At 43.5% G+C, this 108734-nt stretch overlaps 2 protein-coding genes across 5 annotated transcripts; one reads left to right on the top strand and one right to left on the bottom strand.

Annotated features, from left to right (window-relative positions):
* The first annotated feature begins 7509 nt into the window (after positions 1–7509).
* Positions 7510–56835, top strand: SEPTIN4 (septin 4). 3 transcript variants are annotated; one of them, XM_088152306.1, is made up of 12 exons: positions 7510–7630; positions 30393–30716; positions 31551–31644; positions 33054–33140; positions 34300–34423; positions 37586–37720; positions 38631–38748; positions 39845–39946; positions 41169–41265; positions 42900–43062; positions 50971–51070; positions 53083–56835. In XM_088152306.1, exons 2-12 carry the CDS (start codon positions 30534–30536, stop codon positions 53137–53139), a joined length of 1260 nt encoding a protein of 419 aa, XP_088008432.1. In that variant the 5' UTR covers positions 7510–7630; positions 30393–30533; the 3' UTR covers positions 53140–56835. The 3 variants fall into 3 exon arrangements, with proteins under 3 accessions (XP_088008432.1, XP_025028148.2, XP_088008430.1); XM_088152304.1 differs by lacking the exon at positions 7510–7630 and adding an exon at positions 29565–29780; XM_025172380.2 differs by lacking the exons at positions 7510–7630; positions 50971–51070; positions 53083–56835 and adding exons at positions 29560–29780; positions 43210–45150.
* A 1526-nt stretch (positions 56836–58361) lies between these two features.
* On the bottom strand, positions 58362–106704 carry LIMK1 (LIM domain kinase 1). 2 transcript variants are annotated; one of them, XM_007436980.3, is made up of 16 exons: positions 106469–106704; positions 104654–104750; positions 88162–88300; positions 80401–80510; positions 78199–78390; positions 77183–77288; positions 76894–77060; positions 75026–75209; positions 74412–74498; positions 73847–73978; positions 72202–72261; positions 71242–71307; positions 68034–68181; positions 66166–66221; positions 64749–64906; positions 58362–63234 (listed from the first exon to the last, which is right to left on the bottom strand). In XM_007436980.3, exons 1-16 carry the CDS (start codon positions 106524–106526, stop codon positions 63072–63074), a joined length of 1923 nt encoding a protein of 640 aa, XP_007437042.1. In that variant the 5' UTR covers positions 106527–106704; the 3' UTR covers positions 58362–63071. The 2 variants fall into 2 exon arrangements, with proteins under 2 accessions (XP_007437042.1, XP_088008518.1); XM_088152392.1 differs by lacking the exons at positions 104654–104750; positions 106469–106704 and adding an exon at positions 100402–101038.
* Between the last annotated feature and the right edge of the window lie 2030 nt (positions 106705–108734).

Raw genomic sequence — 108734 nt, forward strand, 5'->3', positions numbered from 1 at the left:
TGGGCAGAACAACCTGTTTCAAGAGGCAAAATACTGGGGGGGGGGGGGGGGGGGCGGGACTGATGAAAACACCAGCTGGTTTTTGTAGGGTGCAGGTTTGCTTCACTGAGAATGCAATGGTTTGGGCTTACACTAACATAATGCTCCTTCCTCACATTTTGAAACACTAGAAAAGACTTCCTCAGATATTCACCTAAAATAACAGTTCTCCAGTGTAAAATCTAAAAGTGTGTTGTGAACCAGAATCTTTGGTCAACTAAGTTTTAAGAAGCATCATTGGGTATCTTTTTGTCTTGCTGCTTGGGGAAAGTCCATAACAAGGACAGCCTTTCAGTAGATAGGGAAGATGAGGACCACACAGGTAGGACATTGATGCAAAATGAGTGTGGCCACATGTAGGTGACTTCTGGGCTTTTCTGTTCCTTTTTTGTTAAAGTTTGGGAGGGCTGCATGTTTTACTACTCTATTAAGCATACGTTATGTTTATACAAAGGAATGAAACTGCCCTTCAAATCTAGGTTACAACTCCTATGAACCTTAGCTCTGGGGTCTCCAACATGGAGCCCAAGGATGCCAGTAAGTCCATGGAGCTTTTTCTTAGCTTTTTCTTTTTTCTTATGGTTTTCTGCCATACCTGACATACTATGCTTAAAAATATAATTTTAAAATATGGGAAGATGGCATGTATCAATATAAATTATCACCTCTGGCACCGTCTTTATTTCCAAGAATGCCTCTCTGCCCTAAATGAATTGCATAAGCTGTCTTAGATGGGTGAAGCCCAGAGCTTCGTTTGGAAGTGTCCCGGCTGTGCCATTTTGCAAGCCTGTCCACATGTCAAAAGTCCCAATGGACTGGCGATGCCACCAGGCGTTAATGAGATTGACAGTTGCTGCCCAGACAGAGAATCTGCTGTACATCCCTTTGCCTCAGAGAAGCTCTTCTTGACTGAAGCATTGCTGGGGAGCACATACCAAAAGAGATTCCCCATGAGACCTCCCTATTCAGAGGAAAGAGCTTTTTTTGGAAAAAAAATTCAAGCAGTTCTTCAGTAGGAAACAGGGTAGCATACTTGGGCTGGAAAAAAGGAACTAAAGAAATATTGCTTCTGAGCTTCTGACCAAAAGTTGCCACTGTATGAGAATCCAGGAAATCCAAGAGAGCAAAGAGGAAACCTTTTTCAGGAACTCCATTTGTCTCTGACAAACAGGTAAATAAATACATTTAGCCAGATATTGACATTGGGATGTATACTTTATTTGTGTATATCTAAGTCTGCTGTGAGAACCAGTTTGGTGTAGTGGTGAAGGCACTGGGCTAGAAACTGGGAGACTGTGAGTTCTAGTCCTGCCTTAGGCACAAAGCCAGCTGGGGGACCTTGGGCCGGTCTCTCTGTCTCTCAGCCCTAGGAAGAAGAAGGCAAGGGCAATCTGCTTCCAAAAATGTTGCCAAGAAAACTGCAGGGACTAGTCCAGACAGTTGCCAGGAGTCAGTACTGACTCAAAGGCACACACACACAGTTTCAACACTCCTCCCCCAGAAACTTTGTCTCCTGCTTTGGTAAAGCTCCTTGGTAGTTCTCATAGTTACTGCCTATCTTCTGAGGGTTGCCTTTAATCTTAGCGTATGAGAGAAATAAAGTTCCCACAACCTATGTGCCCCCTGGCAAATAAAAAGAGAAAAGAAGAAGATAAACATGAAGTCAATTATGTAGTGCCATGCACCTCTGTGCTGTCTTCCTGCACTCAGGAACTTGGTCTGTTCACTTCTGTATGGCTATGTTCATACAAATGCTTAACCAAGTTAGGTAAAAACCTAGTAGTGGCATGCACGAAACATGTTAGGCTTGGTTGTGTTAACTTTTTTTTATTGCTTGACCTTTTTTGCAACCCCAGCCAATTTGGTTAGTTTATAGGTCCGTGTATGACCTGGACCCATGTATGGGGTAGTTCAGCTTTTATGCAGGGAGACATGGAGTACCACCTTTGGAACACCAGTTTGAGCATCTTTCTCTAAACTATGGATTATACTTTCAATGAATGAATGAATGAATGAATGAATGGACTATCCAATCTATCACAGAAGGAATGCCTGATAAGACCTTTGTCAGTGCAAGCACAAGGATTTAACTATTTGCAAGCCATTTCAGTAGTAGCTGCCAAGTTTTGGAATTCTCTCTCTGGAAGAGATGGGAGAAGGACAGTGGTCTGGAGTTCTGGAAAATTTTGGAAATGTTCCCTCCATTTTATTGGGAAATGCGAGAGTGAGGAGCCAAGTGAAGAAGCTCTTTTTTTTTTTTTTTTGCAGACTGATGGTCTCAAGCAGGTTCAATAACCAGCCTCTTCAGGGCAAGGAGATGCACTTTTTATTTCTCATGTATTTGAGCAAATGGAAGCAAGGGGTAGTTGGGCAGTTATTGTGTTGCTGATATTAGGTAATTTGTTATCCAGTTTGGCAGAACAGGTGTTCGGGGACTGTAGGCCATCTGTGGGCCAGTGGTTGGGCTACCAGATATGGACTGAAAAAATACAAATTATCACTAGATGGCAAAAAAGAGATACAGTGTCTAACTCTTTGCTGCTATCTAGTGGTTGTCCAGATTTTTGCAGCTTAGATCTGGTAGGCCTGGCCACAGGAAATCCTCCCTTGAAGTAGGGCTAAGAAGGAATTCTGCCCCAAACCAAGGGAAGCCACTGCCCGTCAGTGTGGGCCTACTAGTCCCAATCCCAATCTTATTCCATGTGATATATTGCCAACAAATTAATACGCAATTAATTGCATTCCATTTTGACTTGTCTTTTTAGACCCAGCTTGTCATTTTTTTTTAATTGCAACACCAACTAGTTTACTGAGCAGTAGAGCTAAGCTCTACTAAAACTTTTATTCTATATAGCAAAATAGTGCATACTTTCCTAGTGCAAAGAAACCAGTGATTAAAGCCTCCCTCCCCCCCCCCACCTCCATGGGAAGAGAAAGTGACTTTGGGGCACAAGGGAGGTTATCCAAAAGTGATTAATTATTCAGTCAGTGTTTAGTAAAGATTGGGTAGGAATGATAGTGTTTCTGTGGTCTCTTTACTTAGCTACTACTTTTGAGCCAAGTAGCAGGCACTATTCCTATTAAAATGTCTAAGCATCTGGATTATATATTACAGTAATCCTAAGCATTGGTGTTCATCAAGGTTTGATCCCATAGATTTGTGGTATACAGTACTGCAGGTGTACTCATTCTTTTTTTTTTTTTTAACCTAGCAGGACACCAGGTTAGCTAAGGCTGGGAGAAAGGATTACAGATTTATCTCCTCTCCTGTGTGAATGCCATATTCTCACAATAATGTGTAAAGTAGACTCAGACTGAGATTGGCCCCAGGTGGACTTAATTATGGGTTGTACATTCAGCTGTCTCCAGCCAAAATCCAAAATGCTGGTCTCCATAGTGCCCTTTGCAGGTTCATTATTCTAGACAGTCAATTCATTGTAATTCATGTCCCACTGTTCTTTTCTGTTTGTGTGTGTAAATGCATGTATATGGGTTACTTTAGTAACCAGTTTAAATGGGTTGTGTGAATGTAGCCAGAAATGAATCAAATAGGCTAGATTCACCCAACACACACACACACACACAAAATCAAAACACAGTTAATGCTAATAAAGCATAGTGTGTTCTGAGAATGCATTAAACATACTGTGTTAACATAGTCACACATACAGATGTCGATCAATTTCAGTTTTTTATGTTTCTGGATATCCTTGGGCCATTCTGGATTGTTCCAATGTGTCCCGCAGTGTCAAAATGTACAACAGCTTCATAAATAAGGTCTCAATTAATGCTCATCAGAGATGGGCTGAAACAACAAGGTGAAAACGAGGAATTAATGCTACTGGAAATCTTTGCTGAACAGAATAAGCCTGTATGTAAACATCATAGGGCTGTGGTAATGGGGAAGGACATTAATGAATAATGTCATGCTAGGATAAGGGCTGGTGTGGAATTTCAGTCTTTAATTTATCTTCATCGGTCTGTAATTCACCTAATTGCAGCACAGATTAGGCTAGGCTGGATTCAAAAACCTCAGCATGGGAACAACAACTACAGAATCATTTTCTCAGCATGCCTGGAGAAACTTCACCTACCAAAATGGTAGTCACATCATGTAACTACTAAAGGTCCAGGAGCAAGAGTAGAGAAGAAAGGGAAGCTGGGATGGGAGAGGAGAGGGAGAACCGTCTGCCTGGGCATCCCACTCTGCGAGAGGTCTCTGGCCCCTTTGGATCGAAAGAAATGCCTGGGCAGCCAGCCAGCCAGAGGCTTCCCAAAATAATTGGGCCTCCATGGATAATTATAGCTCTCCCATGCCAGCCATAGTCTGCAGACTCCGCATCTGCAGCCTGTGGCTTGAGAATGGTCCACCCCCCTCCACCCCATCCTCGCTGAGGAGTTCACTTTTCTGCTCTGACATTGGAGTCAAGGAGCCCGGATAGAAACAGAGGCAGGGATAAAAAATTAAAAAAAAACCACTGGAAGGGATGCTAGAAGGAACAGGGTGGCAATTGATTTACTGAGCCAAGTTTGAACAGTCAGACCAGGATTGCAGGGTAATTGGCAGCCAGTGACGTATGTGCTTGTCTAAGTGTGTCTATGTCAGCTTTGTTTTTATAAAAGACCCAAACGTAGAGATTTGGGGAAGGGAGCGAGCCCAGGCAGAAGCCCTGATTGCTCTCCCCACAGGCTGCCCCACCCCAAACTGGCATTGTTTCCAATATCAATCTAGCTGGGGGAGAAGAGGGAGGAGATGAAGAAACTGGTGGTAAATGCCACTGGGCTTTGCCAGTTTAAGCATCTTACACCTGCAGTTGGGGATGCACAACTTTTTGACTATGATGTCTCTTGATGGATTCCTGTAAGCTGTAGTAAAACAAGCCGTAGCTTGCCATGATGTGCAAATCCAGCCTATATGTCTCATTCTGTTCCAGGAGAGCCATTCACATGCTAGTGGAGCTGAAGGTCTTTGGCCAGGTTCAAATCAGGCACGCAGCTCCCTCTCGCTTTTCCACCCTGATTCCCTTGGGTGGTGGAGGCTGCATTTACAGCATCTCACTATGGGTGCTGTCTTCCCTGTTCTTGCAAGAGGATGCATCTCTTGCGAACAATCTGCATCAGAGCTTGCTCTGATATTCACTGTGTGTTATCCCCATTGCTGCCTTCACAGTATTGAGGATATTCTCAGGGCACTGTCTTCATCTGGTGCAGAATATTTTAGCCTCCTCTGCTTTGGCCTTCGGGCTGTCCATACAATGTTCAAACTATAGTATGTGTGTTAGCTGCCTGCATCATAGGTTTCTCTCTTTCGGGAAGGACTAGTCCTACCCACACCTCTTATAGAAGACGGAGTGAGAAGCAGACCAGCTAGAGCCGTGGGACAGCATCCATTCAGAAGAATTGTCTGGACAAGCCTCATTCAGATGGGAGCAGCATGTGGCAGAATGTAACAAACGTGCCGCACATGGGATGTGTGGAAGATGACATTCCTTGGACTTTCTATAACAGGTGGCAGAACTGGATAGGAAAGGCGTGTGCATCTTCTGACAAATGGCATATCACAAAGCTTGTGGCATTTTATGCTGAAGAATTAGAGGCAAAAGGTTCTGCTCATTTTACAACCTGGGCTGGACTTCTGATGGTTGCCAAGTCCCTTTCTGAATCCTAAGTTTTGCCTTGGAAATCCAAGAAAAAGCTCGATAGTGGTATTGCAAGGGACAGGATAAAAAATCATGCTGTATCTGGAAGGTCTAAATGGGTGATGCCCAGTAATTCTGAATCTTGGAGTATTCACTGGACAGATTAGTTTTTGGCACCTCTATTTCCCCATTTATGATGGAGCCTTCCTTGATCCATCCTTTTTAAAATGAGTTTTCCCCAAACTGTGAGAAACATCTAGGTTTAAGGCTTACTCCCTTTTTTCTAATCCACAGCAAATTCAGAGGAAAGCGGTTCTGTTGTTTTTAATAGAGCCCGTTTTGCTAAACCTGCATTGTCGGATTGCTCAGATCCAAAATCAAATCTCTGCAAGATTTGTTTTCATGTTATTTATTTTTCATGTATTTGTTTGAATGTTCTGTAATTCTCATATCCAGAGAGGCTCACGTACATAAAAAGCAAACAGTGCAACAATGATGTACTTAATGAGATAACTTTATTAAATCCAAGCTGCCTGATAGGCCAGATCTAAAAAAGCAAAAGTTTTGTGAGACTATTTACAAGTTAAGGTGACCTTGCTCAATTTGATATCTTTGCTGGATATTAAAAACTTGCTAAAAAGAGTCAATCTTACTAGTTATGCACATTTAATATTTTTTTTCACTAATTTTGATTTAGTCTTTTCTTCCCCAATACTGATTCTGAGCAGATACTGAGGCTATTTATCAGGAAGCTAAGAGATGATTACATTAAGATTTATAGGCAATATAACATTCAAATGAAATAGGAATTTTCTGGAATTTCATGTGCATATATAGAAAAAAACCCAGTTAAGTTAAATTAGCACCCATGGAATGCTTGATGTGAAATAAGCCTTTTACATGCTCAGAAGTTCTTCTCTCTCTTCTGTCAGCTTTGTTATATTCAGAATTTGGGGGTTGCCCTGGATTGCCAGTTCTGCATCTGAAATGTGTCCAAGGACTGAAGCAGTATTTTTTTTCTTTTCTGATAGCCAATGAGTGCATTTCTAAATTTGGGGATTGTTTCTCTTTAAGATCTTTCCAGGCTGAATGCTGGCTCCAAGATTACTATTCTGCTATATCTATATACAGTTCTGAAGGTGACATTCAGAATCAGAGATTCAGTTCCCAGAACAAGTCCTGAGAATCAGAAAGTTCTGCATTCTTCACACATCCCAAGAAGTCCTGGCTATTTATCCATCAAGATGTCCAAGAGGAGTGCTGGCACAGGGAGCAGAACTACTGCTGGCAACTCTGGCCATACGCTGCCCATGCGCAGAGTCACAACCTTACGCAGATTTTTGGCCTCTGAGGTTTTTGATAATTTATAAAACAATCTAGCTCGGATTTATATACTTTGCTTAGGCTCAAGGAACAACAGGCTAAGCACAACACGAAGCCTATTTTTAACTCTGCATCCACACATCCTCACTTTGATTAGGCAAACTAGGTCCTTAAGTGACTGGGTTAAACCTATTGTGAGAACACGGCAGCTCTACAGTGCAGATTTCCAAAGCCGGGGAGAACTGGGAAGCTTGCCCAGTTCCCGAATCACGCTCCTGTGCAGGCTTCTGAACTGGCTCAGAGGATGCCGTAGGCATTCTGCTTACGCTCAGAGGCACTGCCCTTTCAAAGTTCTCTGGGCCCGGCGGGGGAAGGCTCTGAAGTTATCACCAGGCTCCTGCTTGTGCCTAGATCCCTCTCCTGCCGCTCGGGGAGAGCTGCGGCGGTTCCCTCCAGGCTGCCGCGGTGCTGCTTCGCGGCTCCCCCTCCCGTCCAGCCACCAGTCACATGCCTGCCTGCAGCCTCTGCTAATCCGGCGCCGGCCTGAGAGGGACGGAGCGAGCCGAACAGCTTCACCTGGCGGCGCGGCGGGAGTCGAGCCGCCGCTTGCTGCCCCTGCCCCTGCAGTGGTAAGCGGGGGTCTCCGGCGGGGCGGGGAAGGCAGGAAGCGTTGCGGTTGCGCGCCACATGCCGCGGCTACGCCGAACGCGCGGCCGTCCTTCCCCGGGGACCCAGATGCGGATTGCGCGAACGGTTTGCGCGTCGTTGCGCCCGCCCGGGGTTGCTGCGTGTTCCTCTCCAGCCGGGCTGGGATGCCTTGCATCTAGGCCGGGAGGCCCCGCACTTCGTCCCGTCTCCGGGGGTCACCCCGGCCGATGCCCCGAGAGAGGTTGGAGGATCAGCCGCTCCTCGAGATGCGGCAGTGTCGGAGAAAGTAGGCGCTGCTGCTTTTCAGCCCAGAAGTTTCTCCTGGGATTCGTTTGGAAGAGATGATGCTCCTTTCTGGAAGATGTGGAAGTTTTTATATCCTAGGAGGACAGTGGTCGTCTGAGCGTGTACCGAGTTTTTTTTTGTTTTTTGTTTTAATTTCGGGCCATTACGTAAGCGAGGAGGCAGCGGCGTATAGGTTAGAAGTCGGGTTTAATCGTTCCTACTTTAAGTCTGGACCGCACGGTTGGGAGATTTGGGGGAAGGGGGTTACTTTTTCCGTGCGAGCATCCAGAATGAACCTTATTCAAATTTGATGAAATAGGAGTCCAGACGGTGACAGGAAATCTGATCTCATCCCACCCTCTCTGGCCCAGCTTTATAGCCTGCAGAAATGGGCTGAAAATATCAGCCTACCTCAATAGGCCATTGACTATCGAGATAAGGTGTGATGTATGCAAAGCTTTTGATTATACTCTCAATGGCTGTTTCACCCAATTCCCCTAATTGGATCAGTGGATCAGTGAAGGACTAGCAGATGCATTACACTGCAGCCTGTGGTTAATGCTAATCTTAGTTTTTTTGCAGCTGGTGTGCTGTGCAAACCCGGAATGTTTAGTTAGATGAAGATTCCATGTGAATCCAGATCCTGGTTTAATTCAGAAGTAGGTGGGTTGTGTTAGTGTTAGCATGATGATCTTTTCATAGCCACTGTCTGGTTCTTTCTGGGGAGTCCCCTACCACAGAATGTCTCTTCCCTCCCAATAAGAGAGAGAGAGGTTTTCCTGGGACTGGCCTGCATTCAGCCCCTACTCTGCCTATTGGATAGATAGTTGGGACAGGATGCTGCATAAACAGTCCAAACATTAACTGGAAAAAAATACTTCCCAGGGTGCCTCCGATGCAGAATATTCTAAGGGGGTGTTGTTCCTAATCAGATACTCCTGGTAGTTTTTGTAACCTGCTGCCACTGGGGCAGTTGAAACAAACCTTGGGACCACTGATCATTCCAGCCAACCCATCCTCTGTGGTTTAAAACCTGGTTCTGAGGGAGGCAAATTGGTTGACATGATGGATTTTTTTTTCTTATAGCATTGGGGGTAGCCTGGAATTTGAGGTAACAACAGATACTGAGGCTCTCCAGCTTACATAGTTTTGGGGGGCATTAGACAAATTCATGGAAGATATTGACTATCTGGGAGAGGAGGAATAGTAGTGGCTTCTGTTCATAACAATAGGTTGAACTTCCAAGTTTTAGAGGTTGTCTAGACCAGCGTTGCTGAACCTTAGCAACTTTAAGATGCATGGACTTCAACTCCCAGAATTCCCTAGCCAGCTGGGGAATTCTGGGAGTTGAAGTCTACACAACTTAAAATTGCTGAGGTTGAGAAATGCTGGTCTAGATGAATATGGGCTGGGGAAGGAGGAAACAGCAAAGGTGGTCTCTTGTTTTATTTATGTATTTAGTTGTGTGATTTATATCCTGCCATTCTTTCAGGAGCTCAGTGCAATGTACATAGTGTTCCCTCCTCCAGTTTATCTCTATAATAACAACAACCTGGGAGGTAGGAAGGGCTGAGAAATAAGTGACTGGAAGTTAATCGGTCAGCTTTTTTGGCTGAGCGTGGACTGGAACGCTACTCTCTTGCCTTGGGATGTTATATGGTTGGTCTGTGCTCAAAATGAGATCTTTGAGTAAATGGAACTTCCTTCTTCCAAAGTCGTGTTCCAGCAATGTGAGTCAGTTCTGGTCTTGAGAATCAGAACATATTTTTCCTTCTTTCTAACTTGGTTGATTTTTTTTTTGGCCAGCAAATTCATATTCTCTCACCCCATTCTGGATTAGCAAGCTGTCTCCTTTATAGCTTTTATGGCAGCTTTTTACGTCATGCAGGAGGACATGCCAGTGAGTATGCCAGATCCTCGCATATTTTCAGTTCTCCTCCTAGGAGCCAGCCGGCTATTCTGTGGGAACAGGAAACAGCTTCTCAGGGCTTTCTCTCCCTTTTTTTTTTTCCTGCCTCAGCTTTGCTAGCAAAAATAACACAGATGCATAGTTGAAATCAGTGAAGGGTTTTCCACAATCGTTTGGCATGCCGTCCTGTTTTGGAGAAAATGGCCAACAACCTACCCACTTTTAATATTATTACTTTCAAACTTTATCCCAAAAATCAAGGTATGGAATGTGCTTCAAAATCAGTTTCAAAGCAGATTTTTTTAAAAAAATGATATTTAAGAATTTTATGGTTAAAAAGACACAAGGATCGCCTGCAGCAATATGGTGGAGTGCATTTGAATGCACCTGTCTTGGCAACTTGGGGAACTTTATTACATCTCCCTTTTTTCTTTTCTTTCCTCTTATTTTTCAGCTGACAGTCAGTATGCTGAACATACCCAATCTTTGTTGAATTTTGTTTTGTTTTTTTTGTTTTGCTGCCTTTTATTTGTAAAAAATGGTAAAGCATTTCTTCTGTTTTCTCCATGGTCCCATTTTGGCTATTTATAGTCAGCACTTACGGTCTTTGTTGTTAGAAGGAATGATGAGGATTGTCAGAAATCTGTGAGAGCATTTATTGTATGCATATGAAATTGCAAGCAATCAAAGTGTGGTTCGGCCTGTTTTGTGACTGGTTCAGTGGGTTCACGTTTGGGGAAATGTGCTTAAGGCAGAAAGATTATATAATCCTGTTCCACCTTTTTGGCACATGTCAGGAAGTATTGAAATATTTAGATTGGTCCAATGTTTGTCAAATGTCCTGATTCTCAGGAAATTGGAAGGATGTTTTATTCAAAACCAGTCAAGGAAGCTAAATATATCAGAGGAAGCTGCCTGTTATATCTTTGTCCTCTTCTGAACAGAACATCTCTGAGAGCAGGTAAAAAAATCTAGTTATGCCCAGAGAAGATGCTGGTCAGAAAACAGGCAAGCACATCATGGAGAGATCCAGACAGTATTTTCTTCTGATGGGACATGACATTTCTATCTCTCTGAGCTGAGAATTATTGAATAATGTGATTGGACTTCTTACTGAGTTCTGTAATGTATTTAAGACACAAACAGAGAAAAAAAAAAGACTAGCGCAGGAGACTCATATGGAGGTGTGATAGGTAGCCTTTTGGGCTCCCATGATCTTTTCTATTTTTAATACAGGCAGTTTTCGCTTAACAACAGTTATTGGGACCAGAATTTCCATTGCTAAGTGATAACAGTCGTAAAGGGCAATGTCACATGACTGCATTGCTTAGCAACAGCAATCCTGGCAGACCCAGGTGCCGTTGTTAAGCGAGGATCACAAGTCATTAAGTGAAGACCTCACGTGACTGCAACTTATGACTTTCTGCTGGCTTCCAACAAGCAAAATCAATGGGGAAGCTGGCAGGAAGTTGCAAGTCCTGATCACGACAAGCCGTTCCTTAGGCGGCTCGCTCGCAAGCAGGCTGGTAGGCAGGGGGTGGGTGCTGTGGCCTGGTGCGAGTACAGCTGGGCAGGGGGGTGCTGCAGTGTGAGTGTGGGTGCGGCTCCTTGGGAGAAAAAGCGATGGGAGCAACTTGTGATCGACTTTGTTTGTGGGAAGCTGGCAGGGAAGGTTGCAAATGGTGATCACGTGACTGCGGGATGCTGCAACCATCATAAGTGTGAGCTAGTTGCCAAGTGCCTGAATCACGATCACGTGACCATGGGGGTGCTCTAATGGTTGCAACTTTGAGGACCGGTTATCAGTACCACTTGTTCAGCGCTGTTGTAATTTTGAACAGTTGCTGAATGAGTGGTCATTAACCGAGGACTACCTGTATTTTATTTTTGCAATTTCTTATTGTAGAGTTCCTGAGGCCTGCACAGTGAAAGGTTGGAGTTCCCAAACCTCCTCTCCCAGAAGCCCTCTGGGTCTTCACAGTTTGATCCCACTTCCTGCTTTAGGGTCGTGGCTTGATAGTTCCTGTTGCCACTACCTGTCTTCCAAATTCTGGTCCCAATCACCTGGAAAGTACCTTGAACCCTGGTATATGAGAGATAGGTCTCTCACACCCTGTGTTGCCTTTTTGGCAGTTGAAAAGGCAAAAACAAAAATAATCTCAGTAGTGCCTCCTCCTGGCTGTGTGTCAGCCCTACCACGTAGACCAAATTAAGAAACCAATGCCATATAAGTCAGGGTAACTTTTATTGTAACAGCTATAGTAACAGATCTTGCAGTCTGAATGTGTTTCCCCCATTCCTTACTTTATCTACATGTGAACTAGAGAGGAGCTTGCCTGAGATGTTTTCTCAAGTTATTTTCTTGGCCTGGGCTCAAGCCCTGCTTATCTGATTGTTATCTTGGTAGCAGCTCTTCCTTCTGTCCTTCAAGACTATTCCCTATGTCCTCTACATTGTGTAGCATAGAGGTGCAGTGACTAGAACATCCAGCAGTTCTTTCTCCTGTTGGGAGAGAAATCTATTTCACAGGAGATAAAGAAAATCAAATTTTATTAGAAAAAAGAAAAGATAAGATTCAACCTCGCTTTTAACTAAGTATTTAAATGCATTCAGTGTAAAAGAAGAAATTAAGAACTGCCCAGATCATGGTAATTCAGCAACCTTGCAAATTAGTTGAAAAAGACAAAGTTAAATAAAATAAAATACTCTGGACAGACCACAAGATGGTGCTGGTCTGCTACAAATAAAAAGGCCTGCAATATAAATATTACAGATCCCAAGAAGATTCTAAAGAAAACGTTGTACCTTTATGAACATAGCCTGAAATATTAATGAAGACTGAAACTAAAGATCCAATTCCATAACTTGTACAGAGAGTTAAAGAACATGAGACTTATCACAACATAGAAAACAAATTTCCAAACCCTAGGGCAAATTTCTGGTTCTACAGGAATAGAAGACTTCCTGAAATAACTGGCCCTCTGCTTTAATTCCGTTTAAAGACTTTTCCAGCTTTTGGGAGATTTCTGACATTAATCTGAAGCTCCTGGAAATGTTGGAAACTCCATTCTTCATCTAGCCTCTTTCCATTGACTTCTACATCTGGCTTTCAAAAGGCAAAACCTTTTCTACATCTAGCAGTGGGAGAGGCTAGGAGTGTTTTGGCTTTGTACCTGACAAGGAGCTCTCTTTCACTTGTGGGGATGGGGTTTGTATGAGTCTGCAGTCTGGCATGCAGGCTACATTCACAACACTTATTTTGTCAAACATATGTACAGGTAGTTCTCACTGAGAAACCACAATTGAAACCAGCAACTTGGTCGCTAAACGCAACCGTTGCTAAGTGGAGAATCATATGACTATGACAGCTTACGGCCTTATTTCCCCTTTGGTCATTAAGCAAAGTGTTGCAGTTGCTAAGGGAAAAATCACGTGACTGCGACTTAATGATTTTACTTTCATCTTTTCTATTAAATCTGCTTGTTGCAAGCTGGTTGTGAAGCACACAAATGGCAATCACACAACTGTGGGATGCTGTGACTGTTGTAAATGCGAGGATTGATTGCAAAGCTATTTTTTTACACCATCGTAACTTTGAACTGTCACTAAACAAGGCAGTCAGTAAGCGAGGACTACCTGTATTAGAAAAATTGTCTCAAAAGCTGTTGGTTATATAGTATCTTTCTGGGTGGTTTGGCTCAGGAAGATGTGGATTATATCTTGTTCAGTTGCACTGTTTATGCAGGAGTTAAAGTGGGTTCCAAACTACATAGTTTTGAGGATGGAGTTCAAAATATGACTTGGTGATTTTCTAGCTCTAGGGAACCATCAGCCAAGAAAGCCTTTCTCCGAGGACCCTCATGGTTCAAATCTGGTACAATGTGATGTGCTTAAAAAGTTCTTTTTGAAACTGTGATGGGATAAAGCCCATGTAAAGATGGTACACTTAAAGGTGTGCAGGGACCAAGATGTTTGAAGTTTCCAAACAGCCTTCCTGAATTTCACTGGAAATTCTGTTTCAACACTTGGAGGGTGCCAGGGTCAGGAAGATGGTTTTACTTTATTTTTTAAAAAGTCAAGATTTTTGGTTTGGAGGAGCACAGAGGCTGGGGAATTATGCTCCAAACAGCTGTAGGAACCATAGCTGAGACTAAATGATGCATCAAGAAAATGGGCTGTCCAAATCCAAGACATTATCCTCTCTTTAATAAGCTTCTGGACAGTCCCAGACAGCACGCTCACCAATTCCACCAATACATGCACATGAGGTCAATATACCCACATGTGCATATACCTGCACATAGCTGTATGTGATCTGGCTTCTCTGTTCCCTGAGATTTGTGCAGGACTACAGCTGTCTAGCAATAAGTGTTTAGAGCTTTAATTGGTAGATTAATCAAATAATGCCCTATTTGTTTAATTTGTGGAGGGATAATGTGGATCTATTAAAGATACTATGTATCTGTGGGGTTGAAAAATCACCTTACTGTTGGAAGCTGTTTAGAGAGAGTGAGCAAGTGTGCATGAATATATGTATATGTATACACCAGGGTTTCCCAAATTGTGAGGTGTACCTCCCTTGGGGAGGTACAGACAGAATCCAGGGAAGGTGTGAAGGACCTTTTAGTTAGATTGTTACTATAAATTCACTTTTCCCAAAGTTTCATTGTATTGTTTTTGTTGTTCATTTGTGTTCATTTTGGTGTTTGGATTTTTTAGGGGAGGTGTGTACATTAAGACTGCAGTAAAGGGAGGTGTGATGGCAAAATATTTAGAAACTCCTGGTATACACACACATATTAAAACAGAAAATATTGACAATGGGTCATCTGTCTGCACAGTAATGGATATATTTTGTTACTCTTGCTGCAATTTATCCCATACTAAGTGCCTGAAAGAAAATCAGTCATCTTATGTTTTTAAAAATACACTTTTTAACATAGCCATATTTTGCTGAATTCATAGATGACAGGCCTGACATCACCTAGTGGGTATGATATTCATGGGTTTAGGATCATAGAATGTAAGGATTGGAAAGGATTTTGGAAACCATCTAGCCCAACTCCCTGCCCAGTGCAGGAATCCACAACTATAGCATCCTGGACAGATGGCCCTCCAGCCTCTATTTAAATCTCTGCAGTGATGTACGAGTTCACCCCTCCCCCCACTTTGTTTCTCAACCTGTCTTTTGGAACGACTCTAAGCAATTCTTCTCCATTGTACATGATAGCCCTTCAGATACTTGTGATACTGTGCTATCTCCCTACAGCCTTATCTTTTCCAAGCTAAATATACTGACACCTTCAACTGTTCCTCATGCGTTTTACTTTCCAGGACCTTTGTCCTCTTGGTTGCTCTCCTCTGGACACACTCCAGCTTGTCACTGTCCTTCTTAGACTGTGGTCTTGGTCCTAGTATTCTAAGTGCACAGAATAGAGAGGAACAATGGCTTCTCTTGATCTTGACATTATACTTCTGTTGATACATCCTTGGATTGCATTTGCTTTTTTTGCAGTTGTATCACATGGTTGATTCGTATTCAGCTTGTGATTCACCAAGACACCCAGATCCTTTTTACATGTACTCTGGCCCAGTATAGTCCCACACTCCATAGATTTTTCCTAACTAAATGTGGGACTTTACATTTGCCCTGTTGAAGTTCATCTTGTTTTCTGCCCATTATTCCAGCTTGTCAAGATCCTGAATCTTGATACTTTCCTCTAAGGTGTTTGCTATATTCCTATCTTTGTATCATTTGCAAATGTTATAATCATCTTTTCAAATGCCTGATTTAGGTCCTTTATATGTTGAACAACAGGGAGCCTCAGTAGAGCCCTATGGTACACCACTTACCCTTCCCTTCAGCTTGACATGGAACCATTGATGTATACTAGTTGGGTACAATTGTTCAACCAGTTCTGTATCCAGCTAATTGCAGCATAGTCCAGCCCATTTTTGGTCATCTTCTCTACTAGAATCTTGTGGGAGATTGTCAAAGCCTTTGCTGAAGTCAAGGTACACTATGTCCACCACATTCCCGTGGTCAACTAAATTGGTCATACTACCAAAAAAGGACATCATATTGGTTTGGCATGATTTATTCGTGATAAACCCACATTGGCTCCTGCCAAGCAGTGCATTCTTTTCTAAATGCTCACAGACCGACTGCTTAATAATCTGTTCCAGGGTTTTGCCTGGTATCAACATCAAGCTGACTGGCCTGTAGTTAGCTGGGTCTTCTTTTTGCCTCTTTTTGTTTGAGGATAGGAACAACATATGCCCTTCTCCAATCCTGTGGCACTATGTTCATCCTCCATGATTTCTCAAAGATTGCAGAGATTTTTTAAAACCCTCACATTTCTTTTTCTGGAAGTGGGTTAGCAATGACCAGAAGTCATAATGATCTGGAGAATTAAGATAGGAAGTGTAGTGAGAGGTAATTCTGACCTGTGTTGCTTCTGAAGGAGTGAGTACACAGCTTGATGGTGCCCTTAGTTCCAGGTTAGTTACTTGCTGCAATACATGCAGAACTTTCTTTGGCTTTATCTGGTATAGGGACATTTCTGGAGCTCACTGACCTTGTTGTCAGATTGATTCATGCCCCTTTCCCCTCTCAGTTAGATTGCCACAATACTTTTTCTATATCTCTGCCCTTAAAAACCCTTTGGTCCAAAATGTGATAGCTAAAACTTTGACTTTAAACTCCAAACATCACTCTTTTGCTGGTTGCATTGGTTACCAGGCTGCTTCTGGGCACAACTCTGTGTGCCAGTTGTGACCTCTAGACCCCTAAGTAGTTTGGGATCAAAATACCCAAAAGATGATCTGCTCCTTTTGGAATCTGCTCCAGCTCTGAGTTTTACTTCACACTCCAAGGAGTCAGGCTCCATGGAAGCTGTCTTTCTCAGTGACCATTCCAATTTCTGGAATTCTTTTTTCCACCTGAGATCCATCTGGCGCCACTTCCCTAGCTGGGTTCAGACACACACTAGATTCCAGTTGGAATCGATTCCCAGAGCACCCAACTGGATCTTAGCCTAGGCCCTGGGCTATCATATAGTTGAACCCAGGCTTTTTGTTTTTAGGCTTCAGCTGAGAACTCTTTTTCTGATATGGAATTTGCTGGTTTTATAGCAAAATTATACTAAAAAGGTACTTTTTTTTTTTACTAATTTATGGAAAACCAGTAGAGTGGCGTTATGATAGGCTTCCATTGGAAGAGAATTCAACTTTGAGATGCAGTCATTGGAAAGGCCAACTCCTTTAGTCTCAAACTTCCTTCTAGGATATTGGCCTACTTAACAGGCCTCCCATGACCAGTAAGGGGAAGAGGTTATCAGATTTCACATTGAATATGCTTGGAAACAATAGGAAGCTATGGTCAACCATGCTTCTGACATCTGGTCCCTCTTAACAGTCCAATTCTTACATTCTAGACCATGGTTTCTCAACTCAGCAACTTTAAGATGTGTGGACTCTAACTCCCAGATTTTCTCAGCCAGCACGAATTCTGGGATTCTGTCCACACATCTTAAAGTCACTGAGTTGAGAACACTGTTCTAGACCAAATGTTATTTCCAAGTTAAGGGAGTCTTCTATGGTCGGAGGCAATCTGCTAATGTCTGCCTGATGCTGCAGGCAACGCTCAAAGTGGGCCATTATTGGAAATCAGCTGCTGAAATAAATAGGCTTTTCTCCCACATTATCCTTCTTAGATTATCTCAAAAAGGTCCTGTAGTCAAAGAGAGAGCAAGAAGGATTTAAATTGGTTGACAGCTTATCTGACAGCTCAGGTTTAACTAGTTACTTAATTTCATTAACTTCTTGATATGTCCATTTGCCAGTACGTTAAGCTGGGTAATGTTTGGATTAAAATTTCCAGTTGTGAATAACATTTAAATTGACTGTTCATCCTCAGCAAGCCTGCAATTATCAATTCTGCCTGTAGTTGTAAGTTGTTACTTGATGTTTTATTGAATTTATAACATGGCTTCACACACCTGAACTGCTAAGTCAGCTTTCTTCTAGTTGTGTTGGACAAGTGTTTCTCGACCTTGGCAACTTGAAGATGTGTGGACTTCAACTCCCAGAACTCCCTAGCCAGCATGCTCTTCAAGCTGCTAAGGCTGAGAAACATTGTGTTAGACTGTAGCTCCCATCTTTCCTATTCAATCCTCTTAGAAAGATGTAGGCTCATTTAAATACCTGGAAAGGGTTTGTTGTTGTTGTTCAGTCATTAAGTTGTGTCCAACTCTTCGTGACCCCATGAACCATATTGCACCAGGCCTTCCTGTCCTTCACTGCCTCCCTGAGTTTGCTCAGTTTCATGCTCATTGCTTCAGTGATGCTATCTAACCATCTCATCCTCTGCCGTCCTCTTCTCCTTTTGCCTTCAATCTTTCCCAGCATCAGGGTCTTTTCCAAAGACTCCTCTCTTCGCATTAGGTGACCAAAGTATCTGAGCTTGAGCTTCATTATCAGTCCTTCCAATGAGCAATCAGGGTTGATTTCCTTTAAGATTGACTGGTTTGACCTCCTAGCAGTCCAGGGGACTCTTAAGAGTCTTCTCCAGCACCACAGTTCAAAGGCATCAATTCTTCAGCGCTCAGCCTTCTTTATGGTCCAGCTCTCACAGCCATACATTACTACTGGAAAAACCATAGCTTTGACTATGCGGATCTTTGTCGGCAAGGTGACGTCTCTGCTTTTTAATATGCTATCTAGGCTTGCCATAGCTTTCCTCCCAAGGAGCAAGCGTCTTTTAATTTCATGGCTGCAGTCTCCGTCTGCGGTGATCTTGGAGCCCAAATAAATGAAGTCTGTTACTGCTTCCATTTCTACCCCTTCTATTTGCCAGGAATTGATGGGTCCAGATGCCATGATCTTAGTTTTTTTAATGTTGAGTTTCAAGCCAGCTTTCGCACTCTCCTCCTTCACCCTCATCAAGAGGCCCTTTAGTTCTTCTTCACTTTCTGCCATTAGGGTGGTATCGTCTGCATATCTGAGGTTATTGATGATTCTCCCTGCAATCTTAATTCCGGCTTGTGATTCTTCCAACCTGGCATTTCTCATGATGTACTCTGCATATAGGTTAAATAAGCAGGGTGACAGTATACAGCCTTGTCGTACTCCTTTCCCTATTTTGAACCAATCGGTTGTTCCATGACTGGTTCTAACTGTTGCTTCTTGGCCCGCATATATATTTCTTAGGAGACAGATAAGATGGTCTGGTACCCCCATCTCTTTAAGAATTTGCCAGAGTTTGTTGTGATCCACACAATTGAAGGCTTTTGCATAGTCAATGAAGCAGAAGTAGATGTTTTTCTGGAACTCTCGTGCTTTCTCCATGATCCAGCGAATGTTGGCAATTTGATCTCTAGTTCCTCTGCCTCTTTGAAACCCAGCTTGTACATCCGGTAGTTCTCGGTTCACGTACTGCTGAAGCCTAGCTTGTAGGATTTTGAGCATAACCTTGCTAGCATGTGAAATGAGTGCAATTGTGCGATAGTTTGAGCATTCTTTGGCATTGCCCTTCTTTGGAATTGGAACGTAAACTGACCTTTTCCAATCCCATGGCCACTGTTGCGTTTTCCAAACCTGTTGGCATATTGAGTGCAGCACTTTAACAGGATCATCTTTTAGTTTTTTAAATAACTCAGCTGGAATACTGTCATCTCCACTAGCTTTGTTGTTAGCAGTGCTTCCTAAGGCCCACTTGATTTCACTCTCTAGGATGTCTGGCTCAAGGTCCGTGACCACACCAGCATGGACATCAGGGACATTAAGATCTTTCTTGTATAGTTCTTCTGTGTATTCTTGCCACCTCTTCTTAATCTCTTCTGCTTCTGTTAGGTTGCCTTTTTTGTCCTTTATCATGCTCATCTTTGCACTAAACATTCCTTTGATATCTCCAATTTTCTTGAAGAGATCTCTAGTCTTCCCCATTCTATTGTTTTCCTCAATTTCTTTGCACTGTTCATTTAAGAAGGCCTTCTTATCTCTCCTTGCTATTCTCTGGAAATCTGCATTCAGTTGCTTATATCTTTCCCTTTCACCCTTGCTTTTCACATTCCTTCTTTCCACAGCTATTTGTAATGCCTCATCAGACAGCCATTTTGCTTTCTTGCATTTCCTTTTCCTTGGGATGGTTTTAGTTGCTGCCTCCTGTACAGTGTTACAGACCTCCGTCCATAGTTCTTCAGGCGCTCTGTCTACCAAATCTAATCCTCTAAATCTATTTATCACATTCACTGTGTACTCACAAGGAATATGATCTAAGTCATACCTGAGTGGTCTAGAGGTTTTCCCTACATTCTTCAATTTAAGCCTAAATTTTGCAGTAAGAAGCTCATGATCTGAGCCACAGTCAGCTCCTGGTCTTGTTTTTGCTGTCTGTATAGAGCTTCTCCATCTTTGGCTGCAAAGTATGTAATCAATCTGGTTTCGGTATTGACCATCTGGTGATGTCCATGTGTAGAGTCGTCTCTTGTGTTGTTGGAAAAGAGTGTTTGCTATGACTAGCTTGTTCTCTTGACAGAATTCTATTAGCCTTTGCCCTGCTTCATTTTGTGCTCCAAGGCCAAACTTGCCTGTTATTCCGATTACTCCTTGACTTCCTACTTTAGCATTCCAATCCCCTATGATGAAAGGGACATCTTTTTTTGGTGCTAGTTCTAGAAGGTGTTGTAGGTCTTCATAGAAGCGGTCAACTTCAGCTTCTTCAGCATCAGTGGTTGGGGCATAGACTTGGATTACTGTGATGTTGAATGGTTTGCCTTGGATACGCACTGAGATCATTCTGTCGTTTTTGAGGTAGTACCCCATTACTGCCTTTCCCACTCTCTTATTCACTATGAGTGCAACTCCATTTCTTCTAAGGGTTTCTTGGCCACAGTAGTAGATATAATGGTCACCTGAATTAAATTCACCCATTCCCGTCCATTTCAATTCGCTGATTCCCAAGATGTCGACGTTCAATCTTGTCATCTCATGTTTGACCACATCCAGCTTGCCTTGGTTCATAGATCTTACATTCCAGGTACCTATACAATATTGTTCTTTACAGCATCGGACCTTCTTTTCGCTTCCAGATACATCCACAGCTGAACGTCCTTTCGGCTTTGGCCCAGCCGCTTCACTCTTTCTGGAGCTACTTGGAGTTGCCCTCCGCTCTTCCCCAGTAGCATATTGGACACCTTCCGACCTGAGGGGCTCATCTTCCGGCGTCATGTCTTTTAGCCTTTTAACATTGTCCATGGGGTTTTCTTGGCAAGGATACTGGAGTGGGTTGCCATTTCCTTCTCCAGTGGACCACATTTTGTCAGAACTCTCTGTCATGACCTGTCCGTCTTGGGTGGCCCTGCATGGTATAGCTCATGGCTTCACTGAGTTACGCAAGCCTCTTCGCCACGACAAGGCAGTGATCCATGAAGGGGTGGAAAGGGTTACCATTGTTAAAACGGAGTCCTTTATAAGAGATTAGGTAACGGGTTCATCAGTGGAATTGTCCCAGAACCCTACTTCTTCTTTGATTTAGAAGTATATTTTTATTATTTAACATATTTCCTTACCGCATGTCATGCCTTGTATTTCCAGGAAAAAGTACATTGAAACACCATTTATGCAATTTAATACTGTGATAAGGCAAATATATATTGAAATCTATAAAACATATAAATTGTTAAAGCACCAAAACCCCTCAAAACTAGTACTGTAATACATAAAGATAAATCAGTGGATGTAAGTAATGGAGCAGAATCATTATGAGAGGTCAAATGACTATTTGATTCAGAGGCAAGGGCAGGGAACTCTGCATACACTTTGAGATATTCCGATTTTGCTGTATCATATGACCTGGAGTAGAGCTGAATGGATGGATTTCTTCCTGGACAAACAGCATGCTCTGCTTCAAAACAGCTGCCTTGATGCAGATTTTGAGCCATGCAGGCATTGCCAGGATACAGCCATGCAAATAAAAGCCACTCCCTCCCCCCTTTCTCTAATTTATAAGCTCTGTTGCAAAACGTTCTTTCTTCAGTCTAGATCTCACATCAGAATGGAAAATGGCTGTATCCATCTTTGATCCAGGGAACAGGCAAGAAGTTGCTTACATCAGTCAGGCAGGGGAGGTGGAAGACGGAATTCGGGATCTAGATTTGGCACTGAGGAGGATTGCACCTGTTTTCTTCAGGGTTCTGGAGTACAAGGGGAAACATTGGTCAGACGTGTTAAAAAAAAGCAACCATATTATGCCCTTTCAGAAGCACTTTGCTACACCCTGATGACACCTTCTTAACTCAAATACTTGTTTTCTTGGATAGCACAGCTACGGTGGAAGCCCAGGAAAAGACACAGCTTCAGATCTGAAGCACAGCATATCCACAGAATATATAAATTTTTCTTCACTTCATTTGTTAATTCATACTCTTTATTATTTACTTGCGTGCCACGATTATCAACAGGTAGGCTTGTAGATATTGATCTCCAGCATCTATCATGGCTTTGGTCAATCAAGCCTTTTACCATAAGGCTTTTTAGTAAGGTCAAGAAGGTGTAGACTAGGTCTGGCAGGTGTTCAGTCCTTTCTGGGGAGCAGGTTCCAGAGGAGAGCTTTGGGGGATGTCCTTCCAGTGCTCCTGCTATGGGATGCTTCATTTATATTGAATTGCTGGGTGCTTTATGTAGAGATTTGGAGCAGGCCTATCAATATAATACAGTGGTTCCCAAACCTGGGTAAATTACCCAAAATTGGGTAAAATTGGTTTTTCTTTGGGTAACTTCACGTGAACCCATTACCCAATCACAACAGGGACATTTAAATTGGCTTAAAGATTGCCATGTGCACTAAAATATATTTGAAAATCTCCCAAAGTCTTCCTGTTAAGACAAAAATCAATGAAATTATCAGTGGTAATTTGTTGCAATGAGATAAGGATCATTCAATGATATTGTTTTTATAATACAGGTAGTCCTCAAGTTACGACCATTTGTTCAGTGACCATTCGAGGTTACGGCAGTGCTGAAGGACTTACGACCAGTACTCAAAGTTCTGGCCGTTGCAGCACCCCTGCGGTCACGTGAACAAAATTTGGGTACTTGGCAACCAGTTCGCGCTTACAACCGGTTGCAGCATCCCATGGTCATGTGATCACCCTTTGCAACCTTCCCTGCTGGCTTCCCACATGCAAAGTCAACGGGGAGGTTGGCAGAGGAGGTCACAAGTCGCTTGGGTAAGTCTCCCCCACCTCCCCCACTTTTCTGCGATAAGCAGTTTTGGGTAATAAAGAAAAAGTTTGGGAAGCACTGGTATAAACCCTCTATTGCTTGGCTTCGAGGTTCCTTCAGGATTATCTTCTTCAATGAAATCAACCCATCCTTGTGCGTGGCTCCTGTTTTAAAAGGGCAGGGGCTGGTAGACAGACCTGTTTGGTTGTGGCTCCTGTTTTACGAAATAGTTTCCCTCTTGAGGTCAGGTTAACGCCTACAAGTTTGACGGCTTCCCGAGAGTTGATGATAATTGAGCTCTTCCAGGGAGAGTTTAGAAGAGGGTGGCTGGCCCCGTAGGGGATTTTAGTATTACTTGTTAGGATGTTCTCATGGGAAGAAGAGCAAATCGCTTATCTTCAAACAAATTGTTATGGCTATAGAAATCACGCCACCTGTATTGGCCTTCTAGTTTGCACGTACTGTATACTGCTATCTACTGCCACCTATTGGCGTCTTCATGCTAGTTACCTAAGGGGAGGTGCATAGTTCCAATAAATTGTGGGTGAATATATGCTTCAGTGCTAGTAGGGTTTTAGTCATCATGTAATTGTTTTATAGGTTATGTAGTTGTAACTAATAACTAAGTAGTGTGCCTCTTCTCTGAGAATATTTGGCTAGAGACTTTGAGTTGAACTTGTATATTGGATAAGTTGTTTTAAGTCTTGGATGCCTGACACTACTATGCTTAAGTTGTTTCTATGCTGTTTTTACAGGTTTTGTTGATGATAACCTTAGGGAGTTCATGTAAATGGCAGTGGTACGCAAATATTTTTTAAAAAATGCTGATGATACTCAACTTTATTTCTCTCGGGACCTGAATCAGACCACGCATAGACATAATTGGTACTTGAGCCCAGTGTAAACCATTAAAATCTGGGCTCTTCCTTCCCCCAGGCCTTGGGTTAGTGTGACTGGGTGGCCTCTTTGTGTTTCTGTCGGTGGAGGAGAGAAGTTGTTCCCTCTGGGTGAAGCTATTTATGGAGTTTTGTTATTGATTGATTTTTATTTATTTATTTATTTTGGTATACGTTAAGCTGCCCAGAGTCATTTTGAGTTCAGCAGTCTAGACATTTGATTAATAAATAAATGTGATTAATAATTGTGGGCCAGTAAATCAGTCTGAACTCGGTTAAATGTATAATTAAAGTGTAAACATTTATACAGTGGTACCTCGGGTTACGAATTTAATCCGTTCCATGACTCTGGTCGCAACCCGATTTGTTCGCAACCCGAAGCAAATTTTCCCATAAGGTTCAATGTAATTACCGTTAATCCGTTCCGGCGTCCACGGACCCCGCAGCAGGGGCAGGAAAACGGCTGCGGACCCCGCGGCAGGGGCGGGAAAATGGCCGCAGACCACGCGGCACGGGTGGGAAAACGGCCGCGGACCACATGTCACGGTGGAAAATGGCCACGGATCCGGTTCGTACCCCGAGGTGGAGTTCGCAAACCGAGGTAAATTTTTGCAGCCAGAGGTGGTCGTAACCCAAAAAGTTTGTAAGCAGAGGCGTTTGTAACCCGAGGCACCACTGTACTTTAAAGGTATGGCTCCCAGGTCTGATAATTACAAGAACAGCTTGGGTTACATAGGTTTTTAACTCCTCCTGAAGTAACGAGCTATATGTTATAGGGGTATTCTTGGACCCATCATTTGTGATGGGACGTATCTATGAGGAGGAAAGTGATGTGGGAGATCAAGGCTATCAGGAGGGAGGAGGCAAAAGAACACAGTCTGCAGGGGGAGCGTGAGAAGAGTAAGAGGTTCAGGGTTGCCACTCCCTAGAATCTCCCAGGATATATCCACTAGTTGCTGTAGTATAGGTTTAGTTTGGCAAGATCCTGTCTATCAGGTGTAAGCAAATAAAGGAACTGTAATCGACTGGACTGTTTCATCGTTGCTCTTGGGCTGGGCCTGACATCATTTCTTTAGTAACATTGATGGCTAGAAGCATCAAATACTCTGACTCAGCTTAATCTTAATGATTTTTATTTATTGATTAAATTCGTATGCCACCAAAAATCATTCCAACTCCTGGTAGCCTATATCAGGTTAACATACGATAAAATGTCCATGGCAAGAAAACAATTATATCAAACACCCGCAATATAAAAATAAAAAATGAAATGCATAATAATTATGGCAAACAGTCATATCCCCCAAATGTTCAGCCTTCACTAGCTTCTAGAAGCCCATTACTGAGAGGCCCAGTCTGATGATGTTGCAATTGCTTGTTGATCTTTTGGAAATCCACGTTTCTACAAGGCCCAAGGACCAGAGAGTCTTCTCAGGGCAGAAGCCAGAGCTGAACACCCTTGGCAGATTGCTTGGGGTGCTGCAACAATGCTCAGGAAGGCTCAATGCAATCTAAACCATTCCACAACCTTTTCAAGGTCATGGTTGAATGGGTGGCTGTAGCAATTACACAGACATGATGGATGATATTGATTAGGATGGATAAGCCAAGCTCTACTCGGATGGTGCAGGATGGCTGGGGAAAGGAGAGTCACTGTGACCTTATTCCTGCCTTGCTTCACTCTGCAGCAGAAGATGCTGCCTTTATTCCCAAGTCACTGTCAAAAAAAGCAACTTCCAGTTGAGGAAGGATGGCCACTTTGAGTTAAATGGCAGAGCAGGTATTGGACAATGGCCTGAGGGGAGGAAAAACAAACCACATTCGATCTCTGATGGCCTTTCCAATGAAAATGCATTCCAAAAGCAGAGCTGTGAACAATTTATACCTGAGGGGCTGTAAGACTAATATAGGTGGTTCAGTAGTTTGATGTTTTCAAAGTCTATCCTTTTGGATTGGGGGAACATCTGGAATTCCCCAGAGAAACTGGAGAGGTGTAGATGTCTCCAAGCCAAACTTCCAGACCATTCATTTTAGCAGCCAACCATCAAGTTGATTTGAACCAATTCATGAGGAAGGCTTATGATTTTTGCTTAGTTTTGCATTTGATGTGTTTTCATTGTTTTAGACCCCCTTCAGGGGACTGTTGTAGAGGCATTGTAGAAAATGGACTTTCAAAAGATATATATCAAACAGCAGTTTTTCTTAAGCCAAGGAGCATCTTTTGCCTTGAGTAGCATGTTGGGATTACAAGCCAAAAATAGATGGGACCATAATAAAAAGTGAGCTGAGGCAAGAAAAAAAAATAGCATAATGTTTTTTAAATGATACCAAACGTAGATAAGTAAAACTTTAGGGTTACTTTCCTTCTGCCACAATAAAAATTCCATTTCTGCGGCAGCTTTTGGGGGATGCTTGCATGTGTTGGGCCTCAAATAGTGTGCACCTAATACAATTGTTGGGTGAAAGCAATCCAGGCAAAATTGAAGAAAAGATAAAAAACGCAGCTACCACCAGCAATAGCAAGATGGCTCCAGAGCTCTCATTGGATCCAAGGTAGGGTGAGCATGGAACAGCGGAGGCTTTCATGGGTGTTGCCTGTCACAATTGCAGGGCCCTCACTAAAGACCTCTTTGCACTTCCACCTAATTATGGCACGAACACACCCTGGCAACTTCTTTTTTCTGTTGGGTCCCCAGGGCATTGTTTTCCTCTCATTCCCAGCCCAAGAGCAAGTAAGGCTTAAGTTGTCCTTAGCTGTAGTGGTGTAAAAGTAGTATTTCCCCCTTTTCTGATGCTTTTGAAAGGCAGCTTCAAGGTGGGTAAAATCTCTTAGGTGTCACCACCCATTACCTTGAGTGACATCAGGGGACCGCAGTAACTGGGAACAGAGGAAATAGCCGCAGGTTAGGGATTGGCAACAGGGACAACAAATTTAGATCTGTTTTTCCCCCCAACACAAGCATGGTTGGAGAGCATTTTAATTTGGCAACAAGGAAAAGTCCTAAGAAGATCTTGTTCTGAGTCTTGCAACCTCCATGATCTGGTGAGGTTACCCAGACTGGTTTACTGATTCTTTGGGTATGATTGCAGTGTTTCTGTTCATTATTAATATTTGAAGTTATGGTAGCTACAGTGTTTTAATTGCTTTTTTACATACTGGCAGCACCCTTAATTTGGTTATTGGATTGACCCATCTTCTGGGTTTGGACAGTACACTGATCCATGAACTATCCAAATGGGTTGGCTCCCCAGAACTATAGTGGATGCTGAACCACCATCCAACAACTTTTGCTTCATTAAAACAAACACACACACACACAATCTTGTTTGTGTCCCCTGAAGAGGGAGGACCTGGGAGAATCTCTCAGTCTCTACAGGTCAGAAGCATCTCCCTTCTGAAGATGTGGATTCCAAGCCTGCGGTCTGCTTAAGAGGATGTCTGAATTCTTCTCACTGGCAAGGAAACTACATTCACCACCATGCTAAGCCACAAAACCAATGAAGTTAATAATAATCAAGGCTAAGTCTAATTAAGCAGCTTGTACAAATGCTGAGTTTTTACCTGACCTGATTAAACATGTTGTTATATGAATACAGACATCTTTTACATCTAGAGGAGTGATTTTTGCTGACATGTGAAAGTTTGCATTAACTTCAGTTCTGGGAGTTGAAGTCCACACAGCTTAAAGCTGCCAAGGTTGAGAAACACTGCCTTAAAATAATATAGTAGAAAAGAACATCTTCAATACAACCGTTCACTTCTTCCAGCACCTAACAACAGACACTCTTTAATAGTAATAAATGGCAGACTGTAAAAGTGAAGGAAGTGAAAAATAAGTTATGTGATAGATAGAGACTGTGAAAATTCCAACACTCGATCTCTGTCTCTAACTTCAACACAACATTGCTAATATTTATCTCCACTTCAACACAGTATAATAGCACTAATGCTAACCTCTTCTGTACAATACAATATTGCTGATATTAACTTAGCCTCCACTTCTACACAATACAGTATCTCTAATCCTAACCTCCTATCATGTATTTTCAACAGGAGTGCCTGTAGGTTCTGTGGCTGTTCTTACGCTGAATACTCCAGTGAGAGGAGTGGGGTATTGTTATTTGCAATGGCCCTTTCAAGTGGATTTTTCAGAGTTAGAGACCTGGTGTATCTCAACTATTCTCACCATAATGCTTTCCTGAGAAATGCCTGATTTCAGATGAGATGGGATCCTCAAATGGGAGTTCCAATTTCTGACCTATCCAGTTTGTGGACACCTATTGCTGCTGCAATATGACCATAAATAAGATATACCATTCACAACATAATTCTAATTCTAAAAATATGTACCAACATTGCAGACATACAACTCCCACTTATGCCTTCCTGAGATAACTGATCATTTACAGGTAGTCCTCATTTAGCAACTACAGCTGGGAGCTGCAACTTGGTCATTAAGGGAAGCAGTTGTTAAGTAAAACTGCAACTGTGCTTATGATCTTACTTCAGCTTCCCTTTGCTTTACAGACCTGCAAAGGTTGTAAATGCGAGGATTGGTCATAAAGTTACTTTTTCATCACCATTGTAACTGCAATGGTCACTAAATGAGACAGTCACTAAACTAGGACTATTAAATTAATTTAAGTCAAATTTAATTTTTCCTGGCTTCTCCTCCGCTTTGGAGCAGAACCACTGGTATGTCACTCTAAGGGCAAGTGTTGTCCTTGAAACAAAAGTTGTGCACTCATATCCTATGATTTTGTGAGATAGAATCATAGAATTGGAAGGGGCCATTTGGGCCATCAAGTTAAAGCATCCCGGAGAGGTACCTGTTTAGTCTCCTTTTCCACACATCCAGTGAAGCTCATCAACTCTCTAGGTAATTGGTTTCACTGTTGGATTGCTCTTACTGTTAGGAAGTTTTTTCTAATGTTCAGTTGGAATTTTAATTCATTGTTGCATGTCCTACTCTCTAGAATGAGAGTGTGCAGGTATGGACCTTCTTCTGTATAGCATCCTTTCAGGTATTGAAAAATGCTAGCATCTTTTCCCTCCTTATTCTTTTCTCAAGGGGAAACCTTCTCAGCAGCTTCAGTCTGTTTTCATAGGGCTTAATTTTTGCTCCCTTTATCCTTCATTCTCCCAGTTACTCTGAACCCTCCTGAAAGTATGGTGTCCAGAACTGACTGCAGTACTTGAGGTGGGGGTCTGATCAAAGTAGAATAGAATGGAACATTTAGTTCTTGTGATTTGGGAATTATACTTTGGTTGGGTCAGCCTAAAATTGTGTTTGCCTTCTTTGCGGCCACATTACACTGCTGCCTTGTATTAGTGTGCTATCATCTACAATTCTACAATCTTTTTGGAAGTCTTATTTCCAAACCAGGTTTCCTGCATTTAGACCTGCACATTTGAGTTGTATGTTGAGCTGTAAGAAGGTTCTGGACCAATGACACCCATTAGGATTCAAGGCTGATTAGTAACGTGAGCTTATGTCACTGCCTGACACCGCAGTCTCCACTCTCCCTCTGTGGGATCCAATTTGGGGGATGTGGACTTTTCTATCTGCTTTATCTGTCTTTTGCTCCCTTTCACCCCTCATTCCACCACCTTCTCTTGCTTTTCATCACCTGCCCTGCCCGATCCTCTCGACTCAGGGAGAGGAGGTGGAAGGAACCATGGCTGCCCTAGAAGACTCCAAGGAGATGCAGCCCAATGAAGCAGAGATGCCTTTTGCTGGTGCCCTGAGAGAGGGTGCTAATCCCAGCCACTTTGGGCAGACTGAAGAGCCTGCCAACATCCCCCAGGAGCACACAGTAAGAGTTTTGCATACACAATGGAGTTAATCCTGAGTTTTCCTCTGCAGACCCCAGTTTAGTCTCCCACTTCCCCCAGGCTGAGTTCTTGTTCCTAGGGTATGACTCTTCTTGAACTATCCTTTGTCTTCCCAATAGTGCAAAGGAATAATATGCATGTATTATTTATGGATCAAAAGAGGTTCTGTGATTCTTTCCTTTCCTTTCTTGAATCCGATGACGGTGAATTAATTACCAGGGATGTTCAGGTGATATGATTGCAGAGCAGTTAGTTGTTAAAAAAAAACACAAAACTTTTTGATACAGAGCTATCCCAGAATGTTCTGGACAAGAAATACTGATCAGAGAAAAGGGTTATTTAGGTAACAACAAGTTAAATAAGAAGCAAGCTAGAGTTGCACATATGTGTGAATACAAAGAAAGAAAGAATATCTTGCTGCTTTCGAGAGAGTCACTGGAAAGGAAAGGATCCTAGAGTACAGTATTAGAAATCAATATTAAACCATAAATTAAAAACGACAAGTAGCAGGAAGGAAAGGTAGAAAAAATGATACAACACCGAGGTCCATCTCTTCATGCAAGTACTGTTTTCTCTTTTTGTTCTCTGCCCAGATAAAGCACTTTCTAAAAGAAGACTCAGAAGACACCGAGCTGGTCCAGTTCCTCAAGGATTCCCCAACTGAAAAGACCTTCCAGCGTGTGAAGCCAGAAGACATCCATCAGGAGAAAAGATCCAGTTGGGGTGGGACTGAAATGTTCCCTAGTGCTGCAGTCCAGGCCATTCCCAAAGATGCCTTGGAGGAGAAGGAGCAGAAGGCCTTCTACCGCCCTAAGCCTCTAGATTTGAAACAGCAGCACATGGTTGCTCCAGCACCGCCAAGCCCATCCCGTCCCAGAAGCCCCTGGGGCAGGCTTGACCCGTATGAATCTGATGAGGTAACGCATCTCTATCAGCACTTCTGCCATAACCCTCCACCCCTTTCTGAATCTTCTAATCTCCCTTTAGTAGAAAAGGGCATGAGATTGTGGTCATGGATCCTTGAAATGTGCAGGGATACTCAACCCAGAATCCCCACCCCTGCTGATAGAAGTATTTTGCTTATGATGGGGAGTAAGCTTCCCCTAGAAATAATGTTTTGGTGGGCTTTAAATACTGTAGTAATTAAATTAGTGCCCCCAAATGATGCTTTTGAGGCTGGGTATATAATTGGCATTCCCATGTTGGAGAAAGCATGGAAATAAAACAAGGGCTATTTTGCTAATCAGATGGTGACCCACTGACATGAACAGTGGGTGTATAAAGGCACACAGATCCATTTCCTGAGTCTTATACAGAAGATTTATGTCATCTGTAAAAATGCTTTAATAAGAATTGTTTCTCTCCAGCAGTACCATTCCTGTATTCACAAAGTGCGTTTAACCAAGTCAGTTAAAGACTGAGTGGGTGAATTTCCACAACATGTGAAGCTTAGTTACTGCTTTTTGTAGTTTAATTGCGATATAGAAAGCCTGTTCAGTTAGTATTATTTAGTGTATTATGTGAACTCAGAAATAGATTAATTCTGTAACCAAGTTCAGTTTATTGTGAGAATGCAGCAGGTATCTGGTTTGTGTTCTGTGATTAAAGGCTTCTACCTGCCTTGAGAACTTGAGAACTGGATGCGTTATAACTAAAAATAACTTTTAAAAACTTATTCCAAACAAATGATTCTTGCAAAAGGCCTGGCAGTTTGTAACACTGATTTTTTTCTTCTTTTTCCTCTCTCTTAGGATGATAAAGAATATGTGGGATTTGCAACACTTCCTAATCAGGTCCACCGGAAATCTGTGAAGAAAGGATTTGATTTCACACTAATGGTTGCAGGTATCAGTGCTGAAGTTGCAAGGGCTGTTTCGGGATGTATGGTTGTTGCAGATTAAAAGCACGCTATTCATGGCAGAGAACTGTAATTAAAACTAACTTCCATCTACCTAATATTTAAATAACATGTTTATGAAAGTGTAAAGAGAGGGGAAAAGATATTCTGTTGCATTTGATCTAAGAGATCTTAGAAATAATTCCACAGTACAGTGGTACCTCGGGATACGAACTTAATCTGTTCCGTGACTCTGGTTGCAACTCGAGTTGGTCTCAAGTCGAGGTAAAGTTTCCCATAGGGTTCAGTGTAAATCCGGTTAATCCGTTCCGCCCTCCGAATTTGGTCACAACCCGAGGTGAATTTCCCCATAGGGTTCAATGTAAATCCAGTTAATCCGTTCCGCCCTCCGCCCGAATTTGGTCGCAACCCGAGGCAATTTTCTCTTCAGAGCCAGACTCCCGCCAAGCCTGCTCTGCATTTTCTTTGGAGCCATGCTAACACGCACACCAAAAACCTTTGCAAAACACCGCAAAACACACCACAAGCCTCACCAAACATCTCTTTGCTACCGCGACCTCGCCCACAGGAAGCCGCGACCGCGTGGCAGCAGGGAAAGTGGCCATGGATCCGGTTCGTAAGTAGAGGCAAGTTCGTAACCCGAGGTAAAATCTCCCTGCCGAAGCTGGTCGTAACCCGAAATGTTCGTTAGTAGAGGCGTTCGTATCCCGAGGTACCACTGTATTCTTTATTGGCCAGTCTGTATTCACCTACCTGTGCTAATGATGTATTTGAGGTTTAAAGAGGAGAGGCAGAATTTTTCTGCTTGGCTGTCTGTGATGATTTGAACATAACAGTAGGTGATCACATAAATAGTGGTTTACAAGCCAATCTAGTACTGTACCATTTTGCTAATTGGCAGTTGCTCCCCAGAGCCCTTCCGGTTCCATGGCATGTGATTTGGTGCAGGAACTTAGGAACTCTTACATATGCACATACCACCTTAGTATCTAATTGCATTCTATTGGTTTTTTCCATTATAAACTCCTATACTACTGTAGTCTTGTCCTGATAGACTCCTTCAAAGCCTAGCTCTGCTTGATTCTTCTTACTGATCAATGGTACCAGCTCATCTAAAAAAAAAAGTCTTGGCTTGGATTGTACAGTTGGATTCCTTAGCAAACTGATGGACAGTCTAAGCTGCAGATGCCAAAGAGCTAGAAATGGGAAGATTGGTTTTAACTATACAGCCTTGCTATGCAAATTGCCAGTGATTGTTTTCTTTATTTAAAGTAGTCCTCTTTATTTAAAGTATTCCTTACATTTGCCTCTTTTTCCTTCAGAAAGACTATTTCTTAAGAACCCATCTTCCTCTTGTGTAATATTAACTGTTCCTCCTCCTCCTCTTTCTCCTCAGGAGAGTCTGGGCTGGGGAAGTCCACTCTGGTGAACAGCCTTTTTCTTACCGATCTGTACAAAGATCGCAAACTCTTAAACGCAGAAGGTATTTATTTATTTGTATGTGCTTTATGCCTCTTTAAGCCTTCTAGCTCTTAGTACCACGTTTCTCAGCCTCGATGGGTGGACTTCAACTCCCAGAATTCCCCAGCCAGCATGCTGGCTGGGGAATTCTGGGAGTTGGCCCACCCATCTTAAAGTTGCTGCGATTGAGAAACACTGTCTTAGCAGCTCACAAGCAAAGAACACAATAATATAATACAATATAGAAAGCAAATATTGTAAAACAAATAGCAGACAATAAGCCAAACTGAATAATCATAAAGCAAAACTGTATAGTGGTGAGATTAAGCCCGATGGATGAAAGACTGGAGGTCTCAAGCCTCAGCTCCTAGAAGTCCTATGGATCATGGCACCCTAACTCCACTTTCTTTCTGTTTGGTTGTCACACCCGCAGCCACCTATCTTCCTGGAGGTAATTGTTATCTGGGGAGATAGAGAGGGCTCCCACAGCCTGGGTGCCTTAGCAGTGAATAAAAAGAAACTGATAAAATGAAATAATACCTATTGTGCTAGTCCCAACAGTGTAGTATGAGGTGTGTGACTAAGGGAATGAGTTTCCTACGCCTTTGAAAGACAGATCAGTGTCACAAGTTTTACGGAAAGCTAACTTTATTTGTGAAAAAAGGAAACGGGGAAATGGTAAAAGTTCCTTTTTAACTTTAAGTAGTCATGCACAAAATTAACGGTTGCAGAGGAGATAAGTGGAGAGCTATGAAAACCACAGACAGCATCTCAAGAGAATCTCCAATAGGAAAACCACACGAAGCAGTCGATGAAATGGTATTGCTCTCTGACCTAATCTATTCTGCAATATTTCTAGCTCAAACGTATTACCTACTCCTTAGAAATAAATGGATCATTGCAGCAAATATCACCTGCGTGTGTTCCCTGGATTTTTCAGATTCTAGTAGATTCCAGCCTTTAATCAGAGGTGCAGGAGCAATGCTCTTTTCAGCAGCCAAAGAATTTCTAAAGATCAGGAATGAAGAGGGAGATCTTATTTCTCATTCCACGAGAGGGATCTTATTCTTGCACAGCTGACATTTCAGTTGATTTGGAACCTTGGGGTTTTGGTTGTCTAGGATGCGCCCTTTCCAGCAAGCCTTATCCCGTTCTCTCTTTTTTCTGTCTCCGGGGGCTAGAACGGATAGTCCAGACCGTGGAGATTACCAAGCATGTGGTGGACATAGAGGAGAAAGGTGTGAAACTCCGCTTGACCATTGTGGACACACCAGGTTTTGGAGATGCTGTAAACAACACAGAATGGTATGTCTCCCAGGAAAGTGGGAAGGAATTCGCCTGGGGAAAGCCTTATTGCAGAATCATGGGAAATTGTGAGGAGGGAATCCCATCAGGCATCTCTTGCAGGGCTGAGCTAACCCTTGGATGGAAGCCAAGGCTGTGATAAAAATACTCTGCAAGAGACAAAGGCCAGCTGGCTGGAGGGCAGGTGAATCCTGCTGCAGGCACTAGGAAGAAGAACTGAGTCTTGCCCAAGAGGGCATCTTTTTTTCTGGCGCATTGTTCATCTGGGGCTCAGATACGAGTTTTGAAGTCTGATAATACTCATTAAAAAAAAGATTAAAATTTGAACTAGAGAAGAATCCCTGTCTGCCTGGTATTGCATCAGATCTTGAGAAAATTACATTTCCCAAAGGCGTTGTGGTCCTTTCTGCTGGTATCCAAGTACAATTTTGTGCCAGGTGCCACAAAAGGAGGAGGAAGGGACCTCTCTCTCTTCCTGTAGTTCTCTGAAGTACTGCTGCTACTAACCTGGAGAATAAAATTAAAAAGAAACAAGGGGACGTTTGCAGACTGAGTCACTAGGTTTACCTTATGTGCTTAAACGTATAGCATGTGTGTGAGAAGTCAGAAATCTGGTAGTTCTGGGTCAAGATTGACTCAACACCCACATCAACCCTCTTCCTGCCTTACACAAAGATAAGAAGCTAGAGTGACCCAGAAAAACAAGGCTTTTCTAGGCCTTTTGTTGCTTTTTTCTTTTCAACTCCCCAGAGATACAGATAGGTGAGAGGGTGACGTGGGCAGAAAGAGGAAGGGGGCACCCTGACCTGAGGCTCTTTCTCTGCTTAAGCCATTGCTAATTTTAAAAATCACATGGCAACAAAATAATGCTTAGGATCATCCAATCCAGATTAGAGCCCTCCATGGAAAAAGAGATGCCAGATGTTCAAGCTGGCTTTAGAAAAGGCTGAGGAACGTGAGACATTATTGCTGATGCATGCTGGATAATTGAAAAAGCCAAATACCGAAAAGAAGTCGGTATGTTCTTTGTTGGTTATAGAAAGGTCTTCAATTGTGTAGATCACATCAAGCTGTGGAATGAGCTTAGAAAAATAGGAATCCCAGAACATATCATTGTTCTTATGAGAAACCTACAAGTAGTCCTTGCTTACTGACTGCCTCATGCAACGACCGTTCAAAGTTATGACAGTGTAAAAGAATAACTTTGGGACCAATCTTTGCATTTATGACCATTGCAGCGTCCCTCAGTCATGTGATCACCATTTGCATGCTTTGCAACCAGTGCACATTTTTGCTTGTGACAAGCAGAATTAATACTGTGCAGGATGGAAGGTGGAAGTAGAATCTTGTGAGAAGGCTGCATGTAATTTGGACAAGGCCATGCATGATTTGGACAAGGGGTGGGTGCAGCCCTGGAAAGAAGGCCTGGCGTGGCCAGCAGCTGCCTCACAAAGGGCCAGACTGGGCACACCTCATCAGCAGTGGCAGGAAAAAGACAGTGGAAGTCAGCTGGGGGTGGCAAAGCCGGCAGGGGCAGAAGGGCCAGTGAGTGCAGGGCGGCAGGATGGCAGGGTGAGCAGAGCACAGGGTGGCAAGGTGGACAGAGGTGGTGGAATGCAAGGCAGCCAAAAGGGCAGAAATAGGGGGGAGATAGGCAGGTGGGGGAAGTTGAAGAGGAAGCAGTCCCTTACCTTACCAAGGCTCGGGGCTGGGAGGGACCAAGCCAGGAGTGGCTTGGATCAGGGTGGGTCCTTAGCTAACAACCAGTGGAATTCAGTTAACAACAGCAACCGGGATTGCCGTCGCTAAGTAACGTGGTCACAATAACATTGTGTTTTATGGCTGCATCGCTTAGTGATGGAAATTCCAGTCCCAATTGCTGTTGTAACTCGATGACTATTTGCTATTGATGCTTTTCAACTTTGGTGTTGGAGAAGACTCCTGAGAATAGTATGGAGAGCCAAGAAAACAAACAAATGGATCATCAAACAAATCAACCCAGAGTTCTTACTTGAGGCACAAATGACCAGGCTCACATTGTCCTACTTTGGGCACATTATGCAAGTCCTAGCTCCCTGGAGAAGGCTCCAATGCTGGGAAAGGTGGAAGGAAAGAGAAGAGGATGACCAGCAGCAAAGTGGATGGATTCAGTTACAGTGGCGATGGGTACATGGTTGAAAGACCTGAAGGACCAAGTTAGGGACAGATTCTCCTGGAGAAAAATCTGTCTATGTGGTTGCTAAGAGTTGACACCAACTTGATGGTGCATAATCAATTTAAATGTTTTTGAAAAGGTGCCTAAGATGCTGTCAGATATTTCTTCCAATATAACTGGGCCACTTTCATTCCTGAGGTCATTGGGTACCAGATCACTGGATAATTTGATTACTGATAGATTGAGTGAGCTGTGTTGGGCAAATGTATATGAGAGGTGCTGCATTTCTGGAGTAGTTCTACTGATTTCTGAGCTACAGCAAATGTGGGCCAGCAGGGAGAGATCTGAAGGGAAGGGAGATATTTAGTCTTGGCTTAGCAGGCATGAACGCATTAGAAGTCCCACTGAATTTCTCTAAACAGCCTCTCCCTCCTCCTACAAGAGGAGATGTTCAACATTTCACCCTTGCTTCCATCCTGTCATGCTGGCATGACTGTGCTACTTATGGATGATCAGTTGGAGAAGAGCATGATTTTCTCAAGAATTTATGTTGAGACTGGCAGAGGTGGGATTCAAACTTGAGGCTTCCAAGCATGAGTTATGTAGCTTGGGCCTTTCCCTAGCCATAATTATATCACAGGCATTTATGGATCTTTCCTCCTCTTCCTGCTCCTTCTCTTTCTCCACCTAAAAAAAGAACATAACCTCTTTGTTAATTGTGGATTGGCAGAAAATAGGTCCAGATGTAGATCCCTGGATGATTTGCAAAAAATCAACAGCAACAGCAACAGCAACAATACCTTAACAACAGCAACAATACCTCTCCCAAGCCTATACTATATTGCTAGTAAGAAGAAAGTTTAGGATAACCAGTTCTGGGATTCCAAATTCCATTTTTAAATTCTGTATGTGTGCTAGTTGCAGTAAAGTCTAGCTTTGATTGTGCAAACTTGAAGCCTGCCTTCCTCAACCCACCAATTCTAAATCATGTTCCCTTTCTTTCCCAGTTGGAAGCCTGTGGCTGATTACATAGATCAGCAGTTTGAGCAGTATTTCCGGGATGAAAGTGGCCTTAACCGGAAAAATATTCAGGACAACCGTGTCCATTGCTGCCTCTACTTCATCTCTCCTTTTGGTCACGGGTATGAACTGAACCAGCCTCCTTGTGTTCCTGGAGCATGCTTTTTCTTAAAAAAAGAAACTCTGACTAAAGACTTACTGACTGCACTTGCTACCTAAAAGGCTGTTAGCAGTTTTTTTCTGGTCCAGCCTTTTTAACCTTATGCTCCCCAGATATGCAATCCCTGGTTTTCCAGCCTGGAAGTTATATGGTTAGAATGTTATGCACTACTGTAAAGGCTAGGTCCAAATTATATGTTTACCATATATTCTCACATATAAGCCCATCCATAGATAAGATGATCCTTGAATGTTTTTTTAGATTCTTTTATCCCACAGAACTCAAGGTGGCGAATGTACCTAATACTATATATATAGTAACATAGTATAGTATATAAATAGAGAGCAAACCCTACCTAGCCGGGTAATGAAATGTTTGCAAGGAAACAAGCAAGCTCAGAGAACCCCAAGGACTCCACAGTACCTAATACTCCTTCCTCCTTCTATTTTCCCCACAACATAACTCTAAAATGCGTGATTCAAATAATATAATGCATTAAATAGTTGGAATGGAAGGCCAACCTCTTCTTTTAATGTTGCCTCCTACTGGAAGTTGGCAACCCCCAGCATCATTTGTTCTGCAGATGTTAGTGCATGAAACAAGGATGTTGCATTTTTGCCAAACCATGCATATAGATTTTTCATCCAGAATAGGCCAAGTCTGCCAGCTCTGCCTTTCTCTTTAATGTTTCCTTATATAATTAATTGAAATAGTAGTAATTTTTTGGAGTATCATTGATTGCTGCAAAATAATTGATACAGATTCTAGCACATGTCAGACACCCCACTTTTCTGCTTATTGGCCAGAAAAGAAATAGCCCCTTTCCACAGCTCCCAGGTTTTCTACAGTGAATTCTTGTCTGTTCTTGGCAGTTTGCGACCTCTGGACATTGAATTCATGAAAGCGCTCCATCAGCGCGTGAACATTGTTCCTGTCTTAGCCAAGGCTGACACTCTCATGCCGTCGGAGGTGGAACGAATGAAAAACAAGGTAAAAGAGGAGATCAGAACAAACTTGGGGACACTCTTCCCACTTCCCTGAACAATGTAGAAACACAACAGAACTCATTAAGATAAATAAATGGATTAACCTAAGCAAAACTAATTGAAAAAGGAAACAAAAGCCCAAGATTTTGAAATTGTTTCTTAAATATAAAAGTCTTAAGTATGTAATTGTACAACTCACTGTAATTCAGATTTTAAATGCTGAGTTAAATGTAGACCATAAGGAATCATAGTGTTCTGTGCTTGCTTGCTTGCTCGCTCGCTCGCTCTGTCTGTCTGTCTGTCTATCTGTCTATCTGTCTATCAAATTTGTCATCACCCATCTCGTTGAAATGACTCTGGGTGGTTTACAGCAAAAATAAAATTTGTTAACATACAATATAAAACAGACCTAATAATCCAAGCGAGATGGAAAGTTGGGGAATAATTCAAGGGAGTATCGTCAGGGTGCTAAGCACCCCCAAGGATGGTTAGAGCCCATCTCGCCCCATGCACACTGGCAGAGCCAGGTCTTTAAACCTTTTCGGAAAGCCGGGAGGGTCAGGGCCTGTTGCACCTCTGGGGGGAGAATATTCCAAAGGGCAGGGGCAACAGCAGAAAAGGATAATTTGATATTCTTCTCTTACACTGTCTTCCTCACTTTGGCTTTGTCCTGCCTTCCCGCTCATCCCTCCCTTCCTCCCTCCCTCTCCAACCCCCTCCCTCCAAGATCCAGGCTTTGCGATCTTGTCGTATTGTGAAATCTGTGTTCTTTTTAAGAAGAGTATAGAGAGGGCTTTCAGTCTCTCCCTCAAAGTGGCCACATGTATTTTATGAGAAAGTCAGGGAGGGTGAGGAGTTGGGGGGCGGTGCTGGCTGAATGCTGAGTTCTTCATTCCTCCATATCTGGAGGGCCCTGACTGGCTCCTGGAGAATTCTTGGGGTGGCAGCAGGTGGCTCAAAGGTGTTTCTGATGGTTCAGGGTGGGAAAACGGGTGGTTTGGGGGTGCCCTTGTCCATGTAGTTTGGTCTATAGAATATAATGACTGGAATCAAAGCTGCGATTGAGCTCCATCAACTGCTGGCACGTTCCTCTGTTCTAGATTCGTGATGAAATTGATCATTTTGGGATCCGGATCTACCAGTTTCCTGATTGTGATTCAGATGAAGATGAGGATTTCAAGCTGCAGGATGAAGCACTCAAGGTGAGGGATTGCCGAGAGTGGATGTTGGGATCTGCTGGTTCTGCTAGATCAGTGTTTCTCAACCTTGGCCACTTTAAGATGTGTGGACTTCAACTCCCAGAATTCCCCAGCCAGCAAGGCTGGAAGTTGAAGTCCACACATCTTAAAGTGGCCAAGGTTGAGAAACACTGTGCCAGATGCACCTGACTGCATTAGAACAAATTCAGAAAGAAGCCCAATTTTCTCCAATTATATTCCACATATGCCAATGCTCTGACTGTAAAGGAGCTTTTCCTAATATTTGCGAACCATTATGTTTCACATTCGCTTGCCCTTTTAAAATTAAGACGCGTTTCAAGCTGGGCACGTAGCCCTATTTCCAATTAAGCCATACTAAAGAGAGGCAGCTAGGCCTGGATTGAACTCTTACCCTAAGATATTTTGTCAGCCTTCTCCAATCCCACATAGTTATACTCGTGATGTAATGCAGCTTTTCCTGGCCTGGTGCCCTCCAGATGTGTTTGGACTGCAGAATGTCAGCTAGGAATGCAGGGCATTGCAGTCCCTATGCATCTGGAGACCCATGAGTGGACTGGGAGACATGCTTGTTTAAAACTGCTGCCACTCATTATAAACATGGGTTCTCAGTTTGGAATCCATAGGCCCCAATACTTTTTTTGGTGCCTGGCCTGAATAACTTAAAAAGAGGAAGAGGAAGAGGAAGAGGAGGAGGAGGAGGAGGAGGAGGAGGAGGAGGAGGAGGAGGAGGAGGAGGAGGAGGAGGAGGAGGAGGAGGAGGAGGAGGAGGAGGAGGAGGAGGAGGAGGAGGAAGAAGAAGAAGAAGAAGAAGAAGAAGAAGAAGAAGAAGAAGAAGAAGAAGAAGAAGAAGAAGAAGAAGAAGAAGAAGAAGAAGAAGAAGAAGAAGAAGAAGAAGAAGAAGAAGCCTTTAATTTAAATAAATAAACGAAAGGAAATTGATGGAATGCAAAGCACTCGTGCATCATGTTTGTTTACAACAGGGATCAGCTCTTTTCCAGGCCTTTTCTTTCTTTGCAGCCCTCAGACCCCCTCTGATTATGCTGCCAAATTTGGTAGCACAGTTGATGCAAGTCGATGATGCAGTTCCCTTGTGTCTTTTTGAGGAATGCACTCTCTTTTGTCCCTAAATATATGTGAAGTAGCGAAGAGTGGGGAAGGCCCCCTCCACCCTGGCTGACTCCTAATTGCCACTGTTCTCCTGCAGGAGAGCATCCCCTTCGCTGTGATTGGCAGTAACACCATTGTGGAGATGAAAGGCAAGCGGATCCGTGGGAGGCTGTACCCTTGGGGCATCGTTGAAGGTAACCTATAGCTAGCTCCGTGTGGCTGTTTGGCTCAATAAACTGGGGACCACAGCTAATGGGTCTACATCGATTGAATACAGAATTCAGCAAAAATTTTCCATGTTCCCCTAGTTGGAATTAACATCCAATTACAGATGCTCTTGTGGGATGGAAATACAAAATATTGACTTTGGCAGCTTAATGTCTTAGCTTTGGCAGTAGAAATCAATAAAAGCTTCCTGTCCCCAAGCATTAAATGAGTTGTTACGTGGGAAGCATGGCTTGAGCACGGTAGCTTTGCACCATGTGCCCCATATCTTATTGGTAAGATCAGGAGGTGGGGATGTGGGAAAATATTGACAAGATGCCACCTCGGGGCAAGCCCAACATTGTGGAACAGGGGCATTCCCAGGAACTGTCAGAAAAGTCAAGATGGTGGGCACAACCACACAATCAAAGCCAAGTGCCTTTTTTTAATATGCATGGCATGCAGTTAGCAAAGGAGTGGGGATTCAGTTGTGCAGTTGTGCCCTTCTTGGCTTTTTTGATCACCCCTGCAGATGTCCCCAATGTGGGCCTGTAAGGCCAAGAACAAGATGGCACCCTTCGTAACCCATCCAGATGCCAAGTGGATGTAGAATCATTCTTCTGTGTTACAGATGAGATCGCTTCCTTCAGGGTATTGAAGGCAAAAGACTAGTTCAGGGGCAAAAGCAGGCCACACAGCAAACACACTTTCTTCTTTGCTGGGTCCTAGCCTGCTGTCTGAAGTGGCTGCTTCAGTCTACTCAATGGCAGAGCCATCCCTCGTCACCTCCTATCCTTTTGTTCCTGCTGGCCTTGAAAAACCCAGTTTTCAAGCTGTGATTTGAAGTATGCTGAATTTCAAGATTTGTTATATGCCTGAAAATGAACGGGTGCCAAACATAGCTTGGGGATCCCAATAGGTAAGTGGGTGGGGAGAGAGATTCATTTAGAAAATATATAATCTTTCTTGATAATAGTACTACAGATAAGAACATTCCAAAAAAGCTAAACTACCTAAAATGAGACCAGGATGAATTAAGGTCCTGAATTTAACAGCTGCTTTAAAAAGTTCTTCAGCTTATTACAGAGCACTGCCTGTCCACAACCTCTGTAGCCAGACTAGAGAGAGGACCTGTGGCAAATCGCCTTTAGCAGAACTAAAGCAATAATCACAGTGTTTGTTATGGAGATGTACTTTTATTTTTTGCATTTTTGCGATAAGGAAAAAGGGAAGAGATGGCACCAACAATTCCCAGCAAAAACACTTGAAGCTGCCCATTGTGTGTAGACACTTGACGACATTTCCTCCAAATGTGTGGGTGGGAGTTGCATACTCTTCAAGTTCACTGTGTAAGTCTTATCTTGAACTGGCCAGGTCTCTCTGGACCACAGTCTCCTAAGAATGTAAGAGGAACCATTAGGCCTAAAAGGAAAAGTTCTGGCTTCAACTGAATATTAATCTTTAAAATCCTTTTTACTCCATTCCACTGTTGTTGCTAAAAGCCATCAGTAGGCTTGTCATCTTCCATGGATCTGTTTCCATTTTTGAGGTCTCTGAGCTAGAGACCATCACTGCACCACATGGCCTTGAATTCCATTCGCTTAACTCTGCCTTCTTCTGCCAGTGGAGAACCCTACGCATTGTGACTTTGTCAAGCTGCGCACCATGCTGGTAAGGACTCATATGCAGGACCTGAAGGACGTGACTCGGGAGACTCACTATGAAAACTACCGGGCTCAGTGCATTCAGAGCATGACTCGCATGGTGGTAAAAGAGCGGAATCGCAAGTAAGTTGGGGGTGCTGTGAATAAGGAGGTGGGACTGGGGAGGAGGGAAGCTGAGCAGATGGCACAGCTGAGGAGGATGAAGGAGATGTGAAAGTGGGGACCTGACCCCCACTTTCAATAACCTTGTTATAACCTCCTCTCCAACAGGTATGAGGAGGAAAGACAGGCAAAGCGGCCTTAAAAATTCCCAGGTGGAATCAGAGTCTGATGGAGACACTTCGTCGAGGAAAATTAATACTGGCTTAAATTCACAGATTTTTTTAATGATGATTTAGGCCCCCAAAGCAGGTATTTATTATAACAGCAGATGGGTAGGGACTCTTTTGCAACCAGAATAAATTACACACATTGAAATCCATTTCCCCGGTTTGTGCAGTTTTGCGCTAAGAGGGGCATCTATAGGTAGGTGATGCAGAATTTATTTATAAATAGGAATGCAAGCAGGATATATTTATTCTTTTTTTTTTTTTAACTCAGAAAGGTGCTGGTGTGTTGGATGTCCAAGTTGGCATCAGGTAGAAAACCCACAAAAGAAATGAACACACAGAGAAACAGCTCTTCTTGGCCTTGAGGTTTTCAGTGAATTGTCCTACTAGGAGAAATATACATATGTCTGGTTGCTTAACTTTTCCCTAACTTTTCCCCAAATCTGATAACTTCCAGGAATGTGGGACTGCAGTTCTCATTTTTCCCAGTTTCCCAGTTGGTACAGCCATTGGACACGCTGGGTATGAAAAATGGGAGATGTTCTACAGTACAGGCTGGGAAAATCAAAATCATAAGATGAAACAGAATACCTTGGAGCCCCTTGATTTCCTTACAGGCCTTCTTCAGCTCACCATCTTGCTTACTTGTCAAGGATGGTCTTGGATAAGCCTTTCCTGAGACGCTGTTTCTCTTCACTCATCTTTTCTACCCTTCAGCTTCTCTCAGATCTTGCTTGGTTTTCTCGTAATTCCTTAAAATCTGTCCTCCTAAACTCATTGACTCTGTTCCTTCATAGGCCTACTTCCGGCATCCTTGGCTGTTAAGTCTTACTGCATCTCTTACTCCTTTCACCACTATTCCTCTCTGTCCAGCGGTGGCCAGCCAGAATAGATGTTTCACTTTGTTCACAAAAGCCGTGTTTTGGCCGAGCAGTCGGAATGTTTCTCAACGTGCCAGTTGCACAATGAAGGAATAAGCACGGGGCACTGTTTTAGCTTGCAAAATAATACAGTAATAATAATTACTGGAAACTCTGCTGTAGACGTTGTGGGAGGAGAGGTGGGTTAGTCCAGTGTTTCTCAACCTTGGTAACTTTAAGATGAAACAGTGGATGAGTCTATAGTGGCAAAAAGGTTAGAAGGGAGTCCGTTAGCACCTTTTCCAACTAATAAATGTTATTAAAGGGCATCAGCTTTTGTGACCTGCATCTGACTTCTATCAGATGCAAAGAGTGGCTTGAAAGATGTAGGATTTAAATTGGGATTAAGGTGGAGGAAGGAGGAGAAGACAGGTTGATTATGCACATGCAGAGACAGATTGCACGTACCTTTGAATCCTACATGTTAATGCCTTATCTGGGAGCTCTACCTGTTGGATGCACAGGCCTGATGATCCTCTGCAACTCTTCCACTGCTGCAGTTCACAGTCTGCATGCTGGAAGGGAAAGGGCATGGTAGTCCATCAGACTTCTCCGTTGGAAAGCAAAGGGCAATAAGCTTGAGTGGGAAGAAATGCAGGTAGAAAAAGAAGAGAAAAAGAAATCTCGGTAAGGATCTTGAGAAAGCGTAACATTTAAAAAATTACTATGTGTTGCTGCTGCTTGCATTGGTTTGTGGGTGTTAAACTGCAGGGCAAGCCGTTCCCGGTGTGTGGTAAGCGTTGGCAGCTGATAGCACTTCGCAAACTATTTGGGGACAACCCTGCGTATTTCGTAGGAAGGGTGAGATTCATACGTCCATGTCTGTTGGTAATATTGACGGTGCACTGTTTTCTCAGCAGCTCTGACCAAAAGTTACCATTTTCTGAACAAAGCAAATAGGAGAGACAGTGATTGCGGGACAAACAGTGTACAGTAGAGCAGTGTTTCTCAACCTCAGCAGGTTGAAGATGTGTGGACTTCAACTCCCAGAATTCCCTAGCCAGCTTGCTGGCTAGGGAATTCTGGGAGTTGAAGTCCACACATCTTCAAGTTGCTGAGGTTGAGAAAGACTGGTATAGAGAAATGGGAGGAAACTCTCCTTTTTATTGGATCTTGATCCCTATTCAGCATTTTCCCCACCTGCACTATGATTCTTGTCCTCTTTCAATGGAGAGTAGCCTATGCTTATATTTTTGATGGATTGATTACGTGCCATCAAGTCGTTTTTGACTCCTAGTGACCACAGAAGTGTTCACTGTTTGGCCATCTTTTTTGCACATTTCAACCCTGCAACCAGAACCCTCTGAGACACATTCTTTCCCATCCCCCTTTTTTCCTCTCTCTACCTGGGAAAGAGTATTATTTTCTTGGCAACCCCTACTGGAGAGGATGTCCAAGAATCAGGGGTTTCAGAGGTGGGCTTTGCCTCCAACGCTCGGGCTTCTGAGCTCTGGTTCCACCACTTGCAGATTTGGTCCAGGATGCCTGAACCAGGGCACAGAACGGCCCTCTAGGCCAATGGAAAATCAGGAAGCAGGGAGTAAGTCTTGGGGGGAAACTTCTTCTCTGCCCTACCTTCCCATGATGAATCTAAGCATGGTGTCTCCATTCCCTTGTTCTGCCTGCCGCCCTGTTTGGAGGGAAAGGAGAGGTTCCTCGTCTTTGAGATTCTGCTGCAGTGACTGTTCCATGGAGTGAACGACTGAGGCCCCTCTTCCAGGTCTGCCTCCACCCCCCTCAGCTCTTGGACTGCAGTAAGCATGTAGTTGCTGAGGACTTGTACAGCCAGGCCGGGGTAATGCCAGACGCTTTCCTCCAGAGCTGCATCTGTGTGGCTTTCATGCATTTCCTATAAAAATATTTTATTTCCAGCTCATGGTTGTCTGAGCCCCTTCTATTTCGCCTGTAGGGGAGAGCAGCACAAATTGTGGTGGGCCATTGGAAGCCAGCACACCCTGTCTGTGTGCACATAAGATGCTTAACCTTACTGCTGGGTTTGCACAATGTACCAAGCCTAACCAGGGTTCCCACTAATCTGTTAGCATTGACTGCTTACAAACTGTGTAAACACAACCACTAGGCTTTTATTTGACCCGGTTAAGCATATCATATGAACATGAAGATTTGGGGGGCGGAGGGTATTGATGGGAAGGCTTACACTTGGGATTTTGATCGACATACTTGGTTCAGTATGATTATCAGGTTGTTTTTTCAATTTGCAGTCTGTAATCTACTTTCCCTAATGATCTCCTGATCTGTGAAATGCCAACAGGGAAGAGGAGTTAGGAAGCATTTGATTCATGACTTGGCAAACCAGGCCCTTCAAAAAACCTCAGGTAGCTGCCCAGCCTTCTTTGGCCCCAGGACTGTCTGTAGGTTGGCTCACAAGAAGCTACACAAAGCTAGCTCCTGGATGAAGTCACTCCATGCCAGACGAAGTCCAGCTTTGTCTCCTTTGATTGGTAGCAGTTCTCCAGGATCCTTGGCAGAGAGTAGTTTTTTCCATCACTTTCTAGCAGAGATTCCAGAATGGAATCAGAGTCTCTCTGCATGCAGTGCACGTGCTCTGCGCTGGGTTATGACCCAAGGATGGGAGCCACTCAAATGGCTCTAAAGTGGTGCTGCCCAGTGCATGTATTAGGCGTTTTCACCACTTAAGGGCCGCCATGACAGTACATACTACACTGCTTTTCATAATTGTGCTCAATCAAAGCTGTTGGAAATGGGGTGGAGGGTAAGGTGGAATGGGAAATTGGTCATGAAAAAATAAAGAAGGAAGCAACAATGTCCCTCTGAAGTCAACACAGAGAGCCTTTCTTTACCCACACTTCACCTGGCTTAGTCTACTCCTGATGAACATATGAGTATCTAAAGTAGCCTTATACAGTAGCATATCAGGCTCACCAGAGTCCTTGTTAAAAAAGGAAGTCCTTTGAAAATGCAACATTGAAAACAAAACTCATTCCTTCCATTTCTGAAGCTGATACTTTCTTCTTAAGCAAAATCCCTATTACAATTTCAAGAATTCCTTCAAAGTTGCTTGAGATAGTCAGATCATTTGTTACTCAAGCTCAATTTTGTGGGCTTTAGACAGAGTTCACATACCACACTAAGCTATATTTATTTTAACCATAATTTGTTGAACAAGCCATCATAGCTTGGTTTGGGCAATAAGTTAATCCATCATGTATTTTGTTGGCTTTGGTGTGCTTTGTGAATGCTCTTCCAGTCTGTAGTCCCATGGTTTATAGCTTAGTATGCTGTGTGAACCCAGTCCATTTTATTTTCAGTCAACTAAAGTTCAGCTTGATGTATGAAACCAGACAACTGTAGGCCATAAACCATGGGTTACAAACCACGGTAGCGGGGTTCATGCATCATGCTAAGTCAAAACCGAAGAAGCCCATTGAAGTGTGAAGCTGTTTCCTGGCCTTTGACTGGATATACTGGAGATTTGACCATGAACCTGCTGAGTTTGAAGTAGCCGCTCTGCCCATGAGTGGTGTGTCATAATGGTCCCGTGGCACAGGTAGCTGTTGCTACAGAGCTTTGCCTATAGGAGCTTTGACTCCATTTCTGGGTTTGCAGTGGAGTTCCCCAGACTTACGGTTTTGGGGGACTTCAATCTTCTCTAGGAGTGGGGTCTGAGGTGGCTCAGGAGTTCATGGCCATCAAGACAGCCATGGGCCTATCCCAGACCATCCAGAGCCCAACATGGGACAGTGGCCATACACCAGATCTGGTGTTCCTGTCAGAGCAGTGGCTATGTGATCTGAAACTGGGGGAGCTTTTGGTGTCCCCCTTGTCATGGTCAGATCACGCCCTGATTACCATGGGATTCTTTAGTATCACTATCCACTACAGGGAGGCTGGACCCATTAGATTGGTCTGCCTCTGACCACTAATGGACCGGATGGGGTCCAGAGGGAGCTGGGGGTTGTTCCTGCTGGTCTGCTGCATGGTCCATCTGAAGCCTTGGTTGCTGCTTGGAATAAAGGGGCAGCTGAGGCTTTGAATCGGATCGCGTCCATGCGACCTCTCTCCTCTTGGGGATCCTGGCACTCCCATGTTTTACAGAAGAGCTGAGGGAATTGAAGTGAGAGGAGAGGTGTCTAAAGTGTCACTGGTGCTCCACAAGGGATGAACTCAACCAAACATGGGTTAGAGGCGCTGTGAAGACCTACCCAGTGGTGGTAAGGGCGGCAAAGCGTCATTACTTTTCTGCTCTTATTGCCTCCACAGATAGCTGTCCCATGGCCCTGTTCTGGGTGACACAAGCCCTCCTGGATAAGGGGGGCTTGGAGAACCTCTTGCAGAGGCATGCAGAGGAATTTGCTCAGCATCTGTTGGACAAAGTTGCTCAGATTTGCTCTCAGTTGGACATTGGCCTTGTTGCACATCCAGAAGAGATGCCTGGGGAGGAGTCCTGCCCTGTTATCTGGGAACAGTTTGAACCTGTTGGGCTGAGGAAGTGGACAGCGTCCTTGGGGCTGTAAGCTCAGCCACCTGCTCCATGCCCTTCCTGGCTGGTTAAAGCAGCCCAGGGGGTGTTGTGTGGGTGGGTTCTAGCAGTTAATTCTTCCTTGAGTGAGGGGGTTGTTCCTTTGCCTCTTTAGGAGGCCTTGGTTCACCCCCTCCTCAAGAAGCCATTGCTGGACAATTTTCATCCAGTATCTAACCTCCCCTTTTTGGGGAAGGTGATTGAGAAGGTGGTTGCATGGCAGCTTCAGAGGACCTTGGAAGACGCGGATTATCTGGATCCCTTTCAGTTGGGATTCAGACCCAGGTATGGGACAGAAACAGCGCTGGTTGTGCTTTTGGATCTCTGGTGAAGGTGGGATGGGGGTTCTGCATCCATCCTTGCCCTACTTGATCTCTCTGCAGCTTTCAGTACCATTGACCATGGTGTCCTTCTGGATCGGCTCAGAGGATTTGGGGTGGGAGGCATGGTGCTGTGCTGGTTTGCCTCCTTTCTTCAGGCTGATTCCAGTTGGTGGTAGTTGAGGAGGAGGGATCCCGTACATGAGGCTGCTGGGTGAGTTCATCCATCGCCATGGGGTGAGGTATCATCAGGATGCTGAGGATACCCAGTTATACCATCTCTGCCTCTGTGAATTAAGCGATGCTGTGAACGTCTTATCCTGGTGCCTGGAGGCTGTGAGAGTCTGGATAGGGAACAACAGGCTTCAGTTGAACCCTGGCAAGACTGAGTGGCTTTGGGTTTTGGGGCCTTCTGGATCTAGGACTACGCCATCTTTGGTGCTGGATGGGGCGGCACTGCCCCAGACCTGGTGTGCAATCTGGGAGTCCTTCTGGACTCAGCCTCCTGCTCGAAGACCAGGTGGTAGCTGTGGCTAGAAGGGCCTTTGCACAGCTTCATGTTGTGCACCAGTTGTGCCCATTCCTGGATCGGGGGGGGGGCTCTGCTCACAGTCACTCATGCCCTAGTCACCTCCTGATTGGACTTCTGTAATGTGCTCTACATGGGGCTTCCCTTGAAGAGTATCCGGAAGCTTCAGCTGGTGCAAAATGCAGCGGCACAGGCAGTTCTATGTGTGGCCCTAGATGGTACATTTTACACTTCTGCTCCACGAGCTGCACTGATTGCCAGTCTGCTTCCGGGTCCAATTCAAGGTGCTGGTTTTGACCTTTAAAGCCCTTCATGGCATGGCGCCCAGCTATCTGAGGGACCGCTTCTCCCTGATTATATCTGCCTTTCCCATCAGTTCTGGCAGAGAAGACATGCTGCAGGTCCCGTCTATCCGGGAATTACATTTGGCGGGTCCCAGGAGGTGGGCCTTCTCTGCCATGGCATTGCCTTATGGAATCTTCTCCACCCGGAAGTCAGATTAGCTCCATCCCTCTTAACATTGCACAAGTCTCTCAAGACCTGGCTATGCCATCAGGCCTGAGGGTCCCAGAGGACTGGATAGATCTTGCGACGGCTCCCTTACTGCGGCTAATGATCCTCTCTTGTTCTTGTGCTTTTTATAGTTTTTATAATGAATGTTTTTACGTATTTATTGGTCTTTTAATTAAGTGTTATGTGCTGCCCTTGTGAGAAGGGCAGCCATACAAATTTAATAAGTAAGTCAGTCCTCTGCGCTTTGGGAGCATTTCTAAAGCTTCCATGTTAAGAACAGAAGAGCTCTCTTCTTGCTGGATCAAACCAGTGAAGGGGCAAGGCTTCCTTCACAAGAACTCTGGGCTGAGTTGCGGGTGGAGGTTTGACAGCCTTAGCTTGGGTTGTAGGTATGTGAGTTTTCTTAAGAGAGCACGTTTTATTGTGAAGCAGCCCTTTTCCCAGAAAGCAGTGGCTTGGGCTTTTCTTCAGTGTGTTAGCTTTGCATTGTTCAAAATGATTTGGAAAGGGCCATTAGCCTAAAAGTCCAATCTCCAACCCTGTTTTCTGTAGATTCCTACAAAAGATCCCAGACTTATAATTGCCCAGCCTCTGTTCCACTTCCTCTCTTGATAGTTGGTTCCACTATCAAACCGCTCTTGCCATTAGGAAGTTTTTCCAAACATGAATGTGAAACTATTAATTGCCTTTGCAAGGTAACCTCAAAAAGCTGTGGGAAGCCAGACTAGAATTATATAATGGAATAAATAGCAAAAGGAGTTTAATGGAAACCAAATTCAGCAGTCTGATTGGGAGGCAAATGGGGTGTCTTGTGGGATCGCATACCCAAGCGTTTTTCTGCCACTTTGCTCCTTGAAAATGCTTTAATGCATTTCCTCTTTTATCTCTTTTTCTGTTACTGATTTTTTTGAAAAAATAGCAAGCTAACCCGAGAAAGCGGGACGGATTTCCCCATCCCAGCTATGCCCACGGTGCCAGACTCAGAGACAGAGAAGCTGATCCGGGAGAAGGATGAGGAGGTGAGTAAAGGGGCGCTATTGTGGGAGAGATTGCTGGTGCTTGAAAGTCGACAAACAGCTGTATTGTACAACATCAAGGCTTTGCTTAATCTAGCTCAGTACAAGCCAGATTCTCACATCATGCTGACCAGTTTGTTTAACAGCTGGGTTCACGCATTGGTCCTGTTTCCACAGCACACTCAGTCTTATCAGCAGTAACTAGTGGTTCTGACCACCTGATCATAACAACTAGATCAAAGGCAAAGCTAGTCCACCTTCTTTGGGAGAGGTGCTGGGGAATTCTGAGGGTTGAAGCCCACACATCTTAAAGTTGCTGAGACTGAAAAACACTGGTCTAGGAAGTACCTAGTATCCCATGAGCCCATTTACCAGGAGAGTATGGGCAAGGCTTTGTGACATCCTTAGTCCTTTCCCCATTGGCCAGGCAGGCATGGTTTGGCCACTCCAGCCAGTGGATGTGAACTGTACTGCTGAGTCTTGGCAGCAAGTTCCATAATGAAAAGGCTTAAATTTTCAGCCACATTCTCTCCAGCTCTTTGTGCTGGAGGACTGGGTATACAAATAGGTAGTCCTCATTTACTGACTGCAATTGGGACTGGCAATTCTGTTGCTAAGTGACATGGTTGCTAAGTGCGGTATCACGTCACTATGCCGATTTATGACGTCATTTCTGGCTGCAGTCGTTAAGCGAATCACTGCAGGTTCTTAAGCGTGATGTCCATGACTTGCAACTTCCTGCTGGCTTCCCCATTGACTTTACTTGTCAAAAGCCGGGTGTGAAAGTCGCAAATGGATCACATGACTGCAGGATGCTGTGATCATCACAAATGCATGCTAGTTGCCAAGTGTCTGAATTGCAATCATGATGGCTGCAACTTTGAGGACCAGTTGTAAGTCTCCTTTTTCAGCACTGTCATAACTTCAGTCAGTCGCTGAATGAGTGGTTGGTAAGTAAGGACTACCTGTACATCTTTTGACTGGACATGGGTGTTCCCACCATATGGAAGGAGTGATTTTAACCTTGTGCATGATCGGGTTTCAGTTAATGTCACTCCTTGGGAGTTAATTGACTGGGGCAGCTGAACCCTTTTGGATGTTTCCGCAGTACATTAACTACCTTATTCACCTATGTTAGCTTGCTGCGTTTCAGCCATAAACTGTGCCTTACCAACCACTCTAACTCGACACATTGTGTTTAGCCCAAACCAAGTGAAGACTTGGGAATGGACAATCTCCTTGCAGACGGGGGCCATGTGTTTTCTTTTTCTTTAAATTGATTGTAAAGGGCTGTACTGGTTCAGATGGTAGGTTTATGGCATGACTGGAGGGGTTTGAGATTATTATTATCATTATCAATTAAATTTATATGTCATCTGACTCTCAAAGACTCTGGGTGGTTTACAAATTATTGAAAACATTAAAAACAAAACATTAAAAAAGGGTAAAGATGGCAGGATGACAAACCAGGTGGAAACAAAAGAATTTTCAGCCTCCCACTTCTTTTTTCTGTATGGGGGGGGGAAACATTTCCTTAGCGCATTAAACTTGTTGGTGGCTTAGCACATTAATGCATTTAATCTGGTTACTGACTTAATGCAATTTCTGGGTTCACATAATAGATTGTTCTGTAAAGTAACTGAATGGTCTGGGTCCTTATTACATGGGGGAGGCTAACCATAGGGCTACAGTCATTGTATCCATTACAAAGGGAACACAGCCCATTGCTTGATTCTCAGCAGTGAGACTTATGGCTGTGGAACACATTCCCTCTAAAGCTGCATTTGACCCCTGCTTTGTCAGTTTTAGAAGATACGTTTAGGTATCTCTCTTTAGGCAGGCCTCTACAGATCAGGTTGCTAATTTGTGTTTTAAGGTATGTGTTTTGGTATTTTCAATTCTGTACTTTTTGGGGCGGTATTTGTTCTGTAAGCTGCTTTGGGTGTTCAATTTGTACAGAAAAGCAGATAAACCAAGCAGATAAATAAATTCCTGGCACGTTTTTCCCCCTTCAGTTACGAAGAGTGCAGGAAATGTTGCAGAAGATCCAGCAGCAGATGGAAGATTCATAGTCATCATAAATTGCCCCCCACAACATATTCCTTTGTCCCTGCTGGCTGGCATCCTTCCGAGGCAGAAAATGTTTACATCCCACCGAATTTCACCCCATCTCCAGTGCTTGGTCTTTGACATACCTTATGAGAAACATGTATTGCTGCAATGATCGCCTTAAAACCAAAGTTGTATAATTACTTACCCATCTAAGAAATGAGAAAGTCGAAAAGGCTCCAGGATTCTACTGCAACCTTTCAACAGATGAGAACTTTTCTTTTCTCCATCCAGTCTGGCTACAGTTCATCATTGTGGTGATGTTTCTAGAGAGTGTAGAAATGAACTATTCTGCAATCACAGCACTGAAAGGAAACTTAACTCTCATCTGATAGCAGACTCTGATAATTTGTACCAGCAACTCTGGTTGGTGCGATTCTGTTCAGATTCCTTTCCAACCCATTTGTAAAAAAGATGCAAGTGTGAAAAAGCAGGCATACAAAAAACGTAAGTAAGATATTCTCTCCAAGTTCCTTTTAAAATTATTGGCAAAAATATGATATGCATACGAGAGATGAAATGACAAATTCACATCTATAAGATCTGGTAAAATGGAGAACTTTCAGACTTGCATCACAGGTTGGGAGTGCTTTAAAAAAAATCTTCCTGGAAAACATGAAGGCCATGAGCAGAAGCCAGCAGTAAATTCCCCCTTATCAGCCCCATTGAAATGAATGGGAGTGGCCCAAATCTTGCACTGAAAACTTCTGACCGGATCAAACATATGAGCACTCCCTTTGCAAAAACTCTGTTTTGTTCTGTTTTACATTTATCTCTTTATAAGTGAGAGGGTCAAAACATGGAGTTAATATAGTTTTTGCAAGCGAATATTATTAATTTTATTTAAGTTTTTCAAGCTATTTATCAAAGTAAGGTAAAAACAAAGTAAAAAGAAATTTACTCTCCCATGAACAGCCACACACCCAACAGCTGGTGAATGTGCAAAATAACCAGGCTTCTTGTGAGGAATATTCCATCTCATTAGGAATTATTCCTTCTCATGTGTCTTAAGTGATTGGGTCTCTTGTGAATACGTATCTGCTCACACGCGTGTTTTCAATCAAGAATACCTAAATTAGGACTATTCAGCAAGTGGATCTTTTAATATGTGGCTTATTCCGAATGGAGATTTTCCTAGAAGTCTGAAAAAAACACCTGGCACTCTCCCCTCTCTGGAGGGTCCTTCCTTAAGATCTGCATGCTGCTGCTCTATTGGGGAGGGGGGCAATCTTCTGAACCTGCTGAAATTTCCATCTCTGTTGATCATGCATGCTGCAGTTATGCTTTAAAAGAATATCTCAGAGAACAAAGCTACAAATCTTTCTCCAACCAGCCGATCAGTTACAGAAAGTGTTGGTGAGATACCCTCAAAGAAGAGAAACAGCCAATTCATCTACTACTATGTCTCTCTCACTTCACGGCTGTTCGAAAGGAGTATCAGAATTCCAAAATCCTGGCAACCATGGCCTGGTGTGTTATGAACAGGAAGGCACTTTCCTCTTTCAAGGAGGGGTGCTGATGGAAAGTGCCCAGAGGAAAACCAAGGTGATCTCACCGGAGATACGGGTGTATTTCTATGAAAGCCACCTGCTGTTCCAATTTGGGATTGAAGTGTGGATGGCCTCTAAGGAAACGGGCTTTTCCCCCTGTATGCAAAAGAGAAGCAAAGAATTGGAGATGATGGAGAGGAATTCAAAGTGTCAGCAGGTGGCACAGGACATGGACCTGCTGGAGCTAAGAGATGCTTCTGAATATGACCAACAGCCTTTGTTCATTTGTAGCACAGAGCATGCTGAATGTTAGCATGCTGGATCCAACCAAAGCTCTCATATTACTAGCATCTGGTAATTAGTGGTATTTTTCCTCTAACCATGGAGGCTCTGTAGGAGTCAAGTAATTGCTGTTGATAGATCCCTGTTAGTGCTCACCCTTCTGTCTCATTCTCTTTTCTAATAAGCTGCCTGTCCTAACAGTTCTCACAGTGTCAATGAATCTAGATCCAAACAGACTTGTAAGCTGGGCCAGGAAAAGCAGAATATTTGGTTCTTTTCTCTAGAAGGCTCAGAACCCACTGGGCATCATAGAACCATCCCTATAGCAACCATTATAATATCACCTGCAGAAGCTTCTGAATAAAGAAGGGCCTCAAAACTGCAGGTTTGGAAACAAGGACCCCCTAGATTTTAAGCAGTCCTTTCCATCCAGCCCCAAATGCATAGGATAGGATTGGCAATTGACCAGTGTGGGGAAAAAACCTAGCCTGGTCTGGCCTGCTTCTGTGCTTTTAAGATACCTTGATATACATAAATGTATACATACAATGTTTTTCATTGCATGGAGGAAACATTACTACTTGCTAGTATTGGTAGAGCAAACTGCTATTACAGAGGCTGACCCCATACCCTTGACTTCAATATTTATCCTTTATAGAGGTGCTTCGAGACAAGGCTTTTCTTGTGCAATTAACCTGGTTTGTTCATGCAATATTATCAGGGGGCTAAGAATGTCATCTTCACTAGTAACCTTCCTGTATTTCTTCTCTTCCATTTTTTTCCTATAACTTGAAGAAAAACTGGGAACAGGGAAGCCTTTGATTGATACTGCAAACAGTCCTTTCGTCTGAAACCATAATTGTTCTCTTCCTATTGTAATGCTATCATTTGATATACTTATTCTTGTTCATTATTGATTACTCTTTATTATTAATTTATCCTCCAGGACACACATGTGGCACTTGCATTTCTGAATTCTTTACACAGATGAAGGCAAATACCTACTCTAAAATGTCACTATTTTTAACCTTATTTAAGCATCATTGTTGTTATTACCTACTGGGTCATTCTGAAAGCTCTTTGAAAAGTGTGTTAGCTCTGCACCACTCTTAAAGCACCAGGCCACAAGGATACCCAATATCACGTACAGACAAGCTGTTGCCCCCTTCACTTCAGTCCAACTTCATTGTTGCATACAAGGAGGACTGTTCTTGTGCCATAATTGAAAGTGCAGAAAACTAGAGGAAGTAGTCCTAAATTAACCTTTTCTTTTTAATTTTTAAAAAAAGTTTCTAACCTTCATGTTGTGAAGATAGGCTGCTGTGGTTGGATGCTGGGCATAAAACATGGTGGCTGTCAGGGGTGGTGCTGCGATTCTGGAATGTGTACAGTGGGACAGGGGAGGTGTCAATAAATCCAAGAGGGTGTTCGCAAATATGTGTTGGAAACCCTGTCCTTTTTAAAGTGTATTGCATCACAACACATGTAAAAAAGGGACAGGGCTTTGAACACACAATTGCGGCCATAATCTTTTTTTTTTTAACTCCTCCCCCCCACAATCCCCCATGGATGCTCCTGAATGCGTAGTATTGTGTGCTCTCAAGAATGCCTCCAAAACATTTTATTCCCTTATTCTCACTGCCTTAACTGCTGGGTTAGTAGCCCCAGGAGTAACAAAAGATGAGTGTGTGTGTGAGAGTCGCAGGATGTTTAGGAACCCCCAAACAGTGTCTCTGCTTTTATTCGTTCATTTTTCAAATCTTGATATTTTCCTACAAAAAAAGAAAAATCCTGTCTGTTGTCTGGGGATGGGAAGTATTTATTGAAAGGTTGTAAAAATATATATAGGTTTATACATTCTGGTAGCTTATTTTTTAATCCCACCAATAAAGGTAGCTAATTTCAATGAGCCTGTTTGAGACTTCAGTTTTTTTTAAAGGTTGAGCCAAAGCAGCGATATATGAAACTCTGTTTTGATTTAAAGGCAGGAATTGGTCTGTGACTATATTACGCCAAAACAGTGAGATCTTCAATTCATGCAAGAGACCCATTTCTCCTAGAGCAGTGTTGTCCAAACTTGGCCACTTTAAGATGAGTGGACTTGGACATGGCTGGCTGGGGAATTCTGGGAGTTGAAGTCCACTCATCTTAAAGTGGCCAAGTTTGGACAACACTGTACTAGAGAATGTATGCATGTCATTGGGGTGGACAGTACTTTCCCCAAAGTGGGGAAATGATTGATTACTGTTTAAAAGAGTGGAACTGGCCTTCTGTCTGGTACAGAAGATGCTTTTGGAACAGTCATCAGCCAAGGCAGATGAAGCAGGGTATTCACCATCAAGGGCTCATGTTGCCAGGGAAACTCAGGGCCCATTGCTCAGAGGTCCAAGTCAGTCTGCAGAAAGGACATTCCAACACAAAGATGCTCATTCATAGACGTAAGGTAATCCCAAATAATTGGGATATCTGTAAATTATTTGTATCGAAAGATCCCAGCCAACTCCCGAGGGAAAACCCCATATTACCAGTGGTGTCACTACAGACTTCCGGCTCCTTCTGACCTGGGCTGGGCTGGGCTGGAGGTGGCGTCATGAGGACATGCCCCTTGGAAATTGTTAGTAACTTCAAGATGTGTGGACTTCAAGTCCCAGAATTCTCCTGCCAGCATGCCAAGGTTAAGAAACCCTGAGCTGGATGGAGCACCAGAGTCCCTCAACCACACCCTGGATGTTATGCAGAGTGGTGGTTGCTGTTTCCATTGGTATGTGATGCTGGGTGGTAGGGAAAAGGAAGCCGAGGAAGCCAAAGATAGGTACCCTACAACTGTCCTAGTCTGCAAGGACAGCATCACTCCCCAGCCTCATGGTTGAAGAGAAGTAAAGCTTGGCGGCGGAGACAGTCCAAATTATTTTGATGGACTTTTTTCCAGCTCAAGGACAGGGAGCACATGTTAATGCAGCTGTGGGGAAATGCTCTATGGATGCTGCTGCCTGGTTGAAGGAAGAAAGGGGTGCAGCTTTTAAAATAAAGAGTGAGGAAGACCAATGGGCCTTCCAAGGGATAATGTCCAAAGAAAGAGGGTTAAGGAAAATACTTGCTGATGCTAAAGTCCCAGTCCTAAATTGACAGTTTATGTTACTCTCTGGTAATGGCACTAGTAATCATACTTTGGCCTGCTCATATCATTAATCATAGATTAACCAGAGCTTTATGAATAGGCTGGAAGAAACCTGAGTAACCTTGTGATCAGCATGGGGAAACCTGGGTTTAATTCTGGCTTGACCCGAGCCTAACCTACTCCCTAAGAGTGCTGAAAGGATAATAGGAAGAGGATGTATGCGCTTCAGCTTCTTGGAAAAAACAAGAACACATCTAGGATTTCAATTAATATATTTTATATAAAGCATCCTTGGTGTCCTGCAATATATTACAACATATAGTAAGTACCTGGTCCCTAGCTCAAGGAAGTTGCAAATTCAAATTTGAAGGAACACAAAAACTAGAAATAGGTGCCAGAATAAATGCTGGAGGTAAAGGAATATAAGTTTCCAGGTCATTTGAAGCATTCCCAATATTTCATCTGCATTACTGCCTTGTAAACCATCTGACAACCTTGTAAGGGAGCTCGGTATTGTTGACTTAAATGACTTAAGCCAGGAAGTGGGTTGATAATGTTGTCTAGAATATTTAGGATAAAGGCAAGAGTTGACATGAGAGCTTGGCAAATCCTTCACCCCATGACTGTGACGTTGACTTTGGCTCCCTGGACAAAGGCAGCACAGGGGTCATGTTTAGGGCTCATCCAGTTCTTAAGGCTGGAGGGATGAATGAATGGAGCCAGATCAATGAACGTAGCTCTATGGAGCTATCCTTCTGAATGCCAGCAAAGGGATCTGAAAAACCTTCAAACACCCTCCAGAGAAATCTCAAGAAAATCACAGGTGGCTAGAACATGGGGGTGGAAGGACTTTTATTATTTCCATGTAAATTAATTTTACATCACAGTTTTGTGAATTCTGATCTTTGTCATCAGAGAGGGTATCATATTTCCTTTCCAGGTCAAAGTGCGTAGAAATGTTTCACAGTCTTTGTCTAATTCATGTTCCTTCCCTTAACACTTCCCCTAAAGACAACTGAGGCAGACTGATAATATGGTAGACTCCTAAAATCACCAAGGTTGACTGGCTGAACAAATGATAGGAACTCTTCTCTTCAGCTGTGTTACAGAAGAATGACCCTGGGTGTGCAGGAGGGGCTACCCAACCCCAAGTGTGCCAGAGCCGTGTGAAAGAGCCGCCTGACTCAGGAAAACTCACACACTGGCTGCAATTTGCAGCACCTGAAGAGTTTAAAAGAACCAGGGGAACAGAATGGGAAACACATAGAAGATGGAGACCAGACCCCCTAAAAAAAGGGGAGAAGGATGGGAAACAAATGAGTTCTCTGTGCATGATAGGATAGTGTCAAACATGGTCTAAAACCAAGATTGTAGGCACGAACTCAGAACTTCTAAATGGCTTTTAGACATGCCCATCAGTTAACAAAGGGACCCTCTCCTCCATGAGACCCATTGGGCCTGGGGGAAACAGATTCCTCTTTCACCCTCCACTGCAGACCTCCAGCCTCTCTTGCTTCTTGGTAGAGCCACCAGGTTTTCTGCATGGGAGAAGTGTCTCTCTTACACACAGCCGTAGTTAGGAGAGACCAGTTTCAAGCAGCCTTCAAAATTCTAGAGAAACATAATTCATTTCTAGAGATGTACATAGATGTGCCAATGGAGTAGAGACATTTGCCTACACTGCCCTCTGAAGATCATCCTTAAAATACACAAGGTCTGTCATCTTTTGCATCAAACATGAAATGCAGTTTCACAAAAATCTGAGCCTTAGCCTTTTCTAACAGATGTTCATAAAAATGCTGATGGATCAGGCCAGAAGCTTCAAAGATATGCAAAATCAAAATATAAAAACTTTCTTTTCCCCCAAATCTAGTACACAGTGGTGAGGTACACTGCTCTTAAATAGGGGGTCTTGATTTGGTTTTGACTCTTTGAGGAGCGCCCTTAGATACAGGCCAGACTTTGGTGATCAAAGCCAGAAAGATTTGAAATTTCACCACAGATCAGAGTTGTTTCCCCAAATCCTTCAAATCATACAGTGGATGTTATACATACTTTCAGTTTGGGACAGGGAAGCCAGAAGAGAAGAAATATGGAACGATAAGAACCTGTTTTTCCAAACTCCGTTGCTTTAGCCCAGTGTATCTCAACCTTGGCAACTTGAAGCATGCAGGCTGGGGAATTCTGGGAATTGAAGTCCACACATCTTCAAGTTGCCAAGGCTGAGAAACACTGCTTTAGCCTGTTTTATCTGTAGAGAGTCAGAGACTGAAAACTATATAGTTCATATAACAATGTGATTCATATCATAATCTGGGGGCATTCCATCCTACTGCAAACCTGTCACCCTCTTTTGAATCTGCAGAATCCCAGACCACTATTGTTAGTTTTCCCTTGTTTCTAAGCAAGAAGATCCAGGAAATTCACATTTTTGTAGCCAGGTTGTCTGGATGCAAGTTTGGCACATAGGACCTACGAAGCTGGACCACAAGTCTATGGAGGGAATTCATTTTGAGATCGCAAAGAATCTTTTCTTTCTCCATGTTTTCCTCCTCCTAAAAATGAAAAAAAAAAAAACAACCCACCCTATAACATGAAAACTGGCCTTCATTTAAAAAGAAAAAGAAAAAAGATGCTGGCGTTTCCCTGAAAAGAACAGGAGCGCATTAGTAAGAGTTTAAGAAGATCCATGTTGTCTCCTTCAGCAGCTGGCCAGATACCTCTAGAGAAGTGCAGAAACTGTGGGTAGTCCTGACGTTTCTTACCAGCACTAATAATCAGAGGTAGGTTGTCCCCAGGGATTTCCTAGCTGGCATGGCTAAACTCCCTCAAGCCTTCCTGCCTGACCCTCTTGTACTTAGGTTGTACAACCAATGTTTGTCCTGGGTGCTGGAATGCCGGGGGTGGTGGTGGTGGAATGGTCTGTTTTTCCCATTGGCCACTCACACCGTTAGCACTGCAAACCCAGGAAGTCTTCCATGGTTCAGGTTCTTATGAATGCACTCTCAGCAACTGAAAAAGCTCCATTCTTCCCCTTCTTTGGGAAATTAACAGACCATCAAGCTAATCTCCTCCTCCTAAATTGAACAATATAGGAACTTGCCTTTTTTCAAGTAGCAGATCTGAATGGCTGCTTCACATCACTGTCCACAAAAAGCTTGCAAGGTAAGGAAAACGTTGGGTCTACTCTCTTGCTTCTAACATAGAGAGTTTTAATATGCAGGGGTGGGTTTTTTGGCACAAGAGGTCATTTAGTCACGTAGCCCCACAACCCACAAGGGTAAGTCAAAAATTAGTCTCTGCATTGTGAGGATCCTTGGGCAAGATGCACTTAGCTGGTCTCCCTTCTGAAGGCTCCTTTCTACCATGCTGATCACACAGATGGAAAGTACCTGCTGCCCATTCCCAGGTAAGGCTCCAATAATGCTTATTTTTGTTGCTGATCCTGGTGCATAGATTAGCTCAGCCTTCTCCAATCTAATACTCTCCAGATGGGTTGAGACTGCAACTCCAGAATTCCCCAAGCAGCCTGGCCTCCAGACCCCTGGCTAAGAATTCTGGAAGTTGTACGGTTCTGAAGGCCACGTTGCTTGAAGAGTTCTGGGAGTTGAAAACAAATCTGCAGGACGCCAGGCTGAGGAAGGCTGGGGTTAGTGCACATCCTGTAGTTCTACCCTGAACCTGGAGAGAGTTGGCTAGATTTTCAAACTATGCAAGAAGATCTCCCTTTAAAAGGGTGACTGAGTTGTTTCCTCCTCTCTCCTTCTAGAAATCCAGACTGCCTTTTCGAGGGCCTAACAGCACATGGGAGTACGCATGTGCACACCCACAAACACACACACACTAAATCTTGCAACAAAACGTTGACACACCTTTGCCTCTCCAGCAGTGGGCAAGCAGTTCAAAAGGAATGGTAATTTGGAGCAGAGAAGGGGTAAGAGGAGAAGGTTTCAGCTCCACCTTATAGTTTCTCTCTGGGGCAAACTGCCTGCTTAGGAAATAGTTTTTCACCAGAAAAAGCAGCCTTGGAGTTTATGTACTTTTGCCAAACATGTTTGCAACAGAAGGAAGGAAGGGAGAAGCTAAGGTGTGCACACAGTGAAACATGCACACAGCGCACACAAGTGGGCACTGACAGAGCTGCATTCATGTAACACATTTCACCTGGTTACTGAATTGTGCCATTTTGTGGGGGGGGGGGATTTTCACAATATATCAATCTCAAATTAGCCAAATAGGCTGGGTTTGCATAACATGCTAAGCTATATAAAACATAAAATACTAACCAAGGTTAACAGTAACAGTAAGCTCAGTATGTTGTGCAAATACAGCCACTAAATCTTTAGCTGACTGGGCTAAAGATGTTGTGTGAATGTAGTCAGACACTGGCTCCAGGGAGCCCACAGACCAAACTTCTGCACAGATCTCTCAGTCTTGCAACTTCCCAGGAGCACGAAGGTGAAGCACATGCATAGACTCCCGTGGCCTATTCACAGAACAACGAAGTGGGGCTCGAGAGTCCAAGTGTGCAAGTTCACATCAACCCAAGGCACCACTTTATAGGACAAAGGTTTAAAGAGGATCTGTAGAGGTGTATTTGGGGGACAGGGAAGGAGCCCCCACCTTAATGCCAGCTGATGGCGGAAGCTTTCGTGCTCAGTGGGGCGTGCAAAGCTTTTCGCAACCACAAAGCATACAAGGAGAAAGTCAAGGACCCCTCACTTCTCCTCCACTTTGCAGGATGCACATGAGGAGAAGGACCTATTCACAAGGAGTATTTACAGGAGCCCAGCTGCCCAGACGATTTCTGCGCAAGCCAGGCACAGAACTCATCCCCCAAGGAAGGAAGCAGGGAGAACCAGCTCCCAGTGGTTCGACAACCAGCTCTAGCTGGCGAGCTGCGTGCAGCTGGTGGCAGGGCTCAGCAGGAGAAGCTTTTCTTCAGCCCAGCTCATACGGAGACATGCAGGCTTGGCTTGGGGCTGCTTGCCTGCCCCTGCTGTACTCATTCAGACACTTCAGCATGTGCACACAGTCCACTCTCAGCTCGCCGGTGCGTCTCCCAGAAGGCCCGGTCCAGCTGCTCCAGCTGTGAACTCAGGGGAAGTTGCATAGCCAGGTGCATGCGGAGAGCTTCCAGCCACTGCTCTAACCGGCTGAAGGAAGGCCTGGAGAGAAAGAGGAGAGCAGAAGAGTGTGAGGATTTTTGCTTGGTCAGGCTAAGAGCCCCATCTGGTTCCAAAGTGGCCTGGAGGGCCATGGGCAGAGTCTGAAGTCAGCACTCCTCTATCACGGTGCTTCTCAACCTAGGCAGCTTGAAGATGTGTGGATTTTAGCTCCCCAGCATACAAGCGTAGGCTACTCTGCACTGGAAGAGGACAAGAAACATGGTAAAGGTGGGGAAAATGCTGAATAGGGATCAGGATCCAATAGTAAGGAGGACAGTTTCCTCCACATTCTCTATACCAGTCTTTCTCAATCTTGGCAACTTGAAGATGTGTGGACCAACATGCCAGCTGGGGAATTCTGGGAGTTGAAGTCCACACATCTTCAAGCTGCCGAGGTTCAGAAATGCTGCTCTATCATTACGTAGAACCATGGAATGGAAGGGTTGGAAGCAACCTTGGAGATCCTCTTAGTCCAATCCCCTGTCCAGTGCGGGAATCTACTTCAGCCCAATTGCATAGGAACTACAATGAAGAGGTATACTGTTCTGGAACGTGGAGGTGCTACTCCATCTATCACAAAAGCCCCAGTGAATTAGCCCAAAGGCCAATTCAATCCAGCTGATGTCACTGGAAACCCACAAATAGGGCAGGAAAGTGATGACCTTTTCTTATTACTTATGCCCAGTATCTAGTACTCACACAGCCCCAAATCAAGTCTTCAGGAATAGGTGCAATTATGAGTATTATGTCCATCCTAGCTGCTAAATGGCCATAGCAGATGATTTTCAAAATTGGTCAGCTAGATGCCTCCTGGAGGCACACAGTGGAATCTGATATGCTTGCCATATCATGTTGTTTATTTATTCTCTATACCAGTGTTTCTCAACCTTGGGAACTTTAAGATGTGTGGACTTCAACTCCCAGAAATTGCTGGCTGGGGAATTCTGGGAGTTAAAGTCCACACATCTTAACATTCCCAAGGTTGAGAAACACTGCTCTATACCTGTATCTGTAACTACACACATGCACACGTGCGGGCACACACACACTCTCAATCAACAAGAACCCTGGCATACACTAAAAAAAAAAAGAATACAACATGGTTAAAAACCATAATAACCTTGGTTCTAAGGACTGTATATTATGCGAAGGCTAGAGGAGACTGAGGGCCAGTTGCCAATATATATATATATATATATATATATATACACACACACACACACACACACACACACACACACATATATATGTATATATATATACACACACACATATATATGTATATATATATACAACTGGATATGGAGCAGCAAAAGAGCAGCCGAGCTTCTCATAGCCTGAGCCTTACCAGAAGGTTGTGAACGGCTTCCTCTGTCCCTCCAGGCTGGACCATCCATCCTGAGGGAAACATCCCTTTCCCCAAACCACATACCCTCCCCCCCCATATCCTCCCCAGAAGGCCCTCGCTTCTGACATGATTAAATCTTTCTCCACCCTCTGGCCCCATCACTCACCGTTTCTCAGGATCCAAATCGCAACAACAAACAGCAATGGGGAAGAAGCTGGGAGGACAACTGGGAGGGCAGTAGCGGTCCAGGAAGCCCCGCACGTTGAGGCCAAAATCAAAGGTTCGAGGCAGGTAGTCGGGGTCAGCACTGACTCTTCCGATGATCTGTGCAAAATAAAAAAGGAGCTGTTAGTAGCTTCTCTGTGCTGATCTAGGATTGGTTAGTCATCTAGAACAAGTCTCAAAAGATAGCCCTTGGGAGATAAACTGAGCCACCCCGAAGAGCAAAGTAGAGCTCAGGCTGGCCAGTGCCAGATGCCTCAAGGACTTTTAAAAAGTCCACGTACAGCATTTGTATATGTCACCTCAGTAACCCTTGCAGAAATATGCATGACGTGAGTAATCCTTACAATAATGCTAATTTTATAAGGCTAGTACTGTCATTCTCACTTTACATATAGGAAGCTGAGAGGGGTCTGTATGCCTAAAATAGCTTGGTGAGAAATCCCAAGCAGGTAAAAATTGAACTGAGTTTCCTTCCTTCCTTCCTTCCTTCCTTCCTTCCTTCCTTCCTTCCTTCCTTCCTTCCTTCCTTCCTTCCTTCCTTCCTTCCTTCCTTCCTTCCTTCCTCCCTCCCTCCCTCCCTCCCTCCCTCAATTTATGACAGTGTGGGTTAAGCTGAGGGTGTGGGTTGAGCTGTGATACAGCAACTGGTTCAAAGTTACCAAGTGAGCTTTCATTATGGACAGGGGACTTGTCCCTGGACCTCTCCAGTCCTAGACCAATACTTTAGCCCTTATTGAGGGTGGCAAAACATCCAGATGATCATTAGGTGGCAGTAAACAGTTACATGTTCTGCATTTCTCTGCTGCCATCTAGCGATTGTCTGGATTCTTACATATCACACCAGATCTTGGTCATAATGTTCCTTTGATTCTTTTTTTCTTTTTCTTTTGAGGACTACAATGGTTTTGGTGCAATCTACTGCAGCTGCGTGCAGATGCATTTAGGACCCAAAAACAAGAGACACAGAACCATCCCTTCTCCCTCTTTCTGCTATTCCATTTTTTGCTCTTGCTTTTCCTGCCTATCAGGTTGGCTGTGGAAGAGCAAATCACCGATGCCAGTAATCTGCCCTGGTCTCCAGTAAAGAGCTTCTTGTTTCTCCTTCTCCTCTCCCTTGGCTTGTTTTGGCTTTTCCCCACTTTTCTGCTCCCACCCTCCTCCTTTTCCTCTGGACTCTCCTGCTCAAAATGAGGCTGAGTGTGACAACCTCCTTTAAAGTAGCCAAGAGCAAGGATAGTGGACGCTTGCTTCAGGCATCTGCCAGAACTGTTCTCTGGAAATGTTCCTCTAGATTTCTCAACAGCACCATCTAGCAACCCTTCCTTCCTCCTTGAATGCTTTATGCTCCTGGGACTTGCCTCACAAAGGATGATGCCAAAGGAGAAGACATCCACTTTCTCATCATAACTTCTCCCTGCAAGAGGATGACAAAGGACAAAAGAACATATTTAGCTATCAGGCCCAGAGGTCCTAGCCAGCGGTAGACTATTTCTTGGAGTTGGTGGGGTCATCTGGAATTTGGAAAGCAGCTCATTGGCGCTCTCACAAAATGGCTGCCATAAGGACTCATGTGCTGTCATGATAGGGATGGTCTGTCCCAAAGTAGCCATAAATGAAGTTGCCCCTTTCTTTTCCCCCCACTTTATCTTAGTTTTGATGTGCCCAGAAAAAAGGCCAAGCATTGATTGCATTGCAGCCACCCACCAATATATTGTCTAAGAATGCTCCTAGGATCAACGCGAGATCCAAAGGCATTTCTGGAAAGGAAAATGATGCTGGAAGCTGATGCTTTGCTTTTAACAGGCTAAGTTCCCACTGAATTATTTTTTAATTTAAAGTCAGATGGAGTGAGAAGTCTGCCAGCCCCAAGGGACAGTTCTGGAGAAGGTCCTAGGGCAAGCCACCCAAATTACAGCAATGGGATTTTTCGCCCCCAAGAAAACAAGGAACGAAATAGATATGGAAAGATTTCGATAGGATTAACATGTTAAAGGTGCATTAACCTGTACCTTTAACATATGTGAAAATACCCCTCCAACTCTCCAAAAATCAAATAGGGAGGAAAGAATTTGGCCCACTCCTTTCCCTGGAGATGACACCGCATCATTACCATGCCTCAGAGGCCAGGAAACAGGACATCCTGATCACAAAAAGACTGCCCAGATCTGCACTAAGACCCATGCAGGCCCTAGGCATGCTATGGGTCCTGTCTGTGAGGGAGTGCCATGTGGTGGACCCAGGAAAAGAGCCTTTTCTGTCATGGCACCTGCCCTCTGGAACATCATTCCCCCAGAGATCAGACTGGCCCCAACCCTGCTGGCTTTTCGCAAGGCCTTAAAGACCTGGCTTTGCCATTGAGCCTGGAGCCCTGATGTTGTGGGTTTCTTGGTTAGGCTAGCTGGGATGATTATTAGTGTTGTTGTGGGTTGGTTTTTCAGCTGCCATTATGTTGTTTATAATTTTGTTTACTCTTTTTGTTCTGATTCTAATTGTTAGCTACCCAGAGTCATGCACTTGAGATGGACAGCCATATGCATTTAATAAATAAATCATAAATAAATATTTGTAGGCCCTGATTGCAGTGATAATCCAGATGCTTAAGGTTATAAATATAAATGCATATCTTACTCTTTAAAATAAACAATTTAAAATAAAGTCGTAAAATCAAATTGCTGTAAGTATATGCATAATAAAGTAGTACTTAAATATACTTAATTTTAGGACACATGAACTTTGATTTCACAGTTACTTTTCAGATTTTTTTAAACTTAAAGTTTATTGGTAGGCCCCAAACATTTCATAGGCCCTTGGCACTGTTCCTGTTGTGTCTAATGGGCATTGCCTCCCTATTTCCTTCAAAGCAGACCACAGTAGGAAACCAAAGTCATGCATGCTTATACTAGTTTTATTATGAGGTTACAGTAACAGAATCTTGCAAGCCTGAACGTGCTTCTCCCCTCCCTCCCTTTATTTTCATGAGAACTAGGGAGGTTCCTGTTGAGATGCTTTCTCAAATTACATTTCTGCCCTGGACTCAGACTTCTTTTATCTGGCTATTGTCTTGGTTGAGGCTCTTCCTGTGTTCCTCAGGGTTATTCCTTCTTCCCATTACACAGAGATGGCTTCCCAGATAGCTTCCCAAACACGATCCTTGCTTCCCGCAGTTGCTGACCACAATTCAACCAGCCCTGGTGGGCCTCCATCCCAACCCCCCTGCTCCACTCACCATTGATCATCTCGGGAGCCATCCAGTAAGGATTGCCAACCACCGTGTACCGTTTCCTGCGGTCAGGCTTCTTCAGGTTTGCCAGCTGGTTCTTCTCATCCACCATCAGCCGAGCAAGGCCAAAATCAGCCACCACCACACTTTTGTTCTGCACAAGGGACAGAAATAATCCTTTTTTCTTTCTTTTAATTATCCAGTGGATTCAGCACCTACAGTTACAATGCTCTAATGTTATTGGCAGACTAGACAGTATTTAAGAAAGGAGAAAGTGCCATTTTGTGTTGTTCTCAATACCAGCTTCAAACAGATGTGGCTTGTTTTTGAAGCAACACAAATAGCAGCTGAACCTGATTATTTTAAATACTATTTATGTTATAGAATGTTATTTTGAAATGAACTTATTTTATACTCACATACCAATTAATTTATCTATTAATATCATTACATCAAAAGTGTCAATAATTTTTTTTAATTAGCTTTGATTAAATTGGAGGGGTTAATTCAACTGAAATAGACAAAATTCTCATATCTACAGAGTGTAACAACTAATGCTTAATGATCATGTGACAAACTATTATCAGATATTGGAGAGTTCTTGACACTGAGAACTGTGGGTGTACTTGGCTTTTCTTAGAAATATTTGTCTTCGGCATCTCCACTGGTGTAGTAGGTAGTAGTATATCTATAGTCTTTGGGAGTGTAAATGTTCATGAACTTCAGTATTTTTATCTCCTATTTTAAATTTCCATCCTTTCAAAATAGAAAAGTTTTTTGCAAGATGGTACCTGAAACACTAAAGATGACCACTCAATATAGATATAGTCAAGAAAGCATGATCACTGATATACAGTAGTCCTTGTTTAGTGACTGCCTCATTTAGTGACCGTTTGCAGTTATGACAGTGATGAAAAAGTAACTTTACAACCAATCCTTGCCTTTACGACCTTCGCAGGTCTGTAAAGCAAAGGAAAGTCGAAGTAAGATCATGAGCACAGTCGTGGTTTCACTTAGCAACCATTTGCTTAACAACTGAGTTGTTGATCCCAATTGTGATTGCTAAACAAGGACTAGCTGTATCTGATAGTTTTACATGTGTTTTTCTTACATACATACCAATCACACTATTCCCTTCTGGAGTAAGTAAAATTGTGCAAAGCTCAGAAAAGGCATAGGGGATAGTAAGCCAAAAGAATTTCAAAAATGAGATCCGAAAAAAGAGAGGGAAGTAAGTCTAATTAAACTTTCTGAGGACTTCATTAATTTCTCCAGTCATGACTCTCTCTGTCTTCCTGATCCTCTTGACCCCTTCACTTGTCCCATACTGTATTTGTTGTGCCATTCAATCCTTGTTCATTGTCTCTATATGACCAAGCCACCTGAACCTACTTCTTTCACATTGGAACTCACCGTTGCGTTCAGTCCTCAGGCATTCGGGACCCATTTGTTTTTGTTCTTGTTTTACAGTTCTCTATTCCTACTGCTTTCTCCCCACACAGCCAGTTCTCACTTCCACAGTGGGCAGAAGTATAGAAAGCTATTTTCACTTCTTTTGTCAAACATTAATTCCTTGAAACAGAAACTGCTTCTGTAGTCTCTAGTTTTTAGTTTGTAGTGAGAACATACTACTCACTATCTTTCTATCAGCATTTGAACATTTTAAAATTTTTCCATCCATTTTTTTGTTAATAGAGAAGACTGATTTCAGTATTTTATTTATGAGAAACACTAGTCTCTGAGAATCTAAATCCAAGCAAAGTAAAATGACACCTGGAAATGTCATGCAAAAAACCTGTAAAGTTTAACCACTGCTTTATCTAATAAATAATGTAAATATTAAAGTAAATGGCATGTATGTTTATTGTCTAATCCCAACCCCAATGACATTTTTAGTTTTATTTATGAGGCAGGAGTTGTATAATTACTATTTTAGGGGGCTGAAAGTATTGCAAAATTTGAGAATCCTGATATGAAGCAAGGCAACACAAGGGTGAGCAACACCCTGAGTGGGTACCTGGGTTCTCCCAAAACTTGATGACTGAATTAATACATTTTCTAAATTTGTATGATACACCTGAAGCATAAACTAACCAAACAGGCTGGGTTGACAGAACATATTAAGCCTCCAAAGTACAACAACAAAACTAACCACAATGAAATCTAACCAAGCTTAGCATTTGATGCACATACAATCACTACATTTTTAAGTGATCTGGTAGCATGTGCTCATCTTATGTATATCCAGCCACTTTATTTAGCCTTGAGAAAAGCTGAATAAGGAGCAATATAACAGTACTGAATGGATGTCACCCTGAAAGTCCACACCTGTTCTTAATCATTCCAGAGTGCAGAAAATGGAATAATGGGATGGATTCTGATTTAATGTTAGAAAAAGATTTGTTAACAGCAAGAGCAGTTTGACAGTGGAACCAATTATTGAGACAGCAGTGGGTTTTTCTTTACTGGATGTGTTCAAGCAAGACTGGACAGCCATCTATCTGAGATACTTTAATTTGGATTCCAGCACAGGACAGGGAGTTACTCAGTGGCCTAAATCAGGATTTCTCAACGTTGGCTCCTTGGCACTGACTGGGGAATTCTGGGAGTTGAAATCCATACATCTTAAAGTTGCCAAGGTTGAGAAACAATAGTCAAAATGGTTTCTTCCAATTGTATGATCCTGTAATTTTATTTACAATTCCCTCTTTTAGCTTTCAGGAAAATAAACAACAAATCAGTCTTGGATTAGTCAAGGAATGAGTTCCTGCCCCTGAGAAATCTACCTGTTAACTTGTTAAAAATGTAGGAGACAATAGAGGGAACAAACTTGAACTTGGCTACTAGTTCCAAGTTCTCACTTTCTTATTCACACAAACATCTGAAACAAAGCAGAGGTTTGGAACAAAGTACAATCTGAAAACAGAGCCAGGTTTCTATGATCTTGCATCCTAAAATGTCATATATTTCCATGAATCAGAGATTGTTACATTCAAGACCTATAATAATCTTCTTCATTTGTTGTTAAGAGGATGTTCTGAAAAACTAAGGTTACTCTTCATAACTTACCTTCTCAAAATGTGACCAGCAACACTTTCTTCTTGCTTTCAAAATTATTTTTATTTTTTAAAAAGAAACAAACTTAACAAAGCAAATAATACAAATAAAACTTAAATTAATTAATGAATTAAGCATTTGACCAGTGCCAGCTTACTTCTCGCACAAGGCAGTTGTGTGTATTGAGGTCCCTGTGAATGATGTTCATGGAATGGAGATAAGCCTGAAAGAAAGGGATGGGAACAGGATGGTTAGAAATTCTGTTAGAGTTCTTTCATAACTCCTCTCTTTTTAAAAAGGATATTGCTGACCTCACTTTATCCAGGACTGCTAGATGCTCTTACCCTTAATACACTTAATTGTTCCCATTTCACAGGAGGTTGAACTGTGATTTCTAAAATGAAAATTGACCCAACTAGTGTGTAGCATACAGTACGTGAACCCTCCTGCCTCAGTTTGCAGGATTTGCTTCTGGACATCTATAGTTAAGGTCTCAGAACCACACTTTTTAAATAGTGCTCTGGAAAATTTAGGTCAGGAGCAAAGCACAGGAAACATTGTGAGTTAAGTACACAGTTAATTCTAGCAGCAATATGATTTCTCTAGTTTTGCATGTACCAAATCTCCTTCGCCTACCCTTATTCATAAGTGAGTAAAAATGAAACCAACTGAATCAAATTCAGAAAGTTCACACAATCCAGCACTGTGGTTACAAGACTGGCCAGTGAGTTATTCTGGAAAGCTCACAAGTAACTTGCTTTGTTATTTGTACCAAGTGTATGTCGCTTGAAGTCATGGAGGCTTCATTTGGTGAACAGCCTTCATGAATTGCTCACATACTTTTTAAATGCCAGTGAATAAGATAGGAAATTTTAAAACGATTCCCGCAAGAGCCTTTCCTGATGCCCCATAGCAGAGTTTCTCAACCTTAGCAACTTTAAGTTGTGTGGACTTCAACTCCCAGAATTCCCCAGCCAGCATGCTGGCTGGGGAATTCTGGGAGTTGAAGTCCACACATCTTAAAGTTACCAAGGTTGAGAAACACTGCCACATAGAATTGCTGGCTCAACCTGCTGCAAACTTATTCTCACTCAATAGGAGAGTGCAAAGAACTCACCATCCCTGAAGCAATGTCTTTTGCAAAACTGACCCGCTGGCTCCAGGGATACTGACTGTCCTGGAAGAGAAACATTGCTGGTGAATGAGGTATCTGGAAAAGCTGGGGTGAAGACTGTCTGGGCAAAAAAAACCCGGGGCATCTCACTTCTATCAGGGTGTGGAGAGAGCAGTAGGGTTGAGATCTCCTCCCCACCCCTGGCCCTATTTAAACAAACCTTTAAAATTTAGCTCTATCAGAGCATCTGCAAGGAGGGGCAGAGGGGCAAATGATGACACAGGTAAGATTAGATGTGATGATACTATTGTGCAAAAGATGTGATTTACAAACATGCATCAGACACCATTCAATCATTAAATAAGCTCCATTTCAATGATGACATCATTATGTCCATAGCATCATACCGTAGTGGCTTGTTATGGGTGCCCCCGTGTGAACATTGTTATAAGGTAGTGGGTATTTTATATGTTAAGCTGCAATAATTTTGCAGAAGACTATGGAGGTGTTATATGGTAAACATCCTGTCTGGAAATCAGACTGGAAACAGTGAGGTTGGGAAGGTCACTAGGATCCAATAGTGATGGAGGAGTGGAGGATATGAAGGTGGACTGGAACATGAATCCAGATTGGCTGAACCCATTTCTTAATTTTGCAAAGACTGTGGGGTACAAAAACAGTTCTCAAAGATATGAATGGGTGGGGAATAGAGAGATGGTTTGGATGGCTAGGGAACTTCATTTGGGAATTTAAATGGGATTTGGAGAATCTGAAAAGTTGGGGAAACATCCAGATATACATGAACACATCCTTATATACAGTTTCACTGTGACTGCTTCAACTAGTGTCAGGTGCTATTTGAACAGACTGCCTCAATAGAGACAAAAAAAAAAGTCTGCCTCTCTGACCAATAACATCATCACATCATATTATTTCTCTGGGGTTATTCAGTTCAAAATGAAGCAATGGGAAAGTATTGTTGTGTGAGTGAGGACCAGGCCAAAGACAGAAAGCCTCACTTACAATATATATACTGGAAAGATCTCCCCCAGTTGAAAGCTGTTGGCATTTGTCAATCCCCATTTCTAATTTAATGTACTGTATAAACGCATGTGCATTATTGCAGCTTAACACATAAAATACCCACTACCTTATGACAATGTTCACACAGTGATGCCCATAAAAACCACCACAGCATGATGTCAAATCGATGCTATGGACATCATGATGTCATCACTGAAATGGAGTTTATTTTTGCAAACGCTCAAAATAACTTGCCTTTTTTCTGAATCAACCTGATTTGAGCTGGGAGGAGGAGAAAGTTGGAGGAGCTTAGATATCACTCCAGTGCACAAAAGCTGGGTTTGGACAAATGCTAGACTAAACTAAAGGACCATTGAGTAAATTGTGGTTCAGGATGGGAACGCAAGCACTGTCTTAACATGTAGTGCCAACTACGCCATGATGTTAAGTCATAATACAAGTTGCTTGGGCACAGCATGTTATATGAACACAGGAATTGCGTTTTATTAACCCTAGTTCACTGTGCTGTGTGAACCCAGCCAGACTGTCTATCCTGCTCTCTCTCCTCCCGCTCAGCATGCTTGATGTTCTCACATTAGATCTTATGTAAGTTCTATGCCCTCACCATGCTCTTAATGATCCCACGAAGTGTGCCTCCCTTGATGTACTCTGTGATGAAGTTCAGTCTCTTGTCTTTGTAGAGGACTCCAATGAACCTCAGCACGTTGGGATGTTCCAGGCAGCGCATTACCTTCACCTAAGGAACAAAACCACAAGACAGTTAATCTTGCATTTCTCAAGATCTCTTGGTGTGGACAGGAAACTACAGGGCATAAAGCCATCAGAAAAAGTTTGGCAGTTTTATAACTTATTGGCCACTGCCTGTTTGCCTATAAGCCCTGTAGCTTTGGGGACACCACAGAATGAACATTGTGGAAAATATTGTGGAGGAACAACTAATCATAGAATACTACAGTACTTCTCTGTATGAGACCTAAAGGAATCAGAAATCCTTGCTTACAGTTTCAGAATACCAGGGATCGCCATATGGATTAAAGAAGAGGGGCACAGATTTAAATTAGGCAACATCTGATATGGAGGAGTAAAGAGCAAAAACTTAAACTATACTAGTAGGAAATCAGCAGAAAGGGAAGTTCTATAGCAACTGGGCTAAGTTGGAGCAGACCAACCTCTTTAAGAAATGTTCTTTGGGTCTCCTCATCAAAACGGATAAGTTCCTTCATGACCATCACTTCTCCAGTCTCCCGGTGTGTCACCTGGTGAAGGAAGCAGATGGTGTTTAGGACATCAATGAGGATAAAACATTTAGAATCATACAGTTACAAGGGATCTTAGAGGCCACTGTAATGGGCTGTGAAAATAACCTTCAGAGACAAGAGGAAGAGCTGCAGGGGTCTGATAAACAAAATACGAGTCCAAAGCAGGAAGGTAATTTGAGTAAGTGTCACAGAATTGACCCTCCCTAGTTCTCTTTAGGATAAAGGCAACGAGGGGAGTCACACTGAGAGTTACCTTAGAAGTGTCTAGTATTTAGTATCCCCTAGAATATGTGTGGGCATGGACCAATTTTTTCAATTTCAATTTTCTAGGGTAAGCTAAACAATGCAATTATTTTCATGTATCTGCTAGTCCAACCTCCTCCTCAGATTTTTAGAGCCTTGAGCCACTGAGCTCATTATACATTATAGAAAGTCCTATACATTATAGAAAGTCCATCAACAAGCTGGTTAGATCAAGCAATAATCTAGATCCAGGGAAAGGGCATAAGATATCATGCCTGTACCTTAATGGCCTGCCCAAAACAGCCCTTGCCCAACACCTCGCCATGAATGAGATCTGAGGGGCGGAAGATACGATGAGGACGGGAGACAACACGCAGCGATTCCGAGCGACCAATGTCTTTCCTCTGGGAGGAGGGGGAGCCCAGAGAACTGGAACAAGGCGACTTATCAATGCTGCAGCTCCTCCTGTGCAGAAGAAGAAGAAACACTCTTCTCAAGTATACATCAGGCATGCCTTTCTCACAAAAGAACAACTTCCAGATGCCACAGATCTCTTTCTCTAGGTTCAGAGGGAAACTGGGGGGCTTTCATCATGAACTGCTTCCCATTTGCCCTTAATTCCAGCTTAATTAGGAGAACACAGCTTGCAATTTATCCTCACCTTCTGTGGATCTGGACACTACAAAATGGCCATTTTCATATGAGTAGAATCTGCACCTGTCTTAAATCAGGGCTGGGCAACCTGAGTTATTATTGATGTTCTGCTGCTCAGTGACTCCCTATGAGGCACATACCTCCTGGGCTCACATGCTCCCCCTTTTCTTCCAGCATGGCATCAGACTTATCTGTCTTAGAGAAACCACGGTTTGCTGCAGTGTCCAAACCATAACCAACTGGTTATCATCAAGACAAACTGCTTACCACCAATAGTTCCTAGAAACAAGCCAGCTGACTTCTTTCCAATTAGAATTAAATTTAGATCAATTTATGTAATTTATTTAAAATTATTTAATCATAAACACTTTTACTGAAAGTGTTTAACAGAAGCTGGAGGGAGTCTCCTGGACCCAAAGATCAATTGGGAGGGACAGAAAGGGCAGGCTGAGACAGAGTGGCAATGCTTCTCTGCCAGGCATGGGGCAGCGTTATAGAGTATGTTGCAATTAAAAAAAAAGAAATTGCAACTTTGAAAAAACCCCAGTCTTTTGATATTTACAAATGTTCCTCTCCCTGCCTTAAGGAAAGCACTGATTACAACTGCACCCCACCCCACACAATAGCCACATTTGATGAACCTACAGAACTGCTGAGAGCTGTTGACCTCTGCTAGAGTATAGCTAATTCACAAATTTAAACTGTCTTTACTCTATATTGTCCCATGCACAGAATCTTAGAAAATGCAAGCATACGAAGGAGCCTACAAGGAGGAATCTGATGTACTTTGGAAAAAGACATTTCCTAGGGTGTGTTGGTCACCAACAGATGGAACTGTAAATTATTAAGCAGAGAGAGGCAGTGTTTGAATAATACACTTACCCAGTTCTCTTAGCAGCTGTATCACAAATATGCTAAACTTGGTTAGCGTTAATTTTAGTTCCCATTTAGCCCATTTAGTTCCTTTACACTCTAGTGCAGTGTTTCTCAACTTTGGCAACTTTATGATGTGTGGACTTCAACTCTCAGAATTCCCCAGCCAGCATCCTGAGAATTGAAGTCCACACATCTTAAAGTTGCTGAGGTTGAGAAACACTGCTTTGGTGTATTGTACTAACCCAGGAAATAAGTTAATTCAGTAAGTACATAAAGGGCGATGTGGGAATGAAGCCAGCATGAGACTGGAAAAGTAGAAATGGAAGTTGGCCAAGAAGGCACCATCTTCAGGTTTACCGGGGATTCTGCTCAAAGTGGCTCCTTTTCCTGCCTGCCCCTGCATGTAGAATCGCAGGGCAGCCTTCCCAGTCTGTTGCCTTACCTGACTCGGAATTTTGTAAGTCCTGTAAGTCCTGTCCTGACACAAACTTCAGGGCACTAGACTAGGGAACAAAGCACTAACGGTTTCCTAGTTGTTTTTCTCTAGCATGAAAGGAAAGGCTCTTGTCTGGAGGAGGGGGAATCTACTTCACAGAGCCATCTTCTACTCGATCCTTACATGACAGAGCGTTGGCGAATGGCTGAAGGGTCTGGGCATGGTGTATGGTTGGGTGAATGGAGGGGACTGCGCAGCTCTGAGAGGGGGCTGCTTTCAATCATCTCATGAGGGTCATGTTCGATGGTGAGCTGCAGCAGGCGGCTGGTCTCTTGGATCAGAAGATCGATCTGTAGAGACAGAGAAGGCAGGCTGAGAAGAGCAGCAATACGTCCTGACAGGCATGGGGCCACATTATGGAAACAAAAATGAGAAAAGGATGATTGATTCAGTACTGAAAAAAAAAGATCACCTCATCTAGAGGGACATGACGGATTGGTGTGCCATTGATTTCCAGGATGCGGTCACCAACATGGATGGAGTTCTTCATATCAGGGCTTATGCAGTCTGGGTTTAATCTAGGGATAGAAAATGAGGCAGCAAAGGCAGACTGAGGTTACTCTGTCCTGGCACATACCTCCCAAACTAAACCTCAGGAGAGTGATACGTATGCTAGAGCTTCCACTGAAAACTAGAGAAGAGGAATCAAAATACTTGGATTCCATCACCCTCCTCTCACGATCAATCAACATGATGTAGACCCACATTCTTCAGCCAGGTGTCCTCCAGATGTGTTGGGACTGCAACTCCTAAGCATCCAGTTTCGGACTTCTAGGTATTGCAGTCAATACATCTGGAAAAGGATTTGTGAAATGGATAGAACTTATTAAACAGTTCCATCTCCAGAATAAAAACAGGTTTTTACTTTGTCAGTTGCCCTTCTCTTGTGAATTCAACACTCATATTCTCATGATATTCTGCAGATACTTCAATTATATTACCAAATATTCCCTGAAAATAATATGCAGTTATTTGATTCCAACAGTAGCAGACTGACTGTGTCTGACAAGTAATTATTGAGTGATTTCTTATTTTGTAGTTATTTGCCATGTAACACTCTTGAGAATTCCATGATATTGGATAGACAGCTTGCAAATGCATGACTTGTATTATAGACCTGATTGGTAACATCCAATGGTAATCGGTATTTGAAATCTGACAGCTTAGGACAATTCTTATTTAAAGCCTATCTGAACCAAAAATATGCTAATAAGACTAGGTGGAGGTAAAAAAGAAATGCCCATCAAATTTCAGACACATAATGTTAAAAAATTTACATTTGTAATGAGAAGCTTGGATGAATGCCAAACAGTTGTAAACATTCTCTTTCATTCAGAAGACCCCAGAAGCCTGATGTGGGAGGCAACTTCACCTGTTCTACAACTTCTGAAGGACAAAATTTCCTAATGGCTGGCAGTCTGTACTCACTCGCGAACGCGCACAGTATGTGGGTGCTCAGAACCTCCATGCTTGTCAATGGAGACGGAGAAACCCCGCTTGCCTTCGGAACATGCTGGGATAGACACCAGGGTGACAGTGTGTGGAATCCGGGTGCCAGGAGATTCTGGAAGCAGCTGATCCATCACAGGTGTCACCACCATCTGGTAATAACAGTGCCCACTGCAACATGGAAGAAGAGGCACCACAAGCTAGGACATTCATTCCCAAACCTCACGATGAGAGAGCCCAAGGGTGCCACCAGAAACTGACTGAAGAATGCTTTAAAAGCCTCCTGAGGTGAGAAGCGCCAATATGTCTCCTCTGAAGGAGGTAACTCCAGTAAAAAAGAGAAAGAAAAAGAAAAGAACAAGAATAATTATTCTTCTCTTTTTCTTTTCTTTTCTTCTGTACACCTTTTATTCTCTTTTTTCTTTACTTTCTCTTCTTTCTGAGTTTAGTTTGTATTTTCTTTTACTACTACTACTACTACTATTATTATTATTATTATTATTATTAACACTTTCAATAAAAATGATTAAACTGAAGGAGGAAACTCCATTGGAAATAAGTCAGCACCCCCACTCTAAAGATGTAGTAGACTGACTTTTCTGGACATGCAAAATAAACTTCTGCTGCAGTGTAAAAGAGGTAAATATTTATTATAGTTCAGGAAAAAAATAGTGTGCTTCAAGCAATGAACATTTCTGGAGGGCTAGAGATGGAGTATTAAATGCAGTCTGCCGTGTACAGTGGAGACGCTTATCTCCACTGAGAAGGCCTATCGAGGGCATTCTCCGAATGGACAGGTAACGGGTCTTTGCTGTGGCTTTCACTTGCCACTTTTTTTTTGCACTAAAAATGTTGCTGACTGTTTTATCATGCAAAGCAGGAAAAAGATAAACTCTCACTCAGCCCTTTGTAACTTCTCTTGCTCTACCTAACCCTCCTGTAGTGGTGGGACCAACCATTCTCAAGGCAGGAACAAAAAGATACACCCTCCCCATATTGTGTCTGATGCCTACAGCCTAACAAACCTCCCGTCCCATCAATGGGATGCAATTCATAAGCAGCTGACTAGGCAATAATGAACAAAAACTCAGTTTTATTTTACAGGGGAAAGGGGGGAGTATAGCAAAAGGAAGTTAGATGAATTCTTTAAAAGTAAGTTTCTGAATTTAAAAAAAATGGGATGCAATAAATAGGTGATGCACAACAATAGTTGCCTGTATAGTTCTAGGTTTGTACTGGGCCTGTTTCATTTTCTTGGAACAGGACTGGAAGGTGCAGTGGAAAGTCAAAAGCCCCCTGCTACTGTTGCTCTGCTTTTCATCTTCAGCCCTCCTTTTTATAACTGCTTTTCCTTGTCTCCATCTCTCCAGCACCACCAGTCTCCTGTCCCCACAGCAGCTCCATGGGGTCAAGATGAGGCTTGAGTTCTAGGCATTCAACAAAAGGCCCCACTGTTTGATTATAATCAAGTTATCTGCAAATAAAGGCATAGGAGGTAAACCCAGCACTCCTGGGAAGGGACAGGGGCCTAAGTTTGATCTATATAAGCAAATAAGTTTAAAATCAAAATAAGTTTATAAAATCAAAATATTAAGTTTTAAAATCAAACAAGTTTGATAAAATCAAATAAGTTTGATTTGAGAGCCAGTTTGGTCTAGTGGTTAAGGCACCAGGCTAGAAACCAGGAGACTGTGAGTTCTAGGCTTTGCTTCAGAGAGTGATGGTAAGAAGACCAAACCCAAAACACAGTGTAGCTGATGGCAGGTTCTGGCTACAATTCTTGGCATAAGTTTATGATCTCTTTCATAGCCTTTTTCCAGGGTGCCTCTTGCTAAGATCAGGTCTGGTCCTCTGCCACATATCTAAATGATCCATACAGGCTTTCGGACCAATATATAGTTACGGTATCACAGGAATCTCAGTTGGTTCCACACAGCAGACTCACTGAGAAATCTTTAGCACTGTGTTCCTAGTGAAGGTTACGTAATATAAGAGATACAATATAGGGATAGGATGTTGGGCGTGGACTGGGTTTTTCCAAGTTCAACTTCCCATTTGACCAGGGAGCAAACTGAGGCTAATCACTCTCTCTCTCAATCCAAGCTAACTTACAGGGCTGTCATTGTGGGCTTAAAATTAGGGAAAATCCCTATGACTCAATTCAGCCAAACTCCCACTCACCAGTAAAGCTTGGATCGTTCCACCAGCGCGTAGGTATCTCCATCACCGATGAACACCTGGCAGTTCAGGCAGCTGAAGCACTCAGGGTGGTATTTTTGCTCCCCGGCCACCTGGAATAGGGATGGATAGACATGAGCTTTCATCACTCTTCCAGTACTTACTTCTCAACCACCATTTTTGTGGTGATTCTTCCCACTGTCCCAGCAGTATCACAGAGCTCCTGTTCAAAAGAAGAATTGAAAGAGACGAAAGATTATTCAGTTTGAGTCCTGAAACTAATCATACGCAGGCTCAGACACTGAAGGTCTGGGAGGACGCTCAGGCCTCTTCACACTGCCAGAGAATGAGATTTGACCACACTCTAGAGAGGAAAGCATCACATCTCAAGGAAAGACATACAGATGGGAGGCCAGGGTCATGCAAGGGTAGAACAGGCAGAAGAGAAGAGGCAGACTGACAATCATCCCTGACTCAGATAAGTATTTAGGTAATCCATTAATTAGCAAAACATTGAGTTTGCACAACAGATTTAATTTGGTTGCTGAATTAATCCATTTTCTGAGTTCACACAGCACACTGAATTATTTATTAACTATTTTTATATACCACAGACTCCTAGAGACTCCTGGTGGTTTATAGAATAAAAAGATAAAACATCAGATAAAATCAGCCCTGCCCCACCAGAACCCCAGCATTTCTCAACTATTAAAGCAGTGTTTCTCAACCTGGGCAACTTGAAGACGTGTGGACTTCAACCCCCAGAATTCCCCAGCCAGCATGGCTGACTGGGGAATTCTGGGAGTTGAAATCCACACGTCTTTAAGTTACCAAGGTTGAGAAACACTGATTTAAAGTGTTCAGTCTTCTGGAAAATGGCCAGGGAAAGTGCCAAACGAACCTCAGGAGGAAAAGTATTCTGAAGCATATACAGAGCAGCAGTGAGTTCTTGCTCCTCCCCTCTCCCCTTGTTCCTTATTTGGGGGTGGGACTCTTAACAGCCCTCTTTTGGCTGAATAAATTGGAGGAGTCAGTTCTATTTGGTGTATCTGGGCCTTCAGTACCAGGCCATGAAGGTGTTATAAGTTACAATCACCAGTTAAGATTGTGCTTGGAAGCCAATGCAGAGCTCACAGCACCAGTGTTATTTGTGGCTTTCACCCCTCAGCAGGCAACTGCATTTTGAACCAACTTCAGTTTCTGGATAGTCTTTAAAGGCACCACCTTGTAAAGCAAATTACAGAAGTTAATATGAAAGATGATGAGGGCATTGGTAACTGCTGCCGGGGTATCATGCTTCAGAAAGGGCTGCAACTTCTTCTACCTATCTGGCAATAGCAGTGAGCCTAGGAAATCCCCCAAGTTATGGATCTATTCCTTGAGGAAGTGTGCTTCCGTCTCCAGAATTATTGCTGGAGAAGGTAAAGGGTTAGTTGGTTTCTGGACAAACAGCACCTCTGTCTTGCAGGAAAAGTCTGAGCTTGTTTATACCCATCCAAATCCTAATAGCTTCTAGGCCCTGGGTTAGAACTTCCACCAGATCCCAGGCTCAGCCTGAGGTAGCAATGTATAATTGGGTATCTTCAACATACTGAGGATACCATACCTCAAACCAAGAGATGATCTTACCTAAAAGCTTTATACAGAGGATAAATAATGGAAGGAAAGGGATAAATCCTGCAACACCCACAAGTAAGCCATCTCCTGGACAATCTCTTTTCTCCTATTAACACCAACTGGTACTGCCCACTCGGAACCACTACAAAACAGTGCCTAACTCCCAACTTTCACAGGCAATCCAGGAACATACAGTGGCCACTGAGAGATCTGAAAGGACTAGAAGGAATGTAGTCCTCATATCCAGGTCCTGCTATAGGTCATCCACTAGGACAACCAATGCCTTTTCCATTGCAGGTCAAGGTCTGAATCTTGATTGGAAAGGGTCCAGATAATTCCCTTTAGTTCCCTCCACAACGGTCTATATCTGGACTCCCACCACACTTTCAACAACTCTTCCTAGAAAAGGAAGGCTGGAGACTGGCAAGTAGTGATCAAAATCCAAGGGTGGCCTCTTCAGGAAGGTGTGCACTATAAACACATCAAATGGGCTGGGTTTGCATAACATGCTGAGCCACAAAAACCTAACCAAACCACAACTTTGCCTGGCATGCTTAAAATCTTATATAAATGCAGCCAATTTAATAATAGAAATCTATCTTAGCCAAAAAAAGCAAAGGGTCTGCAAGCCCTAGTAAAAGTAAGGAACACAGTGAAAAAATGGGACTGAGATTAAATATAAAGAAGGCCAAACTAATGATAACAGGTACAACAGCTACCAGTCTTAGAACTGACAATGAAGATTATATATGATCACAGCTGCAAGACTGTTATATGCACGAAGATGGAAAGACTCACAAATACCTACAGTAGAAGAGTGGACTATTAAATTAATGGATTTGGCTCAAATGGTGAAGCTAACAGCCTTAATAAGAAATAATACTGTTTCTAAATTTGTCTCCTCATGGCAACCCTTCCTAGATTATGTGCTTGGGCTGGGAAAAAATGAAGCTTTGATTGTGGGATTTAATGATTAGATGGTTTGTGTTGATATAATGTGAATTAGGATTAAATAGTGGTAAGAGATTAACTTTTTAAAAATTTGTACTTATATCTGTATCGGAGATAGTCGGAAGTCACTTTTTGTTTCATCTTTCTATTTGATCTCACTCTTTTAGTTTTTGTCTTTTTCTTTCAGTTCTATCTTCTCTCTTTTCTATATCTTCTGATTTGTATTTTGATTGTACTTTTTATATATTTTAATAAAAGTTTTGACCTGAAAAAAAAGAACTGACAATGAAGATATTGAAATGTGGGTAGCTTCTGCCTCTTAGGATCAACTATCAACAGTAAAGGAACAAGCAGTCAAGAAATACGCTGCAGACTAGCCCTTGGGAGAGCAGTCATGAAGGCCTTGGAAAAGACATTCAGATGCCTATACTGACAAAAATCAGAATACTGCAAGCCACGGTATTCCCTGTGACGCTCTATGGAAGTGAAAGTTGCATTTGAAGAAGCAGGCTAGAAAGAATATTGATGCTTTTGAACTTTAGTGTTGGAAAAGACTCCTGAAAATACATGGACAGCCAAGAAAACAAACAAATGGATCATTGGACTAATCAATCCAGAGTTCTCACTCAGGCCACAAATGGCAGGTAGGTAGGTAAGTAGGTTCAAATTATCCTACTTTGGACACATTATGCAAAACTTAGCTCTCTGGAGAAGACTCTAATCTGGCAACAGTGGAAGGAAAGAGAAGAGGATAACCAGAAGCAAGGTGGATGGACTCAGTTATAGTGGTGATGGTGCACCGTTGGAAGACCTGAAGGATTAGGTTAGGGACAGATCGTCATGGAGAAAATCTATGTGGTTGCTAAGAGGCAACACCAGCTTGATGGCACATAAGCAGTCAATAAATCAATCTTGAACCAAATTAATGTGATGATGTGATGATGGTGTCAGCCATCACTCCTGATGTACCAGTTCTGAGTCAAGATTATCCACACTCCAGGTTCCTTCCTAGATGCTCAGAGCTTGTTTCATTGAATTCTACCTGAGGTCACCCTGCAGGACTCCCTTGTACTTTCATAATGATCTAATTTACTGCCCCATGCTACTGGCAGCTGTAGGCAAGTAGGCTCAAACCACCTGCTGCTTGCAACCGCATCTCCAAGCTTTCTTTGGTATTAGCTTTAACACTTCATATGATGGAACAACAGCTCTGCTGTCTTGGCCTCCAGACTGCACTTTTCTTCTCTAATGCTTTATTAAATCTTCCTCTATAGAAGTCTCAAGGCATCCGTAAGATCGAGCTTTTAAGCTGCCTTAGACTTATCACCGTCTTCTTCTCCCTCAACTTGGACTGTTCTGATTCCAGCTTCCCAGCACAGAGATCTTCAGATACAATAGCAAGGCATTTGAGGAAGGTAGCTCTATCTCAGCCTTGCCGAACTGAATCAGGAAACTTTTTTTTTTTGCGTGAGTTGAGTATCTGTTGTACATTGAACCTCCACATCCAACTGCAGCAGACACACTTAACACTTTAGATAAGCAATTTTTAACCTTCTGAGCTGTAGGCAGTGCAACAGCTGTGCCTGGTGAAACCTAAGCAAGATCTTTAGTATCTCCAGATCTTTCATGGAGTAAGATTCAGACTGTATTTGAAACTACCATTGTATTTTCCATATCGTATCTCCTCAGGATTTACTTCACATTTCCTCATTATCCACAGACAAAATTACTACCATGTCATAATTCATCCTGCCATGTTGAGACCTGTGTCCATATGTTCCAAATGCTAAAAGCCACTGTTGAGTTCACAGCTAATGTCACATTGTGGATTTCCTTCTCTGCCTTTTCTAAAAGGCTTTCTCTCATATTTTCCATTAGTTTCATTCCACAGCTGTTGTTTTCTGTCTCACTTGGAGGCATTCAATCCCTTTCTCATTTCTGCAGACACCTCTGACTATAAGACACTCACATAATATGCTCATCTTGGGATTGACCAACAATTCAATTTCCCTTTTAAGTCAGTGGTTTCCCAGAAGTCTCATGACACTCTCTTTAAAAATTTAAAGATAAGTGTTTCCCCATTTTGCCACACAAACAATTTTAATTTTCTTTATTGCACAATCTTCTTTAGATTCTATTTTTAAAATTTTTAAAATTTCTGTTATACTCTCATAAACTCATAGCAGGCCTCTGAAGGACAGAGTGCATGTTCATATTGAACCAATAGCTCTGGTACCAATTTGAGTTTTTGTTTTTTTTTTCTGGTGAAGCAGTTACTTCCCTTTTGGGTATTCTCTAAAACATGAATCAATAATTATTTCAAGCAGGGGTCACCATCATGTGTTTCTGCATGGTCAGAGATGCCAAAAATAAATATATATATTTAAAAAAGCACATCTAATTAAAAGTGTGAGCATGAAACTGAGCAAACTCAGGGAGGCAGTGAAGGACAGGAAGGCCTGGCGCAATATGGTTCATGGGGTCACGAAGAGTCGGACACGACTTAACGACTAAACAAAATTAAAAGTGGCCAAATTATCATGTGAGATCCTGCCAGTTTGGCCTTCTGATGAGATTTCAGCCAGTTTCATTTATTATTTTAAAATGTTACTATAATAACTACCACCACTACTACTACTACTATTCGTATTATTGATAGTCTCCTACCCATTATCACCATCATTATTTTAGAGGCCAGTGGGTTGTTATGGTGCTTATGTGTGCTACCAAGATCCAATTTAAGCTGTTCAATGAAGATCTCAATTTTCTACCTTCTGTGTCTTACAAATATGAACTAGAGTGTTGCTTTTTAAAAACAACTCAGTACAGGTAGTTCCTTGACTTACAACCAATTGTTCAGTGACAGTTCAAAGTTACAATGGTGCTGAATGAATGGTGGTTACAGCTGGTCCTGGAGTTACAGCTGTCCCAGCACCCCCGTGGTTATGTGATCATGATCTGGGTGCTTGGCAACCCATTCACACTTACAACCAGTTGCCAAGCACCCTGCGATCACGTGATCACCATCTGCAAACTTCCCTGCCGGCTTCCCCAGAAAGTCAATGGGGAGGCCAGCAGGGAAGGCCCCAAGTCACTGGGGTAAGTCTCCCCCACCCACGCACCCTCCCCAGCTCCTCTATGCTCGCATCGTGCCGGCCACTTGCGCACCCCCACGTACCCACCCCGCCCTGCGCCCCCGCACACCTTTCCCAACCCCTGCGGCACCTCTCACGTACTGCTGCACACTTTTCCCAACCCGCACAGCCCCTCTTGCGCACCCCCATGCACTCCCCACACCCTCCATGATCCATGCACCTCTTGTGCACTGCTGTGCACCCTCTCCGACCTGCGCCATACCCCCGCACCTCCTCCCCGACCCATGCGGCACCTTTTGCACACCCCCCACACACCCTCCCTGACCTGTGCAGTGCCTCTCGCACAGTCGTGCACCTCTGCACACCCTCCCTGACCCATGCCACTTGAGCACCACCTCACACCCTTGCACACCCTCCCTGATCCTCTCTCAACCACCTGCACACCCTCTCCCTCCTTCCCCACCTGGCAGCAGCCACCTGCCTGCTAGCCTGGCACTTGCAACTTTCTGCCAGCTTCCCCACTGACTTTGCTTGTGGGAAGCCGGCAGGAAGTTGCCTCACCTAACGATCATGGGATTCAGTTAATGACGGCAACTGGGACTGCAGGGATTGCCGTTGCTAAGTAATGCAGTCACGTTTTATGACTGCCTCGCTTAGCGGTGGAAATTCTGGTCCCAATTGTTGTTGTAAGTCAAGGACTACCTGTATGTTTATCTTTGTGCATTTTGCTGAAAAATTAGGTAATTGGAGTATTTCCCAGAAAGAGAGTAAGTTGAGTGGACTTTGCATTTATAATTAATGAGTTTGGACTCTGACTACTTCCTTTCCTATATTATTCTTAGAAAAATTAATATTCTCCAAAGCAACTGTTGTTTCCTTTGGATGTGCTAACCTGTTCATGACACATAATGCTCAGTGACAAGGAGAGGTAGTTTGGTAATCAAACTTGAGTGTAATTGACAATATTCTTTTGTATTAAGAACTGACATGAACTGAATTAACACCATGAGTTAACTAACAAATATACATAATAAATGAAAGACAACAAGGAAACTGTATACAAAATATGTGAAAACAGTGCCTTGATCTCATTAAAAACAGTGAGAACAAAGCTTGGTTAAAAGCAGCAGTGCTAGGTTTTGGTGATATGGGAGGTAGGACATGCTACTGGGGAACAGGGCTTAATACTTTCCTCTGTGCCATTTCCCCATGTGGTAGCCCCCAAAGATGCTATAGGCTCTGGAGAGGGAAAAAAGGCATATCCTGTTCACCATCATCTTCCACCTACATGGCTTTGTTGGGTGTGATGATGATGCCAAAGATGGTCTGCCTTCCCTCTAATTCACATCTCTTTTCTCCATTGCTGTTTTTAAGTAACAAAAAGCCAAAGGAAATAATTTAGGGAGATCTACCCTTGGGCAGTAGCCTCTCATACCATGTTTGTTTACCTCCCTCCCTCTGCAAACCCTGGTTGTTCCATGCCCATTCCCCCTCCTCTTTTGGATGTCCTCTTCTCTCTTTCTTCCCATTTCCAAAAAGAAGAGCTGTGGAAGGACCATTAGATTGAAGAGGTACCTGTCCCTATCTCTTGACTATGGCCATAGTATGTCTGAAGTGGCAGCATCCAGCAAAAATAATTCTTCATGGTTTAGTTAAATGCAGCTGCGAATCCAGTTCCAAAGTAGCATTTCTTGCACATCACTTCCGCACAGATCAACCTCAATCGTCAATGGCCATGGCCAGAGGAAAAGTATGCTGGATAGCCCTAGAGATCAGAGACGCACAACCAGGTCATCATCACTGCACACAGCCCCATAACAACCCATATTCCTTTAAAGGTGACCTCTGAATTGCCTGACCAAAGGGCAAAATTATTAAATACGGAGGAGAATAATCACAAGAATCGTATTTAATTCAGTTTAGGGTTAAATTTCCATTTAAATTAAATAATGTCATGCTGAGTTTTTGCCCTAGTTATTTCTTTTTCCTGTCCCACTCACTTTTTGGATTGTGATCACTTGCGTTGTTGACCCCAAAAATGTTAGGCATGTAAGCCAAGTTCCATAATCCAGTGATGCTCTCCCTGGATGTCTTATCTTACCATGACCAGCCCTTTGGTGATCTGCTCCGAACAGCCGTGGCACAGTTCCCCAAAGTGGGCCCAGTAATCCTTCTTGCAGTAGAGACGACCATCCTTCTCGTAGTACTGATGGGAAAGCAAAGCCCCACATTCGCAGCACCTGCAGTGACAGTAAGAAAATAAGTTTTCATTCTCAGGACTTTCAGTGGAAACCTACCGGATGCAGAGCTTCCAAAACCAGAGCTTGAAGGATGCATAACCTCACAGGTTCAGATGGCTTGCGTTCGCCCAGCATGCTTAATCTAGACAGCTACTAATTTAGTCATACCAAATTACTGTTGCATCTGGCAGCACATGTTTGCTAGGTTAAGAGCCACCAACTTGGGAAAAAGAGAAACCTTGTCCAGTTCCTCCAGTACTGCCTTGTTCCTGTGCAACCCAGGTGTGCTGGTGTTGTCTTATAACTTCAATGGCCATTTCTCTATTGCTTATACAGGGATCAGTGAGCACACCTTGGACTATTCAGCTGATTAGTGCTTAAGAAGGATGTTCTATGGTTGCCAAGCCTTGGCAGTGAGTTTTTAAATTGGAGCACCTTCTTTTTTCCCACTACTATCTACTTCTATGGTGTTTCCTTGGAGGACCAACTGAGTAGTGCAGGAAGACTAGCCTAGAAGTGACTATGTTTCTGGGTTCACACAGCACATCCTGACTGGAGGAAGATGTGTTGACTAAGGAATTATCCAGAATACTTTGGAACTAGAATGGTTCCCCTTTAGACCCTGAGTTAACTATGTTTTGGGGTTCACCCAGCAGGCTCATCTTGAAATGACCCAGTTGTGCTGTGTCAATGTAGCTTCTGAGTGCAATATTTTATATCACATAATGAAATGCTCTGCAGGCTAAGGGGGAGCAAATTTAAATGGCTAAACCCACACTTCCCTAGGCAAGGGGCAGTGTGAATTTAGCCATTGTCAGATGATTAAGCCCAGTCTTCCCCATTGTGGATTGCTACAGCTCTATTTTCTTGGACATTTTAATAATCCAACTGGGACACCCAGAGAGGATTGCATACTGGTACAGTCCAATCCTGGTCAAAGTAGGAAGCATTGCAAGTCTACATGCGTGTGGCCCTGATACAAAAAAGCCATTTATCTAGGATGGAAATATTTTGTTGCTGACCTTTCCTTTCAGCTCAATGGGAGAAGGACTCCATTCCAATAAGAAAAAGGAACTCCATTCCTCTCTATATCCTTTTTCCAAAAGTGACCTGCCAGATGCCTCCATGAAGCAGAAGATATGACGGCAGATATGAGACCGACAAAAGAAAATATTTCTTCATTCATTAATATAACTAATTCGTGGCCACAAATTATAGGGGGGACTTCAGATAGCTTTATATGGGATTTGGAGAAATACATTGAGGTCAACCCAACATATAAGACCCAACATATAAGGTGGGAAAGAGGAACCTCAATATTTAGAAAAAAAATATAAAGGCTAGGGCTATTCTGTTTCCATCCTTTTTGTGAGTATTTTAGGTGGGAGGAGCCAGACATGTAGAGCTGCTGGGGATTTCTCCTGAAGAAAAGAGAAATGACACAGGAGATTCACTTCCTATTTAGATCTGGTTGGTTGCAAAGCCTCTGTTTTTCTTCTCATAACACGTGATGCACCGCAAGAATCCTGTTAAAGCCACAGCAGCTGTGGGCAATTCCATTTCTGGAAGAAGCTCTGTGTCATGAGGGTAAAACTGAGATCACAGTCAGAATCTCTTCTAAAAATACAAAAGAAAGGGCAGCCTCATCTTCTCCACCCAGTTGAACCATTGTACCTATTCATAAAACCCCCAGGATTTTTTGGGGCAGGAAGTGGCAATGCGGTTTATGGATACCAAGCTACCTATGGACCTTATGCTGATCTATGACCATAATAAAGATTGTTTTATTTTGATTTGATTTACCTGTGGTAACCCGGAACTCTTTAGCCTGCCCCCCCACAATTATTTTTTTAAACTAGCTGAAATCTTACAAGACTACTAAATCTTGAAAGAGTTCAGTTCTTTTGTGATGTATTATGATATTTCAACCAAGAATGCAAAAGATTTCAATATTCTCCCATAAGACCATTGAAGTTCTCAGAGATTTGTGATTTAGATTTTGGCAATACAAAATACAGTACCCACGACACAGACATACACAAGTAAGTAGTTTTTCAACCTTGGTAACTTTAAGATGCGTGGACTTCAACTCCCAGAATTCCCCAGCCAGCATGCTGGCTGGGGAATTCTGGGAGTTGAAGTCTACACATCTTAAAAGTTGCTGCAGTTGAGAAACACTGGTGTAGTCAATGGGCTGAGTTTGTTCCACCTACTAGGCCACACATCCACACAAATAAATCTTTCCCAGAGCAAAATAAAAAACGAACCTGAAACCAAACTTAGCATGTTGGACAGCTGCAAACACTAAGTCTTTAACTAATCTGGTTAAGTGACTTGCACCAATCCAGACAGACAATGTCTGTCCTGATGTTATATCTCTCACTTCTTCTTCCTTTGGTTTTGTATTCAGCCCAAAAGTCTCTGCGGGTGTGCGGGTGTGTGTGTCAAGATGGCAGCTGCAGCAATCAAAGCCTTTTCCCTCTTTCACATACATAACTGTATTTTGCTGAATGCGCCATAGTGGTCTTGTTCATACATTACATAAATCCGTTATTCAGGAGTGACCATTCTTTGGCCCATGGGACACATACAGAGCCCAAGTCACTCTTCTTTGTGACAAATATAAAAAGTCACTTTTTTGGTGATGCACTTAAAAGGAGAGTTTAGATTGTGTGGCAACCATCTTGAATTTTCTGACCCTTCCTTGGGTGTGCCCTGCTTAGCTCCCCTTCCTATCAACTGCCAGCATGGTTTTTCTACAGAAACATAGATTCTCTGCACTCCTGGGTTGATTGGATAGAGTGTTACGCTTTTTGCTGCCTGATGTTCTGAAATAGTCTGAAATAATTAAGAAACTTCTCACAGATCAAGTTGCTTTGAGAAGGGAACCCAAGCCTAATATTCCTATTCAAATTGGTTTGTTCATGAAACTTTAGTATTGTTTGCAAACCATTTGTGTTGTTTTAGTACTGTCTTGATGCTTATTATTTACCATTTTAAATACATTCTAAGTCAGTGTTTCTCAGTGTTAGCAACTTTAAGATGTGTGGACTTCAACTCCCAGAATTCCCTAGCCAACACCTGGCTGGGGATTCTGGGAATTGAAGTCCACACATCTTAAAGTTGCTGATGGTGAGAAACACTGTTCTAAGTCCTTACTAAGCTTGGTAAAACTGCCTTCAACTTGTAATATTCTTCATTGGAGAACTGTCTCATTTTCAGACAAATGCATCTAAGTGTTGATTATTTCAATTAGGTCCTTGAGTCTAACTGAGTCTAATAATTCATGCTGGCCATGAATTTACCCTCTACCTTATCAGGCTATAGAAGTACAAATATGAACACTGATTATATCATCAAATTAAGAACTACAATTAATTTTAAAACAATGTATTGGAATTTGAGGGGAGCTAGAAGCTCTTGCCAAGCTCCCTCATATTCAAGGGCATCTGGTCAAAAAAGTTAAAATGGTGGGTGCAACCAGATGGTGCAGCCCCACCCCTTTTAATGGTATTGCATGACCAAAACATATATAAAGGGGTGGGGCTTCAATCACATGGCCATGGCCACCATCTTGACATTTTTTTGACCCCTCCTCTGCAGATGCTTATATTAATGGCAAACTAATTTTAGCCAAAGAAACAGAATTTTCACATGCTCAGAGGCACTACAGCTTAATTATTATTTGGTTGAATAATTTCACACTGAGCATTTGTGGACCCAACTTTTGTTACTCCCTGGCTCAGATAAAGTCAATCTTCCCCAATAAACTTGATTTCCATATCAGCATATTGGCTGCGTTCAGATGCTATACACATTTATTGAAACCGATGTCTCAATCACACAATACACTGAACCATAAACCAACCCAACTGGCTGAATTCACACAATGTACCGAATGACAAAAGAAAAAAAAATCTAACCAAGTTTAACATTAACGCAGCTAAAGATGTTGTGTGAAAATGTTATCTGCTGGGCAAAGCATGCTGTTCGGACACAGCCATTCTGTTCCAAAACAGATTTTGCCTGTTACCATGATTTATGATTAGCTGCGGGCATAGACTCTCATCATTCCTCGGAAAATAAAGTCCGCAAATGAAAAGTAGCAACGGGCTAAACGCTCTCAGTGAACTAACAGATTCTGTAGCTGACTAATCACCTGCCTTTTAGGATGTGAGCTAATCAATTACATTCACACGTATCTGACCAAATTGCAAGGTAAGTACCCTTCTAGCAATGCCAGTAGCATCAGATAACGTAAAATGTATTTTTAAAAAAATTCTTCTATGGTAATGACTGACCAGAACCAAAATAGCTTCTGAAAATCTGCAAGGCCTTAACTCTCCCCCCACTTTCCTTTTGCAAACCCCATTTGTTTCCTGGTCCTGCCAAACCAATGCATCAATAAATGGTTTAGCAATTTATCCACAAAAACCAAATCAATTCATTCTTGTCCGTTGGCAGAGTCAGGGAGAAAAAGTGTACTTCCTTCTGAATGTCCAGGCGGAAAATCCCTCTGCTTTAGGCCATTTGAAGGCCTCACTGCCTTCTCTGTCTCTTTCCCCAGCCCCTGACTTTATGCTTGATTTGGAAATAAGAGGAAAGGGCTCAAATATCTCCCGTACTCTTAGGGAAAAAGGCCACCTGCAAAGATTTCATACTGCTGCTCTCAGCTCCATCTCCTTTGTCCTTGAATTCTCTGTTTAGCCTCTGGAATCAAATGACCGACTTAAAACTCTCTCTCTCTCTACCCCCTCATCCCATATTTTCTGCTTCCAGCAGTTCTTAAGGAGCCAAGGGGGTAGAACCAGGGCTTCATCAGTCCCCTTAACGTGGTTTGCTCAGTTTTGGCTCAGTGTAATGTAGGAATCCAGTGACTGTGGCTTGCAAAGAGGTGCATGTTATTTTTATTGTCGAAAGCCTGGCTTTTATTAAAAGTAGTTTTAAACATGAATAGAAATCACAGTAATGACCAATGGTGACATCGCTGGGAGGAGTGGGGATGGCATTTCCTCCCCCCACCCCCAAGTCTGGGAGATGAATAAAATGGGTACATTATGCCTTCTATTTGATTTAGCCTCCCCTGAAAAGTATGCTTTTGCTTTATGATTTGCTAACTGAATTTTGATGACACTGTCTGGGGGTCTCTATGGGTGGATTCGCACAACTTATTTACTGACTCATTTAGGGTGAACTGAACCCTAAATGAACCAAATGGCTGGATTCACCCAACACACTAAGCCACAAAAAGATTAACCAAGGTTAACATTAACCAAGCCAAACCATCTTGTATGAATGCATCTGTTGGGATGACATCTGGGCTGGTCAAGTGTATTAAGTGGATGCTGCCAATCGGTGGGGTGAAGTGGTTAAGGTGCTGGACTAGAAGTGGGGAAATCCAGGTTCTAGGCCACCCTCAGCCACAGAAGCTCACTGTTTGAACTTGGGCCGGTCACTCTCCGCCCAACCCGCCTCACAGGGTTGTTGCTCTGGGGGAAATAGGAAGGGGTAAAGTGTTGCTTTTCGCTCCTGAATGAAAAAGCAGGATATAAACCTAATATGTATCTGTATGTGACGAGAGAAAGACTAGCATGTGATCTGGTTCTGCATGTTATTTAATCCTAGCCTAGAGGACACAGAAAAGGAGGCTCGGCTTTTGGGGCACAGAATGCTCACTCCTGATTTATAGATTCACACAATGTGTGAACTAAGTCACTGTGGCTTATTCAGCAAAACAAAATAACATTTGTAAGTCTTAAGTTGTAATTTTAGAAATAAATGGCTCTCCCAAGGCCAAATGGCTACCCATCTGAAGAAAGTTTTGCTTCCTTTGTACCACGTGGTTTGTAGGTTTCCAAAGGGCCACTGCAACCACGCAGTCAAAGCCCCCCCTTTTAATGGACATTACAATGCAGATTAAAAAAGGGGTGAGGCTTCAATCATAGCCACCAGCCCTGATTTTTCTCTCTCTCACCCCCCCCCCCCCCCGTGAATGTGCCTGACAGTTTGGCTTCCGGGTCAAACGGAATTACTTTATAAACAAGATCAGCTTAGCCATGCAGCCCACCCATGAAAGTGGTTATGGCAACAGCCACACCAGTCACTGTGAAGGTGTGTCCAACACAAGGGACCCAACCTCAAGATGCCTTGCAACATTGATGGGCAACTTGCCATCCATGGATTAATGCAGCAACCAAGTTAACCATATTAACCACGTGGATTCTTCAGTTTTGACTCAGCACAATAGGTGTCCACAGAGGTAATCTCTTTAGCCCAGCATTTCAGATCAAAGATTTTCCAATCCTGCAATCCCTTTTTAAACAGGAGTTGCTGCCATCTGGACTTGTAGCCTGAATGGTGCGGAGTCCCTTCCATTAGACAAGGTGGCCTCCTGGGATGTCCTTCAGAGGACTAAACTTGCGTCCATCTAAAGCTGGCCCTTTAGGAAGATGCCACAACGGTTGGCTTTTATTGTTGAAATAGCATTATATATACTGGATTTCTTATGTTTTACATTTTTACACCACCTACACCATTTGTACATTGTACACATTTGTACACCAACTCTTGGAACTGAGGTGGCCAATAAATCTTAGAAATAAATAAATAAAAAAGCAAGTCTCACACACTTGTTATGCACATTCCCTCTATCTAATAATTTCTGTTTCAGGCATGTACCCTTCAGTGAGTGTGCTGATAAATGTTTCTCTTCTCCATGCCACCCTCGATTAACGTTTAAAGTATTTCATTCAGAAGGAGCACAATGGCTTTGTCTGCACAACCTGCTTGATTACTGAATTAACCTATTTTGGGGGTTCACACAAAATACTCTGTACCTGAGTTATGTTATTTAAATGCAAGCCAGATTTGTTATGGGAGGGTTGACCTCTCCTTCCATGTTCAGTTCTTCAGCTTATTAAGTAGCCAATTGTTCTATTTACACTTGTGCTGAAGTCACCAGAATGGCTTTCAGTGCATTCCAATCCAATGACGGTCATCCTCTTCTTCAACCCTTAGGTGCCTTGGATTTGAGATACCAAGACAACCACCTTGACAGCGCTATTGGCAATATTTAAAGGGGGGGGGCAGAATTCCTGACTTCTGACCACTTGGGAGGCCAAGGGAGATTGCTTGGGAAGGAATGACAGCAGAGGAAGGAGTGGGACAGAACATTTTGGGCCCATGTTTACTTTGTTCTGGGGGACGTAGAAGAATTTAAAGGTGGGAATGGGAACAACAGGCCTTCCATAGGCTTCCCACTTCCATTTCCACCTTTATTTTTAGAAAAAAAAGGTGGCCAACATTCCATCGCTTTTGGCCACACAAACTTGGGGTCTTGGGGAATGGGATGGGGTGAACATAGCTCTGAACTGCTCCCTCCTTTTTTATATGATCCTATCATGGATCAGAACTTTGTCTGCAGAAGATATGAGTGCAATTCACAGCATCCAACTTTTGTAGTCTTGACTTCACTTTGTTCAGGATGACCAATTCTCTATCAGAACAAAAATTTACGTTCATCTCTCTAATGGAAATGTATAGAGGGCCTTTGCCTTTGTTCCAGTTTTTTATTCTTCACCAGGTCCATTCACATGGCCTTCTGTTTTCTAGCATTTGGGCTTATCTCATTCTGGAATGCAAATTCCATAGGATTAAATAGGAAATTCAATAGGCTTTCAAGGGCTTTTCAGTGGCTTTGACATCACTGGCTCTTTCTAACCCTGTCAGTATGGCATGAGAAAAAGGAGGTGACAAGTGTAAAAAATGTTGGCCCAATCTGAGGTTGATCACGCAAACTGTCACTTCCCCTTAACCAATTTCCACTTGAGGCAGCATCACTAGAAAGATTTAACAGTGTCTGCAACAACAACACACCCATTAACAGAGGTCACAGGAGGGTTTGCCTACAGATGTGTCAGGCTCATCCGGCAGTGACGTGGGGTCTAGCCTTTGTACGAAACATTCAGCATGTTGAACGGAGGGAACTGATTTCCTTGATGTCATTTTTAAAGACCTTTAAAGACGCAAATGGGTATTTAATTGCTGAGGGTTTCACTTTAATGTTTAATTCTTATTTTAATATGCTTAGTAAATTCCAGTGTTACATATCACTAGGTGCCCATGTTGTTACCTTCTTCAGAGGCATCCACAGGAGAGCAGTAAAAAAGTCAAGGTGGTGATTGTGACTTGCAATCAAAACAGTCCCTTTGTACATGTTTATGCATGTGTTATATTACACAGTCGTAGCCACCATCTTGACTTTTTTGACCTCCCACAGATGCTCCTGCTGTTTTTTCAAATATTTTAGGATACGGCCTCTCAATTTTATAAAGAGGTTTAATGCTTTCACTGGATTAACCATTTCTATTTTCTTGCACTGATTGCCATTGGATTTTATTTTTGAATTTAGGATGTTTGTGTGTTCATTTCATGCTTTTTATATAACCTGCTCAAACAACATTTGTTTTGAGGCAGATTCAAAATTTAGGGCTGTGCCCTGAATCTTCTATTAAATGTTTCACAAAGTATGTTTCTGGTGTAGCTGCCCTGAATGAGGCAGCATTGTGCCACATCAAGGTCTTCTGTGCATACATTTCTGTTCAAGCAGAACAGTTTGCCTTCATGCTTTGTCTGGCAATATCAAGGCACAATCCCTTACTCTTCTACTTTTTTGCCCTAGTGCAGTGTTTCTCAAACTCAACAACTATAAGATGCTCCTCTGTGTTCAGTCAGGTTTCCTCCACACTAAATGCATGCATCATTATGAAATCTTAAACCATCATCTGTTAAATATAGGAAGAAAATCCTTCTGTGAGTTTAAATTCAAAATTCAGTGAAAATCAAAATGTGCCAGACAAATGTTAGATGCCCCCAACCCACAGTTGGCAAACATCCCAAGGTTTAAAATGAAACTTTTCCAGAAATCTCTAGAGGAAGAAGGGGAAGCCTTCAAATTAGCCCCATCTGGATAAGTGGCTGGCTGGGTTTACTAACTCCCTCTCTTGCCCTGTTTTTCCATTTCCAGCCATATCACCTGGACTAGCCAGGATCCCCATTGTTTCAGGTCTGCCTCCCACTTTTGCCAGCTGGCCAATCAAAACGAAACCCTGGAAAAAGCAGCTTGCACGCTGCTGTGCAAAGGTACCCGCGGGGTCTGTTTTGAGTTGAAAGCTTGCTCTGTTTCTTCTGCTGCAATAGACTTGCATAGCTTCTAACGAACCGCCCCTCCTCTCCAGGTAGCCAACTGCAATGACCGTCTCAAGGGGCAAGAATTACCTGACGCCACAAGGCTTGTGGTGACTCTGCTTCTAACTGCAACCCAGATGTGAAGCACGGGAGAGGGGCATCTAGCAGGCGCCCAGGGAGATGTGATTTGCTCAGATCTTGTCGAGGGATCATTGCACATTCTCCCAGCTGAGTTGACCTCAGAAGCATTCTGCATTGTGTGAATGTGCATATTCTGACCCTGTGAGAATATAGACCTAAAATCTGAAATCCTGCTGTTCAGACCACATTAACTCACATCATTCCACTACTTTTTACAGTCCAAAATGAGTTTACAGTATTGTTTTGTAGCAAGCTCAAGCTGAAGGCATTCAATTTACAGCGCAGCATAAATGTAAATGAAATGCTGGGTTGCAGAGAGAGATGAGATGACGAAATGATGGGTGGACTGCAAGAAATGGAACTGACTGATGAGGTGAAAAGAATTTGAAGCTTAACTGGTGCAGATAGTTGTTGATCCCTGTGATCACAACTCATTGAAGGAGGATCCTACAAGAGGAGCACTCTAGAATATCTATGGATCAGTTTGTATCCTGGCTTGGATACGTACCAAAAGGTTTAAAGATTTAAGTAGCTGCATGGTGGAGTGATTACAGTATAGCCATTACGATAGACTGGGAATCTGTGCTAGACAGGATAGTTTAGAGGGTCTGAAGTAACATGCAGGCTAAAAGGTGGTGTGCAAGAAACCTGCCCTGGCAGTGTGCACGTTCAGATGGACCACAGTAAAACTGTCACAACCATAATGCTACTTTCTTTACTCGGCTCTTCTCATGGCTTGGATTGAGGAGCAACAAAATGCCTCCCTCCTGGCTCTTCTGCACCAGCAACAGAAAAAGAACGCGATTGGAGTATAGAAGACCTTCTCCCAAATTATTAAAAAATTTAGCACAGCTTAAAGCTTTCCAAAGTATACTCCTGCAGTGTGCTTTCATCTGCTCCTCAGCCCCCTGCTCTCTTCATGCCCACCCACTCTGGAAGCAAGCGGGGAATGCCAAGTAGCAATGACATCACTCAGGGGCCACCCCATTACATCACCCTTGCAGAACTTCCCAAACTCTAGAGAGAAGAAGGCTAACCAATCCAGAAGCTCGCTGGTTTAACCCTTGCAAAGCAACTGCCCTCTCAAGCACACTGCTTCCCAATCTTCTCAGCTCCCCCTATTATTTGGCAGGACTGCCTCTTTGTAGGCAAGGACAGCAGAATTGCTGGTGGAGCAATTAAAACCCTGGGAGGGATTTGAGGAGAGAGAACTCCCTTGCAGAGAAGATCTATCCTGTATATTGGATGTGTTTCTACAACACCCTTAAGCAGGTCAGGTAAAGACCTAGAAGTTGCATTTCCACAACACATGAAGTCCTTAGTTATTATGGGGGGGGGGTGTCTTACAGTACTGCATAAGCCCCCTTTATCTGTTTATGTCTCTTATTGTTTAGGTCTCTTATTGTCTTTTATTGTGAGAACCTCTGAAAATGTAGTTCAGTGACCTGGTTAAGTGTGCTGTGTGAACACAGTAATGGGGTAGATTACTGGCACAGTTAACCAATGTTTGTTTCCTCAGAGGCACAACCAAGCCCAGACACAACCGCTACACAACCCTGACTAGTTCACATGAGCACAGAAGGAAATTGCAAGACTACAAGGAAACAACACCAGAACCACTTCCTTACTGTTTCATTTTAGCTCAGCATTCTGTTTCTAAAGAAGGATAGCCAAATGTCTGTGGGAAATTGTGCTAATCGGATGGCCAAACCCTCTGGTTTATCTCTTGAACCAAGCCATTGTTTCTACACAACAGCCCCCAGAAAAGCCCACCAGTGGAACTCAGACAACAGCCCTCCTCAGCTTCTTCCAGCGATAAAGACTTCTTTGGTGTGGTATTTCCTTTCCTAACCATCATGGCTATAAGAGCAGCTCTGCAGAATAATCCTGATTCTGCTTCCCAAATCCGAAGAACAGAGAAGGAACATTGTTCCTCAGCAACAAATGCTGTTGCGCACTTATCTCTGGAGTCCAGCTGCTGGCTCTGCCCCCTCCCACACTCAGCTCCCCTGCCTCTCTGGGTGGCAGCTTCCCCCCCCCCCCCCCCCGCCATCCAAACTGCATGGGAAAGAGAATCTGAGGTCAGATCATAAATAATTACTGCAGCCTTAACTAGAATCACCAAGACAGTGAGCAGTAGAAAAGAGGATCCAACCAGATCCTGTCTGTTAGGCAGAAAGTTTGTGTCTTCCCTCTTAAAAAACAGTAACAGTGATGCCAGAAATCATGGCTACATCACAAGCCAGTCATGCATTTTGTGAGAGACGTGGAGAACAGATGATCACAAGCCCGCAGAATGTTGTGCTTGCAAGTGTCTTCCGCTTCCTATTTCAAATAAAGTCACGGTTCCTATGAAGCTCTTTGCTTAACGGTTTTATTCTTGCCTGTATCTGAAGTTAAAATTAACTTCATTGCTGGGGATAATAAAATATGACTTTCCCTCGCACGCAGATGTGAACTTTCGCTGTCCTTCAGCTGCCAGGCTGGAAACTTCATCATAAACTGCAAAACCTTTGATCTGCTGGTGCTGCCAAGCAGCTAACAGAGTACTGGGAGCATCATGTCTCCGAAGCCAGAGACAGGAAAACGATCTGAAGAGAACTGAAAGCCACTGCACATCCCAGTGCCTTGCTGACACATTTTGCCCTACTTTGATTCAAAACACCTGCTGGAACTAGTTTATTCACTTTGATTCCAAAACCTGCTAAAGCTGACTCGTACAACGCAGTCATTCAGAGATTTGTCAGAAGGTACAAACGCCAAACAAAACTTACTTGGCTCTTGCCATCCGGAAGCGATTGCGTTTCAGCACAGTGGCCAGCATGGTGGCTAGAGACTCCTTCTTGTCACCTGTCCACTGATGGCACTTAAAGGGCACTTAAAGGGCAGCCAGGGGCATATCTGTCCTTGCCTCCAGAGGGGGCTCCGGAGTCTGCCCGGGCTCTGCAATACCCCTTGAACGCTTCCAGTTGTCCAGTCACTCCGAAGAGGCAGGGGAGTGACAGAGAAGACAAACAGTGATGCTGTCCCCTTGATCTGCACCCGCTGCTCTGTGACTCAGGCGTCCGCTCCACTATCTAGCTACCAGTAGGGAGGAAGCTGTCTTGTAATCACACGGTGGGACAGAACTTCCTTTGCGTGCACGCCTTCTCGGTACAACTTTTCCCCTGAGCGCCAGCCCTCCAATGCAGCGGAGCAGTCCAAGCCTGGCTGTTTGGACTCATTGCCACATGCATGGCTGAATCCATGGGAGCTGCATGGAGCGCTGCCCAGCCCAACCCAGGACGCTTGCCCATCGATCAGCAACCCTCCCATTTGACTTCCTCGGTGCCTTTTCAACCACCAAACCAGCAGCCTGGAATACAGGGATATCACCAGCACGTTGACACGTAATGTTATCCATCCACAGCACTTGCTCAGCTTCTCCTTCCCCCCATCCTCCCGTCCTCCCTGGAGCTGCGTTCTCCCAGTCTCCTGAGTGTGGGTGTGAGAGAGTGGCTATCTTATTTCCGGCCAGATGACAGAAAGGAGACAGGCCTCAAACAGATTAGCTTGGGGCTCTGGGACTCAGCTCAGTGCTGGAGGAGCAAAGAATGGCTAGCCTGAGGATGCAGGAGGTCCTCTGGCTAATGCGTAGCAGGCAAGCCAAGTCTTTGTGCTAACCAGCTGCTGCTATCGCTATGAGTGGCTGCTCAGCCCCAGCCATGTAGAAAGAGGAAGGAGCGGTTGGGTGGGGGCTGCAAAACCAAGAGCCGAGAGGAGGAATCAAGAAACAGAAGAAGAGTACAACAGGCCTCTCCGTCCTTCTCCCCTTCCCCCCTCCAACACACAAGGGAGCACAGTTATTTATTTTAAATATTTATAGCCCAGATCTTATGGCAGGTTACAACCCATATAAAAGGCAAGGCAGAACAGTAAAACCAAACTTCATTTACAACACACAATAACCATCCCAATGATGTCACTACTAAGTTATGTTTAAGAAACATGCTTAGCTAACTGGGTCTGTTCAAGACTGAATGGTTTCATTCACACTATGTTTGCTTAGTGTTAACCATGGGTTAATATGTTGTTAATATGTAGTGACCCAAGCTGTGAGGCTTTATGATTCATTGGACTGCATGAACCCTCTAAATGGGTGACTTGAGTAAGCAGGTCAAGCACATTGTGTGAATGAAGCCATACAGAGGCACTTAAGGGACAAAAGGCAAAGTTAAGCTGTAGATGCTACATTGTGAATGGGAGAGTCAAAAGCCAGGGTTCCTTTGGTGCTGAAAAAGACAGCCCTGGTGTGGCCCGCAAAGGTAGCCACAACAACAAAGGCCATTTCCCTCATCCCCACATACCTCTCCCAACCTTGGAGCACTGAGGGGAGCCCCCCTGTAGATTTCAATGCTGAGATTGGTCTCTCCCAAGAGGTGCTCTCTCAAATATTGGGCTGCTAAAGCATGAAGGCTCTTAAACCTTGAAGTCTGCCAATTACATAAGCAGCCAGTGCAATTCATTTATAGAGGAGGGCAGAAGATGGAAAGGAACTTCCCCTTCTTCAGACCAGTGGTGGTTCTTCTACCCATTCATCTCCATTACCTGTGATACAGCTTACTTACATTTGGGGTCTACTGAGTCTAAAGAATTTCACACATCAGCCTTCAGGGGAAAGAACCTCTCCTCCTGTTTGGCATTAGCCAAACTCTTGTGCTGTTTTGAGAGGTTTGTGAAAGGTAGATGTAATATAAGGGTCAGAATTTGAAAGGGACTACCCCTTAGTTGCAATGGAGAATATCTTTTCCCTAAATCTTTTTACATACCAGAAGCAGCAAGAATGCCCTTGGCTCAGGGTTCCACAAGTTGAAATATGGTTCCTGCTTTAAAATTAGCCTGTTCCAATTAATCCACAGACGTTTCAGTTGATAGCTTAAACAGAGAATATCTGCAAATAAATTCCATTGTGTGACTCAGTGATGCACCCACACAACACATTTAACCTGGTTATTGACTTCGCCCATTTTCTGGAGGGGGCATTCACACAATTTATTGACCATGAACCAACTGGCTGGGTTTGCACAATAGACTCAACCAGGAAAAAAATTGATTTCGTTTGCACAAAACAGCAGATTGAGTCTGCTGCTGCTGCTTGCAGGAAAATGATCTACCTGATGATCCAGTGGCAGATGATGAATGAAATCAGCAAATGCTTCAATGCAATAGGAAGCAGCCATCTTGGCTGACATCCCAGCCTTCTACGTAGCTGTAGCTCCCAACATCTTTTTTACCTACACAAAATACCACAGTGCTAAATCAGGGCTAAAGCCATGGGGGGATGGCATGGGAAGAAAACCTTTGCCTTTAGGATTAAAAAGTAAGGAAACTTAAAAATATAGTCCCAGTTTTCACAACTGCTTTAAGCTTCATTTTTGATGTCCCAAGGTCAAAAGGGAGACTCAACTTAGGGCTATCAGATCAGGGGTGCAGACATCCAGATGACCACTGGATGGCAACAAACAAATAAAAAGATTATCTTTGCGGTCATCTAGTGGTCAGCCAGATTTTGTAGCCCTACTTAATTCTTCGTTCTGCATTTGTACAACATAAACCTGACACAAAGCAAGGCTTATACGAAGCTATTTATTTGGGGGTTGATTCTGATCCAGAAATATTTGAACAACACTCTGAAAGGACCCAGTTAAGCGCATCATACAGATGTCACCAATGGTTCACCAAAATGGGAGCAGTATCCACTCTAACGTCCTTGTTTAGATGGAGCAATGGCTTGCATGGAAGTTACTTTCTTGTAAGACTGTGGTGATTTGCAAAGCAAGGCTGCTTTCTAATTCAAATCCATTGGCACCCTTCCAAAATCTGGCCCTATGGGATGTCTGCTAGCATGGTGAGCAATGCAAAAGCTTGGCAGCATGGCTGGCAAAGTTGCATAACACAAACCCAAATAGTATCTGCTTGTTATTTCTAGTTTGTGGCATCTCCCTTCCTAGCTTCAGTTTAATATTATACCATAATCTGGGGTACCTTTTGCATAAGTCACATCCAACTAAGGAACATCCAGGATGTGAAGCCCAAAGTAGCATTTTACAAGCAGGTTTTGAACATAAGATATAACTGGACAGTCTTTAATGCACAGGCTTTCACATTTAGTGTTTAACATGACAAAACCATCTCTCTCCCAGGGACAAGACCTGAAACAGCAGCTGTGCATGTTTGAAATGCACCTCGGTTTGGGAGAAGGCATTGATTGGCTGATACCTAGGCTGTCAGGAATATACTTTTTCTTCTTATTTCCCAGAGTGGCTCTGCAGTTTTTGGAAAATGTGGAATTGTTCATTTTCAGCTAAATTATATCAAGGCTGATAGTTAATCCAATATTCACATTGCTGGGACTGTAATTCTAACTGGGCAATCATGAACACAACTCAGATACTGGATCAATCACTGTTCCTACTATTGTAAGACCTAGAAACTGCTACAAGAAACGATGGTGTCCATTGATTTAGAATGGCTTTAACAGAGATTAGGCCAATTTATAGAGAACCATGCTAGTTAACACACTAAGGCCAATTGTCTGCTTGCTTGTGGTTTAGCATGTTGTATGAACCAGCCTGTTTGGTTCACTGGTGTGATAACAGTAGTTAAGTTCTTTGACTAAAACCTGGGAAACTGGATTCATCTTTGATCAGTTGCCCCATTGCATGGATTTGGCTCAGCCATTATCTCTTAGCTCAACCTTATTTCATGAGCTGACAAATAAAGGAGGAGAACTGGCTATTAGTCAGAAAGCTAACTAGGACCCCTAGGTTTCGATGCAGTCTATCAGTCTGTGTGCTTTGTGAAAGCGCTTCGCCACTTTACACAGCCACATTCTAGATTATATGGAATGATCCAGGTGGGCCATTCTGACATTGGTATGGATCTTTACACACCCTTCAACTGGATTCAGAGCTGAGGAGACCAATCTCTGCAGCAAACTCTTGCTTCTAGACCCTGCAGGCCACGGCCATCCCAGAGACCCCCTACCTGAAACAGGTGGCATGCCAGTCGGCGTTCAGGGCTTGCAAGTACTGACCGTCGTAGATGCTGTGGCTGCAGCTGGCACATATTGGCAGGTCACTTCCTGGGGATCACAAAAGAGGTCATAGAGGTGACTGCTGCAACCAGGAGCTGCAGTCTGGATTCTGGCAACAGACTTAGCTATTAAGATTTAAAAGAGCACAAGTGTTGGTCTATTTTTTCTCTCCCAACATCCCAAGCTCCTGGGTTATCCCTAAGATTCAATTCTTTTGAGACAGTTTATGCCGAAATATAGAATGGAAACCCAATGAAAAGCAGAGTGCCTCTGAGAACATGCAAAGTGTATCAGTCAAAAATCTCAAGCTGAGCCTGCAACTTCAAGGTTTGTGATGTCTTTTTCCTCCAAAACAGAACCACGATCATCCTCCTCCCCCCTTTGAGAAGAAAGTGTAGAAGGGAGGATAATTTCCTTGTTTCTTTGGGGTTGAAATTAGAGCAATTGCCTGCCAGAGGGGAGAGCCAATTCTGCCAGTCCCGAGAGGCTTAATGGCCACAATCTTGTGCAGGAGGTGCTTTTCTGACTTTTGGATCAATGTCTGGTGGAAAGGATTGATCTTCCATTTTTGTAACAACAGCATTATCCCCTACTTCACCCTCTGGCACAGGAAGGTGAAGGTCAGCAGCAAAGAAACCAGGGAGCCCTATCTATAATTGTCTTTGCCAGTCACATAAATGGGAGTTAAAACCTCCAAACTTGTTTTGGTGGTGGATCCAATCCTGCAACACAGGAGCAAAAGTGCCTCGAAACATGTACAGAGTTGCCTTTCTTGCTTCACTTTATATAAACTGCATTAATCCCTGTCCCAAATTCTCTATTCTGGCATGGGGTCACAAGGATGGGAAGAATGAAGAGGGATTGGGGGGAGGGGGAAACAGGCCTGCTGTAGATCTGCATCTTAGTAAAGGTACCATTTTAAACCAGCTCTTACGTTACAGTATAAGTTACAGCATGCAGTGTAAGAAAAACGTCTAAAAGGGGAGAATTATTTCTAAAGTTATATTACCACCTAAAGCATCCTGCTAAAAACATAAAACAAAAGATGAGGGGTGAGAACTGACCCCACCATCCAGTTTGTTCTATAATTTTTTTCCCTGCCCCCTGACTAACTATGGGTCATTTGTCTTGGTAGGGAAATGGCATCGGGAGACTAAGATCAGGCAGCACCCTGGACAGCACCCACGGGATGGTGGGGGATTTGAAATAGATATATTTTTATTTTGTCCGCCCCCCCCCCCGCCCCGTCCCCATTTATCTGCCTTTTATGAGTTGGAAAGTATCGGAAGTAGGAGTTCCGTGGCTGAACGGGAGAAGAAAACGCGTTCTATACGTGCTCGCAGGGACCCATCTAACCCTTAGTTTTGTCACTAAAACTAGTTTCGCGACGGCGAGCCTGGATACAAATTAAATTGGGGAGTGCGTGAGGGGAGGCGGTAGGGGCAATGAAAGGGGAGGGAGTTGCGTCAAGGTCCCCTTTCGACGTGCCAAGGGCATCTCTCCGTCAGGGGCCTGCCAAGCCTCCCCCCCGCGCCCGCGAGGCACAGCGGGGGGCGCGCGCCGAGAGGTCGCCAGTAGTTACACGTGCGAACGCCTGCTCGCGTGTAATGCAGCAAGGGTCAGGCAGGACAGCTCCCGGCGGGACTCAAGGTCACCTGCGGGAGGGGAAGATGCGTGCGGAGGATGCAGGGGTGAAGAGCTCCCCCCTCCTCGAGGAAGCAGGCCAGCGGCTGAGGTAGGAGGCGCAGGGGATTCTCCCGACCCACCTTCGTCCTCTCCCATGGGCTCGTCCCTCCAAGTGCAGCACAGCAGCATCAACCTCATGCAACCGCCCCCGCCTGGCCCGGTCAGGCAGTAGCAGTAGCAGCACGGCGGCGGCGGCGGCGGCGGCGTCTCCACCTCCGGCCCGGCGGCGCAACGGAGGGGGCAGGGCGGGCGACCGGGCTGACTGCGCCGGCTGCAGACTCACCCGGGCCGACTACGCGGCAGCCCTGGGAAAATGAGGCGGGGGGAGGGAGGCGGGTCTAAACAGGAGAGCGAGCGAGCGAGCAGACCCCCCCTTCTCTTCCAGCCAATGCAACGCGCCAGGCGAGCCAATGCCTGAAGGCCCGGCCCCTCCCCGCTCGCCCGGCTGCAGGAGCTCGTGGCGGGGGGGAGGGGAGCGAAGTCCCGGGCTTGCGGCCAGTCGGCGCTCGGGGCCACGCGCCCGGCTTGGCCCTGGGGGAGGGGGAGGAGCGTGCCTTGGGGACGAGGGGCGGAGGACCAGCCCCCTGAGTGCGGGTGCAGAGCGCCCAGAGGCACTTCTAGAAAACAAAAACTCGTTGGGATCGAAGGGTTGGGAAAATCAATTACTGTACTGCGGGAGCAGGGATTTCATCCGTGCCATAAAAGCAAGTTAGCGTACTTTACTGGGGGAGCACCGGACCGCCCAGGCCATCTCTGAGGGCCTGCCTCGCTTCGCTCAACTTCTGGGCTGCGTGGAGGAGTAGCTCGGCTGCTCCGGTTTCAGGGTAGAGGGAGGCGTGCATTTGGGGGAAGCGTGTTTTTTTTCAGCAACTGTCACTTCCGCTCCTCACCCCCAATAATCTGCAGTAATAGCAAGCGGGCTTGATGTGATTGCGTCTACGTCCCTCCGAGGAGCTCAGGGAAACGTTCCCCTATTGCATCTTCACAACAATCCTTCCAGGTAGGTTGAACTAATAGAAGCGAATATGTGTAGCTCCAGGTTGAACTGCGGAATGCTTGGGGTTCTCTGAGCTTGGTGGTTTTCTTGCAAACGTTTGCCAGAAAACAACCAAGCTCAGAGAACCCCAAGGACTCCACAGGTTAAACTAAGAAAGAATTATATGTCCAACTTCACACAGCATGCTGATTTGTAATATGGCTTATGCAGCCTTGGCTTAGCATGTTGGGTGCACACAGCCATCAAGATTTCTAAAACACGAATCATAGAGTTGGAAGGGACCTTGGAGGTCATCTAGTCCACCCCCTGGCCAGTGCAGGAATCTTCAGACCATCCCAGACAAATGGCTGTCCAATCTTTTCTTGAAAACCTCCAGTGATGGAGCACCCAGAACTTCAGGAGGCAGATTGTTCCACTGCTTAATAGCTTCCATAGTCAGGAAATTCCTCCTCATTTTGAGTTTGGATCTCTCTGTGTTAAGGAGAGGAGAGAGCACTCCTCTCTTACCCTCAGGTGCTCTGGAGAATAAATCCACACCCTCTGCCCTATGACATTCCTTCAGCCAGTAGAAAACTGCTGTCATGTCTCCCCTTAGCCTTCTCTTCTTTAAGCTAAACATACCAAATTCCTTTAAACTTTATTTAACCTGGTGTATGATTATATGGATCCCAGCCATTGTAGTTTATGCAATAAACTATGGTTAACAAAACAGTCTGAATGTGACGTATGAATAAAACTGCGTGGTTGAGCTGGGCTTTAAACATACAGTCAGGTCCAGAAATATTGGGACATCGACACAATTCTAACATCTTTGGCTCTATACACCACCACAATGGATTTAGAATGAAACAAACACAATGTGCTTTAACTGCAGACTGTCAGCTTTAATTTGAGGGTATGTACATCCAACTCAGGTGAACGGTGTAGGAATTACAACAGTTTGCATATGTGCCTCCCACTTGTTAAGGGACCAAAAGTAATGGGACAGAATAATAATCATAAATCAAACTTTCCCTTTTTAATACTTGGTTGCAAATTCGTTGCAGTCAATCACAGCCTGAAGTCTGGAACGCATAGACATCACCAGATGCTAGGTTTCATCCCTGGTGATGCTCTGCCAGGCCTGTACTGCAACTGTCTTCAGTTCCTGCTTGTTCTTGGGGCATTTTCCCTTCAGTTTTGTCTTCAGCAAGTGAAATGCATGCTCAATGGGATTCAGGTCAGGTGATTGACTTGGCCATTGCATAACATTCCACTTCTGTCCCTTCAAAAACTCTTTGGTTGCTTTTGCAGTATGCTTTGGGTCATTGTCCATCTATACTGTGAAGCGCCGTCCAATGGGTTCTGCA

The sequence above is a fragment of the Python bivittatus genome, unplaced genomic scaffold (assembly GCF_059951505.1).
Source record: "Python bivittatus isolate LINGU-HERP-01145 unplaced genomic scaffold, Pbiv_v1 ctg000690_np1212, whole genome shotgun sequence".
In the NCBI taxonomy this organism is placed as follows: domain Eukaryota; kingdom Metazoa; phylum Chordata; class Lepidosauria; order Squamata; family Pythonidae; genus Python; species Python bivittatus.

What these genes read in the sequence shown, in the direction of transcription:
- SEPTIN4 (XM_088152304.1), top strand. Translation starts at nt 29,643, where the DNA reads ATGGCTGCCCTAGAAGACTCCAAGGAGATGCAGCCCAATGAAGCAGAG. An exon ending in CAAACTCTTAAACGCAGAAG is followed by an intron (nt 33,141 to 34,299) that starts GTATTTATTTAT and finishes TCCGGGGGCTAG; the next exon opens with AACGGATAGTCCAGACCGTG. An exon ending in TGGAACGAATGAAAAACAAG is followed by an intron (nt 38,749 to 39,844) that starts GTAAAAGAGGAG and finishes CCTCTGTTCTAG; the next exon opens with ATTCGTGATGAAATTGATCA.
- LIMK1 (XM_007436980.3), bottom strand. Translation starts at nt 106,526, where the DNA reads ATGAGGTTGATGCTGCTGTGCTGCACTTGGAGGGACGAGCCCATGGGA. An exon ending in AAAGAACATTTCTTAAAGAG is followed by an intron (nt 73,979 to 74,411) that starts GTTGGTCTGCTC and finishes TTTGTTCCTTAG; the next exon opens with GTGAAGGTAATGCGCTGCCT. An exon ending in TTGGCATCATCCTTTGTGAG is followed by an intron (nt 64,907 to 66,165) that starts GCAAGTCCCAGG and finishes TATTTTGCACAG; the next exon opens with ATCATCGGAAGAGTCAGTGC.